This window comes from Dipodomys merriami, unplaced genomic scaffold, assembly GCF_024711535.1.
Source record: "Dipodomys merriami isolate MVZ:Mamm:240054 unplaced genomic scaffold, mDipMer1.0.p SCAF_5, whole genome shotgun sequence".
NCBI classification, from domain to species: domain Eukaryota; kingdom Metazoa; phylum Chordata; class Mammalia; order Rodentia; family Heteromyidae; genus Dipodomys; species Dipodomys merriami.
Genome location: NW_027206068.1, coordinates 54,404,239 through 54,516,585, shown reverse-complemented (window position 1 = coordinate 54,516,585; position 112,347 = coordinate 54,404,239). Strand labels below are relative to the sequence as shown.

At 36.3% G+C, this 112,347-nt stretch overlaps 1 protein-coding gene across 3 annotated transcripts; it reads left to right on the top strand.

Moving 5' to 3' along the window:
• The first annotated feature begins 51,324 nt into the window (after positions 1 to 51,324).
• Tspan12 (tetraspanin 12) lies at positions 51,325 to 109,236 on the top strand. Of its 3 annotated transcripts, none has more exons than XM_069996632.1 (8): positions 51,325 to 51,620; positions 52,620 to 52,755; positions 62,588 to 62,670; positions 63,667 to 63,802; positions 81,946 to 82,020; positions 85,443 to 85,550; positions 90,211 to 90,354; positions 107,549 to 109,236. In XM_069996632.1, the coding sequence occupies exons 2-8, from the start codon at positions 52,690 to 52,692 to the stop codon at positions 107,852 to 107,854; spliced, it is 918 nt and encodes a 305-aa protein (XP_069852733.1). In that variant the 5' UTR covers positions 51,325 to 51,620; positions 52,620 to 52,689; the 3' UTR covers positions 107,855 to 109,236. The 3 variants fall into 3 exon arrangements, with proteins under 3 accessions (XP_069852733.1, XP_069852734.1, XP_069852735.1); XM_069996633.1 differs by lacking the exon at positions 51,325 to 51,620 and adding an exon at positions 52,175 to 52,197; XM_069996634.1 differs by lacking the exon at positions 51,325 to 51,620 and adding an exon at positions 52,390 to 52,411.
• Positions 109,237 to 112,347: the final 3,111 nt, after the last annotated feature.

Genomic DNA, 112,347 nt, shown 5'->3' with positions numbered 1-112,347 from the left:
TAGGGGAGATCTATGTGAAGTCTTTTGAGGAACCTCCATACTGCAGAAATGCTAATTATCTTGATGATTACATGTTGTATATTATTGAATTATTTCACTGTGTTCCATATATATATATATATATATATAATTTTAGAGTCAACATAATTATCAAAGATGTCAATAGTGTAAACAGTCTATTTCTACCATTTTTTCTTCATGGCTAATTAATTACTTATATGCTTGATTATTTCATGAAATTTAGAAATTTACATTGAGTAAATTTTTTTCTGTCCTTTATCATTATTCATTTAATTTCATGCTATCCCTTGGTTTGGCTTTAGTTTTTAGTACTGGAGATTGAACCTCAGGCTCCATACATACTAAGTACCCACTTAGCCACTTAAGTTATATACTTTCAGCCTATAATTTCTTAATAAAGTTTTAAAAATAATTTTACAGACTGAAACATAAGAATTATTTACTCTAGGCATCAGATACATTAGGTATAGTTATTTAAATGCTTCTTTTATAGGGCAGGTATAAATTTCTTTATACACTATAATTGCGTCTGTAACTATTTCTCTGAATCTGATAGCTTTAGGCTCTTTCTTACATTGATTTTCATGAGACTGATAATGTAAAGGACTAAAAATTTTCCCTTTGTGATGCAATATGAAAACATTTGAACACAGAATTTTTAATACTGCTAGACGTACTCCAACCCACTTCATTTTTTTCTTATATACCTATGATATTAATCTGAAGTGATGCTTGGGAAATTCAAGCTGTTTGTAATTTTTATTGTTATCTTGTTTGTAATTAATCTAAGGCTTAGGAATCCTTATTTTGCTAGTAGGGACAGAAATACTTTTCTAAAGTTGTTTAGGACATTATCACTGAGGAAATAGAGTGGGAAAGTTCAATGAAAAAGTGTCTTTACCATAAATATCTAATGTGGCTTCCTACATTGTAGTAAAGGACCTGCTTCCCCAACTAATTTGGAATTTCTCAAGGGCAAAGACCATGTTTTATTCATCTGTTGATTCACAGACCTGGAAGGTAATACAACTTCAATAAAAATGTGATGAATTATTGAATGAATGAATGCATGAGCATTAGCACAAGTTCATAAGTTCTCAAGTTCAAACTAGAGAGGGCAATATGAAATTGTCAGGCTTGTTAACTACTACACTCTGTGAAAAAATAAAAATTCATACAAGTAAATGGACAAAAATGCTCAGAAGAATTTTCTAAATAGAAGACTTTGAAGGAGTGTGTCAAATCCCTTCATAGGGCTTTTTAATTAGCTTGCCTAAAAATGTAGGCAAGGAAAACAAATGCACTATGGTAATTCATGCTGCTCTTATATTTTTAAAAATCCTCTGAAGTTTTAAACCCAGAATGATAAGACTTCTACAGGAAACAAGAAAGAACATGTGACAGTTTACTTCAATAAATACTTATTGAAAGCAAACAGTGCTAATACAATACTTCATCCATACTCACATCTTTCAGGATGGATAGCTTTTAAGATATGCAGAAAGTTATAGAAATAATTTAAATGCAGCGAAATAGGTGCCATATTATATTCAAATTTTCAAGAACATGACCAGATGATTCAAGAAGAATTTGCATAAATTCTGTTGAGATTGTGGTTTCTTTGGTGAATAATGAATATATCAAGAAAAGGATAAGGTGATGAACATCAGAATAAGGATGTAGATAAAATATCCACAGATGCAAATGCTTCGTAGTCTTTATCAGTTTTTTGATTACTATCTAAAACCATGCACTGATTATCAAGGATCCCTTCTGAGAAAAGCATCATTATATTATTTCCTTACTACATGACTATCATAGCATGTACTTCCACAAAGCTAGATAATATTGCCTAGGCTATATGATGTGTATATGGCATGTTATATATGTACATATATATACTTATATCAATGTATATACATTATATGTACATACATATACACATATGTATATATCAGTGTATAAATGCTCATAGACAATAAATCTATAAAAAATCCTGTGTGCATATTACTGTACAAAATACATAGGCAATTTCAATTAAATGATAACTATTTGTGTATCTAAACATGTAAAGGACACAGTAAATACAAGAAGAAAAGAAAATTTCAGTTCCATTATAACCATATGAGGCCTCCTGTATAGTCCCTACTTAACTGAAATGTTATATTGTGCACGACTCTAAGTATATATTAAAATATAATACATGCAAGGTCCATTTACCAAATGATTCACACAAATACAAACTAATTGATTGTGTTAAAAAAATATCAAGATACTCTAATATAAATGGCTTTTCACTCTGGCTTTCCTAGATCTTTCTACCTGATTTTATATAGGTAAACCATGATTGAGTTAGCACTTGGCCTCCCAAGACTGCTTCAGGGAGTCTAGCCTCTGCAATAAGGCTTGTTGGTTATTTGAAACATCACTCTTAGCTACCTTATGGAAAGAAGATTTTATAAAAGTGTGCAATATGATAGTACATTTGTAAAAAGTATGTGTACAGCCATGTACACACATATATTTACATTTCAATGGATGTCTACATTGAAAAAGTCAACAAGAGTTATGTTTAAATGATGGTGGTTGTTAGTGATTGTGATTTAAAGTGTATCTCCTGAAATTTAGAATTATTTCATAATCAGAAATATATTTTTCATATATAAACATGTACACAATTAAAGCAGCAGCAAGACTGGCAACCTAAAGCAGTGTGTTCTCTCTGTACTCCCAAATTTTTCAGGTTTCTAAAATCCTGGGAAAATATCTCACAAATTTTCTTTCCAAATCGATTTTATTCCCTAAAGTCTTTCATGCTGGGTTAATATTGTTATCAGGGTGCCAGATGGTATCCAAGTTTCAAAATACCCAGCCAGGTCATTAAGCAAAGAAGGCATACATTCGTGAGTTCCATTACTGTTTATAAAGATCTGAATCTTGGGGAAACAGTCACACAATTAGGAAATGAGGTCAAGTACTTATGGAGGAACAGAATTACTTCTAAGTCAAATCCTGGAGCACAGGACAACATTCAAAATGCCAAATGAAGGTCATCTAAGGTTGCAGGAGCAAAATTCAGATTTTGAAAGTAATTAAGGATAGCAGCAAGAATCTGTCTTTGACTCAGGTTAGGCTATGCTTCTGCACATACTGTGTATTGTGATGATTGTGTGAACATAGCTGGAAAGGATGAGAGAAACAACACTCTCAATGACACTCATATCACTTAAATTATTTAGAAATCCAGGTCAACGTGTGAGAATGTGTTTTCAGAATTAAACTGATGGAGTGAACAAGCACTCCTATATATCACCAAGGTATAGGTTATAAGAAGATCTATCATCAGGTATTGAGGATCAATACCTACAGCTTTCATGAATAATGAGACCATTATCATATAGATATGATTGTTAAATAGTAGACTAGTGGGTCTCAACCAACATTTTGTTGGCATGACCTGGAGAAGTACCATTGATGGGTATTGAATAGAGATGAAAGCTAATTCTAAATATACTACAATACACAGCATAGGCACTTGAATAGTTATCAGGTCTAGAATATCAATAACACCAAAGGTGGGAAACTACAACAGATGCTGTAGTTAAATAGTTTCTCATATTCTTGAGTCAGTGTTTCATGTCTATCAACACCAGTCAATTCCTTAACTATTTTCTTCTCAGTTTTATTCATTTTTCTATTTCTCTAGTACAATAAAAAATAATAATAATAGAGAACAACTTCAAGTTTTTCTGTTTTTGTTTTTTTTTTTTTGGCCTTTTATGGGGCTTGAATTCTCGGCCTGGGCACTGTCCCTGAGCTCCTTTTGCCCAAGTCTAGTATTCTACCACGTGAGCCACAGTGCCACTTCTGGCTTTTTCTGTGATGTAGTTAGCGATAAGAGTTTCAAAGACTTTCCTGCCTAGGCTAGCTTTGAACTGTGATCCTCAGATCTCAGCTCCCTGAGTAGCAAAGATTACAAGTATGAACTACCAGCACCCTGATGAGAACAACTTCAGTCTTAGTTCAATGATAAAGATTTCAGAATAGAACTTCATACATAGAGGAATTATCTGTAGATAAAATATGATGTAATAGATGACAGGCCCTGGCTCTGTCATCTACAACTTTTTACATACTCTTTTTTGCCTTTTCTTTTTTCTTTTTTCTTGTTATTGTAAAAGTGATGTACAGAGGGGTTATAGTTACATAAGTCATGTAAAGCGTACATTTCTTCATAGCAATGTCACTCTTTCTCTCGCTTTCTCCCATTTTTTTCTTCCCAAGCCTACCTACAAGTTGTATAGTTCTTTCGACTTTACTTACTCTTTAAAAATAAACATAACAGGAAACAGTGTCCTATGCTTGTAATCCTAGCTACTTAAGAGGCTGAGATCTGGGTATTGCTGTTTGAAGCTAGCCCGGGAAGAAGAGTCTGTGAGATTTATCTCCGATTAACCACCAAAAAAGCTGGAAGTAGAGATGTGGCTCAAGTGGTAGAACCACTAGCCTTCAGGAAAAGGCTCTCAGGGACAGTGCCCAGGCCCTACATTCAAGCCCAAGAATTGGCAGACACAAAAATTAGCAGTAGTATTTAAATATTGTGAACATGAAACATGTTATCTTTTAATACTTGCATATAATTGATTATACTTAAGTTGGTAGCTTATTCTAATATGCAATAACTCATTTGGGGAAACTGCTGCACTCAATCCTGTTAACTTTGAGAATATTGATGAAAATAAGCTGGCACACTCATTTTCCACCCTGACAATCATAGCTTAGAACTGTTCTCAATACTTACCCTGCTGGATTGTCTCCCCAGCCTTTCCCCCGAAAAAAAAAATGCTGAAGTCTTGGAAGAGAGCCCAAATTCCAGGACACATCCGATGCTGACACCTCTGATGGACACAGATGCTGTTGAGATGGTGAAACTCCTCAGTCAAAATAACATTACTCTCCCACCCTGTCTCCATCTTAAATCAACTGCGAAAGTATGTGTTCTTTCCCATCTTGATACTCTTTGCACTCAACTTTGACATTCTCTTCTTAATCTTTTAAAATTAAATAACCAAAACAATAATCAAAATAGTCAGTTTGACATAGGACATTTTTAATATTCAGTTCACCTACTTGTCCCTTTGGTGAAAATTATTTTTTGTTGTTACTGCGTGCATGGGTAAGTAAAATATTATAAAATAACAACAATCTGCAACAATCATTTTCTAAATGCTTATTCAGTTGTCTCCAAATTTTATGTCTAGATATGATGGGCACCTTATATAGATGACTTTTTAAAAGAATTGTATATATGTGGTAATAATACAAAAGAGCTTATAATAAAATACAACAGACTTCTGAGCCTTATTCATTGCTATCACCTTTCAATTCTCTGGAGGTTATGTTTTTCTTCCTTCCAGTGGTTGCCTTTATAAATAAAAATTACAGGTTTATGAATTTGATGAATTATTAATTTGGGGGTAAGCTATAATACAAGAGATGAGAACACAGATAATTAAAATGTTCTGCTTATTTTCAGGATTTGAACATATAATTGTTGTGTTGGTTGTTTTTAAATGTTACTATCATACTTAAGAATATCTTTGCCACATTCACTCTCAGGAAGTTAAGTATAAACTTCAACATTAACTCTATTAAGTTGAACTAACTTCTCTTGACTTCTTTCTGGGAAGCTGAGGAGAGTGCGTGGCCTTTTTTTCCTTCTTTCTATTGAAGCTTTTCTTCTTGTTACTCTTCATCTGAAGCTACAACTTTACAATCAGATTGGCTGACTTTATGTTCTACCTATAACTAACGTTTCTTGGGTTGGCAATAGGTTAACTCTAAAAGGTAAAAATAATAAAACAAAACATTCACCTTTTCAATGACTATGATCATTCCAAGTATTTCGGGATACTTAGGCAAAGAACCTTTTCTTAGGTCTCCAATATTATAACTCTAGGAACAACTAAAGAAAAGCATTTTACATCACTTTATAACACTCCATCATAATCATGCCACTTCTTAATTTGTTTTATGTTAACACCATTAATTACTGTCCATTGTCCCCTCTTTCTGTGCTTTCTAATTTCTTTTCTACTTTTTTCATACTGTATCCTCAATTACTTTATAACTCTCAATCATGCCATCTCCTCTATCATCTCCTCCTCTCTTTCCCATTTCCATAATTTTTATATGCATGAGATTCTTCTTTTATCAGTAATGATTGCTGCCTCTGTTGTGTGGCTGTCATCCTTTATTCATGATGGTACATGAAGCATAATTAATTTTAGAAGTATAGAGATTGATTTTTCTTTGTGTTTTGCTAAATTTACTGTTTCAGTAGATTTTCTTTATGGGAAATTCCGTATGTTATTCTAACATAATCATGTCATCCACGAACAAGACAACATTATAGGGTGAATTGTGTCTCTTCCCTAACTCTACATGTGAAGATCTAACCTTCAGTATCTCTGGGGGTGACTGCATTTGAAGACAGGATCTTTACAAAGGAGATCAATTTAAATGAGGTCATTAGTTTGGGCATTAATCCCAAAAGAATAATGACTTAAAAAAGGAAATTTGGATACAAACATGAACAAAAGGAAGAAGATATAGGAAAAAAGAAGGACAACCTTTAGAAGAAATGAATCCTGCCATAGTGACCTCAGGATTTTTGGTTCAAGTACTAGGAGAAAATAAATTCCTTTGGGTGATTTGTTATTGCAACTTTAGGAAATGGACAGAAAACAGTTTGTTTTCTACTCAGTTACACTGAGTTTTCATAGAGTTGCATGTGGAAATAAGAACACTTTCTGCTTTATTTCTAAGTTTGTGGGAAATGTTCAATATTTCACCATAGGTTGTAAGAGCTCTGAAGGTACCAGTTATCCACTTAAAGAAGTTTCTTTCTATTCATGGCTTGTTGAAAGTTGTTTCTCAAAATAATGAACTGGCATTGGATTTTGTCAATACTTTTGTCTAAGTCTTGTGATATTTGTTGGTTTTTCTTTTTTATTCTGATAAGGTGGAGATATTTGGTTTGATTGAGTGATATTTGGACTGATTTTATTTTAATGGGTAAACCAACTTTTCTTGAGTGTTTTCATCAAAATATCTTTCATAATGGATGCGGTTCTACTCTGAACTCAGTCTATGATAATATTTATGTAAATATATGTAAAGCATCTATGAGAATCCTTTTTCTGGAACAATGATAGGAAATTACCTCATTTGTAATCATTAGTATAGATCTAGCATAGTCCTGGCAAAGAAGCCGAATAGCTCAATAGCTATGTACAGATGATCATATTAAGTGATGTTAATTGAAATCAACTTCAAGACATGGAGACAACAGATCATTTTTGGGAGGTTGTGACCTTATTGTTGCCAATGTACTGTACCTAGTTCTTTTTTCTTATTTTATTTCATTTTCCTTTTTCCATTGGTCTATCCCTGGCAATCACTGTCTTTTATTCGGTACCCTGTGTCTTGTATATACATTTATCTGATTTGGGGAAGGGAAAGGGAAATGCTGAAACAAGGACAAAGGATGACCCATTGCAACAATGATGCAAAACACTATGTCAGAAGTGACCTTTACCACTTTTGTGGGGGGGTGGGTAAGGGAAAGGAAGGGATCGTGGGAGAAAAACAAAGGAGTGGGTAAAAATGTTCAACAAGAAATGAAACCATTGCCTTACTCATGTAACTGTAACCCCTCTGTACAGCATCTTTACAATACAATAAAAAATTCTAAATAAATAAATGACCATATCTAACCTACCAGTACCTCAAAAATTATCTAGTTCTCAAACTGATACTACATTTCTGGAATGTTAGAGATTAGCACCATTATAAATTGAAAGCTGTAAGACTGGTTCCCACTGGAAAAATCTGCAATCATCTCTGTTATTGTAAGACTGTTCTAACTGCACTCCTCTTCTGCTACTATCTCCATCTCTTCTTTTCTGAAGCTGATTCTCTACACAATTGGCAGAGTTCTCTCTTTAAAAAGCTGTCTCAAGATCTTTCTCCTTTGCTTAGAACTCACCTTTGCTTAGACTCTCATTCACTCACAAGAAAAACCAAAGTCCATACAATGATCCACAAGGACCTCGGCTATGTATCCTTCTGGCACTTTTCTGGTTTAATTTTCTTCTGTTTTACCACACTGAGTTCATAAATGATGATCTTTACACCGTTCCTTGAAACATGGTAATGATATATGTGTGAGGTCTTTCTGTAAACTTATTTTTCAGGTATCTGTCTGCATAATCTGCTACTTCAGGTTAAACTCTGGATAAAAGTCAGTTACATCTTTCTCAATCAAATTTTTATCTAGCTACCCTATTTAAGATTTCAACAGCCCCAACATTTTGCCAATCAGTAAGTCCTTCATTTTCCTTCTCCATGTCCTTATTCTTCTCCTTATCCTCACCCTCTATCCAGCCTCCATCTCCAGCCCATATCTCTCTCCCCCCCACCCCCTCACCCCCAGTATATGCAATTTCAATAAGTTATTGGCTCTCTTTTCAGAGGAACCTTGGCTAAGGCACATGGTACCAGCAGTAATCCAAAGGAGAATGTCCTAAAGGGAGAATTTTAGACTTGAAAACCCATGGATTGAGAGAAGCTCTTCACTAGCCATACAATGGACAAGGGTCTCATAGCTAAAATATACCTGGAACTCAAAAAAAATAAACCCCCAACAATAAATCCTCAAAGAAACAACTGCCCAGTAAATAAGTGGGCTAAAGGCTTAAAGAGAAACTTCTCTGAAGAGGAAAGAAGGATGGCCAATAGACACATGAAGAAATGCTCAACCTCCCTAGCCATAAAAGAAATGCAAATCAAAACAACACTGAGATACCACCTCACCCCAGTTAGAATGGCTATAATCAAGAACTCTAATAACAACAGATGTTGGAGGGGATGTGGACAGATGGGAATCCTATTGCATTGTTGGTGGGAGTGTAAACTTGTTCAACCACTTTGGAAAATAGTATGGAGGTTCCTCAAAAGACTCCACATAGAGCCTCCCCTATGACCCAGCAATCCCACTTCGGGGCATTTCCCCAAATGATCACAAACAAGACCATACTAAAGCTACCAGCACAACTATGTTTATTGCAGCATTATTTACCATAGCTAAAATATGGAACCAACCCAGATGCCCCTCAGTAGATGAATGGATCAAGAAAATGTGTTATATACACACAATGGAATTCTATGCCTCCATCAGAAAGAATGACATTGCCCCATTTGTTAGGAAATGGAAAGACTTGGAAAAAATTATATTAAGTGAAGTAAGCCAGGCCCAAAGAAGCATAGGTCCCATGGTTTCCCTTATTTGCAATAACTAGTATATGTCTGAGACAAGCAAAAACAGTCAGACAAGTTGATGAAATGAACCCCAAGATAAGGACTCAAATTGTTTTTCTTTCTTGATATTGTTTCTAACATATTTATAAGATGATTTCTTTGCTACTTTGTCTGTCCCTCCCCCATGGTATAACCACTGTTTTCACTGTATTTGATGTTGGTATAATTTGTGGAGGGGAAGGGAAAAACAGATTGTTTAAATAGGGATACAGATGGAACCATGGACCCATTTCAACAATGAGATGTACAAGACATTATGTTGAAAAACTTTATAACTTTGGCAGGGTGGGGGTGGGGTGGGGTGGGATGGGAAGGCAGGGATGGTAAGGGGAAACAAATGAGGAGGCAACAATGCTTGATAAGAAATGTACTCATTTTCTTGCTCATGTAATTGTAACCTCTCTGTATAGTATTTTCACAATACAAATTAATTAAAAAAATAAATGACCAGAAGGTGATGAGTGAGGTGGTGGTAACATCTGTGCTTGGAATACTATCATGGTTACAAAGCCCTTCTGTGATAAAGTCAGATGAGAGGGAAGGCATTAGTAAAAGCTGTGATTGCAGAGAGTGAATAGGATTCAAGAAAATCTAATTAGAAGAATGTGAGAGAGTGTCACATGAGGTAAGAAACTAGTTCATAGATGTGATTAGAGATGTGACAAATGATCTGGGACTTGGAAAACTGCTGCTGGATAATAGATAACTAGTGCTTTGGGGAAAATGTTATGGTACAGATTCCATGTGTGAGGATATTTTGTTTCATAAACATTCACAAAGACATCCACAACAAGCTGGGCTTTCAATAAACTACTGAGCGAAAGGCTCACCTCAGATGTCAATGAATTTCTTTTCCTATTCAAGCTGGAGTATTTCCCAGTGGGACTATAGCAAGGAGAGAGATTTCACTTAGGTTCAACAGAAGCACTTTTCATCACTCAAGTTGACTTGACATCACTGTATTATGTTCCAAATTTTATAGTCTATGAAATCCAGACAGCTTGTGGATGAATTTGGAACATTCAAAGTTGGAAAGAGCAATGGTATTTGCCTTAGTGGAGTAAAGGCAATTTTGATTGACTTTTCCTGTCACCCTGTACTGCCAACACCACCATCTATGAATTGACTAAATATCTAATTATATCATTGCATCTTATTCAATAACTCATTTCACAATGAAATAAATCAAGAGGCAAGTTAATTTTCCTGTAACATAAATCTTACCGTATAATAATCTCCCCCAAAATATGTCTTATTGGCCAGTAGAATGGTCAATTGAAGACTCAATTCACTTGAAAGATACTTGAAAGGTTGGTGTACTATATTATAGGATTCACTATATATACATTAAATTAAGAACACTCTATAGCACAATATTGACCCAGAATATGAGTCCTGGAACTAATAGTTTCAAATCAGATTGGTCCACTTTCCAAATGCCTAACCTCTAACCCTATGGCTTTTACTACTTGTAATAATTTCTAAGATTTTGAATTGTCCCCTTTGGATAGGTGAACTTGCTTCCATTGGATGAATAATAGTGGCATTAGGTCACCTTAAGTTGTTTTTAATCCATAAAATTTAAAATAAACATTTAGTTTTCTGGAAGAAGTATGAACTGTGGGTCGCTAATCCAGTGAAATGTGGTGGATATTTTTACGTAGTCAACAAATATTCTGTCTTTGGGGAATTTTGAGCTTGTGGTTCCCAGATGATTGCTTTTTCTCAGATTTCCCTACTATAACAAAATATTTTATACTGGATACTATGTAAGCTATCAAAACTTACTGCTTGTGGTTCTTGATTAACATCAAGCTGCCAACAGATGTGGTGTCTGATGAGGACATGTTATCTTCTTCTCAGGTGACAGCCCTCAAGACACTATCACCTTCAGAAACTCCCACTTCTCATAGCTATTGAATTAGGAGTCAACTTTCAACACAAATGATTTGTGGAGACACATTCACACATTAGCCAAGCATGTTGCCTTACTTCTGCTAATCAATGAATAATAGTAGACTGAGTCAGATATGAATGGTGAAGCAGGCACTATGAAGAATTCATCCTAAGAGTTGTGGTGTTCACACATCATGCATAGCTGATGGTAAAGCTACAACTTTTGTCTATTAGCAATGGTGACTATGTGCAATTCAGTCTTGTATTTTTTTATTGTTCTTTTTTTATTGTGAAAATACTGTAAAGAGGAGTTACAATTACATGGGCAAGATAATGAGTACATTTCTTATCAAACATTGTAACCTCCTCCTTTGTTTCCCCTTCCCATCCCTTCCCATCCTCCGCTCCCCACCCCCACCCCCGCACGAAAGTTGTAAAGTTCGTTTTCGACCTAAAGACGTGTACATCTCATGTTGCAATGGGTCCACCTGTATCCCTATTTAAACGATTTGTTTTTCCCCTTCCCCTCCACAAATTATGCCGACATCAAATACAGTGAACACAGGGGTTATACTGTGGCTTCAATGAAATTGAAAGAGAAAGTTCACTACCGAACACATTCTATGAAGCCATCATAACCCTCATCCCAAAACCAGGCAGGGACTCATCAAAGAAAGAGAACTATAGACCCATTTCTTTGATGAACATTGATGCAAAACTTCTCAACAAAATTTTGGCCAATCAGTGACGCTGTGGCTCAAGTGGTAGAGCCCTCGCCTTGGGCTGAAGAGCTGAGGGACAGCGCCCAGGCCCAGAGTTCAAGCCCCACAACCAACAACAACAAAAAAAGACGCAAATTAGTGAGTGAAGGCCCTCGTTGAGTGAAAAAAAATTTTGGCCAATGGACTTCAACAATTCATCCAAAAAATCATACACCATGATCAAACAGGATTCATTTCAGGGATGCAAAGGTGGTTCAATATACGCAAATCAATTAATATAATTCATCACATGAACAGGAGCAAGGATAAGAACCACATGGTTATCTCAATAGATGCAGAAAAAGCATTTGACAGGATCCAACACCCCTTTATGATGAAGGTTTTGGAAAAATTAGGAATCCATGGAACATTCCTCAATACAATAAAGGCTGTATATGACAAACCTACAGCCAGCATTATACTTAATGGTGAAAAACTAAAGCCATTTCCTCTTAACTCTCTCCACTTTTAATTGTTCTTGATTATGTAGTTCTAGATCTGGTTTGTGAGTCTTTCTAAACAGTTGATGAACTTACTGATTATATCTGATTTATCACTAATTGCTTGACCTTATCAGATATGGAATGTTTTTATTTAGCCAAAAATAACTTCACTGAAACAGTCTCTTTTTTTTATGTCATTTGAATTGTAGAGGATATTGAATTCAATATCGGCCTGGAAGTTCTACTATATTTGTTTTGCTTGAGGTCTTAATATCTTTTCTTAATTTTCTGTATGTTTAATTTAGCATATGTTAAGTTACATATGATTAATTTTCAATTATATTGAATGTTTTATAGTTTGTATGTTTTTCAAGATGTTATTTGACTCTTAAAGATTTTTGAGGGTTATTTCTTGCAGATGTAGCCTTTATTGTTTTTAAGTAGCCATTTTTTTTCTTTTAATTCTTTTTGCACTCATCCTTGACTTCATAATTGCCTGGTATAATTTACAAAAAATATAATAAACCCTGCTTTTCCTGTCATTAGCATTTCTTTGCCCTTTTACTTTCAACCTTTCTAGGGTAATTTTAGTTAAAAAATGTCTCTCTTATCTGGTTGGTTATAATTTACAGCCAATATAATAGATAGATGTATTCTGCTTATGATATAATAGTTATTTTTGAAATTTAGTTCTAATCTTGTATCTTTTCTGTTTTTTTTAGTGTTGACAGTTTTTTATCTTTTCCCCAATAAAGTATATTTAGTGCATAATTTAAAGAAGCATAAAGTACTTCAAAATTGTTTTCTCTTTTACCCTATGATCATTAGTTGCAACAATTATTCTTTAACTGAACCTATCTTTGGCTTTCTTGTCTAAATTAGGAAGATTCAGTACGTTTTTTCTCTTGTCAAATTCCCCAAATCATTATCATCTCTCTAAATTCTTCACTTCAGTCTTTATTTAGTGTTTTGGATAATTTTCGAGAACTTCCATATATCATGTAAATTAACTCTCTTGTGAGGGATCCCAGTGAACTTTTTTTGTGGAGGAGGGACTTCTTTCTTTCACTTACAATAGATTAAAGCTGCATAGTAGTGTCTAGTAGAAAAAGAGTTCTTGAGGATTTGTGTGTCCACAACACTTAAAGTTACCGCTTCTCAGATTTTTGTTTGTTTTGTAGTTGGTGTTTTTACTGTTTATGAGACAAAGTCTACTACATAGCTCAAGCTAGTCTGATACTGAATAACCCAGATTGGCCTTGAAATCACAATCTTTCTGCCTCAGCTTCTACCTCAAGTGCTGGGATTAGAGGTATCTACTCATATAGGTGTCTATACTTGGTTCTCTTCAGTTATTTATGAAGAGTTCTTTGTTTAAATGGACATTCCCTCTTATTTCTTTAGAACTCAGGATTGCAAAATTAAGGATCACTGAATTATTTTATAAAGTCTTGCACCTCCTCTTAAGAATGAACCATTTACATAAGCCTTCTATTGCTCAGAACCATGCTGCTATTTTTTCCAATCACTATTGGAACACAGAGTCACACACACAATTTGATTGAGGATTTTGACATCACACATTTATATCTCAAAAGCAGTACTGCAGTGCTCCCTGTCTTCATGTAAACTCTTCCAAATAGATTTCCACAAATGAAATTTGATGATAACTATTGATTAAATAGTGCTTTACCATAAATATATCAGTCTTATGGAAAATTATACTTTAACATTTATGAATAGCTTCAAATGAATAGTTAGTTTTTGGATAGTAACATATATTTCATGGTTGGGCTTATTAATTACTTGATTCATGAACAGGAAAATGGAATTTATGTATATCTTCAATCTTGACTTTTACTCCAGATTTAGAGAAAATGTAACATTCTTTTAATTTCATTTGCAGCCGAATTAGTCATAATTCCCTTTTTTTCTCTCTTCTATTCTGAAAACAGACTATTCCTATTAGCACAAAGTGATTAACCCTTAAACAAGAAAGGTTTAAAGACCTGCTTTAATTTAACATTTTGTTAGTGAATGCAGTAAAAAAAAAAGTACAAATTTAAAAACCTGATTTTGGAATCGTCTTATTAAATTAAAATACAATGTGATTTTAGAGTGTTACTTTTGTATCATTAAAATATTGGTGTCCCTAAAGATTGACTTCTATACACAAAAGTTTTTCATAGCATATGATTTGTTGGTTTTTAATGTTATGAAAATACAAGATATAAGTTTGACTTGTTCCTAAAAGCTTTTATATTTCTATGCCTTCAAAGTATTGTGTCTTTATGAAGTAGGCTTTTATGTCTTTATGAAGTATGGGACAAATTACCTCTTGAAAAATCACTGATTATTACTTAACCTTTCTTTCTTCCTTTTTTAAATTTATAAATAAGATCAATAGATTAATAGTAGTTCCTGTTTCATGGGATGTTGTGAAGATTAGAAGAGTGGTTATCTGGAGTTTTTAGAGGGGGCCTACACAATAGTGTAATAGTTATAGGCATAGACACTGAGGTTAGCCAGATCAGGGTATGAACTCTAATTTCTTCTCTATGGTGGTTGGCACTGGCAAGTAACTTGTTTTCTCTGTCATCCAAGCACCTATTTTCTCACCAGGCAAACAATGGTAATGATGTGCCAGTGGGTGTGGTAGAACACATCAGACAAAAGCAAGTCTTTGTACTGTATCTGCCATGTGTCACTCAACAATGTTCAGAAATTCCAGGTGTGTTTTTAAAAGCTTTCAAAGTGTGTGTGAGTGTGTGTGTGTGTGTGTGTGTGTGTGTGTGTGTGTGTGTGAGAAAGAGAGAGAGAGAGAGAGAGAGAGAGAGATAGAAAGAGAGAAAGAGAGACTGTGTATGTGCGCACACGCACACGTGTGTATCTATGTGGTGGTTATGGGGTTTGATCTCAGGGCATTATGCTTTCACCTGGCTTTTTTGTTCAAGAATAACATTCTAATACTTAAGCCACATTGCCTCTTCCTAAATTATTTTTTTGACTGAAGCAAAGAGTCAGATTTAATGTTAAGGTGAAGAGAAGTAAGAAAGCAAAAAAAAAAAAAAAAAAAACAAAGCAATTTTTGGACAATAGTATCTTTTTGGTGTTTAAAAGGAACACAACTTCTACAATGACCAGTAAATAGAGGTCAGGAGTAAAAATCACCGTGATTTGAAGTAACACAGCTCTTCTATCTTTATAAGCCCATGGTTCATTTGGTTCAAACATCCTCATAATTCATATAATAAATTCTACACTTGTTCTTTTATCTGGGATGGATTCTTACAAGGCTGCCGAATGTCTGTGCAGGAAATCCTTCATTCCCAAAGTAGCTTTGGCAATGTCAATTTCTTGACAGTTTTCAGAAGCCATTGTATCTTGTGAATTTGTTTAGTTAGTATCTTTCCACAGCTACCTGAGGGTAGGATATTACCAAGTTTTAATGTGGGTCCAAATAAAGAAGACTTCAAACCTCCAAGTGATTTTCCAGTGCTTGTGAAGCTCCAATAGAAACAAATTTTGCAAAGCATTAAATGTTATATTCTTTAAATTTGAAATATAGAAAAATGATTGTTCAGTAAAATAAAATACTGGGGAATGGGTACTCCAAAGGGGTGAGGTAGGGTGGGGTAGGAAAAAGGTAGACAAAGAAACAGAAGAAGAGGGGAAGAATGCAGACAAGAATTCAGTGTAAGTCCTACAAAATTAAATAGGGAGAGAGAAGGGGTGAGTAGGGGAAGGATGGGTGAGATTATTGAAAGGGGTGGCATCGATAAAAATCTAGTATATTCATAACTGTTTGGTTAAATAGCAACTCCTTTGTACACTACTTAAAGATAATTTAAAATACTAAGATTCTGGAAACACAACTGGAATAAAAAGACTTCAAAACACTTTGAAAGTTATTATAGTTTTTTGTTAATAATTTCTAGATAAAGGAATAACAATTTGAAACATTTCCTGGTTCCCCTAAGGGTGAAAATAAGCTTTTGGAGGAAAAAATGCCAAAATTCAAGATTAGAGGTTAGTACAAATAGGAAGATGTCTCACAGAAATCACATTGTATTAAATTTTTGGAAAAAAAGTCAAAACTAGTGATTTGAATTCACATTTATACTATATGTATCTTAGGAAGTTCTTTTTTTTAATTTAATTTAATTTTATTTGTGAACATACTGTACAGGGGAGTTACAATTACATGGGCAGGATAATGTGTACATTTCTTACCAAGCATTGCAGCCTCCTCCTTTGTTTACCCTTCACATCCCTTCCCAGCCTCCCCCCTCCCCCCAATTCCAATCCTTCTCCTTCCCCCCCCTTCCCCCCCTCCACCGACGTTGTAAAGCTCGTTTTGGACATGACAACTTGTACTTCTCATTGTTGCAACAGGTCCACCTGTATCCTTAAACAACTGGTTTTTCCCCATCTCCTCCACAAGTTATACTGACATCAAATATAGTGAAAGCAGGGGTTATACTGTGGGGGAGGGATATACAAAGCAACAAAGAGATAATCTTATAAATGTGTTAGAAACACATGCATGAAAGAAAAAAACATTAAAATACACATCTAAGGGTTCATTTTCCTGACATCACATTATCTGACCTTTTCCGCTTGACTCATACATATACTAGATATTACAAATAAGGGAAACCATGGGACCTATGTTACTTTGGGCCTGGCTTACTTCACTTAATATAATTTTTTCCAAGTTTTTCCATTTCCTAACAAATGGGGCAATGTCATTCTTTCTGATGGAGGCATAGAATTCCATTGTGTATATATACCACATTTTCTTGATCCATTCATCTACTGAGGAGAAACCCTAGGTCTCCTTGGCTCAGGCCAAAATTTTCTGAATAGAGACCTGGAAACACAACAAATCAAAGAAAGGTTGGACAAATGGGATTGCATAAAGTTGCAGAGCTTCTGCAGGGCAAATGACATAGCTAGCAAGATCAATAGAAAGCCCACGGATTGGGAGAAGATCTTTACTAGCCATACAACAGACAAGGGTCTCATATCTAAAATATACTTGGAACTCAAAAAATTAAACCCCCCAACAACAAATCCTCAAAGAAACAACTGCCCAATAAATAAGTGGGCGAAAGACTTAAAGAGAAACTTCTCTGAAGAAGAAAGAAGGATGGTCAATAGACACATGAAGAAATGTTCAACATCCCTAGCCATAAAAGAAATGCAATCAAAACAACATTGAGATATCACCTCACTCCAGTTAGAACGGCAAAAATCAAGAACTCTAACAACAACAGATGCTGGAGGGGATGTGGACAGAAAGGAACCTTACTCCATTGTTGGTGGGAATGTAAACTTGTTCAACCACTTTGGAAAGCAGTATGGAGGTTCCTCAAAAGACTTCACATAGAACTCCCCTATGACCCAGCAATCCCACTTTTGGGCATTTACCCAAATGTTTACAAACAAGACCACACTAAAGCTACCAGCACAACTATGTTTATTGCAGCATTATTTACCATAGCTAAGATATGGAACCAACCCAGATGCCCCTCAGTAGATGAATGGATCTTAGGAAGTTCTTATAGGTATGACCAATTCAGAGCCTTCAGTTTCTTCTTCTTGGATTTGGGCCTAGACAATCTGAAATGTATTCTCATTTCCCTTTGAGTTACATTGGTAAGAACACAATTTGCTTCACATGGTATGTGTGTCTTTGTCAAAGCTTTAACTGCTTAATACTGATTCTGTGCCTCAAATCTGTCAATGTCATAGTCCAACATAAATTTTGTATCTTCAGTTCCTAATTTATGGACATTTTTCTCTTTACTCTACTAGCTGCATGATTGTAATATGAAGTATCTATTGGATCACTCCAAATTAAAACTGAATTATTAATTTCAAGCTTAGTAGCCTTACACTACTCAGTATGATCTGTTTCTTAATCATTGGTGATTTATATAATTTCCTTCTCTTGGATCAAATACTCAGAGACATAAAACAAAGAGTTTTAACTTCACTGAAATGTATATGGTCTGGTTGACTGTAGTGAGGGGAGTTTTTGTTTTCCAAAATGTACTTGTATACTTTTTGAGAATTTTTCTTTATTGGGGTTGTAGCTCTCTCACTAAGCGAATGCTAGCAAACAAGTCATACAAGAAGGAGATTACTGTTTGCATTTTCCAGGCACTTTCATTGATTTCAGTATGCATTTTCCTAGATAAGAAGCAATTTTGCCTAACAGTGGAATGATTACTGGCATATAGTATCAGAATCCAGTGTATTTACAGATAAAGTAGTGTCATTCTGTAACTGATTTGCTCATAGGCAGAGGTATTTATTTATACGAAGAATATGGTCTCACATGTTTGGAAATTAACAATAGGTTTATTTATTTAATTATTTTAGTGAGATAAGGCCTTGCAAGTTGCTGGGCAAGCACTGTACTACACAAGCCACAATCCCACCCCTTTTTTGCTTCAGTTATTTTTAGATAGGGTCTTGAGTTTTTTTGTTTGTTTGTTTGTTTTGGCCTGGGTTGGCCTTGCTTGCACTTCTCTTATCTGTACATTTTGCATAGTTATGCTTATAAGTACATACACAGCTTGTACCACCCAAGTATCTGGGATTATAAATATGAGCCCCTGTAGATTTTTTTTAATTCTCCAAAAATCAATAGAAAGCAAATTATATAAATGAACTATGCTATTTTTGGACTTACAATATTGAATGGGAATTAAAATTTTAAGCCTGAGTAAAATGTAATTAGTGACTTTAAATTCTTCCAAATGTATATTTTAGAATAAATATAAAATAGCTAATGTAAATTAATTGGTTCTCTTGATTTTATTTACTGTAATTTTCATTAAATTTTTTGAATCCATAGGAAAGTACAGCAAAACTTATCTCTTTTTTTTTAATAGCAAAACTTATCTCTTTAAGAAATAGTTTCCTGATTTAACTTAGAACCTTAGAAGATATTATTAAACTATATATCAGTGACTCAAAGAAATTCACAGGAGAGAGCATTTCCCATTAAAAATTCCTGAAACAGCTCATTGGGCAAGCCATATAAACTTGTAGCAATTTCTAATAAACTACTCTAGAAGCTTACTGAATTAAAAAGAAGGGAAAAAACAAATTGTTTAAATAGGGATACAGGTGGACCCATTGCAACAATGAGATGTACAGGACGTTGCATCAAAAAACGAACTTTACAACTTTGGGCAGGGAGTAGGGGGGAGGGGAAAAAGAGAGGGGAGGGATAGGAAGGGATGGGAAGGGGAAACAAAGGAGGAGGTAACAATGCTTGATAAGAAATGTACTCAGTACTTTGCCCATGTAATTGTAATCCCTCTGTACTGTATTTTCACAATTAAAAAATAAAAATAAAATGAAATAAATGAAAAACATAGGGGGGAAAGAAGCTGAAATAGTTTCTCTTCCTCTTCTTCTAGTCCTTAGCTTTTTAATCTGTTTCTTTCTAGCCTTATGCTTACCTGCCTTTAATAGTTGAAGAGAGGAAAAAATAAAGAAATAAAATAGTTAAGGATAGATAAGCAAGAAAACATTAAAAAAATAAGGGTGGGAGATAAGGGAGAGTGGAGGCAAACAGGTAAGAGGCTCACCTGAAGCAATTAGAACTTGGTCAGAATTTGAAGAATTGTTCAGACCTCCTGCCACATTTTTATCTTCTGTCTCCCAAAATGAAGTTTAGTATAATGTGGTTTAACCTTTTCTAATCTACAAAATGACTGAAATGATGGAAGTTTATTGAAAGCAAACAGGAGGAAGTAAGGGAACAGAAAACTACATTCATGAGAGATACCATGTCTTGTAAAAAAATTCCTGAAACATGATCTCATGGAAAGAGAATAGCTCAGCTATGTACTATTCACTAATTCAACTAAAAATTTAAACTCACACTGATGAATCATTCTAGGGCCTAGTTAAGTTCAAAACAAAGGCCTTTCCCTTGTGTAGCATATTTTTTTCTAGTGGAAGAGAAAGGAAACACAGAAGTTAATACCAACATTCACGTGGAAGAGCTAATGTGGAACAGGAATGGCGTGATGAGCAGAGATTACTTTTGTACTTTTTTTTTCCTGGGCGCTGTCCCTGTGCTTTTGAGTACTTCTGTAATTTGAGTGGCCAGAGTAGACATCACTGAAAGTAAGACAATTGAATAGAGAGGGGCAGGAGTTGGACATTGAGTCAGGCCAGTCCTCAGAGAAGAAAGAACTGAAGGTAGAAAGGTAGGAGTGTGTCTGCTCCATTATAGAGAGGAAACCTAATATGAATGGGAAGAAATCAGTCAGTGAATAAATCAATAAAGCAGATTAATCACACTGGAATCACTGGTCAACAAGTAACTGAACAGCGTTATTATAGATTATACAACTATTACCTAGCAACGATATGGTAACAGCCTTGGTGCAGGAAATATAGAGACTGTCATGGTCACTGTGCCCATATGATTTCAGTACAGTTTGTACTATCTTATGAAGACTTTTTTAAAACAATACTTTGGTCTTTCTAACACTTAATATCTCCCTTTTTCTAAAAAGAAATCCATTTCTCTAATGATCCATATTCCATAGACAGATAGAAGATAAGGAAAAAGATCAGGTCCTTGTAGTTTTACTTTCTTTGGATAAACATTTTGTGGCCCCTGAAAATATACTATCAGCACTCACTGAAATAACTCCATTGGTTATCAGCCTATAAGCCAGCACTACCTGCCATGATCAGTTTGTTTTATGACTTGCTGTACCTAAAGAAACAACCCTGGCTCCTTTTTTGGATAAAAATTAAACACGTCCAAGTCTAGCTAGAAACTAAACTATGGTTAAGCAGTCACATTTAACTCTCTTTCTTGCATTCTTATAAATGACAAATCTCAGCTATAAAATTTGAGTTTGTCACCTCATTTTCTAAGACAGCTGATGAAGACTTGGTGAGAAAATTAGAACCTGAGAGCAGCAGGGGTGGCACTACGCTGAAGATGAGGCTGAAGGCCGAAACCCTCTGTCTTAACTGTCTTTCTTCTCCAGGGTAATTGACACTTCTCTCATTTGAGATATGTTTGTCATTGAAAAGCTTTGTTATTTTAGGAAAGATATAAGCTAGAACTTGGTGTTTATCCTGTTTCTCCTCACTCTGAGGTCCTTCTGACTCCAGAAGTTTCTATCATTTTCTGTAGATGCATCTGCGTATTCTTCAATTCAATGATAGCTTGATACTGCCAAAAGGTAGCATCAGGCCTACAGGTCCAAAGAACATGTTTCATGACCTTCCCTTCATGTCAAATACAAGTCCTAGGACCCCAGACTATCAAGACTTGGTTTAATTTTGTGATAACTTGGGGAGATACCAAACCCCTCTGTTAAGCTCAGTGGATAATTCCTAGAACTCAGAGAATTCAGCAAAACACATCTACTTACCAGTTTCTAGTTCAAGAAGAGCCAAAAGAAATAGGTACACAGAAAAGTAAGATGGTTATGACTTGTACAGAATTTTCATGAACCCCTTTAAGTCTGATCAGCTTAGTGTTTATCAACATGGAAGCTCTCCAAATTCCATTTTTAAGTTTATTTTTTAAATTGTAATTTCACTTTATAGTCATGATTGATTACAGCATTTACCACCAATTATTGAACTTAGTCTACAGCCCATCCACTCTGTACTACAAGGTTGGGGCTTAGGGCATACAACAAAAGTCCCACCATCATGGAGTAATCTAGGAGCTGCCACACCACTTCATGAACATAAGCTGAGGTATAGCATGGCTGGAAGGGGCTCACTGTAAGTATGAAAAGCCATTCCTATCACTTAGTAATTCTAGTGGTTTAGGTTTATGCTACCAACAAAGGTCAAAGGTCAAATGTATTTTCATGATATCATATCAATCTATCTCAAATATTTTCAGTTAGATCACTTGGTTAAGGTGTCTTTAGGATCTATGCCTAGTCACATCTGGGACACATATGAGAGACTAAAACACTCCTTAAGTGGACAATCAGTGACTGCATATTGAAAGAATGATATTGAAGCCTGAGACTAGATTCTTATCTCTTATTATATACAAAAATCAACTCAACATGAATCAAAGATCTTTATGTAAGACTTGAAACTTTGAAATTAGTTCAGGAAAACATAGACAAAAACACTTGAAGACAAACATAAACAATTGTTTAATGAAGGGGATTCCAATTACCTAGGAAATAAGAGTAAAGATTGACTAACGGGATTGTATCAAATTAAAACTTTTGTGTACATCAAAGGGAATGAGTACCAGAATCAAGAAACAACTCACAGAATTGGAGAAAAAAACTTTGTCAGGTTATCCATTAACAAAATGACTTGCATCCAGAATGTAGGAAACCCTCAGCAAAAGAACAAATAACCCAATTTTAATAAACTTGGAGAATGAATTGGGCAAAAGTATCACAAGAAATAAGATATTTACATAGTATCACAATGTCTCCCTCAACTACTAACTAAAAGAAAAACAGTTATCAAGTTTTACAGTGAGAATAGGTGGTGTCATCATGGTAAACACAAATGATTGATATTATCTATAAAAACTTAGCACACCAATGTCCTGTGCTTAAAACTGTTAGGCATATATCTCAAGGAATATGTCAGGATACAAATAGAAGCATATGTACACCTATGTTTATTGTAGTACTATTCACAATAGCTAAATTTTGCAAATAGTTCAAATGCCTATAACTGATGAATGGATCAAGGAAAAATGCCCCCTGACAATACATAAACGTATATATGTATAATTTGTATATGTATATACACACAGTAGAGTATTAGTAAGCCATAAAGAAGAGTGACATTATCTTTTGAGGAGAATACATAAATGACTAAATAAATAAAATATGTACTTGAGATTTTCCTAATGTCTGCATTCATTCCTTGGGGGTGGAGGGAGTAAAAAGATCACCTTTTATAAGTTAATACTACATATACTGTATTATCAGTGTGCATTGGAACATAAAATCCATCATCTTCTTTACCAACCCATGGTACTTGGAAAGGTTAATCAAGATTTGTGACTGAGGTTTTTGGCTGCTTTTTTTTTTTCCTGCTTGAAGCCAGATCTTCTGAGCATTGATCCTAGTCTCAATGTTTTGTCTTCTTTACCCAGCCAATATGTGCTTCTGTTGGTTTTGTTTTATTTTACTAACTTCAGCCTTTGCATTGTTTTCATAGTCTCTTTAAAAAGAAAGTCCATGATCATTACTTGTCCCTACTATACTACAGTTATCCCAACATGACTTAGAGGTCTTAGCAGTTACTGAGCATGGTCTTTTTTTTTTCAGATCAAGCATCAATCCATGCATGATCCAATATATTTTGGCCAGGTTTCCAGAAACATGAGACATCAAGACTGACAACATTCATGCAGAAATAAGTTCTGGCTATGGCATGTAGCACTAAATAGCCACTTTAAAGGGTTAATTGAACATTATGCTATGGACATATTATATGTATTGAACATTTATATCAGCCAAGCTAGAATTAAAGCTATTAGTACAGGCATATCTAGGGAATCTACGTTGTTAAATAGTGCACTAAAGGACAGAGTAACTCAAAATTGGCTAGGTTGAAAGACAGAGGAATCTATAGAATTGGCTTGAGGTTCCTAACACAGTGGCAGATTATGGCCTGTTGCATATTTGTTAGATCCCATCTGTCATAATTACAGTATCTGATTCATAATGTATTTCATCGCCATCCATGGGAGACATACTTGATTTAAAATGACTAGATAATATCAACAGCACCAAGATCCTGGCTCACAGCCAGTCTTGTGGCATTTCAATGATCCTTGGTGCAATCCAACACCACTGTGAACAGGATGTGGAAGCAGCTGTTGCTGAGAACTGAAAGGAGGCACTTGCAACCAGTGGACAGAAGTAACACAGCCAAGTGCACGGATCAATCTGAAGTACTAATGCCTGCGACAAAACATCGTCTTCCTGGCAAAAGATTTCTTCTTATACCCTAATCTTTATAGCTCTTAAGATTCACTATTAGAAGAAAAGTGCATCCAAAGAGAGCAATTTGCATACTAAGGCAGTTTAAAAACTAAAACCCACATGCAAATGTTTGGAGGAATTCTGGAATAAGTGGCAGGGAAGTCACTCTATGAGAAAGAATTGGTGAGAGAGTGAAGGATTTCAAGCATTGTGGTAAAAGTGCTTGAAATCTGCAAACTTTCAGAAATACATATGAAGACCTTTGGCATTGTGTTCTGGCTTGGATGCCAATCTGACCCTGGACCTCATGGACTGGGACTCTGTTAACATTACATGAACTTTGTGCTTAATCCTCAGCTTGATCCAACAGCTGTTCATGCATCTTGTTGAGTCTGCAGTGAAAAAAGGGAGCTGCAATAGTGACTTAGGTGATGAGTAAAATAATTACACAAAACAAGTAGAGACTTGTTTTCATTAACCATCATTGACCTTGTTCTCAGTGATAGTAAGTTTCTTTTCTGTATTATATTGTGAGCATGAGAGTATAAAAGCTTTAATTGATTATTATTATTTTTTTTTTGTCAGTGTGGGGCTTCAACTCAGTGCTTAAGCATTGCCTCTGAGCTCTTTTGCTCAAGGCTAGCACTCTACCGCTTCTGGTTTTCTGGTGGTTAAATGAAGTTAAGAATCTCAAGGACTTTCCTGCTAAGGCTGGCTTTGAACCACAATTCTCAAATCTCATTCTCTTGAGTAGGTAGGATTATAGGCATGAGACACCAGGGCCTGGTTTAATTGGTTAATTTCTAATTTCAGTTACTACGATCTATTTGTCTTAGCTATAAATTCCCCTATCAAAGAACTTTCAAAGATATAACCTCTATGGTCACGCATCTACTATTATAGTTTAAATTTTTTATTTTTCATAAATGTATATTGCTCACATCAAACATAGTTTTCTATCACCTTTCATTGATTTATTTCATATGCAAAAATATCAACATCTTAGCAGACAATACACACATAGTTCTATGCACACATAGTTCTCCTCTATCTCAAACACCCCCATACACACATGCACATCCACACTTTATATACTGGCATAGCTAAAAGGATCACAATAAAACTGCTTCAGGCAGTTTTAACCTTATGGAATGAATCTTCTAGTTAGAAAGGTCTAGGTTTCTTGGTCTAATGAAAGTTCCATATTTCTATTGTCTGATCTGAGTAAGTTTGATAAGATACCAGCCACAAACTAAAAGGTTCTGTCTTCCAATGGGCACTTGGATCACAAAGGACTTTCTATACCATAAAGTGCTTTAGGAAAACAGAGCAGTGAATCAGCAGTGCTTGAGTTCTGCTAGAGAATAACTATTTTGGGTGTGAACCTATTCCTCCAGTACAGGGTTATTTACAGTTCAGTTCTACAACAGCAACATCTGGCAGAGTGACCTTCGCCTTAACTAGGTGGTCTTGCAAGAGAAAGTATAAATAGCACAAGTTATCTGTATGTACACCATGTTCTACGACCCATATTTGTAGCTCAAAGATTAAACAGAAAGGTCAGTTCTAGAGTTTGACCTATTTGTCCTAAACCTAAAGTGAATCTCCATCAAATTTTCTTTGGGCTTGATATTTGAGATAGTAATTTTCTCCAAATTCTATCTCTAATGTATGTATTTTGTATTTTGGAGCAATTGTTTAGCCTTTCAGCTTTCTTTTCTTTCTTTCTTTCTTTTTTTTTTTTTTTGTCGGGCATGGGACTTCAACTCTGGGGCTTGAACGCTGTCCCTCAGCTCTTCAGCTCAAGCAGCGCTCTACCACTTGAGCCACTGCTCCACTTCTGGTTTTCTGCGTAGCTTATTGGAGGTAAGAGTTTCATGGACTTTCCTGCCCCAGCTGGCTTTGAACCAGTGATCCTCAGATCTCAGCCTCATGAATTGCTAGGATTACAGGCGTGAGCCACTGGCACCCGGCCCTTTTAACTTTCTTATGCAATTGAACCTTCCTGAAGAGGATGGTCATGGTCAATTTTTGTATGCTACAAAATCTTCTGAAGACACCAATCAGTTCAACTCTAAGGAATTTCAGGAAAAAGTCAATCAAGACGAACTGTTTACTCTCTGACAAAAGCATTTATTCACATTTAAATCCCCAATTCTCTCTGAGAAACCCCTATTAGAGTTTCCTGGAGCTGTGTTTAGTTCAGTTTGATTTTATTTGTTTTAGCTCTGATTGTAATTGATAATCTCTTTGAAAATCCCATTTTCAAGGTTAAGAATCAGTGGATAGGATTTAGTTTTTTTTCCTCATCCTGGGGCTAGAACAGGGAGCTGGTCCTTGTCCCTTGATTAAGGCACCACTCCAAACATGGCAGTGAATTGGAATCTTTCATGAGGGTAAAGACAGCGCCATGAATCTCTTCTTTCCTCTTGAGAGTGCACAGTTCAAACTCCCAGTAGCTTTGCTCCCAAGACCATTCAACAGGCAGGAAATCTCCAGCTGCACTAGCCACATAATCTTTCCTTCTCTGGTCACTTGTAGAATGAGTGTGTTTGCCTAGCCTTGGCCCCCAAGGTACTTGGGACTTGCCATCAGCATTGCTTCACGGTGTTTCCTAGATATGCATTTTTACATTTATTTTAAAATGACATAGGAAATAAAAGCATTTTCCTGATAAACACAGATAGGACATTAATTTTGGAAAAACCACTAATGTTATAATTATTTAGTTCCATTATTGATACTGAGATGTGGATTTTCACTTTTGTAGTCCTGGTTTTACTTTATTTGTTTGGAATTTATTTTGCTTTTGTATTTCTTTTTTTTTTTTTTTTTTTTTTTTTTTTTTTTTTTTTTTTGTCGGCCGTGGGGCTTGAACTCTGGGCCTGGGCGCTGTCCCTCAGCTCTTCAGCTCAAGGCGAGCGCTCTACCACTTGAGCTACAGCGCCACTTCCGGTTTTCTGGTGGTTTATTGGAGATAGGAGTCTCACGGTCTCTCCTGCCCGGGCTGGCTTTGAACCGCGATCCTCAGATCTCAGCCTCCTGAGTAGCTAGGATTACAGGCGTGAGCCACCAGCGCCCGGCTGCTTTTGTATTTCTAAAGAACACTAGCAACCCCTGGGTCCTGAAGGAACTTCTGTTGTGCACTTACAGTATCACAAAATTCATGGCATGCAGTTCAAAGAAAGTGTGTCAATTAAGCAAAGACCATTTTCTAGTTTCAAGGAAGCTTCTGCATTTGGAGCGTGGTCTATGGATCAGTGAAGATAGTAGTTCAAAGGCACTAGTCAGTTTAATAAAATAAGTACCTTGATTGCCCTTTAAATTTGCCTTTGTAAATAATGTCCAGCCAGTTTCCCTTTGATCTTTGGAAGATAGTTCAACATGCTAAACATAGCACAGACATGAAAGCAGATGAGGCTACTGAACATGTCAACGAGTGATATAAAGCTTCCAAACTCTTCTGAACAGAAGCAAAAGTAATCTTGTATGTAATATCTTTGCTTTGTAATAGTTTCCTGGTATTTGTTATTAATTTCAGGTTGTTATTATTATTAATATAAAAAATAATGGGTGCGGCATGTAAAATGATATAAAGCATGAGGCATGTCCAGGATCAATGATGGACAGATAATAGGTGACAGGTACTATTTCTATTTCTGTAGAATTATATTTAGTTTTCATATTCTTTCATCAAGAACACCTTGTCAATCTCCTCTCTGACCAAAACATTATAATCAGTAAAAAAGCCTCTAGACAACACATTTATTTTTTCTCTAGCTGGTCGTTATGACTTGCATGTTTTTTTGGTAGAAAACAATACATTAAAAAACAGAAAATAAGTCGGTCATTTCAATGACCGACTACTAACTTCTTGTGCCTTCTTTTGATGTTCCTCCTCAAATGAACAAATTTTATCCTAGTTTTTATTGAACCAAAGGCAAGGTGTTAGCTCATATTTAGCTTGTCTTATGAGAATTGTACTTTAACAGAGAGGATATAAATGCAATGGAATGATTCCTTTTTGGAAGAATTTTCAACACAGATAATATATGAGTTATAAAAAGAGAATTGAATTGTATATATCAACAGATCCCATTGTCTTTTATTTACTCAGTTTAGAAAGTTAATGTTGATTCATAAATACACATTGTATATCCACTTTGTATTTTTACTTTGGTATTTTAAAAAGCTTATTGGAAAAATATTTTATGGGGCTGGGAGAGATGGAAGAGAGTGATAAACAAAGTGACATTGCTCAAGATACATTCCTCTTAGAAACTGACATGTTGAATTGAAATCCCTATGTACAACTACATAAAAATAATAAAATATTATGTTACAATACTTAACAAAACCTAACAATCTATAAAGTCTGAATTTCTAGTACTTCTATTGCTACTTTTTTTAACAATGTATGAATGTGACTATTTTTCTACTAATCATAATTCTGAAAAGTGTTCTGTGCTTTTTTCTTAGACTTTAATCTGAGTAAATTATGTCCCTATTTGAAAATATGTTTCCTGGTTTAAAAATTATAAAAAAAATAATAAAAATATTTATGGACAAATGCACATTGTAGATTACTATATCTCTAAGCCAAATATAGTAGGAGCAATAATGAGTAGCCAAAGATGTCCCTATTCTCATTCTTGGAACTTATCTTACATAGATAAAGGAATGCTGAAAATGTGATTCCTTTTTCAGAATTTGAGAAGGGGAGATTTTCTTGGATTACCCAGATAGTTCCAACCTAACCAGTTGAGTCCTTAAAGAACCTTTCTAGGTGAGCGAACATGAAGGAAGAATGGTCAGAGAGATAGAAGAAGGAGAAGTAAATAAACATAGCTTATCCTAGCTGAAAAATATAAAGAATTAAATCATCCTGTAGAGTCTCCAGAAAAAAAATTGAGCTCTTCTGAATTTTTTATTACAAATCACTGAGTCCTGTGTTAGACTTCTGCTCTCCAGAGTTGTAAGATGATGTGTTGCTTTAAGCCACTAGTTTGTGGTTTTTCTTTATAGAGTAATAGAAAATTGATACAGATTTGCCAATAGCAGTGAGGTTTGTATCCATGTAATGCATTATATTTCTTCCCTTTTCATTCCCTCACCCTCTTCTTTCCTTCTTTCCTGGTGTAAGGAAATTGAAGATAGCCTCTTACATGTAAACAAGCATTCTGCCACCAACCTAAACTCTCAACCTCTTTTCATTAACTTGAATAAAGTAAATGTATAGAAGTATAATTCAGTAATAACAATATTTAAAAGTAAATTACATATACAAGTTCAGTAAACTACAACCAACTAAGGACCATTTTAATCACTTGAAATCTCACCATCTTGAGAGATCCACCATTAACATTTTGATGATTTGATGAAAATATTTTATGAAATATTTTATGAAATGAAATTTCAGCTAGGTTTAGTCTATCACTTAATAGACCAGTAACAATTTTTCATCAAGATCTTGATAACATTTCTTGTTTTTAGTGTTGTCAGGGAAAATATAGAATACCCAATTTGACGTGAATTTTGGATAAATAGTGCATATTTTTTCAGGATGCTTAAAATGTCTGAAATACTCATTTTTTAAAAAAATGTCATTGTTTAGCTACAATTCAAATTTAACTGGAATTCTTGCACTTTCATTTGCTATGTCTGGCTATCATTTTTAGAAGGCAGGTTGGAAGACTAAAATTACATTTGGAAAGTCTGAGCACAATAGAGTGTTGCTGATGGTAGATTCTGTATAATTTTAGAATAGGATACTGTAAGGTGACATGGCTTAGCTGCTTTGAAATCTGTCATGACAGTAGCTTTTGCCTGGGCTCTTGGGATGAATAGATTCTTCAAGGGAAGGCTCTCTTACTTCCCAGTAGCTCTTCTTACTAGCCTAGTGATGTAAGGTTGTTGAAAAGAGGGGAGGAACATCTATATCCAAAACCTAGGTACAGTATGGCTTTCAGTTGTCTTGTTTTGGGTAGAGGACTCATTTTGCCAACTATGCATCTCTAATGAAAAGTCTTTAGCCAGAATACTAGAGAAGTAGTATTCTAATGGGGCTGTATTCTAACAGTGCCAAGGATGGGGGAAGGAATAAGAGGTTGAACCAAAGCTTATGACCATTCCGTGGCTGTTATTCATCAATGCTTATTACAGATTTTAATTCATGTAACTCCAGGGAAAGAAGTATATGGTGCTGCTAAATTCTTCATTTTAAAGAACTCTGCAATTTCAATTGAGTTGATTTTAGTTTTAATTATTGCTGGAGACATGTCTTTTTTCAGCTTACTAAATTAATTCCTATTCATTCTTTTACATTCTTATTTTTTTCTTATGTATGTTTATCTGTTCTTTCCATTGTTGGGTATTTAAGTTTTTTTAAAAATCTGTTTTACTTAGTTTTGATAAACTGTGAGCAGGATAGCAAAATTAAATACCTGTGTCCTCACATCTTAAATTAGAACACAATGGTCTTTTAAAATATTAGCTTTCATTCATGGCCTATTAAAAAATAGGACAGAAAAAAAGTGGTAAGTTTGTCCCATCTACTTTTAGACATATTTAAGAAATCTCCAATTATTTTCATATACTAAAATCAAGTACTGTTTTTTTTTGACAACTTACACAACAAATTACATCCAGATGCACATAAAGTGGGGATAGATTCACAGTAATTTTATCATGTTTAGACTATGGGTGATTTTTTGTGTTTTTGTTTTGCTATTTTTGCTTTCAAATTTTCTATCATTTTTATGCTTGTAGATGATAAAAGCATATGAGGGAAAAACACTTCTGTAAAATTGAAGCAATTCTAATGAAATTTTTATAGTGTCTTCTGAGAAACATAAAGATTTCATATGACATATATTTGGGAAATAACATTTGGGAACTACCTTTACAAGGACTTTATTTTGTTCATTTGTATAATCAACAGACTCAATGTCTGGTGAAGAGTAAGTGGTTAGCAAACATTATATTTTATAAATCTAAAACACATTTTTTCATATTTTTAACATCATTAGATTAAAATCCATGGCATCTTCTAATGTTGGCAGGGAAGTAGCCTGGTGTTACCTTTCATTACCAACACAAGCTTGCTGTTCCTGATGGCATTCATGTCAGCTCAGCTCCATAAAAGTATCAGCCAACAAACCATTCAAGGACAATTTAAAGGAGGAAATAAGACTCCCTGTTGCTTTCTGAAAACATGGCTTTGACATGTTGTAGTAGGATACAGAATGTGACATTGTCAAAAGTTGGAGAAAAGATGTCCCTTAGTTGGGAGAAAGTACTGGATCATTCCATAGAAATATTTCAGCCTCAGTGCTGGTGATGACAGAGGTTTGCAATTTGTGGAATAACATCAACACCAATGATTCTAGGTCAGAAGGTGGCCAAGTTCAGTTAATATTGGAGTGTAAAAATACAACCAGAAATATTTTATATGCTTTATTTTTCTTTGACTATAAGTAGAAGAAAGGTCGATGATTGAAATGTTGTCTAAATAAATCTATTAGGAGCTTTTGGTAAGCATGAAATAAAATGACTTAAAGCCTCATCTTTAAGAATGGCAACATCATTGTGTCACATTTTAATTGGCAGCATTTTTACTTATTAAAATCTTGTATTATGTTTAAAAATTAATTAGGAATTAGACTAAATGAAGTATAGTATCTATGAATGGCATATTAAAGGTGCTGGTAGGTCCTATAAAAATATTCATTTGTTTTGTTATGATTTTCCCAAACCTATTTAATCATGGAATTGTGTTTTACATAATATATTTTAACTTTTGGAAGTACTATTCAGTAGGATTCCATTTGAAAAGCATAATGTCATACATGCTTATTTTTGTTGTTCCAATACTAAGATGTCATGATAAGTCAATTGTCTACTGGGAATCAGTGTTGAATAGGAGTAAGAATAGAGAGCCTCTTCTCTCTTCATCTCCAAATTTGCTTGCTTCTTTTATCTATAAATTGCTTAAGTTTTGTGAGCTGGTATGATTCTATGGTGAAAGAGTGTTTTTTGTATCTGAAAAGACAAAATTATTTTTAGAAATGTATTTGTACATTACTGTATTCATTATAATATTGACATGTTAAAATAATAATTCAAACCTTACACACCATTCAAAAACATTATTCAAAAATGTCTAGTTGAAAACTAAATTGAAATCATACACGTAAACAGAATATAACTAGGTTTTAGACACAGAATTTGAACATTTAAGACAACTTAAGGGAAACCATTTTGTAATTTTCATTTGATATTCAATAGGCATTGCTTAATGCTCAAGATATTTTTATTAGGTAAATTACATTATATAAAATTTGAATATATTATAGATAATAATGCAGTTAAAATATTAACAGGAGTTTAATTAATGTTTTGAAAATTGGGTCCAGATTATAATTAAGGGCATGCTTTAAAGTGAATGAAAAAGTTCTAATTTTATAAATGGAATAATAAAGATCATAAAGTGAACCAAAACTGAAAAACTAACCCTTTTACGTACAGCTTTAATAAATTGAATTTAAAAGCTAATAATCTATTAATAATTTTTTCTACCAAAACTCTCACTGAATCAGAATTAATTTTAATATGAAACAAATCAAGTTTCTGATATCAAAAACTTGTGACAAGTTTATAGATTAAGCATTTGGAATTCGTTAAGACAATGCTAGGCTGGGATGGCTTGAGAGATAGGCAACAAACCTCTAACATGCTACTTTCAGAAGGCATTAGGAGCACTTGCAACTGTTTTATTGTTTGCTTTTTATACAATAAGTTATTACCTTAAATAATTGAATATTTACAAAAATGCAACCTATCAATGAAATTAAAACATTTTTTTGAGTGATAACCATATGTTTCATGGTTTCCAAAGAAATAAGCTTTGGAAATAATACAGACAAGCTTATAACTTTAATAGTATTATTTACGCAACTTGCACTGAGCCATCTATTCTTACTCCAGTTCCTAGTGTGCTGAAGGAACAGGTCATTAGCTATCAACAGGCAAGAAGGCTGGAATCTAGACAGGCCTTTTTCATTCCAAGTCAGCCTTGTACTCATTTTGAGAATTTTGGCATGATATTTAATGTTTTATTTTTATTTCTTTTATTTATTTATTTTTGTCAGTTGTGGGTCTTTAACTCCAGGCCTGTGTGCTGTTCCTGAGCTCTTGAGCTCAAAGCAAGCGCTCTACCACTTGAGCCATAGCACCACTTCAGTTTTCTGGTGGTTAATTGGAGATAAGAGTTTCACAGACTTTCCGCTCCCGCTAGTTTGATCCTCAGATCTCAGCCTCCTGAGTAGCTAGGTGTGAGGCTTTGTCACCTGGCTTAGCTTATTTTAACTTGAGTGATTATACGTATATTATAGGATTGTTGGAAAGCTTAGAAATATTGTATGTAAAGACTTCTTGTCTCATAGCTGGCTTTCAGTGAATGATAGGAATGATTTGTTTTTCTTCTAGTGGGAAGAGGCATTCCTGGGGGATTTAAGTAAGGCATCCAAAGTGCAAATGTGATTTTATGGCCAGTTTAGAAACAAGGATAAGGGTGTTGTTAGACCAAAAAAAGTGTGTGTGGGGGGGTAATTTTTCAGTGTTCAGCTTATGTGCTTGTGTGTGAAAAAAAGGGTTAATTTTTCAGTGTTCTCTGTGTGTGTGTGTGTGTGTGTGTGTGTGTGTGTGACCAGCTGCTTTGACAATATGCTACTGCAGTGAATCATGGCTGTCTGCCAAACAGAGGCTCCAAAGATCCTTCTACAACGGCAACATTAGGCGACGATCTGCACAGCGTAAATGATACCCTGCCGGAACTCTTAACTTCAGGCTTCGTGGGGTTGGAGTCTCAGGCAATCTCCCAGATAACATGTCGACACTGCCATACTTCTCCAGAGTAAGAAAACCCAACAATTGTCCATATAGATTTGGGTTACCTACTTCAGTCCTTAGGGTCTCTTTACTTCACTAATCATGTACCCAAATGTTAGTTTGTGAATAGAGACAGTCTTTCTTTTATCCTCTTCATGGTTGTTTGAGACAAAGAATCTGATGTTATTATCTTTTATGGAAAACATCAAAAGATTATTTTTTACATATTGTTGTGGTTGATTTGATTCTGATAGTGGAATTTTGTACCAAGCCCTAACTCTAAAGCAATGTTCAAAGAGTTGAACAGGATGATTTGGAATTCAGAAGGATGTTTTAGGAGTGGATGCTGATGCAGAAAATACAATTTTTTGCAACAGTTACAGAAAAAGGAAAAAGGATCCATCATGGCAGCCTTATTGACATTCAGTATTTTCGAATGAAGTTACTATACATATAAAGACATCTTTAAAGTACAATAATAGAAGCCAGGTACCAGTGTTCATATCTAGCTAATCAGGAAGCTGAGATCCAAGCATCTGATTAGAAACAAGCCTGGGCAGCAAAGTCCATGAGACTCTTATTCCAAATAAACACCAAAACAAAACAAAACAAAAAAACCCAAAAACAAACAGGAAGTGGGGCTGTGGCTCAAGCAGTAGAGCACATCCTTGAGCACAAAAGCTCAGGGTCAATACCCAGAGTCAATACCCAGATTCTCAGTTCAAGCACTAGGACTCTCTCTATCTCTCTCCAACCCTCTCTTTCTCCCTTCCTCCCTCTGTCTGTCTGTCTGTCTGTCTCTCCCTTCCTCCCTCCCCCCTCTCTCTCACACACACACAGAATAATCGAGGTGGAATTTAATTAATACCAAAAGAAAACTGGCACTGATTCCTCCAAAAGGTAATTTGGAGGAATGAAATCCAATACTTGACTATCATCCCAAATACACTTTGTTGAGAATCTTCGATTTGGTGTGTCAGAATCAAAAGTTTTTCAACTCATTGAATTTTTCCCAATTTGGCTTAGAAAGAATTGGTTTCTAAGCATAAAATATACACTTATCAATTAACTTTTAATAATGTTTTGAGGTTAATTATGCATCTCATGATGGAGACTTTTATTTAAAAAAACAAAATTATGGAAAATATACATTACTTATACTTTTTCACTCTCTTATTCCCCTTCATAAGTTGTTTGCATTTGGATATTTAAATTATGTGTAATGCTATGTGTATGTATATATGTGTTATGTGATTATATGCTTCCATTTTCTGATCCATTTGGAAGACCAGAAAAATATTCCTCTGTCCACTATTCCTATCAACATAGGGATGACAGAGTTGTGACATAGATTAGTAAAAAGAATCTTAAATTAAAAGCATGCAGGCCCATTTTCCAGTTACATGTGATAGGGAAAATAATTCTGCCTCTTAGACAGTTCACCTTGTTTCATTTTCAGTGTTGTTCAGATTCAGCCTTTAGCTCAAGTGCCCTGGACTTTTGTCCATTAGAATTTTCAGCTCAGTCATCAAAAAACATGCAAATTCCCTTCAGACAAATTTATTTACCAGAGTTTGTGTTTCATTCTCAATGTGAGAGAAAGGAATGTCAGTTTAATCCTACCAATCACTTCATTTAATTTTGTGTTTTATGACTACCACTTTAATTTTTTTATAGAGAATAGATTAAAAAGAGAGAATACAAATATGGCAAAGACTATGGAAGAAATCTAGTGGAAAGATGACAATTTTATTGGATAGTTTGGTACCAGTGAACACAGAGACAGAGCATTGAGGCCTATTTTGCACTGGATTTGATAGGACTTATTGTTAGAGTGAACACTATATAGGAATAAACATAAGAAGGAGAAGCAAGGACTATACCTAAGTGTGAATGGAAAAAATAGTTTGAATAGTTGTTAGTATTTCTGTAGAAATAATGTGACTCTTCTGACACAAGAGTTCCAGTTGTTACACATTAACCGTGAAAGATAGCAGCTTAGTTACCAGAATGTGGAGTTGTGGGTGAGGGATGTGTGTTTATAAGCCATTCAAGAAGAAAAAGTTGAAAACTTATGGCGATCACATAAAGTAAAGAAAAGATTGGGGACTGAAAGGAAATAACTGGGCAGGGACAAAATGGCTCACAAAATGCAGCTGGTCTCTGTCCCCTCATCTTCTTGTGCCCTGCAGGGAGGTGCTCTGGAAATTAATCCTGGGTTAATTTGGCAAGGGAGGGGACAGTAGAGACATATATGAAAGCCTTAAATAGAAGCAGCTGCAGTCTCTTCTGTGTAGTAACTTGATGACTATTTGTTTAGCTTCAGTGGAATAATTTTGTTGAGTGGATAAAACTGCTTAAAAATATTCTGTTGCTGAATTGTGTATACTTTCACTTTTTTTTTAAAGTTAGCTATCTGGGTAGACTGACAGAGGGTATTTTCAAGGGAAAAAAAGGGTGTTTTAAGGTATAAAAAAATTGCCTCTGTTTGTTACTCTAATTAGAATATACTACTATTAAAATCCAAAAGCCCTATTCATCTGTTAATGAAGCACGATTGTTCTATGTGTTTTATCCATCCTTATCCAAGAAAGTAGAATTATATTGATAGTTCAGACATATTATGTCCTTAATGTTTGAGTGGGTAAGTTTTTTGGTTGGTATTTACTGAAAAGCAATCATATAATGAGTCAATAAGGGCTTTAAAATGATTATTTTATGAAGGAAGAAACTTAATTCTCCTTATTTAGCCTCTGAGCCTGGAGACCTTTTGTTTGGGTTTGGTTTCTTTCATTTCTTTCTTCTAAGGCATAAAAGAGATGAAAATCTAAAGCATCCCTGTTAGGGTCTGTACTGAAGTTACTAAGTTAAAAAACAAGTTTGGCAAGTTTTAAAGAAAAGACCTGTTAGTTAAGTAAAAGACAAATATTTTCTTTAGTCCTGGGTGGAAAAGGGAAAGTTTCATATGACACATAAGTGTTCCATCACTTCTGACCTGAAACCCCTTTCAGAGAATGGGGAGACAAGAAAGGAAATTTCAAATGAGAATTTACACCAGCAAAGTCTTTTTCTCACAAAATTCAGGAAAAGGCAATTATGTTACTTCAGTCAGTGACTCTATATGTTTGCATGTAAAATATAAACTCCAACATGTCTTTGATTAGGATGGAACAATTAGGATGGAAAGATGATAGTTAGCATGAACAGGTTAAATGAGGTAAAGAAGAAAGTACATTGCTACTGTGGGCCTCATTGTGTGTATAATATGGCAGAGTAGCAATCCATCTTCTCAACAAAAATCTCACACCCAGGTGGTGCCTAGAAGTCTTTATTTGCCTCCTGCCGACACGGTGTTCACGTTGTACCTAAGCAAGTCTTTGAGGATGAACACTAGAACAAAGAATGATTCAACACTGATTCTTGTTCCAGGGAACTCAGTTTGAAAAGAAGAGAGTAAAAGTATACAGTAGGAGAGATCTCAAAGTATGTTAATTAGGAGGGCTAATTTCTATTACTTATGGTATCTTGAAACCAGCCCTACCAAAAGTTTCTCCCAAGGAACTAAGCAAACAATTCTTTATCCAAGTTTGATGGAATACATTGGGGTAGAATATACTGGGCTCCAGGGCTCTAAGGAAAGAGAAGGAGAAAAGAACATGGAAAAAAGAAGGCACAGTGTCATGATTTTACAGCATCACCAAGAGCAACAGGTTTGGGAATTAAGTCAATAGTGGAAATGGAAGTGGAATTGGAATCTGGTACCTGTGTGTGGGCAAGAATGCTTTAAAGATACTTAGAGTAAGGGTGAGAGGAAATACACCTTGCTTCAGGAAAAAAGGATATGAAAACTTGCAGTTTAAAAACACAAAAATTTAATGCTATTTGGCCCTAAACATAGTCTGACATATTGATGAAAGTCACATATATATACTATGAAGGGTTTATACCAAATTATTTAATACTATTATGGTCCCAACAAATTGGAATGGATATTCCAAAGCCTTGAAACAGATCCTGGAGGACATATGTTTCCCCAATATAAATGTTTTCTTTTTAATTACTGCAAAGGTTTTGGCATGGTGGTTAGAGTATCTAGAGAGTCAAGGAGCTTGGCACAGCATCTTGCAACCATGTAGTTCAGAAGAATTGAATATGTAAAATGAGGATAGCCATATCAAAACTTGTCAGGTAAGTATGAGATATGAGAGAATCCAGAATTCCCATTGTTTTCTCCTTTTTGAAAGCATCAATCAATGGCATAGTATATATATATATATATATATATATATATATGTATATATGTGTATATATATATACACATACACACATACACACATATATATATGGTATATATACATACAAATACACACATTTGTGTGTGTGTTGTTTGGTTGGTTTCTGTGTGTGGCTTGAACTCACAGCCTGGGCACTGTCCCAGGATTTTGTGCTCAAGGCTAGTGCTCTATTACTGAGTCACAGCTCCACTTCTGGTATTATGGTGGTTAATTGGAGATAAAATTCTCATCGACTTTTTTGCCCAGGCTGGCTTTGAACTGAGATCCTCAGATCTCACCCTCCTGAGTAGGCAGGATTACAGGCTTGAGTCACTGGTGTCTAGCAACAATTTTTATGTTTTACTTCAGAAAATGCATCTCAGCATGCATCCTTCATCATTCACCATGTATTTATTTTACTAAAAAATAATTTTCATAGCAAGAAAATATTTCAGCACTACTCCATTGAAACTTTTTTATACCTCAGATCTATAATAAAATTCAATTATTATAAAATGGCTTTTATTGGTCTGAATCAAGATTATATTTATGCACTGAAACAAAATTTTAATGTACACATTCATTTGGCATCCTTTGGACCATTAGACATGTGCTGAGAGGAGGATTATTTAGCACAGTCTTTCCAAGTATGTTTTTGTTTTTTTTTAAAAGCAATCAAATGACAAAATAATCTTTGCTGATCATGAATTACAAAAATTAGTAAAAGGAATGGTTGCTTTTTCTTTTGTTAATTTTGCAAAAGAGAAAATTCAATGTTCAAGAATTCAAGTTGTATTCGTTGACTCTTGAACCGACCTTATTTGTGGTTCTGAATAGCATATCTAAGTGAATTAGGGCCCTACTCCTTACCAACCAAAATAGAGCATGCACATTAAAATTTTTTTCAAACACTGAAATGAATTTTTCTCTCATCCTTTTATAATCCTTGGTGATCAAGCATCACATTTTCAAACAGGGGGAGCAAGAACTTGAGATCCCAGAAATAGGACTGACTTAGTCCAGTGGGATAGCTTAATGCTTCCTTGGTTACAGAAGAAAATAAACTATTCGGCAACTTGAAGTTTATTCTTTCGTGGAACATTATAGGTGGAACTTAGTTCATCTGCTTTTTCCAAGAACTAGAAGGAAGATTAAAAAATAAACAAAAGAAACCGTTAACCAACTACACTAATAACCAGTTTTCACTGCCAGGTAGGTGATGAGTAAACTAATTAGGTAACTCTTTTTTTTTTATTGTGGGCTTGAACTCAGGGCCCAGGCACTGTCCCTGAGCTCTTTCACTTAAGCTTAGAACTCTACCACTTGGAGCCACAGTGCCACTTTTGATTTTCTGGTAGTTAATTGGATATTAGATTATCATAGGCTTTCTTGCCCAGGCTGGCTTCAAAGCATCATCCTCAGATCTCTGCCTCCTCAATAGCTGTGTTTACAAATGTGAGCCATGAGAGCCTGGCCTAGGTGACTTGTTTGAAATAAGGCTTCGACGATTACTGAGTAATCTGACCTCAAAACAACCTTGTGTTGCTGCTCCTTAGCCTTCCAGACATCTCATCTACTCTTCCTTTCTGAACCTTTCTTCTTTCTTCAATATCCTCTCCTCCCCTCTTGAGCCTTACTCTTCTTAGTATCTTTTCTTCTCCCCCCTTTACTTTCCTCCCCTGATTACCTTTTTGCCTGAGTCATAATTTGTTTCATGCTTCCTTTTTCTCCTCTTCTAACACTTCAGTACAATGTTGAGCATTTGGAAGAGTTTTTGTGTGGATAGATCAGCATGCCTGAGGAAGGCTTTATGATGTAGACATTGTGAATGATTGAATAAGTTAAAATATTCAGCTTTTGTATAATTAAGAATCCTAGAAAAACATACCAAAGGGTAAGGATTAAGTTAAATGAACTTCAGCTCTGCTTACTAATTAAACTCCATGAAGACTCCTAATTTGTTTCATCATTTTTACATTAAGAAATTTTCTCAAAAGGAGGATAATTACAGAAGAAACCTAATTAGATGCTAACAGACCATCCTCTTTCTGTTCTGATGCATTAATGATTTCTTTTGTGTTAATCATTGTTGTATTCAACAGGGCATGTTAAGTGTTTCTTTTACAATGATCACTTGGAGAAGGAGGCATAGTGCAAATTGGGAAATGTGGCACTTCATGATGAGCCAGCTATGTGCAAGGAGTTTGATATTTCTAGTTGAATTCATTCAAGTTTTACTGTCTACATTATGAAAATTTCTAAAACATTTGGCACTACTGTTAGTTTTAGCAGGAAACATGCCTTTTGAAATTCATACATTTTCCTCAGTCTATTGGATTGAGAATCTCAGGGGCACTTACATTAAGTTATTGCTGATTACTGATGCACTAATTATTTTGTGATAGTTGTAAAGTCATAAAAATGAAATGATAAATATTGTCATTTTGCCCATTAAATAAAAAAGTCAGGTTTAAATTAATAATTACTTGTGGAATTGACTCTGATTTAACAAAGGAAACTATTAACTATCAATTGCTACAGATTCATAAAGTCAAAGTATACAATGAAGAAATGTTTAATGTATAAAATTATTGACTCACATATAAGTGTGAATGCTTTATATTCTAATTATAGTCATCTTAAAACTTGGAATGGGAAATAAAAAAGGAAGCAAATTTATAGTTAAATTTCCTAGATACATCCATAGGAAACACAAATATTTTGTTTATGTCACACAGAGACCATTTCTAAAATTCTCTTAGAAAAAGGAAGTTGGCTTTGAATAATTTTTGAAAGAGAAGAAAATATAAATAAGTGTTGCATATCTGCCTTTGAAATCCTTACAAATTGAGATGGGATCTGTCTTTCTAAAATATTAAACTATTATTACCAATAGAATTAAAGGACACTCCTCATATTAGATCAGCAGTTAGTACTTAGATTTTAGAAAATGATGTCAGCACATGAATATTATTCCTCTAAAAATTGCTGACTCAAAAATTATTTTAAGAATATATTTGCAAACTAGAAAGGATAGAATTTTAAATATTTGGGATAATATCTAAATAGTTTAGCTAAAATATTAAAATTGATGAAGTTATCAAAGGGATGAGAATAGCCTTTTCTTATCATATAACCTCAGGATGGAGAGTTGTTAAACAATTGTAGGTTTCCTGGCTTAGGAGAAAGGCAGAGTCAAATCTAAGATTTTGCTTTCCAGTTCACTAGATATTTCTCTCACTATATAGATTCAAAGTGTTTCAAATGCAAAAATAGCTGAAAGTAGAATTCTCTTCAAATAATTTCTCAGAGTTTCCCCCCCAAAGATTAGGTCACTAATACTTTCATTTCCAGAGGCTGCTTATTGTAGAACCTTAACTACACAGACCATAGATGAGCAAACACATACACACAAATTTCATATTAAATCTGTATGTAAAAATAGATATTATAACATCATTTTGCTAAAGTACACAGAGTTCTCTAGATTTGCATTATAGTGTACTTTCTATGAAGTAGTGTTCCATTCTATTCTTTTGCTTCTCCAAATCTGCTTAAAGTAGATTTGAAGATCTGTTCCTTTGTAAGAAAGAGAGCAAGAGATAGGGAGGCAGAGAGCTGTGTAGTTTGTAGCAAATACATTATGATAGACAAAAGTTTTAAAAAAAAAACAGTCTGTGAATGAGAACACAGAAAATTCGGTTATGAATGCCCTTAGTAAAAAAGGCTGACAACGTATTTACCTTCATATACTATGAGATCTACATTACAAAAATGACTCTGATAAATCCACTCTTAAAAATTTCAGCACATTCATGCCTAAACAAATAAATGAAAACAAAGAAGCCAAACTAATATCCATGAGTTTACACAGGCAACAGCAGGGTAAATACTTGAGTTCTAAGGTTAGCGATACATGTCTAAATGGTTAGCCAGAATTACACTTGCATCTTACAGGTTTTAGTATCCAAGGATGTCCAACACTGTGTGCATGTGTGTGTGTTGGAATGTGTGTGTGTGTGTGTGTTAGAGTGTGTGTATGTGTGTGTGTTGGAATGTGTGTTGCAATGTGTAGTTGAAGAGTGATCATAGAGGGAACTGATTCTTCAACTCACACATTAAGCAAGTTGTAACATGGTAATGGTTTGAGAATTCAGTCTCAACAGGTCCCTGGGAAGTAAAGGGTGCAGCTGTAACATAAGGAGCAACATCAAATAGCTCCTGAATAGTGATAGCAAGAAGATGGGATCTGAGGAAGGATGTCAGATTTAAATCAGGATTTCACATCACACTATTAGGAAGGAAAAGTAGAGGTGGAAGCTAACAAATAATGCTTATTCAGTGCTGTTGGGCAGATAGGAATAGGCTACAACTTGGAAGTCAGGGATATTCTAGAAAGCCCTGGTGGAAAGTAGACCTGTTCTGCCTGTTATACCATCTGCACCTGAGGGTTGTGTCAGGACCAGCACACAAAAGAGGGACTTCAGAAACCTAGCAAGTGACTGCTGAGGAGGACAAAGGCTAGCATCTTTATCTCTGATGAGACAGACATGAGAAATTCATCCCTTCTTCCCTCTCTCTCCCTCCCCTCCCCCTTTCTCCCTCTCATTTCTCTTTTTTTGTTCTCTCTCTCTTCCTCCCTCCAGCCCTCCCTCTCTCTTGTCCTTCCTGTTTCTTCCCTTTCTCCTCTCTCTCTTTCTTCATATTGTCATCTCTTGCCATTTCCTTAACTCACAGTAGGATTCAGGCCATTCACATTACTATGGGCATGAGAAGCAGACTTTAGTATTCAGGGTCAAGTTCAATTTCCTTATTTTTCTCATGTATTTCTATATCTTTGTGGCTCATAGCTGCTTAGCTGCCATGTCCTTTTGGAATGACTCACTATTTATAGAAATTAGCTTTTCTCACAGCCTGTCCAATAAAATATTAGGTTTATTCACTATTAGAATTTCTCTCTTGATTTCTCAATATGAGCATACACACAAACACATACTACTTGATCAAATATATTTAGGAAGTTCCTGCTTATTTATACAAAGTAAAAGTAATTTCTTTTATACAGGAATTCTTCTTAGAACCTTTAGTAGATTGAAGAGTTTGCTTATGTTCTGGGAAGCAAATGCAGTAGTTTTTGTTTTTATAGGCAGTTGCCCTTAGAATGTTTAATGGATTAGTGATCTGTAGAAATTTCTTGGTTAAATATTGCTAAATAATTTTATTTCTAATGGTCTGTTTTTCTCCACTACATCTGACCTACAGCCATGATAATATTTCCTAACAACCATACACACAACACATTTCCTGGTACCTTGCTGGGCCCTAGCAGCTAATCTAAAACTGGAGCAAGAGAACCCTGCATTATATTTTCACTCTGAGATTTACTAACCCCTTGACTTGTATTAGTTGCCTCTTATAGAAAATGGGGTTTTGAAGATTAAATTATTACTATTTGTATACTGCTTAAAACATTTTACAGCATATAGTAAGCATTGTTACAGCATTTTCTGATTTTTTTCTAAGCATCAGAATGTCTCTTAGGAAAAGGATTGTGTGAAAGCTGAAACCTCTGGGGTCTAGGCTGAACGTAGACTATACCATGAAAAAGATAGCTATGTTGTCTGCATGAGAAGTTTCCAGGAATTTGGTGTTGAGAAGTGAGTGAGATCAGAAAAGGGAAAGCAGGTAACATGGAAGCTATGGAAGGGAACTAAAAAAGAAATAAGTGGGACCACAGAAAGCACAGAGTTTTTGATAGCTGTCTTCAGTTTTTTGTGGTGCTTCTGCAAAAATTCTTTCTTATTTTTTTGAGATATTAGTTAAAAATCAGCTATGTTCATGGAATGGTGCCAGCTATATTTTGGGATGGAATCTTTATTTAAAGGTTAGCTTACCACGGTGGGCAAAATTATCTAGAAAGGCACTCAGCAATCTAGAAGTATTTTGTCCTTTCTTCGCCATTCTAGAATCCACAGAAGGAATGCAAGGGGGAGACATTTTTACCCATTGCTTTTGGGAAAGAGGCTCAGCCTTTTCTATTTAAGTCTCTAAGGGCAGTTGACCCAGGCTAAATTTAAGCCACTCACACAAAAAAGTCATAGCCACTTTAAGAGACAGGTATGCAGATAAGAAAACTGAGACTCAAGGAGGTAAGGGCAATAAGCTCTTGACCACACCACTAAAGTGGCAAGTAGAAGAAGCTAACATTCAAATTCAAACTTCTGCTGGTGTTTCTTAGATTCTCCTTTTGCTCATATCAAAACGCTTCAAGGTGGTTGTCATTAGCTCTAGCTAAAAGACAAAATCCTTGGCCCAGCCTTTGAGACCTTCTTCTTTTCAAACCTGAACACAATATTTCTAAAATTAGAATGTACACAGATTTCTCTAGTGTTCTATTTCTTATTCTTGAGTCTTGCTTGTTTTATTTTTTTTTGTACAAGAATTCACCTTCCTGAACTAGCCTTACCACCTGGGCCTGGACAGAGAATGACCAAATCACTTTGATCTGCAGGGTAGTCCTTGCTATAGCAAACTTTTTACTTTTATTTTTGCTGTCTAAATCCATTACCAATGAGCTCTGTCTGTCTGCCAGGGCACCTGCCTACTACCATTTGCTGGGCCTCTTTGACACTGCCATCTGTCTTCCTGCCGAGATTTCCACCTAGGGCTTGCCAATGCATTCCCCTCATACTTGGTTCCGCTTGGCTGCCTGAATTTACATTGCCTTTTGATGACTGTTTGCTCAAGTTCCAGTCACACTCTAATTGATTGGTCTAGTTTGTAGGTTCTGGATATCCACGCCTGCTCCCATAACTAACTGAGGCACGTTTGAGAAAGCTTGCATGTGCTGCAAACATGGTCAATTCATGACGGATGGTTAGGAACGCTGGCCCAATGAAATAATGGTGGTGGAGAGGTACAAGAGGAGGAAATGTTTTATAAATATATAAGCACACACACACACACACACACACAAATTTAGAAAGGTAGCTGTTGCCACACCAGATATTAAGTCAACATACAGTCAGCTTTTCAGCCCTGGGCTGCCTGCTGTGACTTTAATTTTCAGGTCACCTTTCTTCCAAGTCAGAATCAGTTCATCTTCACAATTGTCATACTTAGGGAGATACTTCTCTGTGACCCAGTGTTAAGGTAACATTAACTCATAAAGCACAACCAACTGAAAACACACACCAAAAATATATAATTTTATTTCCACTTACAAGTTGGTTTAGAATACACACACACACACACACACACACACACACACTCACACACACATATGTGTGTGTTTTATGAGACTGACGTTCTACCTACTATGCTACCAAGGCTGCTTATGTATGTGTTTTATAAGTCAACTCAGAAACCTTCTCTAGTCAGCTATTGTAGATAATATCAACGATAAAGCTACAAAATGGATTCAAATAATGGAAATAATTATGTTATTAAAACTATATGAATTTTCTATGTATAATTTTTTATTCCCAATATGATATCACTTCTTTATTACTATGAATAGGACTCATTTAATATTATTTTCTAAGAAAGAAAACCATTCACACAAAGATAAAACATACTGGTCATTATTAGCAATAACATTTTTTACTTTAGCACTGAAGCTAAAGATCAAGGATATTAGTTCTTTTCTTATTCGTCAACCAATCATGTGTATTCATACTATGACATATGAAATGGAAACCCCTTACCCTTCAAATTCACCATATACAGTTATGGCTGATGCACTCATACACACAACATAAAAATAGAAAACTTGCACATACACACAAACATATGAATAGAAAGCTCTCACACATATACACACACTTGGGAATAGAAAAGTTAAGTTTCAATGACAAAACTCTTGTCAAAGATAATCCCCAAATTACAACTAATGTTATTTATAAAACTGGTTAATTTATACATGATAAGACGAGGGTACTTCTGATTTCTGCTTAGCTAACTGAAGACCATTTTAAAAAGTAAACATTTTACCTACTGTAAATAAGTAAGTCAATATTACTCAGTGTAGTTTCACAATGATCTGAAAGTTTTAAAACACAGTAAGGGTATTGAAGAGACAGGGTAAAGATATAGCTAATTTCACAGTCGCTTTTTGTTTATCTTTCTCTAGCCATCTTGTGGCAAAGAAACTATGGTAAAATAGAATATTTCTATGGATTCTTTCTATAAAAAGTAGGCCTTGGTAGATGTTTGTAAATATATCTGTAGTTTTTCTCTTCCTTTCCTTTATATTTTGTTTCAAATAATTATAACAAATCTTTTCACAGAAGAAAAGAGTTGTTAAATTTTCTAAGTTTTATTTTCTGAAGAGAGTGCACTAATGAAACCCTAGATTCTTTGAGAGTCACAATTATTCTGGAACTTTTTCTTCTCTCTTGGTGTAGTTCTGAGTTTTCAGGAACAATTCAATAGATTTTTTATTGAATAGAACTCGATCGTTTTTACCCAGGCCTCTGGTGTAATCCTTCCAAATGTCTGAACTTCAGAGAAGCATTGCCCAGTCGCAGAGATTTTATCTTGGCTGATTTAAAACTATTTATGGTAGAGCCACACTTCTTGTATAATTAAAAATAGTTGACACATACAAGGAGATATGACAGTGTTCTAGCCCATGGATATAATGAGTTAATCTGTTGTAAAACTCCTAGGAGTAGCTTTCTTGATTTTTAAAAGAGACTCATGGAAGGAAATAATTTCTTCTCTTCCAGAATGGTGTTGATTAAATGTAGTGGCTGGATTGCCAGTCATTTTGTGACTGTGAGAAGAGGTAGGTAAGGACACTGTGATTACATACGTATATTAGATCAACGAGGAGAGCAAATAACTCACCTATATTATTTCTGAGTGGATAAATTGCTATTTCTGTATTTACTATTATGTAGAATGTTATATTCACTTAGTGTTGTAGCACGTTGAATGGAATTTTCTAGGTTATCTAGTTTTTCCAGATTTAGTAAATAATAATGTAGGATGTAGATGAGTAACTTTCAGATAGACATTATATAATTTATTTTTTTATTTGTGCATCCAATGATATTTTCCCCATGCAGTATTGGAGAAATATTGTATCTAAAAACAGCTATTTCTTTGCATTTAAATTTAATTGGATATCTTGCATTTTATCTGGCAGTCCTAAACTTGCAATAGAGTGAAGTCTATTTAATTCAGTAATGGAAGAATTTTCTTAGGGTTTTATTGGATATACTCTTTCAGTTGTAAAACATGAAGTATCTTTACCAGTCACAGCTTCAGTAAGTTTATTTGAAATAGTTTTTGGGTACTCAAAAACCTGTCAATGAATCCCTACCACTTTTGAATTTTTGTTGTAATGTAGGTTAACAATGAGAGAGTAAATCAGATTCCAGTTATGACCATAGAAACTACTTACTATATATGTGGTCCAGGTGATCTCAGCTGTATCTCACCAGGAAATAATACTTCAATGTGGGAAGTAGCTACTCCATTAGATACATAGACCTTGTTAAGGAATATATTAGTTCTCTTTTCTATAATTAAAAGAAATGCTTTCCTTTAAGTGTATCTTTAAGGGCTTATACTAAGAATGAGCAGAAAGTCATTGCTGAATCCAAACATCTATGCTATTCCTCTCCTCTCCATCTTGGGCGGTCAGTAGAAAAAGATACGCACAAATGACCTGTAGATTGAAGAACTTGGATTATCTTGGTGCATAGCTGAGCTTACTCTACAATTGGCTTTTAAATGTATATCCTATTATTCTACACATTATTATCACTAAATAAACTGAACAGGCTTTGTGGGGTTCTTTTCGCCTTTTCTTGGTATACAAAGACTTGGTGTTTGGACATGAGAATCTGAAGCATATGCTCAAATAATAGTTTGTCCATGTGTTTATTGACTTATATTTATATTGCTGGTGCTCCAACCCAGAACTTTGTGGCTACCAAACAAGCAGTCTGCCACTGTGCTCCACTTTAGTTCTCAACTGATATTTATTGAAATGCACATTGCCTTACAAGGGGCTCTTGCCTTAAGGGCCATTAATGTGCTCTCTAGTTTTTCTTTTATGCTTTTTCATATTCAAGTGGTTATGGCCAAAATTGTGACTTTTGTGCACACACAAAAAGTGGTTCACACCAAGAAAAATAGAAATCCTTCAGAATGACAGCTGTGAGGTCAAGTCATATGATCCTGCAGAAGAATTGGAAAGGGAGGGGAAATTGGGAGAGGGCCAGCTGCCCTCAAGCATCTGAAGAGGTGTCTCCTGGGAGAAAGGCTTGTTCAGGCTGGGGAGGAGTGGAAGTTATGGGGAAGTATGGTCAACGTGAAATCATCATAACTGTCTCATACTGAAATGCTTAGTGGTGAAGTTTCTATTGAAATACTGACTCAAAGACTCTCATGGCCATTTATGAGGAATATTAGCAATAGTTAACAGATTTTTCTTCTTCTCTTGCAAAGTGGAGACAATAATCCCAGTTTATCAATTCATAGATGAGGTATTTGATCCAGTTAAACCTGAAGAGGCTGTCTTGCTACTTTTCAGGGATCTATAAAGGCATCATTGTGGTAGATTTTCAACTTTGTGGCACCCTAGAATTCCCTTGGGAGCTTTAGACATCATTGTGCTGAAGCCACAATTTGTGGATATTCTGATTTTAAGTGCCAGGAGAGTGGCACTTAAGTGGCAGAGAATTAGGAATTTCTGGAAGCTTGAGAGAAAGTGGTTTGTACATAAAGTGATTTTGAGTGCCTTGGTTGGACAGTTGTGATTCCAGATTGTACTCTGGACTGTTTTTTGTGAATTGAGGAAAAGGCAATCAACTGCTGTCTAGAGGTGGAAGAAGGTCTCTGTTTTGAGACATGAGAGCTATTATTGCTTTGTTTTTCCATTTTGATGGCAGTCCGACTTTCCTCCCTGACAGAATTTTGTAGCTCTCAGTGGTGTGGCACTAACTGCATGCAGACTGACATTGTGTCAACAGTCTATATAAAACATGCTTACACCCTAACCTGGGCAGAAACCAATAAGGGATAAAGAAAATTCTTTCTCTTCTCCACAATGTCAGAAGCTTCTTTGTTACAAAACTGGTGGCTATCTGATGGAAGACCACATTTTTCTTAGAATTTTGTTTGGGGATGGCTGTATTTTTCAGGCTCTGCTGGGCTTGCTGTTTTACATACTACTTAAGGATTTGCTCACAGAGAATGTTCCTAGCCTAGATGTGTGGGCATAGGAAGGGTCACAACTGTAAATTTAGCCAATGAGGAGGCAGAAAGAAAGAGGATTATTGTGGTTCAGTGCCAGGCAGAGCAAAAAGTTAGCAGGACCTATCTCAACAAATAAGTTGTGTGTGTGTGTGTGTGTGTGTGTGTGTGTGTGTGTGTGTGTGTGTGTGTGTGTGTGTGTGTGTGTGTGTGTGTGTGTTGTGGTGTAGTTCTGTAACTCCAGCTATGTGGGATCTGAAGTAGGAAGATCATGATCACAGATGGCCCTGGGCAAAATTCTTCCTGAGTCTCTATGTGAAAAAATAACTAAAACAAAAGGGACTAGAAGCATGACTCAAGCGGAAGAGCATGTGAAGTTCAAGGTCTTCAAGTCAAAACCTAGTACCAGGGGAATAAAACAGTCTAAATCTAGATATCCAGACACCTATGTTGTCTCCTAGTTTTGACTTTAGTTCTACTTAATGATACTGCTTGTCATGACAAGAAGCTGACCCTAAACAGAGGTAAAATATTCTTTTTTTTTTTTCTGGAAGAATATTTAAGTCATTCAATGACTAGATTTTTTTTCCATAACGATGAATTTCAGGTACTTCACATCTGTTGGTAATGTTTGATTTGCCATCCAATATGCACAGAAATGCATACAATTTCTTCTTTAAAGAAAAAAAGCATTTGAAAGGACGATTCTCTTGTAGCTGGTGGGAATGCTTTATGAAATGTTAGTTTCATAAAAATGTGGCTTTCCAAAATACTCGCTACTATGTGCACATGTCAAGATAGATCACCAGTTAAAGCTGAAAAAGTAATCCCATTTGAGAAATTCTGGAAACTTGGGATGACTTGTGAGAGAGTTAAAGATATACTTTTCTTCTTATTCCGCGTGCTAGCTAGACGGGACAGCATTACACTTCACACAGATGACATTGGTGGACAATGCTGGGGGGCAAGGAACAGGAACAGATTCCCCCCCCCCTTTAGAAAGGAAACAAATCAGCAAGCAGGATCATAGGCCACCCTGTTAATGACATATCACAGGAGGTGGCTCTGTAAAGCTTGTGAAAACCAGTTTCTCACTGCAGGAATTGGGTTGGGCCTCCCCTTCATGCCCCCCCTTCTCAAACGCAAATATTTTCATATCATAAAAACCTGTTTCCCCATGCTTATAACCCAGCCTCCATTCTCTGGGACACCACCATTTTCAAGGGGCTGGCTGCGCGGGGGGCGGAGGGGGGGGGGTCGGGGGGAATCTCAGGAGTCTTTTCTCCTTTGGATGGTAGTTTGGAGAGGTGAGGGCGGGGAAGGTCCCTCTGGGGGGGCTCCCTGCGGGTGAGCGGGGAGGGTGGAGGGGGGGGCAAGAAACACCCACTAGGACCCAACCCGGGCGGCCAGCGGCTGAGCATGCGCTGAGAGCGCGTGCAGCTGGCTCTGGCTGCCGCCCGCGGCTTGCCTCCGTCCGGACTTGGCCAGGACTGGGGAGGGACAGCGGCGCTGGGAGGTGGCTGAGCCGAGACTTTCCAGCAACTGCTGCCCAGGACTTTTTTTTTCCCCCCTTCTCCTCCTTCTTCTTTTTTCCCAGGAGGCAGCGACTGCGGCGGCGTGGGGAGAGGAAGAGAAGGAAGCGTCTGCTGGCCGGAGCCCAGGCAGCGTTTCGTCTCTCGGAGGGGAGGAAGGTCCCTGCCCGGATGAGTCTCCGCCGCGCGTCCCCAAGTGTCGCCCGGCGAGGGTGGCGCACGGAGCCCGGCGCGGACGGTGAGTGGCCGCGCGTCTCCGGGCTTTCCCCAGTCCCCGTCCCGTCTGCGGGCGGCTGCCCTGGGCGCTCGCGGGGTGCGGGCTCAGCCACTTTGCAGGCGGGTCTAGCAGTCCGCCGTCGCCCGCGCCATGCCGGGGGTGGTTGGGCGGCGGGGACGGGGCGGGGGAGCGCAGACCTGGCCCCGGACGGTGGCGGGGCGGGTGGCCGCCCGGGCTTTGTGCTCCGCGGGCGGCAGGGGCGCCGGGGGGTGGGGGATGAGGGGCTAGCCCGGCGTGCGCACAGCTGCGCGGGTCCTCCTCCCTCCCCCGCCCCGCCTCACCCCTCCGACGTCCCCTCCCCGCCCCGGGCTAAATCCATTATTCTGGGGACGGAAAACGGCGTTTCTCACGTTCTGGCCCAGAAACTCTAGTTGCCGCCTCGGGGCAGAATCCAGCTCCCAGCTGCGCCTCCTCGGGTCGCGCGCGTTCGACTCCCGAAGCTGCGGGACGGGGCGGAGGGGGTGGGGGGCAGGACGGCCGACTTGGGCAGGGTGGTGGCAGTCACCACTGCCGTGGAGAAGGCACGCGGGCGGCACGGGTGAGGTCCCGGGGGGGGGTGCGCAGAGTGGGTGTCTGTCCTTTAGGATAGTTGCGGGCAGAGCTACCCCCGAGAGGGGGACGTGGGTTAGGCGAAGGTTGTAAAGTGCTGCTCCGCGCGCAGAGGGTCCCCGGGGAAGCACACTTCGCTGTGCGCCTTTGCCCATCCCGAGGGCCAGTCCTTTCTCTTCCCAGCAGGTGTTATCCGAAGCCAGGTGGGTCCTTGGGGGAGGCTCAGTGTCTATTGGGACTTTTAACAACATGACTTTAAATCAAGCGATGGCTGCAGTGAACTTAGTTTGGGGACTCGCTGTCTCCGCCCTCCCCCCCCCCCCCCAGGTGAGGGCTGGAGGAGGGGGAAAGGGGTGTCCGCGGCGCGCGCGGTGCTGATTCGGGTTCTTCCTGCACTCCTCCCTCCGGCAGACCCAAGCTGCTTTGTCCCAGGGGTTAGGATGTGCTGAAAGGATGGGGCTTCACCCTCCCGAGGGTCACCATGGCCAGAGAAGATTCTGTGAAGTGCCTGCGCTGCTTGCTCTACGCCCTCAATCTGCTCTTTTGGGTAAGTCGAACAGTTCCGCCGCCCCAACAGGTGGGTACAGCTGGGCCCGGGGGTTATCTTGTAGCCACTTAGATAATGTTCCAAAGTGAATGGCTCAGCATTAATGAATTTACACGGGATCACACCCTCTATCCACCCTACGCCAGGAGTAATGTCTGACCTTCTTAAAATGTCTTTGATCTAGCTCAGGTTCCGTTTGCAATTAGAAAAAAAAAATCTTCTTCTGGATGCTAACTAGCTAGGCAGCAAAATTAGACATGAAGTTAATCCAGGGATATAAATAGGTGCACGTGCTTCTACTGGTAGATAAGAAAATGTTGACCTGCTCTTGTTTGCAGGGATTTTAGATAACTGTGCAAGCCATGCATTTTTTCTTTACGTCACCCTAGCCTATAAAAACTTGGTTGGAGCATTCTGAATGTGCTTCTACAAGAATTCATACCTAGATACCCTATCGAAAGACTGGATAAATTTTTCTAGAGGATTCCATACAGTCTGAAAGGTGGTTTTCATGTAACTATTTCCATGTTGGCAAAGTTTAAGGAATTTTCTGTATGCTTTTGGAAATATCCCATAACCATTTAAGGAAATAAAATACATAAAATTTAACAAGTTCTTGGAAATCTTTATGCCCCATGAGTTAGTGACTTTTATGCCTTATATCCTTGTGTGAATTTTCATAAAGTGTTGATAATGATTGTATTATTATTTATAAAGATTATGGAAATATAAAATGGAAACTTTGTTACTTCAGGAAGCTGTCATGCTTAAGCAGTTTTTTTTTATTACCATTTCGTGTGTGTGTGTGTGTGTGTGTGTGTGTGTTCTATCAATAATTTCTATTCAGATTTTCCTGCCAGCAAATTTTAATGTGCAGATTATTTATTTGGCCAGTTGTCTCATACTGAGTTGCCTTTTCCAGTGACTGTGACTCTAGGACTCTATGTAATGGCACTGAAATGGTGATAAATCAGTGATCAGAACAATATCAAAAATAGCAACTTGAATTCCTCAGAATGAAAATGAAACCATTAAGTAGTTAGACTTACAATTTGGATGTGTAGAATCACTAATTGATATTGCTATTTGTTGTTTTTTTTTTAAATAATAATGTACACTATAAAGTGGTCTCTTCACTTGAATACTTGCAATAAGGAACTAAGATTCCAAATTCTCTCTTAAAATATATAATTATTACTCTTACATACTACTAGCTTTTACTTTTTTATACTGTGCTTTTTAATTATAGAATCAGCACATTCTGTCTCAAAAAAGAGCTCTAAAGATGGCCTGGCTGAACTTCCTTTCTTTGTGAGCAAGGAAATTAAGAGCAAGTTAAATGATATGTCAAAGGTCAAATATTGTGGTGGTGTTGGTGTTGGTGCCAGGAACAGACTATAGCTTTCCTTCTCCTAGGCGGGGGCTTTAACCTGTAGCCTTACTTGTTTTTGAAACTTGCCATTATTGAGATATTTTTGTTGTTGTTCAATAAAAACTAAAGATTTGGAAATTTTCTTAATAGTCTGTAATATGTGAGAGGAAAAAACACTTAACTATTTAACAAAAGTAATGTTCCTCTGAGAAATGAAATTTTCCTAAAAACACCTCTTAAATCTTACAGGGTTCTTTGTCTGGCCAGAAAACATATAATGTCATTTCTTTGTGGTTATCCTACACTTGAATTTTCTTAGTTCTACCTTTCTGAGGATGTGTGTTCTTCAGTTTTTATATCCTCTCCAAGAAGCAATTCAGGCTACTTTCTTAGCATGCTTCCTCTGTGTTCCAACTTGTTTTATGCAGATACAGAGTTAGAGCTGTCCAAATATACTCACCCACATGCATACATATTCATATTTTTTTCATTTTGTTGGCTGCTTTTTTTCTTTTAGGCTAGTCATAGGAGTGAGATTGCTGTTAAAGATATGTAATGGTAACAAAAATAAAACTAAAGTAGCCAGCATACATAACTAGCATATGAAATAGCTAAGATGTAGTTATAGCTATGTTTGCCAGGCATATTTAATATCTCAATTTCCTAGTCTTTAAAGATCTGTTGTGAAAATTAGCATTCATTTATGTAAAGGATTTAGAACACTGACATGCAGGTACTGTGGATGTCATAGGAGTATGGGAGTCGTGATTACCTCAGTTTGATTGTACTCAAGTTGATCCTCAGAAAGTAAACTGCTACTGTGTTCAGGGTAAGGATAATAGTGATCACTGTTATGGTTAGTTCTTCTGTGACTGCTATCAGCACTATTATCCCTTTGATCCAATAATCTCATCCAGTGAATATATAAATATATACTAGGAAATAAAAACATCAGTGTATCCCAATATGTATATATATAATAAAATGAAAATATCAATATATAACTAAAAACATCAGTATATTGCATTTTATGTATATACTGTTTTTATTTATATATAAAGTATATATGTAGATATATACTTTATATGTCATTTTATACTTCATTTTCATTAAGCACTTCATACTTATCACTTACATTTTCTTATTTTTATTTATTCTAGATGCTTCTCTGTAATAGTTAAATTTTTACCTATTCTTTTTAATATGTTTTCTGTAGGATTGTATACATTCTTGTATGATCTTTTTATAGTGCCTACATTTCTTGTCTCAGTTAAAATTTCTTCATATAGACATTAAGATTTTTTTTCTAATCCAACTAAAATGTATACTGAGATTTTGTTAAAATTCTGTGAAATTTTTATGGTAATTTTGGGAAAACTGGTAATATCTTATATTATTAAAGTTGTGTTTGCAGATCTCATTTTATTTCCAAATAAAATGTTTGCAGACTTGTGCTGGTCCTATTCTCAGGCCTCCTTATCATACTCTAACCTCTGAGCTCCCTAACAGTCCTGTATAATTCTTATTCTTTCTTTCTTAGCTAAAGAAACTGGTACTTACAGAAGTTCAATACCTTGCTAGTAAGCAAGCAACAGCAGAAGGATTCAAAGTCCAGTTGTATTTCCCATCAAAGTTGTACTATTGGAAACAGTGATGGATTTATTTGCAGTGGAGAATCCAAGTAAACATTCTCAGTAGGAAGGGATTAGCTGTCCACCTGCTCATTCCAAGTTCTCCAGAACTGGGCTTCTCAGTCCGCAGTGAGCATGGAAATACCTGGGCAGCCCTTTAAAGTGCAGACTCAGATTCAGTGTGTTGAAGTCCAATTCTAGAGTTAGTTTTGTTTTGTTTTGTTTTGTTTTTTTCCAGAGCTGAGGACTGAACTCAGGGCCTTGTGCTTGCCAGGCAGGTGCTCTTCCGCTGAGCTAAACACCCAGCCCCTAGAGTTAGTTCTTATTCATTGGTTTGGTGTTGGTGATCAAACACCAGGACCAGTGCATGCTAGACAAATGCTGTACCACTGAACTTCATTATTAGTTTTCAGCATCTCTAACCAAGCTTCATTGTGCCTCTATTTATCTTTCAAGAGCAAAGCTTTGGTATGAGCTCGAAGACCTCTCAGGATTATAAACAGAACAAACCAATGTAGCATATGCACCCCATCTGTTTTGGGTGGTATTGGGCATTAAACTCAGTGCCTTACATTTACAAAACAGGAGCTTTACCACTTGAGCTGCTTCTCCAGCCTTTTAGGCTTTAGATATGTTTAGAATAAGGTGTTCTGTTTATTCCTGGCCAGCCTTAATGTTGATCCTCTTAGGTATGGCTCCTGCTTAGCTGGGTTGACAGACCTATGCCGCTATGCCTGGCTTGTTTTGTTGAGATAAGGTCTTACTAACATTTTACTTAGGCTGACCTACTACTGCTGTCTTCATGAACCTTGCTTCCTGAGTAGCTAGGATTATAGATGCAAGCCACTGTGGCTGGCCAATACTTGCAGCAGTGTTAAGCGGATTATAGGGCAAAGCTGACTTTGTCAAGCATTTTACCACTGGAAAAGACATGAGCCACTGCGTGCTGATAGGAATGGATTTGAAGAGAAGAATATGGAAAGTTCTCTAGAGCCCATCCTGTTCCTGCTGAGGCCTGGAGCAATAGATTCCTTACTCATCCCCGTTCATGATGGGATTCCTAGCTCAGACACTGGGGAATGGAGCTGAGAGCAAAGAAACTGCGGTCTAGAAGGAGACATCTTGTCCTTCTTTTACCTTAGTCCAGTAGGCTGGTACACATTATCATTAAAACTAGGACCATTTTGAGAGTGAAAGGAAGAGGTCCCCCCTCTTGTGCTACTGGGTTTGACAGGTTTGGCAGATACTGTATGTTTTTGAACCATGCCGTTAGCCCTTTCCTTTGGATTTTTGAGAGAAGGCCTCTCCATGTAGCTCAGGCTTGTTTCAAACTTAAGAGCCTCATGCTTCAGCTTTTTGAGTACTGGTATTACAGACATATACCACCACATCTGTCATGAAGGAGACTGCTTTTCTCTACTAATTATGCCAGAACATCAGAGACTTAAAGTAAGCCTCTTTGGATGAGAGTAGGAAGAATAGTTGTTTTATGTACGGGGGGGAGGGGGGTGATTTATAAAAACTACCATTAGAACAGCTCTGGGTGGCTAATGATTAAATCAGCTTAATTGATACATGTTCATGCTTAAATGGTACCCATTTCAGCTATCATTAACATAGCCTATTCTTTATCAGCATTGGTAACAGTTACCTTGCATGCTCTCTTTGCTTTTGCCATCCTTTGGTAGAAGTAAAGCCCAGAGGGTAAGAGCAGATCATAAAAACAACAACAACAACAACAACAAACAGAAGGAAGCAGATGGAAGGGAAAGAATAGTTGTTAGGAAGCCGGACTCACATTGTGTGTCAGCTTCTAGTCATTAAGCATCTATTTTACACTTATGTCTCCATACATAACAAATAAGTTTTAAAGAAGGAAAGCTGCAACTCCAGTTTGTACATTCTCAGGATGAACAAACAAAGGTTCTAAAATTTTGAATTCTCTAAGTGCTTTTTTTTTTTTTTTTTAGCAACAGAGTTTAAGTCAATTCATATCACTGGCATTCTGTGTCTTGCTAACAGATTTGACATAAAAGAAAAGCTTATACTGGAGGTTTTAGACATACTTAAAAAGAAATGTGTTGTGTTCACTTTGTGTGGCTATGTGATATGTATAGACAGTATATATAGACAGTTGAAAACTTTGAAAGCTTTTTTTGTTGTTGTGATCACCAGGGCAAAATATTGTTTATTGTTTATTGAATATTTTGTGGAAATTATACGGTTATACTTTATAAGAAGATTTAGCCAATGTAGACATGTATATATTTCTTATTTAGAAAACAACTTGCCTCACAGCTTGCTTTTACATAATTATATTCAAACAAAACCAGACCATATCCCTAATGCAGCACATTTTATGTGTTTATTGAGAGCTGGTGTTTCCTATGCATTTTGTTCATCTGAATGTGGCAAATATACTTTTTAGAAAAATATTATGAATTTCTTTATAAAGTAATATTTGTCTTGTTTTCTAAATACTTCATTAAGATTTGAATGCTGTGGGGCTATAAGCCTAGTTACTTACAATAACTATGCTGTGACTACCAGCTGGAAAATGATTTCCCTGACTTGATCAGTACACATCGCATACACATTTGAAATACTAGAACTTACCCCAGGAATGTGTACCAGTATTGCAGTGATTAAAAAGACTTAATACAAATAATAATCACACTCATAATGGCAAGCAATTAACCTGGAAAATGACCATTACTACTTAGGAGCCTGCATTGTAGAAGCTTGTTTTAATGAGATCAGGATTATTGAGGCTCCTCAATTTCATTTTACATTGGTTTCTTGCAACAGGCAGTAGTAACCACTACCATTTTGTCAACCTCAGTGAATAAAATCACACTTTGAGGATGAAGCTGTGTTTAGACATTCGAAGTGACTGGGATTAATGTCTAAAAAAAGAGCTGTTTATTCTCAGGGTTGCCTGTTTACCTTAGGATAAGCCTATGTGTTGATATTATTTACTTTAACTAATGTTTTACTTACACAGCTGCAGTGTTTGTAGATGCTTTTGTGGAGGAGAGGAAGTGAGAATAAAATGCAAAGTCTGTAGTTTAAAGAACTTCTGAGAAGACCTAAGCCAGCGTCTAACCTGAGCAGTAAATCTTTTGTCTTTTGCCAGCATCTCTCTACTGGAAAACTTGCAGTGATAGATAGAAAGCTTAGTTCTTCGTAAAGCATCTCCTGGTTTTGTTAATGATCTCTGTTCCTCTGGCTAGCAACTAGAAACAATCTCCCCTTTATTTAATTATTTTATCATTCTTTCATTTAATCTGTGTTATGCTCTATAACCTAGTGCTCTTTTGTGTGATGAGCAATGGCCCCTGTGCCTTTGACTGGGTGTGATGGATGGGTAAAAATAGAAAAGACCAGCAAGACTGCTCTACTAGGATTGTAGAGAAAGTGTTGAGGGGAAGGAGAGTCTGGGAGACCATCTTTCCTCTCCGACTGGTGTTTAGCTGTCCTTGAGAGAAGTGGAAGCTGTTTGGCTCAAGGTGATAGGGAGGCTGGCCAGAGTGGCTTTCCAGACAGAAGGGATATGTGAGTGAAGACACAAGCATTGGGAGATGTGTATGTTGCCTTTTGCAAGCAGTTTTGCCATTGTCCAAGTGTGGGAAGGAGTTGGCAGGAAACAGCTTTAAAGTTATAGGGGAAAGGGTGACAGCGGGCCTTCTTATGTAACCTGTTGAAGCGTTTCAACTTTGCTCCATGAAGGAGTGGGGGGAAGAGGAAATAAGAGGAGGCAGTCATATAGGACAGCTATGAGTTGAACTGCTTGATCTCTGTGCTGTCAAGGTAACTGAAGGGGGGAATTTGCTGTGTAATCTGTGAGCTGGAGAGATTTATTGTTAAGGTGATTGTAATGTCCTGGCAAGAGAGGACAGGGGCCTGATTTAGTATGGAGCAGTAGGAAAGGGGGAGGAATTTTCCAGATGCCTCTCAGGAACCATCCAAAGGACTGTGAACTAATTAGACATCGGGCTGCGGAAGAGGGAGAGTTCAGGCTGTCTGCCAAGTTGCCAATTCTGTGATTGAGTGTTGATTGTACCATTTACTGACCTAGGAAATGCAGGGAGAGGGATGCTCAAGTTTTGAGTTGATTGGAGCTAAGTACGGTTTTGACGTGCTATCGACCTTCAAATATCTGAAGATTCCACTTTGGAACTGATGGAGGAGTTGTCTGGTTTCTTAAACTGATTGAGAAAGATTAGAAGAAAGTTCTTAGGTCAAAGTTAACTTGTGATAATAACTGATGATATTTAAGGAGGGCTTTTTTCATTACATGAACCTTCCAAAATTACAATTTTTTATAACACTTTATTGGTGAAAAAAATCAGGCTAAAATAAGATTAAATGACATACAATGTAATATACCTGAAAAGGGATAGTGTTAGAATTCCAAATTTATTAGTTCCCTTTGTTGTTGCCATTGTAGTCAAGACCATAACCCTTCTAGGAAGCTTCTAAGGTTGAGATTTGACTCTGCCTGCTTGTTGTGTTATCATCAGATGTCAGTTTATCTTCCTTCAACATATTAATTCCCTGGGATTTTTGGTCTTCTTTCTGATTGTAATCTTCTCTTCATCCCCTCTCTTCTTAATTAACTTGATAGGATCTGAAGAGATCCTAGGCCTCTTAAATCCTGTGGCCCTGTAATGTAGGCCAGACACTCCAAAAGAGGTTGTTAAAAAGCAACTTGTATACAGTGTGGAGTATCATATTTGTATCTTTGATGAACTGATTAATTTTTATCCTCAGTTAATTACAGGGTAGAAATTGTCTTTGTTTCTTATCATCAGTGTATCTCAAGCATCTAACACAGTACTGGAAAAGAACAAGTGATAAAGAGAGTTTTTGAGTGAAAGAATAACTTCAAAGTCAAGGCTTTAATAATCTACCAAACAAGAAATGACTTAGATTGTATGATTCAAAATAAATGAACTTTTTTTGTAAGTAGATAAGTGTGTTAACCAGTGCTAATAGATTGTATACCGATGATGACTATGATAACTAATTGATACTTGACTCAGCTCTATAATGTTGAATATTGACTGAGAAACTGCAGGATGGAGAAAAGAATGGCTTTGAAGAGTAATAGAGGAAAAAACAGAAAAGTGAGAGCTATTTATGGCTGAAAAATAATTTAACATAGTAAAATAAAATAGCATGTCTGTAGACTATCATATTTCTGAAAAACGTAATAAGTAGTTAAAGATCCATCCATAGCCACATAGAAGAAAACCAAAAGCACTATATTGACCACAGGCAACTGATGGAGAAATGGGATGGTAAGAGAGTCAGGAGCTAGGTTTTTGTGAGAATGGATGGGGAGAGAGGGTAGGCCATTTTAGGAGTGTCTAGTTCGATTAATTTGCCCTAGAGTGATTAGGTAAGGTGTATAGTGGTTCTGAGTGTAAAGGCTGGGTAAGGTAGGTCCATCCCTTGGATGGGATGATTGTAATCAAAAAGTTCATCTTAAAGAGGAAGACTTCTCCCAGTGAGAGGGTGGATGATGGGGAAGTAAGGAGGTCTAGGCAAGGTGATTCAGGCATGTTCTCTAAAATCAGGTGTTATTCAGCATCTACATGCTGAATCGATATTAAAGCATCATTTACATAAGCTAGAAACATGGCTAGTGCACTGTGGTAAGGCCACTTGGCAACTTTTAAATAGGGTTGCTTTCTTTTCTTTGTTCTCAATAGAAATGAGAACAAGAGCTGGCCTAATTTTCCTCTGAACTGTGTGGTCTTATGAAATATCTATGGCACCTTTAGAGGTTTGTGATGCCCAAACCCCATTCCAAAATGGGTGGGCCCAGTATGGGCCTGCTTAACTTAGATGATTCTTGTTTACAGACAGAGTTGTAAGATTAACGACTTGATAACTTTGGTAGGCATGGAAGAACTTTGTCTAACATCCCATTATTTTAGAGGAGCTTTGTAAAACTGTAGTACTATAATGTAATTTTTTACCACAATCCTTCTCTAAAATCATTTGCTTACTCTTTGTTTCTCCCTTTAGTTTTTATATAGGAAAACTAAGTATAAATGGGGGATTCTTACCCAGTTTCTGAGTAATCAGAGTCCAACATTCTATAAATGTTACCAAAATTGAGTTTTGCTTAAGGTTTTTTCTTTTAAAATATTTTATTAAGTAGTTGTACAAAGGAAGTGCCATTTAACAACATAGTTTATGAATACAATTCATCTTGATCAGTGTAATCCTCTCACAATTCTGATCTCCATTCAACCCACCCCTTCTCTACTTTTCTTCATTTTGTGGTGTATACCGTGAATTCTTAACTATCTTCTCCCCCTTGGATTTTAGAACATTTGCTATTATTCAAAGAATTGTATTTATTTTTATTATTGCCAGCATTTTAATGTTCACATTGTTTGAATTTTAGCCAAGAAAAGTCATTTTAAGTTAACCTTTGTAATTTTTGACAGTTTTTAATTGCTTAGTAGTTACATTTTATTGATAACTATGGCAACGTGTTTTAAGATCCTTTTACAAGTTTGATAAACTAGTTTTTTTGTCGTCTTTTCTGAGGTGATTTCCATCCAAAACCTAAAATCAGCTCTTGAATAGTTTATTTTCTATAAACGATTTTGTGGCAATCTATTTTATTGGCTACTACTAAAGGGAATGGCAGATATCCATAAAAGTAACAGATTTCAGTGTTTAGCAAGCAGTAATTAGGAAAACATATAAAGAATATCTCACAAAAATCTTAAATTTTAAGTCATTAGTCCTATAGTGATGAGTAAATTCTTACTAAGTGGTTGGCTTTTTTTTTTTTTTCTCCCCACAGTTAATGTCCATCAGTGTGCTGGCAGTTTCAGCTTGGATGAGGGACTACCTGAATAATGTTCTGACTTTAACCGCAGAAACCAGGTAGGCTTCAGAGTTATTGATTCAATTCTTCTACAGTTTCCTCTGATACTGGTTTCAAATTACTTTTGTTCTCAGATGTTTATAGGGTAATGCTCCTATAGATCCTGTAGAAGGTTTGTTTTCTGCAGTATCAATGCAGATACTAGCATTTCTAGCATTCTCATGGAGTCTTGAGTACATCTGGACATTTCTGGGTATGGTCACACCAGTTGCCTGTCCTGCCAACTGTGTGTCAGTCATAATGTATTTATGTGTGAATAACAGCTTAGCTACTTTCCCTTAAAAAATTCTCACTTCATATTCCTCAGCTAATGAAAATGAAACCTCATAATACCATTTTCTTCTCAAATGTCAAGGGTTGATCCTCTCAGGTCAGTAGAGACAAATGATTTGTCCTTCTCCCTGAATACAGATATACTGCTCAGAATAGTAGTAAAGATTAAGAAAGATATCTTTCTGTAAAGTCCTTAACATAGTAGAGCTGGAAATCACTTAATAATGGTTAAGCACTGTTATCATTGTTATTGCTGACTCTGGTTAATGTGTTTTTCATAGGGTTCTAGCAAAAGTCATGTCTTTACTTCTTTCTGTCAATGTAGATCAGTTTCCTTTGGATGGCAGTCCTTTACCTTTTGGGAGAGAATTAGTTGTCAGGAAGAAGGAAAGTGAGTCCAAGATTTAGGTAATACAGATGATTCTTCAGAGGTGAGAAATAGTCAAGACTCCTGTGTGAATTACTAGGCAATGACTTCAGAGTTCGTGTTTTAAATAACTTGGAGTAAGAGTACTATCACTTAAATAAAGTCAAAACAAAGTGAAAACAAAGTTAAAGAAAACAAGCAAACAAACACAAATCACAGTATAGTGATTAAAAATAGCAGTAGGATTACCAGCTTTGGGGGATAATCATAGGAAGAAGAATCACAACATACAATTGCATCTTTGTATTTTCAGTTGTATTTTATTTATAATATGACATTATTTTTCTTCTCTCAGGGTGGAGGAGGCGGTCATCCTGACTTACTTCCCTGTGGTTCACCCTGTCATGATTGCTGTTTGCTGTTTCCTTATCATTGTGGGGATGTTGGGATACTGTGGAACAGTGAAAAGAAATCTATTGCTTCTTGCATGGGTATGGTGTTTATATCTTCTCTTTATTATAGTTAAAAAGATGGAACGATAATGTATTTTTTCCTATCAGTCCACAACATCCTGTAGGGGTCTGCTAGGGAACTGTGGTAGCAGTAACTCTTATCTGTGGTAATTGTTTAGCATTTTCTGAGAAAGGAGCCTTTCTTTCTGTGACAGATAATTTCAGTGCAACTATTTGCTGTACTCAAATGATGAGGTAGGGGAATCTGGATGCTGTTTAATTATTTCACTCCAGCTACGTGTTGACATTTTCATTTGAAAGCATACGTTCTTTTTAGTGTCAGATCTCATTACTGCGCAGAAAGGCCCCTCTGGACTAGCACTGAGATAGCATAATGGAGCTGTTTTTCTTTCTCTTCTTTTTAAAACAACCCATCCTGTTTTATCTCCTGTGGAGATTCAGGTGTTAAGGTAACAGATACAGATTGTGATCCTGACACTGCCTTTACATAGTTTTGTGGATAGGAGTCACATAGGGAATGATGAGCCATACCCTGTTATTGTCATTACCCCCCGCCCCCAACACACACACTTTGCTTGTTGGATGCTTTCTTGTTATGAAACAGCCTTTTGGTCATTGCTATTCCCTATGTCCGTAGCTGTCATCCTCAGCTTTGTTTCCATTTCCTTTGACTGTCTTTGGCAATTCATTCTCTATTCTCATTGCATCGCTTCTCTATGCATGACAAGAATGTAGACATGGCTCTATCTAAATGCAGCACAGATCCTCCCTTGCTGAAAAAATATAGTCTCAACTCCCAGTTATCTACCAGTTGTAATCAGTCTATGTTTCATGCCTATAATCTAGCCGCCCAGGAGGCTGAGGCCTAGAGGATCATGGTTTGAAGTCAGCTCAGGCAGAAAAATCAGAGACTCCATCTTCAATTAACTAGAAAAATTCTGGACTAGAGGCATAGCTCAAGAAGTAGAATGCCAACCATGTGCAAGAAAAGCTGAGCTAGAGTTGGGGAAGCTTTGTTTTTACAATTCCAATGAGATAGTTTTACTGCCAGATAATATAAATGAGGAAATGAGGCACCTAGAGAATAGTGACTTGTTTGAATTTGCGAAGCTATGCAGTAGAGGCTTTGCTATTCATGCTGCAGTAGTACAGTTTCAACAGCATATGAGCAAAGTTTTTGCTATTATACTCTTTTATTGCTGACTTCAAATTCTTGCAAATCTTGTAGCATGTACAGCATTTTAGATTTGATTATTTTCAAGCTGACACAATCTTCGGTGACAGATCCCAGCTCTTTAAGCCCTAATTTAATATGTACCTTTCCCAGTGACTTTGGACACTGGAAATAAACAGTGGAACTGGAATTCAGATCTCAGACCACAGCTGCCAAGGTTAATGGGACTTTACTGATGTCTCTAGTGGATTCGTCTCCATCTTTGAAATCCAGTCTACAGGCCTTCATTACAGATATCCTTTTTTAAAATGACTGGTGCAAACTTCCATACAACAAACAGCATGGTAATAGAAGCCATCTACCTTGCCCATTGCTTTAATAAGTTCAGTAATAGATAGGAAATCAGGGCAGGGAGACTAAGGAGTAAGGAGACCAGTACATCTGGTGAGGGTATAAGGAAGGAGCCTGGCTGTTAGAAAGCCTTTCAAGAATGATTTAATAGGGGATAAATTAATGAGAGATATGACATGACATTAGGTGTTTAGCAAATATTTGCAAGGCAACTGTAATGTTTTTTTCTTAGCCTTTTAGCTAAATTAAAAAAGGCAGTTCTATACTTTTATTTCATATGTAAATATTTAAGCATGCAGAATGTATTCATCTACCGTGTCCATGTCCCTATATTCAGTCTTTCAGTTGTAAGATTTGTATGCAAGGCTAATATGAGAAAGTTGTTTTTTTTTTAAAGTAAATTGGTATCTATGAGAAATGTATTATCTCCTAAATGACCATGACAAAAGATCCTGAGCTGGGCTATCTAGGTTTTTAAAAAATGAGAAATTTTCCCCCAAAATAAATCTTTAAGCAGCTGTTGGTGGCTCAAGTCAGCAATCCTACCTACCCAGGAGGCTGATGTCTGGAGGATCATGCTTTAAGACTGGCCAGGCCAGAAAGTCCTGAAGAACCCATATCTGTCTGTCTGTCTGTCTCTATGTATATCCCATATGTGTGTGTGTGTGTGTGTGGCACAAGTGAAAGTGTAAAGCTCTACAGTCAAACCCTAGTATTGCCAAAAAAACAAGAAACAGAAAAACAAAACAAAGAAAAACCCTCAAATCTTTGTCACCATTCTGTCCTTACCTACCTCAACCCCCTCCTCCCACTGGAAAAAAATAGTAGTAATAAAATCCCTCTGCAAATTAAGAGGCTACATTTTGGAAGATATTTTTGATGAATATGGATTTGATGCTTCTGTTGAACTATAGATTTTATAGATGCAACTTGTTAAAACACTCTTCCCTGAAGATTCCCCAACAGGATATGGAATAACCCACTGTATTTAACTTCAGATAAACAATACATGTCTTCGTATGAGTATATCCTGTGCTGATGTGTAGGATTCACATGTACAGAAATATTTATTTGTTGTTTACCTGCAATTCAGTGTTAAGTGTACTTCCTGTATTCGTGTTGAACATTGCTACCCTCTAACAATTTTTGTTATAATGGAACATAGACCAGACATGAGTGGGCAAAGGAACTCAAATAGGCAATGATTTTCAAAGTGATTTCAGGAGCAGAAATTCCTTCTCTCTTTAAAAGAGAAATTGAAGCTAAATGGAAATTGGTTTTAAGGTTTTGATGGGTACTTTCCCAGGCTTTAGCAGTAGACTAAATGAAGCTCGTCTGTTATTGCAGCTCTGCCTTGCTATTAAGGCAGACATTAGGAAGAGGTGCCTGCTCAGGAAGAATGTAAACAGATTGAACAGACAAGCTTACAGTGTTCACATCAGCTGAATGTCACCATCAGGAGATTGTAATTTATCAGAATGTGATGCTAAAATACCCTCACCTGCAGCAAACCACAGAAATTAGACGTACCTTACATGCTTAATACCTGTAGATTGGTTTGAAAGGGAAGATTATTTCTTTCAATGTAAGTAACTAGCAAGTAATTTGCATATAATGACCGATTTTGTGGCAGGATTTTTTCTTTATTTGGTCCTCTTTCTAAAATTTTAATTTTATTGTCAAGGTAATGTACGGTTACAGTTACATAAGGTAGTGAGTACATTTCTTGTTGAATTTATTACCCCCTCCCTCATTTTTCTCCCTCTTTCCCTCCCTGCCCAACCCCCCTGTGACAGGATTTTTAAAGCTTTCTTAACCTATAGAATGATTGGAGCAGATCTGGATAATTTCCTTTATGGAAATGAAGTAAATATCTCAACAGCCTTGAAGAAATTTCCTCTGTAGTATTGTTGTTTTAAATCATAATGTGAATCCAGGATATTTTTAAATAGTAATTAATTTTTCTACAGATTCTCTATTTAAGGATATCTGTCATGTAGTTACAAATTTTATAATTACACAGCAAGTCACAAGTGATTAAGTTGGAATTAAACTCTTAAGTTAAATGTCGTTCTTATTTTGTTCATAGTTTTGGTTGAGAGCCTCATAAATTTACTTCTGAATCAAACTCAGCATCTAGCCAGGTTTTTAACCTTTGTTTCCTCAGAAAATATTCATGGCAAATAGATGTCATTAGACTCATTTTTAAAGGAAGAAAGGGAGCATGCGTAAGGACACACTGCTGGTGGTAACATTAGTATTCAAATGTAGTCTGTGTTCAAAGCCTTGCATATTTCACTGCACACCACTGTTATAATACATTTAATTAGCTACTGGCATTGTTTCTGCAAGTCTTAACTGTATTTCATTTGTCATTCTCAAGCATTCATTAGATATTTAAATTTTAAAGTATGATCTTTCAGTGTCTTTATTGTATAAAGAACTCTAAAACATCGATTATGGTTATCATTCTATCTAATGTTGTGAAAGAATCAAACAGCTCTCTTTCCCTTCCTCCCTTCTTCCTTCCCACTCTCCTTTTCTTTTCCCTCCTTGTACATTTATTAAGTAACCAGCCACTGATAGACACTTGAGAGACCAAGATGAAAGGGAAAAGTAGAAAGAAAATAGCAAGGCATAACATGAGATGTTTATAAATAAATTACTGTGGAGACTCAGAATCAAGAGTGATGAAGACTTCTAGAAAATTTTCACGGGAGAGTCTTATATTTGAAGTGAATACTAAAAATGCATTAGGACTTGCTGGAAGAGATAGGAGATAGGAAGAGGACTTAAAGACAAAAAGAATGTGTGCAAATATGGAGGAGTGAAGGATGATGTGAATTTAGTCAAAACATAAGGGTCAGTGTGGCTGGGTATATGCAGGCATACAGTGAGAACAAGGTAATATTAGTTCTGTTGTGAAGCTTTTTTTGTGTGAGTGAGTCTGATGCTGTTGCTTGAGCTATGGAGAGCCATTGGGTGTTTCCAATTTGGAGTGAAATAATTTACATTTTTGGGCAAGAGGAAATAGATGTGCAACTACCCTCTTAGAAGTCACACTATAGATTTTGAAAGCCTAACAACCTATGACTGAATTCCATGACCATTTATGTTTAAGTGATTCTGGTATCTCTCTGTAATTTGCCTTCACAAACTATATAAGCAGACTGTATATCAGAGTGTATCAGCAACTGGGGCCCAGGACAATCGTATGAGATTCATAGCCTTAGTGTTTTTTGTTTTTATTTCTGTTTTTAATTTTTATTGTAAAGGTGATGTACAAAGGAATTACAGTTACATAAGCCAGATACATTTGAGTATATTTTTTTTGAACAGTGTCACCTCTTCCCTCATTTTAGTGTTTGTGTTTATGACAGAATTTGGGAAGTTTGTTGGGCCTTTTCCTTACTTCAGATTTGACATATGAGCAGCTTCAGTTTTTGTATTTCTGACCTTTCTATTATCTATCTGTGGATTTTATTCCTTTCTATTTATGGTTTCCTGGATATGTTTGGGATATGATTAAAAATCAGCCTATATGCATTGATTTGGTGACTGCCTTTAGTTTGTGAAAAATGGATGTTGCTGTGTTAGCATATGCTGTTGACCAAATCTTTCTACCTATGAATGATGGTCACTAGTCCAGCCAGTCCCACTGGGAGGTGAATTTGCCTTTGTGCAATGCTATGCTTACTCAGCTGCATCCATATTTTCTCTTTACTGGATTTCTTTGGCAAAAATAAAGTGGTAGACTTTCATTGAAAAACTACAGAGCTGTCAGGAAGACTTGATAGCACTACCTCTAAATGTAAGGGAGTTAAAACAAGTAGCTGAGAACAAACAATGTAGGTGAGAACAAATAAGGGTAAAGGATGAGAGAGAATGACATCATTTAATTTAGTGAGAAAAGTAACTTCCAGAGAAACTGTGTGGAAAAATCTTGTTTAATTTTTAATCTATGTGCAATATCTAATACAACAGATGACTCAATCATAAGATAAATCTAAAGAGCCTCTTTTCATGAAATGACATAAATTTTGGAAATTTTATTTTAAAAACTCATCTTTTATACATCTTTCCCTTGTCAGATAATTGGCTAGTCCTGTCTTTAGATTGTTATTATTTCTGTTCACAAACTGCAAATTTTGGAAGCCAAAAAAATTTCCTCAAAGTGATTATAATTGTGAAGATGGTTTGGAAACGTGGTCTTTAAAATGGTATGAAATTTTATTAGGTGATACTTGCCAATTTAAGGCCCATTTTTGAAATTTTATTACATGATATTTGCCAATTTAAGACCCATTTTTAATTAAGTAGACATGCGAATTGTTTTAAGACTCAGAAAACCAGCTCTTGAAATATGTTAAAACTTCAGCTTTTGTGTAGGAGTTACACCACTGATTAGAAGACAGGGAGGTGACTACTAATAAGACAGTGAGAAACTTGCCTTTTATCGTTAAGTCTCTTCATTGTAGAATTTCTCTGTTTTTAAATGTACTGTGGCAGAACTTTAAGGGACAACAATGTTGTACTATGAGAGCATTGAGCAAAACAAAATAATAAGGAATTGTTGGAACAAAGATTTGACGGTGAACAGGGATAGGGTAATGGCTTTCAGTGGCCCTTGCTTAGAAAAGAGTACTTATTGAGGCCTGGTAAGGCTAGTGGAGGGAGCAATTGTGACCACATGGAGAAGCTGATGGTGGACTTGGAGAAGGGCACTGTCTGCCACAGGGTGGATGTGTATCAGGTATAGCTGTGCCATTGGCTGTGAGAGCTGAGGCCCAGTCATGGACAGTTTTGAATGCCATGTGTGGTTCTGTAGTTCAAGTTTTGAGAGCAGAGTGTGTTGAGATTTCACTTCTCTTCTGCTCACCTCTTTGGTAACAGTGTTTGTTTTTACTTGCTTCTAGGCCTTTTGCTCAATTGCCTGTACTTGATTGTACAATAAGGGGCAACGGGGCTTCAGGTGTGGAGAACCATCTTTAAGGATAGAAGAGAAAATGTGAGACATTTATTCTCACAATATACCTTTATTTATGAATGAAGGCATCCATTATAACTGAAACTATTAATCTGAGTGTCATGAATTCAGATTTAATAACAAAATTATAGCTAGCCAGCTATATTAGGCACCCAGAAATTAGTGCTAGGTTAACATACCCTTCAGGAGTCAAGCCAGCAACTGGGACCTTTGTTGGAGGAGTATAATAATAGTTCTTAGGTAAACTTGAACAATACTCCAGCCTCAGAGGAACAAAGAAGTTCTATGAATAGCAGGTCATAGTGGTACATGCCTGGGCACTGCGGAGGCTGAGGCTGGGACATCACCAGTTGGAGGCTAGTCTGGACTACAAAAAGACTCTATCCTGTACCAAGAAAAAGTTCCAGTAACGGTTTATTAGTGTTAGGGGAGGATGGTCAAAATTTTTAATATCTTGTTTGCGAGCAAGTCAGTGCAGGGAGGAAGCACTGAGAACAATGATAATCTTTGTTTAGTTATAAAGTCAGATCTTCAAGATTTTTACTATCAGTATTGATCTATTCAAATATTTGTTTTGATGAAAGTGCATTTCCTTCCTTCCTTCCTTCCTTCCTTCCTTCCTTCCTTCCTTCCTTCCTTCCTTCCTTCCTTCCTTCTTTCCTTCCTTCCTTCCTTCCTTCCTTCCTTCCTTCCTTCCTTCCTTCCTTCCTTCCTTCCTTCCTTCCTTCCTTCTTTCCTTCCTTCCGACTGTTTGTCTTTTCTGTAAAGCTGAGGACTGAACTCAGGGCCTTGCTCTTCCACTGCGTTCTCTTAAAATTGTTTTCTAATTCATGCTGCTCAGTGTACACTGTTCTGTTTGTTAGTCTGTTACAGTGTGTTTTGACAATTAGATGATATAATGACTTGGTCTTTATTCACATGTTATTTGTTTTTCTTTACACATTAAACAGAAAAGGGAATCAGGTTGGAACAATCCCAGAGGCTGTTCTTAAGCTACTCTTTTCTCTTAGCAATAAATTCTTTTTCAGAAAAATCCCTTTTTTTGGTCAAGAAGAAAGTACATCTAATTGAATCAACTTATATAAAAAATGAGCAAGGCTTTCAATTTGTAGTAGATAATTGTATAAGTCAATTTACAGAATTAATATAAACTTATTTCCTTAAATGTTCTTTAACAAATAAGGGTTTCATTAATGGAAAATATATAAAAATAAGTTAAAGTTAAAAATAAGTTAATAAAAGTAACATGATGGAAAGAATGTGATTAAGAAGATATATCCACAGAGTTCCGGATGGGTGTAGAAGTTATTTGCAAATGTTAAAGTATGAATTTCCTTTTTTTTGCCCAATCAAAAATCATATTTTAAAATTTCCACTTACCTACTTTGTGTCTTCTAGAAAGTGTCATAATAATGTCTGCCATAATGAACCCTTGGAAGAGTTTAGACTGGAGTTTAGATGGAGTGAGATATGTTGTCTGGGTCAGAAGTGAGTCTGCCATTATTTTGGCTGGGGCTTAGGTTGTTTTTCAGGCTGGCTTCCTTGTTGCTTTTTCATGTACAGGTTCTGATCATGGGGACCTCTGTCTCACACTCTGAGGAACAGCCTCATAATCTGTAGTGATAGCCTCTTCAGAAACCAGTAACAGCCTGTAAATCTTTAGAGACTGGGCTGAGCCTGCAGACTTAGCTGACTTAGCTGACAAGGCAACAGAAGCCCTGTACAGGGTGACCTCTCTTGCCTGTCCAGCTGTTTTATTGCCTTGCCCTTAATGCATTACCTCTCATGATAGAGGTCACTGACCTCAGGAACTTGAAGCACTCAGCCAGACCCTCGGGTCCTGGCATTATGTGTTTCTCTGTCTGGTGGTTAAAACGGTATGTGATACAAATGCTAACTTGAATTTCATTAACACCGTTGATAAAGAAATTAGCTCAGCATTGACTAGTAGGAAAAAAATGAAAAAGGAGTGAGTTAAGATATATCTTTAGAAATAGTCTTTTATGTTCATTCGAGTACTAAGTGTGAACAAAGGACCACATCAGACCCATACTTACCTGAGCTTAAATCTATTTCTTCAAAAACTATTCTGTAGATCTGTTTTTGAAACTAGGTTGGTCTTGTTCTACTTATGATTCTTAAAAGAAAGAACATTGAGTGCTACCTTTTCTTGAAAAACTTTGTAAAGACATTAGACCTGGTAAATGATAGACCTGCATATAGTACCAAGCGTGTAACACTATTTTGAGAATTGGTTAAACAGGGGCTAGTGTGTATATGTATTTTAATCAACAAATATTCTTGTTAGTATTTTAGACCCTGTGAAATCTTAACAGAAGGGTGGCTGTTCCATTATCTTGTACAAATATTTGGTACTGCAATTCCCTTATTTACTAACTATAAGTAATATAATATTTTTAAACCTCCAATCACTAAGAAAGGAAAAATAAACAACTGTCATAAAGATACTTAGCACTGAAAACTTGCAGAGTTTAGTATTTGACAAGTTGGAGACTGGAGTTTATTGTTTATCATTTAGTGAGCATAGACCTTTAATCAAACTTTTTTGTTTATTACAAGTGTTGGTTATATAATATGTAAAAGAAGTCAAAAGGGTCTGTGTTTTTGAAATAGTAAAATGTCTAGTATATTATATTTGGAATAGTTTTTATGTGGAAGGGAGGTATAGCACAGGTTGTGTTAATTCCCCCAAATAAGCAATTCTGACATTGGTGGTTTTAAATCATGTTGAATGTCATTTGTGAAAAAAGAAACAAACCCTTGAGTTTTTAGTTATAAATTAGAAGAGTAGCAGGACAAAATAACTTTTATGGTATGTATACTTCCCCCCCCCCTTTTTGAAACCTATCCTTACTGACAAGGTTCTCTAATACTTAATTATTGACTTGCTTACAAAATACACATAGGTATGTACTCAAGGAAAACATCATAATTTTGTCTTATTGTAAAAATGCTATTTCAGTTATCATTTATGTAGAAAAACAGATTGCGTAGAAGACATTTATATAGAAAAACAACGGCCTTGTCCATTGGCGGTGACTTGATATAGGGTTTCTTTGATCAGTTTAGATTATATATATCCCAGAGGCCTCTGCTAATGAAATGGAATGGAACAGTGTTTTCAAACGGTAGAATATATTTCCTTTAAGAGTGCCATTTGTCATTAAAATTTTCTTTTCCTGTGCCTTTCTATGACTAAGCAGGTTCTATACACTCATTAAATTGATTAGCTTTGTTAGGAAAGATTGCTTTTTTGTTTTCATCAGATTGACCTACATTAGAAATAAAACTTAGAAAGAAACAGGTTTGCACAAATAGGAAAATTACTTTAATAATGTTTACAAAAGCAACTATTACCTTCTTAAAACGTTTGCTGAGATCAGTTAACTTTGAATGGGTAAATGTATAGAAAGAGAGAAATGGTGTTTATTAGTGCTTTTATCTATATTCAGTTTAATGAACTGCTGAGGACTCATTCTTTATCTAGTTTTTACATCATATTATGAAAAATTTTAATTCAAGTAAGAGCAAAATTAATTTTGCTGTCAAAAAGAAACTAATTTGAAGAATATAATGAAAAGAAGATGGGATTTTTGTGTGATGAAATTTGTCAAGGATTTTGACAAAGTAACTAAAAGCATGATAACTCATTTCATCAGCCACAGTTGGTGGTAGGGGAACAAAAAGGATGTTTTGCCATCTTTAGAATTTTGATGTATTTTTAAAATTATTCTCTAAGTAGAAAAGGTCAAACATGGGTACAGAGGATCTTTTAGGATTTTCTTCCCCATTATAAAGCCTAGAAGGGCTTTGCATGCTCATGTGTAGACGTGTTACTTATGTGCATGTGTACTGAAAATTCAGTCTGAGGAAATTGGATCATGAAGTATTGCTTACCAGCACCCAAACTACTAACAATATTACAAGTGTAATCTGTGCTATATGGTATCCATTCTTTTGTGTTTTTCATATATCGATTCATCAGATTCTTCCAACTATATTATGAGGTTGGCACTATGTTATTTCTTTTTTATGGCTGGGGCCATGGAGATACAGAGAGGTTAAATGATCTTCCTAACTAAGTGGTGGAACTGGAATCTGAATCTAGCATCTCTAACTCTAGAGTGGGTGCTGCAAATACTTACTAACCTGTTGCCTCTCAATCAGGGATTAGTTGGGTCTAGTTCCCATTTTCTCTTTTGTAAAGAATAGAAAGAATTATAACTTCATAATTGGGGAGGAAGTAAACTATATAAATATATATATGAATCTCTAATATAATAAGTGAATCACTTCTGCATGTACATGTTTATGTACATCTGTACATATAGCTGCATAAACATATACATATACATGTTATATATTGAATATATATATACTCTTGACTTTTGCCTTTCATTTCTTTTATGCATGCATACACACATATACTTGATTATGCACGTACATGAAAATGTCATCTCAAGAAATAAATCTAGGCTTCAGTCACAGAGTGAATTGCCCTTGACACAGAATTCTATGCTTTTATAATGGGATTGAAATGAACCGAAATGGCTGCAGTGAGCTAGAAAATAATCTAACTCATTCACATTTAGGTAGAATGTATGTCTGATTTTAAGAAACAATGTGTCAGGAGAGACCCCAAATTTTCACTTAGGATTAAATCAATAAATCAAATTTAAATAGACATTGTTGTGTGTTTTGTTACAGCACTAGTTCCTACTTTGAATTAATGAAAGTATATTTAGCAAAAAGAATATAGTACCTTATCATTTACAAAGTTTTCAGTTGCATCTCATCAACTTTAACTTCAGTAACCCTGAGGTCTATTTGATTTTCAGCCCTTAGAATTATATTTTCTGTGTAAAAGATATTTAAAAACCTTTACTTAGTCTTTTCCCTTTGGTGTCAAGGCTGAAGGGGTGCAATGGTTTGCTTTCATTCTTGTTTGTACTCTTATGAGAGTGCTTCCTGCACATAATTGAAGAGTTAATTTAGTGCTAAATGCCTTCTTATGAAATATAACAGTCCTTCACCCTGTCATTTACAATTCCCAAAGGCAAAACTGCTATCAGTTTTGTCTGAGTGGATTCCTTTGGAATTTATTTCCATGTCTTGAAATCACATATTTATGTATCTCTTCTCATTCTCCCAGTTTTAGTTGAATCACCCTCTACTGACTTCTGTGAAATATGAAGGCATGGCTCCTTTTCCTCTCTCCCTCTGACCATATTTCTTATCCCACCTCAACATAATTTTGTTTAGATCAGTATTGATACAATAATGACTATTAAAAAAATCTTTTCATAGTGTGGCCAGATAAAATTCTGGGCTTACATTTTCTTTCTGGAAGAATAGGTTGTTTTTCTTGGAATCAATGACTCTGTTTAGTTTCTTTTCAAATAATTTACATGATTCTTGTTTTAGAGGTGACATATAGCTGTATTACCCGTGGGCCCCCCCCCCCATTTCTCTCTCATTTCTTTCCTCCCATCCCCACCCATGAATTGCATAATTCATTTTCATCAATATCCAGTGTATGCTCCACTGCTGTACTTTTCCAGCCTTTTCCTCTAATTCTGTGCCCTCCCTTCCCACAGATATGCACATGAGTTCACCATATATAAATTCACCATAAAGAATACAGATTCATCAGAAAAAGAAAAAAAAGAAACAAATTAAGAAAAAGTCCTTTGTTTCTCTTGGTACAAGCCCTGGTACAATTTTTTTAAAATACATTTGTAATCTTATTGATTTTGTTTTTCAGCTCTCTCATGTCCTAGACTTGTTACAATTTGAAGTTGTTTAAACTGTAGCCATCGTAAGATGTTCTTTTACTATTCTGGCATTTCCTCTGTCTCCCTTTATTCTTGATACTTTTCCCTGGATTTCATGTTATTGTCTTTCTGTTTATTATCTCATTTTCCAGTAGTTTCCTGAAAAAATGCACATAGGAGATATTTTAAAGTTTATATGTCTGAAAATGCTTTATAAACCCTCATCTATTAATTTTGACACCTGCAGTTTTACATCAGATGTGAGATATCACTCTTTTGGGGGATGTATTTACACACAAGTCACCAAGGGCTTAAAGGGGAAAGTGGGGTGCCAGGGATGTCTCTTTCTTTTCAGATACTTGCAATGGATAAAAGCTAGTCACCATAACCATGCTTAGGATTTGGTGGCCAATCCTAGTTATTTTAAAATAACACATTGATTTCAATCCTTTAGTTTTTAAAGGAAGTTTGCTCCCTCACCCTTTATACACCCATTCTGCTTTAGTTTTCTAATACAGACATTTTGATAAATACCAGCTATAGTCTCACTGGAAAGAGGTTTTACCAAATAGCTCTTGGGATTAGATGCTCTTTTGTGTGGGCGACATTGAGGGTTTCAGGAGGAAGAAGACTTTTGGACTTCTTGTTCTCCAATTGTATAATTACATCTGTTCAAAACTATAACTTAAACAGTGTGTGCAAAGAAGTAAGTGAGGTACTTGAAAGGTAATCATCTTGCTGAAATCTATGTTGTAACATGTTCTATAATATGATTATTAATGGCTACCAGGTATGGAGTGGCTAAAATACCGTGACTTTGCATCTTATTCAATCCTAAACCCAACAGTACAAAGTAGTTTTGGTATTCTCATTTTATAAAATAAGAAAATTAAGGCTTTTGGTTTCCCCAAGATCATCTGGCTAGTAGGTAAAGTAGCCAGAATATGAAGACAGATTTATTTTATGTCAAGGTCCATTTCTTCTATTTATATAGCTTTGGAATAAAAAGTCACCAAAGTAACTTGATGTACATTGTTTTATCTAATTGTTTTTATTCCCTAGCCCAATAGGGAATAACTTTGAAAGAATTTATTCTAAGCTTGAAAGATCTAATAAAGAATCTATAATTCATTGCATTATTATAAGGCTGTGTACTATTTTCAAATTTTCTTATGATATATTTGTATATATAAATATATTATATGTTTATATGTAAATATATTTATATATATTTATCAATACCTGCTTTGAGGTTAATCTGCTATGAAGAACACAAATTGTAGTTTAGTTATAATAGAGGACTTTAGCTATTTTAAGGAACCTTGTACAGAACAATTTTGTACAGCAAATAAAATGGTAATGCAAATAATTACATTCTAATTTCCTTGTATAAACAGACATTTTCTCATTCCTCGTTTGTTTAAAATGCTTAGTGGTGAGGTCCTGGGAAGCTGGAAAGCGTGTACATATTACTCCTTTTCTTTTAACTGTGTAAATTCTCTCAAATGCTTCAAGGCACATTGGATTATGAGATGACAGCCTACAAAAGTAGACACATAAAACAGAGAGGCACAATTTGAAATAGAAATGCATAAGCAGAAATCAAAAGGAGTCAAATGTTAACAAGTAACTCAAGGTTCAAATTAGGCAGTGAAACCCAAGGAAATGTTGAAATTGGCCTTTTCAGTTTGGTAAACTGATCATTATTTCCACTGACATTTATTGAATATCTGCTGTGTGACAGGCCTTGAAAATAAAATGATGTTTAAGAGCAAGACCTTGCCAGCCAGGGCCCAGCTGAGCAAGGATGGTGACTCGTGGGGAAAGCAGCCATGTGGTTTAAAGTCAAGGGTACTGAGGGCCAAAATTTGGCAGATGAGGAAATCCTTGTTCTCTGAGGGAGAGAGAAGAGTAAAATGGTCCCGAACAATGCCCTGGAAGAAAAGGTGCCACATTGCAGGGAATGAAGGCTTTGTAGAAGAAGAGAAGAAAATCAATACTAGATTGTGTTTCTCAACTAGTACAAGAGAACATACATTTCATTTTCTGAAGCACTTTCACAAGTAACAAATCAACTCTGACAACTGAAGAGAGCTTTTTTAATCTCCATTATACAGATGGGCAAATGGGTGCCAGGGCAGTTAAATGATTTGTGAAAAATCATGCAGTTCATTTTAGAGCTGGTTTTAAGCTTAACTTTGAATTCAAAGTTCTTTTCCCAACTGTAGAGGGCCAGGCCACCTCATTAAACCCCATGCATTGAGAAAGTAAAACATGCTGACTGGTACCGCTCTCTAGAGGATATGCAATCATGTTCCCAAACTGCCGATAGCTGTGTATTGAAATATGGTACCACTACCCACTTCACACAATAGCAAAGTTCTGTAGAGTTGTTGTATTCTTTCCTACTTTCATTCTATTCACTCATTAAGATGCTTCAAATATTATCCTTAATCAATGACTGATGATTCTATATGCAATGAACAGTATTAGAGATGACCTAATTAATGACTCTCCTTTAAAAGGAAGATTTAGAAGTGAGTGTAGTTGATCTGGTTTTTGGTATTAAGGCTGGATTTGATATTTAAAGTGTTCCTGGAGATGGAAGATTGGATATTTCAGGCTAAGTCAATAACAAAACGGCAAATTTCAGGCTAAGTCAATAAAAAAATTAGTTATCATTGATTCAGCTGTATATTTGCACTGCTGATCAAATGAAGTCTAACATCATTAGTAAAATAATTTTATTTTAATTAAGTTACACACTTAGTTTACTTCAAGAACATTTTAGCATGTAAACGAAACTTGTAGTTTCAAACTCAAGCTTAAGCAAATCAGTGCACTTAAGTGTTGGTGAGATGACAGTATTGTTATTTTGTATGGGAGAACTTGCATCAAATGAAACCATTAGAAACATTAGGGATATAATTATTTGGGCATTTTCCCAGAGTTAAAAGAGATTCCCCAAATCATAGGGAATTCATCCCTTCCCTCCCATTATTGGTGATCTCTGTTTTGAGTTTAGAATGAAAGATTGTTTTGGATGTATATGTTTTACTTTTACACATATATTCCTGTGTATAATTAAGATATTATATTGAGCAGTTAAAGGTGACAATATACCTATTCTTATTATATGTCTGTTGTTTGGATCTACAGGGCTGGCAATTACTTAAGTATGACACTTATTCCTTGAATCTGGGGATTCCTTGAATCCCCTCAGGTCTATGCTGGGGATATGCAGAGTATTCAGAACACACCAGTGATTCCAATGGGCAGGAAATAAGAATGATGACTAAAGTGGAATTTCAAAGGATATAAAATCAGTCCAGAAACCCTCATAGTTATCCCCAAGGCAAAGTCAGGGTATTTCCTATCCTCATTTAGCATGCATAATTACCATCCATGACCATGTTTTACCCTTAGAGAGATCTTATTTTTTTTTCCTTGTTAGGAAGACATCAGTTTTGAAAAGAATTTAGGTTAAGGATCTGAGAGAGCAAAGATGTCTCACAGTGTAATTTTTTCCTAAAAGTTTAACTATATCCCTAGGGTCTTTTCTTATCAAAGGTAAGAAAATTGAGCATTTGAATAAAATGCTGGAAGTGCCTGGAAATTAATAGGAGTATTGTATCTGACCATCAGTTCTAAAAATGTTGAAATAAAGTTAACCTGTAAAATAGGATCCTCTTAACAAAATGCTACTTTATCTTTTGAACCAGTTATTATTTTCAAGCTAAGTCTCAGAAATCACACAGTTATGAATTCTTTATTTCTCAGATGAAAATGGTAGGAAGAGAAGAAATTAAAACTATTAGTACTGATGGACTTATATTTGTAAATAAAGACTGTGTCATAGAAATAATACAGTGGTAGTTAAATTTTTTGTTACCTTTCATTACTCTCCTTTTTAACCTGGCAATGATGAGTAAACAAACTCAGAATATAAGCTCTGATGGCTCATAGTCTTTTATCCATCTGTATATTCCCCTTTCCCGCTACCATCCAAGCTCAGTAGCTTTTATGTAAACCACTCATCATACTTTTGCGTTTTCTCTTGTTTTCCACAAAAGAGGCAGAATTATTTGTATAATATGTGTCACATCTTGTCACCTGCTAATGGCTTTCCCTGACACTAAGAACAACATGCAATGTCCTTTACCTGGCCTACAGTGATGTGATTCATTGTGTCCCTTCATATCTATTTGCACTCATTCTACTCATCCCAGCCCCTTCAACACACCAGTCAGAACTGAGTGTGAAGTACTTTGTTCACCTTGTAAGATGGCCTTGGGTTCCATGCTTTCTTTTCCTGGATTACTTGTTCTCTCACTGACTCAGTCTAATCATTGCCTTTCTGGAGGCCCTTCTGGATCACTGTCCAAGGGAACTCCTACTACTACAGTGGTCCAGCTTTCAAAATCGACTATGCACGTTCTTCAGATAGATTCTCACTTCTTTTGCATTATTTTCCTCATTTGTAAAATGGGATAGTCCTATCTATTTTTAAAGTCCTATCATTTTGCTCTCAAAGATTGTTATTTTAGTTTCCACATGTAGTGATAATTTCCAGGTTCATTTTCGGTACCTGTCTCCAAATCAACATTCCCTATAGTTTCAGATACGTTTCTGTGACGCTCAAAAAAAGTGAACACTTTTATCTCCCCATGGAACTAGTTATCCCTCCCCATTTCTCTACTCTATGGAGATACTTCTTTCCCCATTAGTGTCTAAATCCAATCAGTTTTCTTTTGTTATATCACTGGACACTATTCTTTTCCATGTACTTACAAACTCACCCTCTAAATCCAGTACTTCACCTTATTCCTCCTTTTTGCTGTCTTTTATAGGGTTTTCGACCCATTAGCCTCAAGCCTTTCCTTCCCAAACCAGTTAGAGTCCTACGATTATTTATCTGTGCATCATTACTTTCCATCTTCAGAAACTTTAATGAGATACAATCTTATTGTCCCTGTGATAGATTTAAAATCTATTGACATGTTATTTATAGTTTATCATAATTTCCCTTCATCTGTTTTTCAAAGGTGGTTTATCATTTGCCCTTTGCTAGATGGATCTGTTTTCTGTCCCTAAGGACTTTACTGTACTTTTTAACGGCTTCTCCATATTTGTTCATGGTTTTTATTTTCTCAAAATTCCATTTACTCTTGGTTCTAATTTCCCCTGTTATGAGGTTGTATGATTTTTCGTCTGTTTACTAGAATCCTGATTGTCATCTTTACTTCAGTTTTTGATGTTATATTCAACTTCGTTTTGTTTAATTGTTCCATGAATGCCTTTGGGAATTTCTGATATGCTCAAATAGATTCCAAGTGCCTTTCTCTCAATAGAAAATTAATGATGTAGTTGAAACTGTCATCAGTAGTTGAGATTTTGTTCTCTATTGTTCTCTGTTAAGAAAACAAAGGACCTCCTCTTCCCTTTCCTACAAGAATGAGTTAAAATATGATCATAGGTAGAGTGCTGAACGTGTTGATCTTATTTTATTTAATTTGAAAGAATCTATGCACAATTTCTCAGAAAACTTGATGTAGTAAAATGTAAGTGTAAATTCTTATTTAAAATGTAAATTCTTATTTAGCCTAATGAAAGCACTGTTATTTATAAAATATTTGTCCCAGGACATAAAATGATTACCTAAGCTGACTGCATGTAGGTCAGATCTGTAGGTGTGTCTAACTTTCTTAAAATTTTTCTATTCTGCCTCTTGAAAACTGGCCTATTTTCTTGTCCATGAGTTAAATACAGCACTAAAAAAGATTTAATTGTCTTTGATGACCACACTTAATTTTGATTGTATAATAATGGCACATTTTTTCTTATTTTTCTATAGTACTTTGGAAGCTTACTTGTCATTTTCTGTGTAGAGCTGGCTTGTGGTGTTTGGACATATGAACAGGAGCTTATGGTGAGTTCAAAGTGGGATATGACCACAACCCCAAAACAATATTCAGTGTAATCTTTTAAATCCAGTACTTTAAGGATATGATTATTAATTTTAACATCCTTGTTACATAACCACCTTGAGTAGCCTGCTACTTTGGAAAAAGTAATGTTTTCTTTTCTGCCCCTAATGCACTTTTCCTAATCATAATGGATAGTGTTTAATTTGGTATATTCTCATAGGTGTCTGTCTTTAATGTTTTAAATTAATCTTTTGAACTCTTCATTACGTGACAGAAAGAGTTGCATGTGCAACGTGATTTGTTTGAGAGTGCTTGAACACTTCCTTAGAGTCTGACAAGATAACCACTGGAGGTGCTTGTGACTAGGAGGCCAGCATTGTGTGTATGTCACACCAGGAACCACATTCCGCTTCTACAAATGTGTTTGAAAGAGTTACTATGTATTTGCTGCACTCCAGATTGCCCTCACAGTTTGAGACTTGGCTGCTTGCGAACAACTCTGCAGCAACTTTTCTCTTTCCTTTCAGTTCTTGACTCAAGTGTAGCAACTTTGATCGCTGTGGTAGAATGGAAGAGAACAGTTTCAGTCTTAAGATCTTACCTCACACTTAGCTGATTCACATTAGGTGTTATTTACATGGTTTGCTCACATCAGTGAGCACTTATTCTCAAACATGGAGTCCCATGTCTGGGACTGATGGCTATAGGTAGGGAAGAGTTTTCCACCAGAAATGTGGTAAAGCAATTCTGTTTCAATAAAATGATGCATTTTAACATATAATGCTTGGGCCATCTGCAGTAGAACTCACGCAAGGTAATTTTTTAAGTATGCTTTAAAAAAAGTTTCAGTGTGACATTTCCATACAAGCATATAATGCACATTTATCAAATTCACTCCTTCGATTCCTCTTTCACATTATATGCATATATGAAAATAGAATAATGAAACCCATTACATTGTATTCTTAACAATGTGCGTTCCTGGATTCCTGCCCAGATTTGCTGAATCAGAATGGAAGAGTGGGAGAGGGCGAAGACTGGGTGTCTGTGTTTATGATACCTGGCCCAGTGAGATTTTTATTGTCGTTTTCTGCTTTGTTTGTTTTTCTTGTGGCACTGGGGTTGAGTGTTCTCACTTTCTGGTCAAACATTCTATTCCTTGAGCGATGCCCCAGCCCTTTTAGTCATTTCTAGGTGTTTTTTTTCTTTTCTTTTTTGGATAGGGTTTCCCATATTTTCCCAGAGTAGACCTCAAACTGCAGTCATCCTACCTATGCTGACACTTAGTGGGGATGACCAATGTGAACCTCCGTGCCAAGTTTGTTAATTGAGATGGGGGCATTGCTAATTTTTTCCCTGGGTTGTCTTCAAACACTTATCTCTAGATCTCTGTCTCTTGAGCTGGGATTATAAGCATGAATCACTGAACCTGGTCCTCCCCAGTGAGTTTTAAACATTTGAAAGTTCAGGACCTCTTAAGTAGAGAAAGAAGGTGATTATTTTGTTTGCTTCAGAGCCAAGAGAGACATTAGCCTTTGTGTAATAAAATTGACATCATTTCTGACACTAACACAATCATTAAAGAGACTGTTAGGAGACTGAGTTATGAAACTGTTTTTGACTATTAGGTGGCTACTATAGATGAACAGAAACACTGCATTTTCCATCGCTTGGATGCTTTGGCTTTGCCTGTGCCATTCAGAGCAGCTCTGTGAAGACATTCATGCTCCCAATGAATGGTGACTGAGCAAAATGAGAGAATTTGAGAAAAGTTGAAGTCATGGCAATTTCTAATTAGCTACGTATGCATTTCTACCCAAGTATTCTCTTGCTGTCCCTGAGATTAACGTTTGCACACCACCTCTAGAAATTTTGTATAGATAGGGAAGTGAAAAAATTACCGGGGACTTGATTTTTGTGTTTTAGTGATGAAGAGATCATCTCTGCTCAGTTTCTCTGATTTCAAAGAGTAAAATTACACCCATGACATGTAAGCAACAAAAGAGTAAATCTATTTTTGATTTTGTTACATCAGCTTTTTAATTCTGTTTAGTAATTAAAAGATTTCCTCCCCCCCCAAAATGAGTTTATTACATAGAGATTTTAAAAATGGGTTGGGTATATCCTGTGGCAAGACGCAAATCTCCCCAATGGTGGCTGAACTAAAACCAATAAATTAACAGCATTTGAAAGGAAATGTAGTGATTTGAATATAATTCTAAGAAACCGTGAACTAGAAGGAAGTTATACTTGTTTAGGCACAGTCACCAATGGCTTCTGAATCCTAGGGTACTCAGAAGGCACACTGTCATTTCATTTGAGCCAAGATTACTGTTTTTTTTTTGTGCAAATCTTTCCCATTACATCACCAGGATAAGGCAAGGGCTGTTTAAAAGTAAGACGTGGAAAGCAGTCTTTTTTTTTTTTTTTTAAGTTGCTCACATTTTTATTGCTTCTGCACTAATAACAGTGAGAATGAAAAGTGCCATTAAAGTTTATTATCTGCCAAACTTTGCACAAGCCAGTTTTCACATAGAATGGGCTTTGTGCTTTTTGGCTATTCCATACAAGGATCCAATCACTGTATTGCTTTATGGGCCAGAGCCCAGTAGTTGGGTCAGAATCTCAATGGTCTCTTGTGTTTTCTTGCCACATTTGGTTTCAGATTGATTGCGGTCAGAGTAAAGAAACAACCTATATTTATCTTGGAAAGTCAGATTTTAAAAGTTGTTCTAGTAACTAAATCAAGAGGCTTGACATCAGTCTGTTTTCTCGTGACTTTGGTTGTAATTTTCACTTCTTGCCTGTTATGTCTTCTCTAGATAAAAACCTATAGATAATATGAATTGTTTCAAATGATACATTTCTTGAAATTTTACTCAGTTAAATTTATTTTATGTCTCAAAGGAGATGAGACAATAATAATTTAGAATGAGTTACTTGAGCTTACCTTAGTTCGCTGAACTGTGCCATACGAGCACAGAGTATCCCCAATTAACTCATGATTTGGGGGACAAAATTCTTTACCCAAGTGTTTGGGTATTTTATGTTGTGTTATTTATTTCTAAGTATAGTAGTACTATTAGTAATAGTAGTAGTCGTCTTCATCATCATCATCACCATCATAGACTGTCAAAGAAAAAGCTTAGGAACTTCAGTGTGTATTGTATTTTAAACTACTACTAATTTATTCTTTTTAGTAATAAGATTTCAAAATTATCCCAATCTTTTTCTTATCTCTCCCTTTCTCTTTTCTGGGTTTTGATCTCTGTCATTGTTTGAATGACAAGCATTAATAAATTTACAACAGTTTTTGCCAATCAGTATATCACCAGTATTTGTGATCCGTAGTGCATTTTAAATATGGAGTGTATCTGTGTCTGAGTGCATGTTTGTGTGTTGATATTCTGCTTTTTACCTCTAGGTTCCAGTACAGTGGTCAGATATGGTTACTCTGAAAGCCAGAATGACAAATTATGGGTTACCTAGATATCGATGGCTTACTCATGCTTGGAATTTTTTTCAGAGAGAGGTAAGTGCTCTCCGTGTGTCTCTGGATGTTTTCACAGTTTTGCTTTGAGTAACTCTGTGTTGCAAATGATAGCCTTGGATTCTATTAGCACTGTCACAAAATTCTTAGTTGAGGAATTCCTAAGTCACTGCAGGGCTTGGCTTTCTCCTCACTTCTACCTTCCACTTCCCCTTCATTTTACCTGGCTATTCACATTACTTAAAAGTCATTTTACTAAACTAATATGAAGTTTATTTTGCATGAGCATTCTTTGATAAACATCCATTTTTAAATGTGAGTAGAAGTTTTTCTTATAATTCTTAAGGATATTTATAAATGTTAACTTTTTTATAGACTTTTCTCATTTGGGAATTTGGAGTCTATACACTAAGGCCATGATGACTGACTGACTTACTTACATTCTTTCTTTCCTTCCTTCCTTCCTTCCTTCCTTCCTTCCTTCCTTCCTTCCTTTCTTTGTTTCTTTCTTTCTTTGTTTCTTTCTTTGTTTCTTTGTTTCTTTGTTTCTTTGTTTCTTTGTTTCTTTGTTTCTTTCTTTCTTTCTTTCTTTCTTTCTTTCTCTCTCTCTCTCTCTCTCTCTTTTTCTTCCTTCCTTCTTTCCTTTCCTTCCTCCTCCTCCTTTTTTTCTTTTCCTTCTTTCTTCCTTCCTCTTCTTTCTCTTCTTGAAACTGCTAGTAAGGTTTGAACTCATGGTCTTATTTCCCTTATTTCCCAATAATGCTCTTATTTCCCCTCCACTCAGAGGTGACTCTTTACTACTTAAACCTCACCTACACTTACAGGTTTTTGCTGGTTAATTGAAGATCAGAACTTCTGATTTGTCTGCCTGGGCTGGCCTCAACCCATGATCCTCAGAACTCAGCCTCCTGAGTATCTAGGATTAACAGTATAAACCATCAGTGCCATGCATGGCCTTTCTAGTCAGTAAGACCTGAGTTTAAATCCAAACTCAAACACTTACTGTTCAGTGAGTCTCTGTAATTTACTTAACCCCCTTAAATCTCATTTTCCTCATCTATAAAATTTGGACACTAAGAATACTTACCTTCTTAGAGTGTTCATTAGATTGAATAAATTCATAAAGTTGATCTCATTTAGCTTGTGGCTATTCACAACAAACATGTGACTTTTCATCCCTAACTATTCTATTGTACTGCATTCAGTGGTAGCAAATGGAGACCATTTTTTAATTGTTTAAAATCTGGTGATTTGAAGTTAACCATCAATTTTGTTTCAAACCAAGCCCTTCTCACAAGTAATTTCCTTGTGTCTTGAGTCATATCCTCAGATGATCAAGTATCTCTGTTTCCTTTGATTTGTCTTGGCACTGGGCCATGAAGCCTTTCAGAGTGAGAACCTTCGCTAATAGCCAGCTCCCTGCTCAGCTACTTTTCCTGGATGGATCTGGGCAGAAGTTCACATCCAGGACAATCTCCAAATCTCTCTCTTTATAATTGTTGATATGGTGACATGATCATTGTAACACAGATTTCCTGTTTACTTCAATGCTTCCTGACAGTTTGTTGTCTGTGCAATTGTACTAAAAACAATCCAAAGGGAATCCAATGAGACATTAGAGAATTTATAGTAAGATGTGTTCAGCTACTGTCCAGAGCTTTTTATTTTCTGAAATTTATGAAGTAGATCATGATTAATGAGTTAAAAATCAATGTGTGGTTCATATTTTTTTTCCTGATGAGGCCTTCATTGGATGAACAATGTACAAATACTGCAAATGATCACATGCTACTTTTAGACTTGTCATATGGCAAGTTCTCCTAAGACAATTTTACATAAAATGATTGGTAAAGACTTTTGAACATCCTAGAAGAGTTTTCCAAAGTGTCTTATGTTAGACCACTAGTACAAAGTTTCCTCTTCATGTTTAAATCTCCTCTTTTTATAAGGCTATCACTCATATGTGAGCCTCATCCTAATGACCTTATTTACTTAATTACTCCTATATATACATAAAAAACTGTCTCCAAATACAATTATATTCTGAGATACCGGGGATCATAATTTCAACATATGGATTTGATTATGGAGGGTGGGGGAGGAAGAAGATACAACTTAGCCTATATATAACATCCTCTTCCAAAGAAAGTCATAGAGCAGAAAGTCAGCTTGTCAAGTTTTGACTTTGCTTAGTCCCTCATCCATTGCTTTTTCTGTGCATGTACCTTGACTCAGTAGACTCTTGCATAATACCTACTGACATTTGTTTAATACCTGTTTTGGTTGGAATAGAGGCTTTAGGATCAATATGTTAGCCACAGACTGGCCTGTGGCCTTGGAAAATTGATTGACCCAGCGAGGGATTTTTTTTTTCTTCTTCTTCTTTCATACAGCAAATGATGATTATGTGGCATTTTCGAGCTTGACACTGTGTTAACAAGAATAGAGCTATCTTACAATGCAATATTAACAGAGACAAAAACATAGGAAGGGTTTATAGAAGATAGTTATGCATTGGTATAAATATTGAGTTTAGCCTAAAGGAGGTTTCAGGAAAATATTTTAATACAAAAAATCATCACCTTTTGTTGAAAGAAGGAAGATAACTACATAAAAGAAAAATATTTTGAGATGTATGAAACTACCAAAAAAATTGGCACTGAACATGATATGTTTAAGTTATTTGGGAAAGTCATTTCTGTGGAACAACTCATTTCCTGACAAAGCCAGATAAATGGGCTGTTTCACTGGGGATGGAGTCAGAGTGTTCCAAGTGCCGGCCTTCTGTCATCAAGGCAGAAAGGACACCGGTCATTAAGATTTAAAAAGAGTGACATGGAAATGAAGTCATTTCTGAGGCTTAAGAAGGGAAGTCATTTAACCACATATGTGGTTTTAAGGGTACTGAGTGATGAATTATGTATATTATGTATAATATGTGATGTCAAATAGCATTTGACTTAAGGTATAATGTTTACATTCTACTCGACTCTCAGGACTTAGTTTGTGATGTCTGTGGTACATCTGTGGCTTTTAGGACAAGTTCATAAAAGAGAAATGCTAGAATCATTTGATAGCTTTTCATTCGTAGTGTCACTCATGTCTTTCAGTAATTAGGATTGATAATACTCTTAAGATGATATCTTTTTTCTTTTAAAATGTAAGATATGTAGACAGGCAAAAATATATATTGTAGTATTTTCCTTGTGTTTGTTGTGCATGAGAAATTCATAATTTTTTAAAGTTGATTTTAGTTGATCACTGAAATGGTAGTATATTGTGATATTAGGTGATTTCATGTGTATCTTGTACAGATTGATCTCTTACGTTACATACTTTGCATAGCAAGTCACATTTGGCAAAGATCTTGGTGACTAAACACAATTCTGTCTTTTGACTATGTGGGGGAATGCCCCTCCTTTATCCAAGGGCAAAGGTTTGTTCCTGAGAGTTTGTTATTCTCAATTTAACCTGCTCATGTCTTTATGCAGTGCTTCTAAATTTTAATCAGAGAAAGGTTTTGCTAATCTGTGGTGAAGTTGGACAAAAGAGAAAGTATAGTTTTCTTAAATACAGTTTTAGAAGGCATATGTCTTTTCTTTTTTGTTTTTTGCTAGTCCTGGTGCTTGAACTCAGCCTTGGCACTAGTTGCTAATCCCTAAGTTTTTTGCTCAAGGTTAGTGCTCTATAACTTGAGATACAGCATCACTTCTGGCTTTTACTGAAAAGGGTCCCACAGACTTTCCTGTCCAGGCTGTTGTCAAACTGGAATCCTCAGAGCTCAGCCTCCTGAGTAGCTACGATTACAAGTGTGATTCACCAGTGCCAGGCTAATCTATCTTTTCTTAAATCAAACTTTATTCAATCTGGAAGCCAATCTTTTTTTTCCCTCTGTCACTGAGATTGAAATGACCGAATATGACAGTTTATTTCAAGAATATCACTCTGCTGAATGAGAATTAGCTGGCGAAACCTATACTTATTTCCCAAAATTTATAGAAACTTTACTGGTTAAGGAATACAAGTCAGGTTAACTTGGTGATCAAATAAATTTTCTCCAGGTATTATAGAAACTTTCCATGAGCAATTGCACCAGTTGGTATAACTGGTTGGGAATAACTGCTCTCTAGTAGTTTGAAGATAATGATGGATAAAATTTCAGCTATTAAATTTGTTAGTGTATGTGTTAAATATGTCATTATATGATTATCAGTAGAGGAATTTGGAGTTAGAAAGACTCAGTCATGCCTGATTGATTTGTGAGGTGTTAGGGACATTACTACTTAGAATTGTTCTATTATGGGGTGGCTACCCATGGTATTCTCTTATGACATTTCTTTTTTCTTTTTGGGTCTGGTCTTGGGGCCTGAACTCTGGGCCTGGGTGCTGTCCCTCAGCTCTTCAGCTCAAGGCTAGTGCTCTACCACTTGAGCCACAGCGCCACTTCCGGCTTTTTTTTCCTTTTTGCTTATGTGGTGCTGAGAAATCGAACCCAGGGCCTCAGGCATGCAAGGCAAGCGCTCTACCACTGAGCCATCTTCCCAGCCCCTCTTATGACATTTCTATCAACAACAGATAATATCTACTTATCATGAAATGATGATAGAAATGAGATTAGGTCTCAGTTCAAAAATTTAAGAACTCTATCTCCTATGAATAATTTTTTTGTAGTTCCTGAGTGTTTCCAATAATTCTTTTGCAGTTTAAGTGCTGTGGAGTGGTGTATTTCACTGACTGGCTGGAAATGACAGAGATGGACTGGCCTCCAGATTCCTGCTGTCTCAGGGAATTCCCAGGATGTTCCAAACAGGCCCACCAGGAAGATCTCAGTGACCTTTATCAAGAGGTAAGGCCATATGTCACTAACCCATCATAGACTAAACTTTTCTTAAAATAACTTTAAAGAATCAGCATTATGTCAGTGAAATTTTCCTTTCCTCTGTAAATCTAGAAGGCTTCCCAGTTTCTCTTTCATAGATGGAGAAATAGGAATAAGCTAAAAACATGAACAAATCACATTTCCACAAAAGTGGGGAAGACCAAATTTTATAACTAGTTAAAATTTGAACTGGATTGTCGATAGCAAAACTCTGTTGCCTCTTTCTAGGATAATGCATTGAAAACAATAACAGGTAGATTTTGTGGCCAAATTTGAATATCACAAGTACTGTATTTGGCATTTGATATTCACAGGTACCACAGGAGTTTCTGGGTAGAATATATATTTTAAGGCCTCCACAGTTGTAGAAGAAAAATTCTCCTGAGAAAATATTACATACTGCTCTACTGCTCCCCCTGCTGGCTGATGATAAGAGATGTCAGTTTCAGCTTCTGAAATTTTTTATACTCACTGAATTTTAAATCAGCTACCATGTGCCAGGAAATTTGCATGCTCTGCACTCTCAGATAATTAGCCAAATAGTCAGCAACTCCTTATTAGCAGAAGTTTTATTTATTCATTCATTTTCAGAGAGAATTTTTAACACTATTATTAGTGGAATCTTGTTTTCTGATTAAAATTTAGAACTGCACTATGCAGTACAATAACTAATAGCTCCATGTGATTATATCTATTATAATTAATTGTACTAACATTTCAGTTCCTTAGTCTCACCAGTTGCATTTGCAGTACTGGACAGTCACTTGTAACTAGTGGCTTATGTTTTGGACATGCATACAGGGGACAACTTCATTGATTTACTAAGTTTTATTGGGTAGTCAAGGTCTAGACTCAGTTGATATAAGGGAAGCAATTTGGGATGCAGGACTGAGATCCCTCCTCAGGTGCATTGTCAATAAATACTCGTATATCACAAAACCACAGTATAATGTGAATATACATTGCATATTACACATACATGGAGAATGGTTATAATAATGAAACAGATAGGCAGTTCCATGTATTCCAAGAACATTAAATTAGGAGAAAATTTCTCCCCAGGAAATATTATCATTCAAAACATTTTTTAGACAGCCTACCAAAGTCACTTCTGCATATACACAGTTTATCCTGTAAATTGATGAATCTAAAAGCTGTAATTCATTATTTAAAAGAATGTTCCTTCCCCCCATGGACATGTTCTATTTTACTCACATTTTAGATATGAATAGCATTTGGCTGTGGACCCATTGCAACAATGAGATGTACAAGTCGTTATGTCGAAAAATGAACTTTACAACTTTGGTGCGGGAGGGGGGGAGTAGAGGGGAGGATTGGGTGGGGGGGGCGGGGAGAGGATGGGAAGGGATGGGAAGGGGAAACAAAGGAGGAGTTACAATGCTTGATAAGAAATGTACTCATTATCTTGCCCATGTAATTGTAACCCCTCTGTACAGTATTTTCACAATAAAAAAATAAAAATTAAAAAAATTATCTCAAAGGGCAAAAATATGCCACAATTAAGGATATTCAAACTTTTTTTGAAGGACTTTAAAAATTGTGTTGTTAGCTTGTAAGGGCTATAACAAAGCCCTGCAAGCTAAGTAGCTTTGATATCAGATATTAATGTTACTGCAGTTCTAGAGAGAGGATGCTCAAAGTCCATATGTGTGAAAAGTCCATATGTGTGAAGGGTTGGTCCTGTGGAGGACTCTGAGGAAGATTATTGCATACAGTTCTCCAACAGCTTCTTGATTTGTTTACAACTTTCACTCACATTCCTTGTCTTAGAGAAGCTTTCCTTGGTCTGACCCTTCTTCATAGGATGTGTTCTGTGTGTGTGTGTTTGTGTGTGTGTGTGTGTGTGTGTGCCTCCAAATTCCCCCCTTTTATAAGGACACCAGTCATATTTCAGGCCATCTTTCTCCAGTGTGACTTCATCGTCTTTCCATCTACAACTACCATATTTCCAGTAAGATCCATTCTGAGCTATGGAAATCACAAACTAATCACCCATAAATGGCGAGGGCATATTCCACTTCATGACAAGAATTAATGAGATAGTTAAGTAACGTAGCTTGTTTATTTTTAAAAAATGAGCAAAACGCCTTTTTGTCATCCTTCATACTACTGAAAGGGCACTCAAACTATTATCATTTTGAATATATTATGTTTGGTAATTAGTTCATTGAACAAAACACTGTTGAGTTAATGTTTGTAGGTTCTTTTGGTGGTTATCCTGCATTATTTGTTCTAGAAATAAGCTGACTGCTCTATTGAGCCATGTGTATAGAAGGATGGTCAATTAGTAAATATGATGCAGTCACATTTATTTCATATAAAAACAGTACTTAATATTTTTGGGGTAGTATTAACTGCAGAAAATTGTAGATTTTCAGCTACAGTGAAAATTACTTAGAACAATATAATCATGCATAGACATATGACTTGAAGCCTATCAACTTTTGGTAGTATGAATTTGTTTTGTTTTGTTTTTTTTTTTCTGGTTGTAGGGCTTGAATTCAGGGCCTGGGCACTGGTCCTAACCTTTTGTTCAAGGCTGGCACTCTACCACTTGAGGCACAACGCTACTCACAACTTTTGCTGTGTGTGTGGTACTGAGGAATCGAACCAGGGCTTCATGCATGCTAGGCAAGCACTCTATCACTGAGCCACAATCCCAGCCTGAATTTAACTCTTATTGGTTGGCTTTTAGAAGTAGTAAATCAATTTTGAAAAGTATTGTGTTACAACACTACAGGAAATTTTTCTACTACACTGATTTATAATGATGATCTGATTATAAACATTACTAAGATCATAAGGAAAGCATGGATAAGTGTACAAGTTCTTCCTACAATGTCTGACTATGACTGAATTCCCTGTATTTTGACTTTATTTAACCAAATGAGTATTCAAGTTAACATTTAATAATATTTTTCCTCTTGTAGCAAGTGTAATTTATTTTTAAAAGCATTCAACTTAATATTTACTATAATTTATTTTATTTTTAGTTTTCTTTAGATTATTTTCATTAATAGCACTTTGTAATTGGATAATTTACTTTCAAGTTACCTACTACTGAAAAACTGAAAGAAGTCAAAATGTTAGCCTGTGCAAATTGATATTCCAGTTCACTTTGAATATTTTCATACTTTTTTCAAAAGACTTTCCAATAGCTAACTGGCATTGTCATCTGTAATACATTCTCTCAATATAGACTTTCATTTGAGTAGTGGTTTACTAAACTGTTTTTGTACTTAATAATTTTGTACTTAATAATGGATGCTGATATTCATAATGACATATTTCATAATTACATATATATAGTTGACTTACAAAAGTGGATCATCCAGTAGCTGTGTGGGCCAAGAACAATTAATACATAATAAAAAATGCAATTTAATTCCATTTTACCCTAGAGGACATATGTCTCCTAATTGTAGCATGTCTAGAGGTCATCCAGGAGGAAGTAGTGGGTCTAAAAGGGGAAACAAGTGAATTACAAACAGCTGGAAATAGTTGTGATTCCTCATCTGAAGCTGAGAACACTATGGGGGGATATTTTAGATATCTTCATCTATCTCAAAGTTCATAATTCAGAAAAGGAACTAGACTTAGGCATGTTGACCCAAGGGCCAAAAATTACAAGAAAGAAACTTTGAATCAATAGAAGGAGACCTTGATCATCAAAATCAGTCTGATTGAGAGACAGGTTATCTTGTAAAACACTGAGTGTCCCATCACTAAAAATATTAAAGTCAAGGTCAGATAACCACGTTATTGGTGTTATAGAATGAATTTTTAAATTAAGAGTGAATCTGGGCTGGATGAACTTCAAGGGCCTTTTATCTTTCATATTCTGTAAACACAGAGATAAGAACTGGCTTTCTTCCTATAGTCTTTTCTTCAGGAGTCTGAAATCAAGGAAATAAATCATTCTCAACCATCTGGTGGTCTGCCTGGTCCCTGACCCAATAATATTTTATGACACATTTTGAAACCCGTGAAAAATGATAGAGCAGAAATACAGCATGTATTGCACATTTTAGGAACGTTCCCATCGGAGATATTGTGAGGTTGGCACACATCTCCTTGAGTATCTGTAATAAGCTACACATCTGTATAAAAGTATAGGCTTCAGCATCACACAAAGAAACTATGCTTGACCCTCAATTTTGGTCTACACATTCATTCACAACAATACTTTTGGATTGTTTCTGGAATTCTACTTACTGTTTTTTTTTTTTGTTGTTGTTGTTTTGTGTTTTTGGTTGGTCATGGGGCTTGAACTCTGGGCTTGGGCACTGTCCCTGAGCTCTTCAGCTCAAGGCAAGGGCTCTCTACCACTTGAACCACAGAGCCACTTCTGGTTTTCCGGTGGTTAATTGGAGATGGAATCTCATGGACTTTCCTGCCTGGGCTGTCTTTGAATCACGATCCTCAAATCTCAGCCTCCTGTGTAGCTAGGATTACAGGCGTGAGCCACTGTTGTCCAGCTATCTACTTACTATTTTTAATGCTGGGAACGTAGTGGAAAATGTTTCGGGCCAAAAAAGAAAAGTCTCTCTTCTAGATCTTATATTCTCATTAGTGATACAGATACTTAATAAGGAAAACAAAAGAAGTAATAGAAAACAATTGCAGGTGATAGGAAGCTCTGTAAAGTCTCTGAACAGAGTAATAGGTCAGGCTCTGTTGCTGAGGGAGTTACTTGAGATTGATAAAATCATGCCATCCTAGAAGGTAGTATTTGAATGGAGATAAATTGATGGGAAAGAGCCAGCCATAAAAAAGTCTTCAGAAAAGCATTTTTGGCCTCGAGAACTACAAGTACAAAGTTTCAGATGGGTTGGGCCTATAATAATTAAAAGCATACTCACCGTATTCTTTGGCATTATCTGTGTGTCCTTGCTTTGTAAATACTAAGTGTCAGACTTGGCCTCAATTTTGTATTCAGATTTGAAGTTGGTAAAATGCAAGTTTAAGGTTCATCTCTTCTTTGCTGAAGTTTTCTGCCTCTCTTGCTACCAAAGTGTGTCTAGATTTGATCTCAAGAAGCAGAAAGGAAAATAAAGAGAGTGAGGAAGGCAGGTAGAAAATAAGTCTTCATGGAGAAGGGACTCCTAACCTTTTGCTTCTTGGATGGATGTGGATAGAAAAGTTGCTACAGTTAAAATTATTTTCTGTAGTTTTTAGACATTTTCATCAGTGGGGGGAGGAGGAGTAGCTTTCATCAATGCATCTTCAGATTTTGGTTTGGAGAAGAGCTGCAGTACTTTTTGTTGTTTTTTAATCTCAGATAGCAAACAAGTATGAAGAACCCCTCAAAGGGATTGAAATCCCACGCAGCTCCTCCGTGTGCTACCTGGGAAATAAAAATGGAAGTTTACAGACTCACAACAGCCCTATTTCAAATGAACCCACTCAGAATAAAGGGACACAAAGTCAAGCAAAATCTCTCTTCAAAGACTTATTGTTTTGCTTTGGATTTACAAGAAAGACTATGGCTAAAATATATATTGACTACTTCAGAAATGTAATATTTGCAAAGGTTTATGTAAGGGCTAGAGAAAAAGCGACATTCTCACCACCAAAAGGGATGACTTGGGGATGCCTTGCCTTAACTCTTAAACTTCCTATATTCCATGTGTTGAGTATGAATTTCAAACCCTCACAGCAATTGGCTTTGTGACAAGTAATGTTACTCTAAATGATACCTTACTTTTTTTATACAGTTGTTTATTTTTTCTTCCATTGCTGGGAAACAGCTAAAATAAAGGCAGTAGGAAAGGTCAGGAGGATTCAAAAGTGAAGCCATGTGTACTTTTTCTGTGTCTTCCCTTCTAGGACAATGAATCTGTATGATGACAAGTTATTTATAGATTTCTAAGGCTTACAGAACACAACCAAAGCTATAAGGTGCTCTCTTAGGGTAGAAGAATCTCAGAGTGTCAAAGGAAAAACTATTTGATGATCCTTGTTAGACAGCAAGAAAATTTTGTTTATACAATTTTCAACAGTTCCATAGACATATGATCCTGTAATGGTGTCTTGCACCAAGGAGACAGATTACAGTCAGCTCTGAATATTGCATGGACTATGTAGGCCTTCATATGATCAAGGAGCATATTGAGGATAACTGGGTGTAAATTTTCTAAGATGTAACATTAGAAATAAGAGGAAATTCTGGCTAATGGGACCCAGCAAAATTCCTATTGAAGGCAGGCCATTGTGATTAGGCATCACATGTGGTTTAAGCAAGAAGATGACTCACAAGAATGGGCAATTATAACAATTGAACTTAACAGAATCCATTCCAAAATTGGACATTCCAGAGATGATAGAGAGCTCAAGAGAGCCTGACTAGAGTGTGTTTTTCAATCCCATTTAATGATTTTGTTTTCTTAGTTGAGTATTATGTGATGAGTGGACTGAGAAACCTGTGACAAAAGGCCCTATCCTGGTCTCTCACCTGTGTACACGATTTCATTAGGTGAACAGTAGTTGTTTTATAATAATTACACATTCTGTTTCTCTGGGTAGTATCTTAGTCCTTAATGCTTTTTCTTCCTTTTTTTTTTTTTTTTTAATATTGCTTTCCTTTGATCAACTGGAAAGGTTAATCAACATTATTATGTATTTGTTTTGACTAATAGAAACTATTTTTATTTTCTTCTCATTACATACAATGTTCAATACTTCAGAGCCAGAAGTGGAAACGTGGCAAAGGATTCTGGGTAAAAAGGCCACAGTTGGAAGTGGGATGTGACTTTTTTTTCTAACAAACTCTTCCTAGTTAGAGTCGATTTATTTTCACTCAATTCCTCCTGCTCTTTGGATGTTACTGAAATTCTCCTAAGGATCAAAAACAAAAAAATGTCATCTGATGCAGAAAAACAAACAAAAATCTGAACAAAACCAAAATCAAAACCAAAATCTGGGGGCAAGAATTAAAAAGGAAATCTGACAGATCCATGTAAGGAACAGAGAAATAATAGCTCAAACTTCCACCCATGTACCCTCAAGATATACTAATTTCAGATTGACCAAATCCTCACATTGTTGTGTGGTAAAATTCCAGTTTCCCCACTACAACATGAGCAGCAAAAATATCAGGTGGGAATTAGGCAGTCTTAAAGGTGGACACTGAAAGGACCTGGGAGGGGCTGGGAAATACTTAATTGATTTGTTTATAATTTTATTTTTTTACAACTGAGATAGGCATGGATAGGGCATAGTGGAGTGTTCGGGAAAAGGACAGACTTGCAAAGGCTAGAAGAATGAAAGTAGATGCAGATACTGACTGCAGCAGACTAGATCAGCCTTCATGAAACGTTGCACAGGGATGCCATGGTAACCTGAGGAGATTCAGGAGACACAAGGCATAATGGGGACAGGCCTGGAGGGACTTTAAGTAGGGTGAAGTAAGGAGGCCAGGTCTGGCCAGGGCCATATTGGCCACATAGTGGGATGGTAGAGTCTGGCATCTTGTCTTCATGCTGGGGGAAGGAAACTCCTCCCATTCATTACTTGCCTTCCAAGTGATGGGTGTGCCTGGATCCCTGGAGACAGGGGTGGTACTTGGCTGGTAGGTTACTGAATCTGTCAGTCCAGTGCCTGGGACTGGGAATTTCCTGTGTATCTGCTCCCTGCGCCAACCCCTATTTAGGCCCAAACCAGCCCAGTCGCCATTACACCATGCCACGAGTGTCTCCGTGATTGTTTCCTGTGTCCTGTCTCTTGGCTCGTAGCCAGTCATCATGGCGTCCCAATTCAGCTCTCCATTGGAGCTGAATTGGATTGCTGGTATTGTTTTTGTTCTTTCTTTCCTCTTTAGCCTGTTTCCTAGCTGCAGGTCTTTGTAGCAACTGGCTGCCTGCAGGCTGTTAACTGTATAATAAAGACTCCAATATTCCATATTTCAAAATATGGCTTCTGGGATGATTCACCTTACAACACGTGGGTGGGGGTCAGGCCATAGGTAGCTGAAGAGTTGCAAGAGGGAGTCTTGAGAATTTGTGATAATGGCCTAAGTGGCCTGGTTCCAGGAACCTATTGGGCAGGTTAGTAGTTCAGCCAGGTGTGGCCTACTTTTAGGAACTAGGGTGTGATCTGGGAATGGGCTTTCACATTTAGATTAAGATTCTAGGTGGGAGAATTTGGGGAAGGCAGTGGTGGGAGGGTAGTCATAGGCCCAGGCAGGGGAGCAACATTGAGTTAGGAAAACCATCAGTTTTTCCCATCAGTGAGTAGTATCTCCCTGGCCTTTCAGTCTTAAAGGATAAGAAGGTGTTAAGTGCAGAAAATAGTTGAAGTCATGGGGCTGAAAGGTATTGCAGCCTGTGAGGTACACAGCCAAGAAGCAATGATCAGAGTTAGTAGATGAGCACTGTGGGGGCACTGGGGTGGCCAAGATCATGTCACTGGGATGCACAGGGCCAGGCTGAGCTGGAGAGTCCTCTAGATCTGCCAGTACCAGGATTCTATACTGAAGTCTCTGAGTTGTTGCCAGATGAAAAGGCAGATGTCTTTACAAATTTGAGGCATTATTATGCAAGGAAGGCTTAGGATAGAGTAGTTATCAGATTCTGATTTATTAATAATGCAACTCTGCTCTCCGATAAACACATCACGCCTGCTGCCCAGATAGCAAACTGTAGGCACTTTTTCAGGCTCAGCGGTTATTTAGATGGAATATCCCCAAGAAGTTTTATTCTCAGGGTTCTTTTTATATAAAGTCAAAGATACTCCCTCCTGCCTCTCTGTCGACTTCATTATCTCCATCTAAACTGCCAGCAGGATCAGGTTGACTTTGGCTTGGGGTGTTGTCTGTTTTATCATTCAAAGCCCTACAGGGCCAGTTTGGGCTTGGTAGGGGGTTGGGGGAGAGCCCTTTTATCATCTGGCTTTGCTTGATCTAATCAGGCCTGGAACAGTTCTGCCAGTTTTGCTTCTGGGGTATAAATGCATTCTTTTCTTTCAGGCTCTTAGCAGTTCAGTTGTGAGTTTCCTGTGCCCTGTTCACTGTTCACTCAAACAACTTTGCCTCTTGTGCAATATTTACCCTCACAGTGCACTGATCTGAAAGCCTTTGTAATATTTTCACCTGAGAAACTACCTCACACAGCAATAATTTTAGATTTGTGCTTTAAAATGATGAGGTAGCGTTATAGACAATGAAATGCGTGGGTCAGCAAGGTGAGGTGATGGATTGTGTCTGGAAACTTGGAAATTAGGTAGGAGACTGTAGTGGGTTATCCTTGGGATGAGAAGGGCTGGGACTTAGGTTGGAAAATTGATGGATAGGAGAGAATAAATATGAAGGATATTTAAAAGTTAGAACTGACAGCTGGAAGATGGAGAGTGATAGACGAGGAACTTGCAAGCATATATGGCTTTCATTTAGGCCCTGAAAGATAAGCCATTTATGGAGGGGAAAGTCTGTGCTCTATTTGCTCCATTTGGAAAATTCTGAGTTTAAAGTTTTGGTCAGGTAATCCACATGTAAGACTCAGTAGGTGATAGGAGCTCAAAAGAGAGAGACAGATGTTTTGTGTGTGCCAGTGGAAAGGACTAATGCAGTGGCTCAGATGAGGTGGGAGTTTTTCAGTCATAGATCAGTCAGCTCATCCAGGTGACAGTCATTTCTGCAGTGCAAGTTCAACCATGGGCTAACGCAGTGAGCTGCCTTTGCATTGAAAAAACACCTGCCTTCCAGACTTATTCCTTCTTTAATCCAATGGTAAAGAGTGTACTCATTGCTTGAAAGTATATACCCGTTGCCCAAGTTCACATTCCATTTGCAGGGACCAATGACCTCATTTAGTTCAAGAGAGGCAAGAAAGAACATGTGGTGTAATTAAGCATCTATGTACAGAAGAGCCTGGGTGGGTGATGTGGCCTCATAGTCTGTGTAAGTGTCACTAGTATGTAGGACGTAATGAAAACATGCGAAGAGACAAAATCACATAGAGATGCCATAACATATGCATTCTAAGATGGAACTCTGGGAATACCAACTGTGAAGAATAGGAGACATTCTTCTTCTAGGTAAGACAAATGGAAAACAAGAAGAAATGAGTTTCTTAGGAATATGTTTTTCTTAGTGAAGAACTATATCTCAGAAACTGACTAGGTTCTGAAGCCAAATTCCTGAAGTGAAATCTCAATTTTCTCCCTATGTGACACTGGATAAAATTTTAATCTCTCTGTGTTTTCATTTTCATACTTAGCAATGGTGATAGCTACAGTGCTCATTTCTCCTTCCTTCCTCTTTCTCCTTTTTCTCCCTGACTTTTTCTTGTTTTGAGACTTAAACACATTAGCATATTTAATGCCTTTAGAATGGTGCATGCTTACAATAGACATGACCATTTTCAGCTGTGAGTTCAAGGAAATCAAAGACAGAACAATACTTTTCTTTACTCACCCTAAGGTTCATGGCTGGCATTCCTATCAGAAAAGATACATTAGCACATTTGTTCAATGAAAGCTTCATGTAACCAAGAGTCTTCAAAAGTGAAGACCCAAAGACCTAGGGAAAATTGTGTCTTTGTGCTACATCTGAAGAAAGAAGTATGTAGTTGAACAACAAAGGATGTGATCTAATGGTAATTGGTTGGGGATGAAGGACTCTAGCAAGACCAGTTGCAGATTCATTCCTGTGTATCTCTATAATGTTATCCCCTCTATAAATCTCCAGTTGTGGGGATTCACATGTGGATCTTCAGGGGGGAAAGGAGGAGTCCAGAGAAATCATTTCTAGGTTTTGTGCTTTGCTTTAGAGAATTCCATATTCAAGGAAACTTGAGAAAGGAGGGTGGGAATAGGTCAGAGAAACCACAGCTTAGCAGTGCTCCCAGTTTTCTTTTGATCCAAAATACACAGCATGTCAAGGCACCATGTTTTGGGAAAGTATGTCCAGCACCCAATGGAATGGAAACAGGACACTTATTTGTACAGTTTCATTGGTGAGGATTCAAAGTACATTACCACGTTAGAAACCTAAAATACTTCTTCAAAGAAAATCCAGTATTTTCAATAGCACTTTATAGGTGGGGAAAATGAAATCCACTGAATGAGCTTGAATCTGTTTGATTCCAAAAACCAGTGTTGTAGATATTAAAATGTTCAGATTGTCAGGAGCTGACCTACATTTTTGCTTCTGCACCTCAATTTCCTTATCTGATAGGTATCAACAGTATGTACTGCTTTGTAATCGTGCAACGATAGACACCACTTGGTGCATACTAATCACATTTTCAGTGCATAGTAGTAGCTAATGATAATAGTGAAAATCATTTATTGATGTATTTATTAAAGTAGATAGAGCCAGGCATCAGTAGCTCACACCTATAACACTACTCAGTAGTTTGAGTTCTGAGGATTGTGATTCAAAGCCAGCCAGGCAATAAAGCCCATGAGACTCATCTCCAGTTAACCACCAGAAAACCAGAAGTGGTACTGTGGCTCAATGTGGTAGAATACTAGCCTTGAGCCAAAGATCTCAGGGACACTGACCAGGCCCAACAACAACCACAAGTAGATAGAAAAATTGGATAGCTACAAGAAGATTTTTAACTAGCTAAATTATCCCTGGCTTTGCTTATCATAACAGAAATTTTATTTATTTATTTATTTATAAGTATATTTTTGCTGCCAAAGGTAGATTTTCCAGATAGTTTTCAGGACTTGGTTTGTCCTTTCCCTTTTAACTTTTTATGGATGAACAGTTAGGGAGGAAATTTTGCATGAGGAGCCCATGTATAAACTTTTTGCCAAGCAAGCAATGCTTCTGTTAACAGCATAGGTCTCACTAGTGAGAAAGAAGCTTTTCATGTTTTTTGACTAATCTTTTTATGACCACAGTTTTCAGTAAAACTGAAAAAATATTCAGCAAATTTAGTCTGCGATGATTCTACCTATCAAGTTGTGAAGATCAAAGAGCCTGCAATCACTGCTACTCAGGAAGTAGAGAGAGGATGATGGATTCAAGAGTTCTTGGATTCCAGGCCAGTCTGAGCAAAAAAAGTTAGTAAGATCTTCTCTTAAAGACTATGCCACAATGTGGTCTCAGGCTAGCCCAGGTAGAATTTCTGGTCCTTATCTAAAAAGTAGTTGAAAGTTCCAGGAGTATGCCTCTAGTGGTAGAGTGCTTGTCTAGCATGTGTGAGACCCTGAATTCAAACTTCAGTACCTCAAACAAAAGAGAGAGAGAAAAGAGAGAAGGAAGAGGGTGGCACAGGAGTTGGGCATAAAGATATAAGGATCTGTTATATTTTAAAGAATAATAAAATGACTTTTCTACTACGTTTCCTATACCCAGGTTAATTTTACACTTTTAAGAAGAAAATGTGGTTAGGGTTTTTATTATATGATTACTTTTTTTGTTTTTGAAGAAGCACTTCTTCCCTGCAGAACTTACATTATCTGTGGAGAATTCTTGATCCAGCCCGTTTAACACCCATGAACTCATGAACTCATGAGCTCACATCACTGTGTCCTTGAACTGTAGAGAAATAAGGGGAAAATTACATAACTGTATCTGATAATTAACAGTCATGTCAAATTTGACAGTCATGTTTATTACTAAAAAATAAACTACAGAAATATCAATATAGACCTGCATGTATTTGTACCTAGAGTTTATTTATAGGTTATCTTCATAAAGCTTAAAAGGCTGCCTGACTCTTTGATGTGGCCTGTGAATATCGAGTACTGAAAAGCCACGGGTGTTCTTCCAAATTTAGAAACTCATTTTGGAGATAGATCAGAGAATAATTTCAAGTGTATAATTTCCTCAAATGAAATGAAGCATCCTGACATGCCTTCAAATAGACTCCAGGAAATGTAGAGTCCATGCCTTTTCTCTGATAAAGGGAGTGTCATTATTTGCAGCTAATAATTGGCCAGAACTTCAATGCTGCAGCAAGTCAGTTTGTCAACAGTTCTATTCAGACCTTTGAATTATCTGAGATTATTAGAATAGGCCTAGCATAGCTCTATGGGGAAGAAAATACTTTCAAGCAAAATCAACTCAGAATATTTCAATTTGACAAAGCAAGTAAGGGCGATTCATTCTTTCCAAATGCTGAACAAAATACCTTTTGTGAAAGGAAGTGCACGCTTGATCTCTAACATTTCTATTTCCTCTTTTGACTCACTGAACAGAAGTTTGTTTGTGCAACTAAATATCTGTGAATAAGATAGCAGATTATATAAAAACATTATTTATTTTTCTCTAGACCTAGTACTTGCTTTTCAACAAAAGCATCTGTGTTTACACTGAAAAAAAAAAACACATGTACATAATCCTTTGAACTGGCTCAAAATAACCTTAGGGTGATGGTTGTGTTGAATTATTGTAATAGAGACATTGTGGTACTGACCCTAAATGCTGGAGTTATTTCTATGAAGAATAGGAGTGTTTCTATGGAAAGTTAATTCACAACATTATGTACTCTGGTAAATGACATTGATATCTAGCATGTTGCTGGTCAGTTTTATCGTGCAATTTTTTATAATGCCTCTGAATTATCAAAGCAATATTAAATTGAATACACTGTGGAGGAGTTTGTGATACTAGTTGAAAGCTTATACCATGCATCTCTGCTATTAAATAAAGGATTTAAGGCTAAGGGGAAAAGGAAGCATACATGCTTGCTAGGAAGGGACAGGGGTCTCTGTAGTTGAGTTTTCTGTTGACCTTTGAGCTTTCTGATAGCTGAAGAGGGTGCTGACGCATCTGCATTATTCAAATGTCAGAAGGGAAGTAAACATAAAGGAGGAAAGCATATATTGAAAAGAAACAAAGTACTTTGTAGTGAATTTGTGTATCTACTGTTCTTAAGTAATCTAGCAAAATATCCTCAATTTTATTTTTAATCGATTTTAGGGAGCAGTTGTGTAGTGTTCCTCAATATGTATCATTAAAGTACACTTCAGTGGAGAATTGATACAAGTCTAGGTTCATATATTGTACATCAGCAGAGTTGGTGGGCTGAGTATAAAGTGCCTTTAGATGGTAATATATCATTTTTTAAAGATTTTTATTGTAAAGGTGATGTATAGAGGGGTTACAATTACATAGTCAATCATGAGTACATTTCACTTTGAATAGTGTTACCCATCCCTCATTCTCTCCCAGTTTTTCCCCGTCCTGGCTTCCCTCCCCTAATTGTAGAGTTCATTTCATAATGTCTAGACTTATACTTCTTCCTGAGGGCAAAGTTGTGGATTAAAATTGTGTCATTTAAAGGTTGTCTGTGTGCTTTACAAACAAAACAAGGAAGTGATAAGAAGACCATCTTCAGGGTCCAGTAATCTGGAAGGAATCCAAGTCCCAGAGAAGTTGTATGACAGCACAGTCCCATGACTGACTTTTTGGGGACCCCCCAAAAATGAATTTTTCATTAGGATCCAAATCTATTCAAAATAGCCTTTATTGGCTTAAAAATTTTGTTGCTTTCTCAAGCTGTTTAAAAGTTCAAAGTCTATGACACTTTCCAGGAAATATTGTCAAAATTAATACAGTTCTGGAATGGATTATCACAATGGTGGACATAGATTTGAAATATTAATGGAACTCAGAAGAGTTAGGCTCCAGTAGAGATTGGTTTAAGAGAAGATATTGACTTGTCAGTTGTGACTCTAACTCTATGGTAACTGGGTGGCCTATGAGCAGAACAGGAAGCAGTGCATCCTGTTTGGAAGACAGGTTCTAACAGGAAATGTCAAGCATTAGACTTGTTCCTGTGTGTTGAGGGGACTTCTGAGTAAGGCAAAGGTATCCTCTCATTATAAGTCAATTTCATGATCGAAGTTTTGGACATCTCTGGAAATCAGATTTCCCCTTTCCCCCACCTGAATTTTGCTGTGGTTACTCAGTTGTGAGTTGAATAACTTTTCTAAACAAGCTCTATAAGGTCTGTTTTCTTTGTCATGTGTGGCCACTTCTTAAGTAGTTTACTAGTCAAGTAATGAATGAATAGAGATTTCCTTAGATACTTAGGAACCAGCAAGTCTCCCCGCCTTTGCCAAGGTTGCACAGAACCTCAAGGGCATCCTGAGGTGGAAGGCCTTCCCAGGTCTTATGGGCACAATTCTGGGTATATGTGTAAATTTCTAGATCCTCTCACAAATATGCTAGAGAGCTTTGGCAATCCCTCCCATGAACTTACTCCCAGCTTCTTTTTACGCTTTTTGGTTAGTGCTACAGTGTGCAACTATAATTTAATTCCTGGACTAGCATCAATGATCAGCAGTTGTTTCTAATTGTCTTTGGTAAACACTAGCAGGGGAGAAGACTGTTCCAATGGTTGGGCTCCAACTCAGGTCACACAAAGACAGCCTTGTAAGTGGGGTCTTCCAGGGAACTACCAGACTTGACAAATGATGTTAATTCTCACAGGGAATGGGGCTTTGAAGGAGCTCCAACCCCATTCTATGTGGTGTGGCCAGTTTTCAGAATGATTTGCAGGCTGCTGTTTTTCATGACTCCTGCAGAGGAAGGGAAAGGGAACAGGGCACATTCAAATGTAACAAAGCTTACTATTTTCCCCAAAGATCCAGGTGCTTTTCTTGAATAAATGCTTCTCAGATTGCTACAAATATTGGCTTATATCCAGAGTTGTGAAAAATTTGAGTGTGACCACTTTTGTTTTTGGCTATAGCTTCGTTGTTTACATATAGGAGAAACTGTTCAGACTCCTATGTTTCTTTTGTTGATATCACTGAAGAAGTGGCGTAAAACTTACTTTTCCAAGAGAAAAAGCTGAACACACTGATTTCAATGATCCATTTTTCACTCCACAGCATTTAGTGTTAGCTAATATATTTAATTCACAAACTGTTCTGTGGTATATAATTACCATATCTTCAAAAAAAATCAAATGTGATTGTTTAAAAAATATTGATTTTTCCGCTATGTCAAAATACAAGGCCTAACAAATTATACTTCATTCTTAATATCTACTTTACTCACAGGTTTAAAAAATACCTCTTCCACATGGTTTCTCAGCTTTAAATGAATTAGTTGAAAAAGATGGGAGATTTTATACCATTTCTTTTAAAGAACTATATGGGTAAAATTTAAGATGCAGAGACTATTGTAAAGAGTCAGTTGAAATGATACTGGACCGAAAGCATTTCATAGTGTGCAATTCTAAGAACTATTTGCAGATACATTTCTTACATTGTTGACCTTTTCTATACTGCCCATTATAAAACACTAGGGTTCTATAAACTTGGGCTTCCTATCCTAAAATCCAATCTGCTTGATATGTAGACATTAAATGTCCTTCTTCCTGTTGTCCTGGGAACCTGAGGAACTGACATGTTCTCTGCTGCTTGTCATTGTTATGAGTAATGGCAACATCCATTCTTCCTCCAGTGTCTATTGAATTGTGGCAGGCTAATTTGTTAGCTTCTAAGTAGAGCATAATCTCAGTCTTGAAAAGTTCTTGAAATGTATTAGAAACTGTCTTAGATTTTCACCTTAATTTATAGTTAAATTCCCTTTAGAAGAGTGAATTGCATCTATCTATCTATCTATCTATCTATCTATCTATCTATCTATCTATCTATCTATCTATCTATCTATCTATCTATATCTATCTATATTCATCTGTCTGTTTGTCTGTCTATTTTACTGGAAATTAGCCACCAGTATTAGTTACATGAGATGCTGGTTACTGCAGTCTATTCAAGATAATAATTTACTTTGAAAAAATTTGGAGCAGTCTAGCAGGCCAGCAATCTCTGGCTTATGCCAATACTGTTGTAATGCCTTTTGGGTCATCCTCTCCTCAATCCATTTACATATTATTCATGACTGCTTTCCTATTACAGTGGCAAAAGCAGATAGTTACAGAGAAGATCATGAACTGTAAAGCCTAAAATATTTGCTCTCTGACCTTTGTACATACACAAAAATATTTCCCAACCCCTTCTTCTAAACACTTGGTTGTATGAATGGATTTCAATTTTTGGATGGAAAACAAGTGATAGGCTGGTCATGATTAAACAAGTAGGCTTTTGTTCCCCCAATAGCTTTTCCTACTGGTAGTCATTGTGTTGAGCTTTATCATTTTAATTAACTAATTCTAGTTGTTTTCACTATTTTTGACTTATCCAAATGACTGTGTTATTTCTTTTACAGGGTTGTGGGAAGAAAATGTATTCTTTCTTGAGAGGAACCAAACAGTTACAAGTACTAAGGTTTCTGGGGATCTCCATTGGAGTGACACAAATCCTTGCCATGATTCTCACCATAACTCTGCTCTGGGCTCTGTATTATGACAGAAGGGAGCCTGGTACAGACCAAATGATGTCCCTGAAGACTGACACTTCTCAACACCTGTCATGCCACTCAGTAGAACTATTGAAACCAAGCCTTTCCAGGATCTTTGAACATACATCAATGGCAAACAGCTTTAATACACATTTTGAGATGGAGGAATTATGAAGAAAGGCAAGGGAGGAAATCACACACTTTTGTCATTGGACTTGAGTTTTTGAGTACATTATATGTCTCAGAAAATTGTGGACATAAAGATATTTCCATAAAAGAAAAAAACCAGGAAAACTTATACATGACCACCTGGATAATACTTGGTGCCTTTTATAATGCTAAGTAAGGACAGTTCTGATACTCCTGATATTTCCTTCTTATCTTTTATAAGATTTTCTGAGCCGAGTGATGCTTCACGACGGCTTAGATTAATCAGCATTTTTACAACCATGTGAATGATGAGTTTGGAGCTACCATAAAGTATGATTTACCTTCATCTGCTAGTATGTAAACTATCAATTAACTACTAACATAGAAATTTAGACATTACTAATGACTTTTATTACTTGGTAATATATTATTTTGAAGGTGACTAGATAATCCAAAATATGGAAGGAAACTTTCAAGATTAGTGACTACCTAAATGTGATTTTGTTGGTAACAAAAATTTCTCACAATTTAAAATAGCAAACTAACACATTGCCTTAAACTGATCAGGGATACATATGTATATAACTCTGTGATAAGTCTGTATAATTCAGTAGATTTCAGTTGTTATAATGTTAAGAATAAGAATTGTGGAAAGGATAAATTTATTCATTATAGCACTATTCTTTTTAGCTTTTCTTGATAAGAGAGTTTTTAAATTCTGTCTTGAGTCTATATTATATTCATATCTGTTAATTTAAAAGCTTAACCACTAATTTTGAAAATTACCAGTGTGATACATGGGAATCATTGTAATTCTGCATGTAGTCTGCTCTCTAGGAAGTATTAACAAAAAATTTACATATAACTTAGTTGTTCAGCAAAAATTTGGATGCTATTTTTCTCCCAAGTGAGGACACTTTTATGACAATAAGGGCTTTTAAAAAGACCTTATATTTGTTTTTTTTCAAAAAAAGAATCTCCAAGATGATATTATTTTACAGAGAATAGTTTTCTTTCTCCAGAAAAGTGCTTTTGAGATCCATTCAAATAAGTGATAATTAAACTAGAGATTACCTTTGCTTTATTTCACTAATTACCATGGCAGATTACACAGATTAATACATTTTTACAAAAGTAGAATATATTTATTTGAAATGGGAAAAGTGCATTTTACTGTATTTTGTTTGTATTATGTTTATTTCTCAGATTATAGAAAGAAAATCTTAAAACAAGTGTCAATAAATATTTTATAGAGTTAATATTCGATCTATGCCTACTTCTTACACATTAAAAGTACCTTTACTACTGAAAAGATTAGCAAGAGGGGAAGTAAGAAAGAATGGCTTAAAAAGGATTAATTTCTGAACTCTGGAACTAATCTGTATAAGTATGTTAGCGTCACTGAAAACAACAACAACAATAAACTGTTTATTTTTTAATCTTGCTTTTTTAAAGCTAGAAATAATATAGTTTGATATAATTAAAAAATGTGCCAGCTGAGTGCTGTGGTTCACACTTGTCAGCCTTCTACTCAAGACACTGAAATCCAGAGGATCATGGTTTAAAGCCAGCCAATGTAGAAAATTCTGTGGTACTCCATTTTTTAAATAACCAACAAAAAGAGTAAAATCAGAGTTGGAAGCATGGCTCAAGGGGTCGAATACTAGCTAAGCAAGCAAACAAAGCAAGTGTGAGACTGCCAAAGGCCCCAAATGGCCGTATATGCTAATTTATCTTCTTAAGATTTTGATATCCTAGGTTTTGCAGTTATTATTAATTTTTAAATGACTCTAGTTGGATATGGTAGTATATATTTGTACTCCCAGCTAGTTAGGAGACTGAGGCAGCAGAATCGCTTGAATGCATGAAGTATAGGCCAATCTGGGTAAGATACAGCAAGAGTCCTTGCTATAAAATTGAGAGAAAAAGAGAAAGAGAGATAGAGAGAAGGAAGAGAAGGAGGTATGAAAGAGGAGGAGGAAGGGAGTGAGGGAGAAAGGAAAGGAAAAGAGAATGAATCTTAGGAATACAACATTTAAAATTAACTGCCAAATTTAATACCTTTCATGGATTCAAATTTTAATGAATTAAGCAATTGTATGATCAGTTAGAAACAAAAGAATCCCCCTTTATAATTTTCTTAATAGTCTAGCAAACATAATATCACATGCTTTATGCAAGCAGCTGAGATAGCTCTGTTTCAATAGAAGTGCTTAGACAATAGTGAAATTTTGTTTTAATGTATCTCCTAGTTATTGAATGATCAAGCTTATATTGAGTTTAGAAAAAAAATCCTCAAATTATAAAAGCTGATTTCCACATTTTTTATACTACATATTTTTGATATATTACCTGGCTTACTACTCTCTAGAATAGTCTCCATAAATTTAAAGAGTCAGCTTATATATAACAAATACATTTGCTTAATGGGAACAAATGACATTTATAGCAGTGGTCCACAAAGGCCTCTTCTAGTAGCAGTGCACCTGGGATAATAAAACTGCAAGGAACTTTAAGAAGTATATTTAATGCCCTAAAGCTGAGGGAGCTGTCTAGTTGGGTACTGTGCAAACAAAATTGTTAACTATTTCTTTGGGAATTTTTAAAAAGCTTTCTTTGTTTAAAAAAATCTTGATTTTTCAAGTCAATTTTTTAGAAAAAGATTATTTTTAGACTGATTAAAAGGTAATTCAAAGTGCCCTGGAGACAGAGAGATGGCAATTAGACATGATGTCTGTTCATAAACCCTGTAAAATCTAAGTGAGAGATGCCTGGGATAACCACAGGGAAAAGAAATAAAGGACGTTGAGGGCCAAACTCAGGAAGAAGAGAGTGAGGAAAGTGGGAATAAGTAGTTACACCAAGGAAATGCACAGTCAGGAAGGAGCAGTGGGGGTGGGCTCATGGAAAACATTCTGTAAGGCCATGACCCATGGCTCTGAAGTTGAAACAGTAAGCATTATTATTTGGGGTCCATGGTCTACAGTTCCGTGTGGTCAGATAGAACACATAAGATTTAGAACAAACTGGGAAAGGGCATAGGTAATATTTGAGATAGGGGTATCATTCAGTAGGTTCCAAGAAGAGCCCTTGAAATGTCTTTGGAAAATAATAAGCCATATGTCAGAAACTTCATAGTATTCGTCAAATGAGAATTGAAACAGAGAGACAGGTGAAGACGTGGCTGAAGATTCTCTGGGGTCAAGCTGTTATTTACCAGCACCTAGGTAAGTGGAGCATCCTGGAGCCATACAACTATGCAAAACTCAAGAGGTGGGAGGATCAAGACTCAGGAGTGATCCTTCTATGCTCTTGGAGAAGAATGAAGATTTGCACAGGACAATGAAAGTCAAGAAACCATCCGTATAAAACAGATTATAGCAATCCTTTCCCCAAACTGACAGCAGATTGATCTTAGAGAGCAAGAAAAATGTAAAAGAACTGACACCTTGTACACTGGCAATAGTATTAACCCAGAGAGAAGGCTGGAAGGGACTGAGCATGTGGGAGGGAAATTGATTTGGTCTGGGACACACTGAGTTGAAGAAGCCTGCAGGACATGCAGATGGAAGTGTCCACAGGCAGCTGTAAATTCCAGTCTGGCACTCAGGAGAATTCAATGTAGAGCCTGAGAAGTTTTATGCATTGCTTTTCCATCTCACAAAGCCTGACAGAAAATGGGCTGAGAACCAAATCTCATATGAAGAGAAGCTTAAGCAGGATGGCTACTAGAACTTTTTGTCAGAACTCCCTTTCCTACTTATGAGTCAAAGAAGGTGAAGAAATAAGAAATGAAAATCTATTGACTTTTTTTTGGCAGAATGAGCATACTGTTTTTTAGAAGTACTTCTCACTGCCATGCTGTTCACCTTAACCCTGCCCAACCCCTTCTTCAGCCCATGTTTGAAAGTGTACTTCTCTTTCCTAGGAACTGAATTATTATTTCCTCACATCCAAGTGGATCTTAGAAACACATATGGGAAAACCTATGATATTATCTTGAAAGCTCACTTCTTTCTATTTTAATCTACTGATGGCTGTTGAACCTTCCTACATTCATAGAGACTACCAGGAGTCAGGCATCAAATGCAAGTTGTATGCAAGTTGCTTTATAGGTATCTTCTTTGCTCTGCATAGCTCTTTGAAATTTTTAGACAATAGCAGTACCATTATACAAGCAGAAGAATGATGCAGAGGCTTAGTGAGTACATTGCAGCGCTCCCCTTCTCCTCCCTCTCCCTCCCCATCCCGCCACGCACAACCTCCTGCACACAACACTTGGAGCATGGCATCATCATCATCAGCCTGTAGTGTGGCTTTGCTGATTCTTTACAACAGAAAGCAAGTATTTTTTTTTGTGTCAATCAATATCTCTGGGCATAATGGCTCTCCAAAATCTACTCCTCCTTCCAGAATTACATTTTCTTCTTCCTACTCTTCCCAGAACAAGTCCAAATTACCTAAAGCTTTGATTGAAGCCATAGATTGCTCTCTCTTCTGACTTCCTCTGGTTCTTT

What these genes read in the sequence shown, in the direction of transcription:
- Tspan12 (XM_069996632.1), top strand. Translation starts at nt 52,690, where the DNA reads ATGGCCAGAGAAGATTCTGTGAAGTGCCTGCGCTGCTTGCTCTACGCC. An exon ending in ATCTATTGCTTCTTGCATGG is followed by an intron (nt 63,803 to 81,945) that starts GTATGGTGTTTA and finishes ATTTTTCTATAG; the next exon opens with TACTTTGGAAGCTTACTTGT. An exon ending in GGAATTTTTTTCAGAGAGAG is followed by an intron (nt 85,551 to 90,210) that starts GTAAGTGCTCTC and finishes ATTCTTTTGCAG; the next exon opens with TTTAAGTGCTGTGGAGTGGT.